This window comes from Phocoena phocoena, chromosome 5 (assembly GCF_963924675.1).
Source record: "Phocoena phocoena chromosome 5, mPhoPho1.1, whole genome shotgun sequence".
NCBI lineage: Eukaryota > Metazoa > Chordata > Mammalia > Artiodactyla > Phocoenidae > Phocoena > Phocoena phocoena.
Window position 1 is genome coordinate 24,853,639 of NC_089223.1, and position 141,655 is coordinate 24,995,293.

Here is a 141,655-nt window from a genome sequence, read left to right on the forward strand (position 1 = left end):
ATCTATACTTGTTTACTCTACTCAAACTTCACTAAATAAATGATAATCTTACCAAATGAGAAAGATAATTTAGGCTCCTAGAAAGAGGATTATGTTGTCTGTTGCTGCAGTATTTGTACTGGGGGGAAGTTGGAGGTAACCTCAGGATCTACTGCTGGGTAGTGAATGTGCACAAAAGAATACTGGACAGGGGTTAGAAGCAATGACTTACATGTACACGTAGCAACATGAGTGGGCCTAAACCACATACTACTTCATGGAAAAATGAAAAGCAGCGGCACGTATCATCAAAAAGTCTACAAATAGGGCTTCCCTGGTGGCGCAGTGGTTGGGAGTCCGCCTGCCGATGAAGGGGACGCGGGTTCGTGCCCCGGTCCGGGAAGATCCCACATGCCGCGGAGCGGCTGGGCCCGTGAGCCATGGCCGCTGAGCCTGCGCGTCCGGAGCCTGTGCTCCGCAACGGGAGAGGCCACAACAGTGGGAGGCCCGCGTACCGCAAAAAAAAAAAAAAAAAAAAAAGTCTACAAATAATAAATGCTGAAGAAAAAGGAACCCTCCTACATTGCTGGTTGGCATGTAAATTGGTGCAGCCACTATGGAGAACAGTATGGAGATTCCTTAAAAAACTAAATATAGAACTACCATATGATCCTGCAATCCCACTCCTGGGCATATATTGGGAAAAAAAAACATAATTCAAAAAGATACATGCACCCCAATGTTCATTACAGCAGTATTTACAATAGCCAAGACATGGATGCAACCTAAATGTCCATCAACAGATGAATGGATAAAGAAGATGTGGTATATACACACGATGGAATATTACTCAGCCATAAAAACGAATGAAATAATGCCATTTGCAGCAACATGGGTGGACCTAGAGATTGTCATACTAAGTGAAGTAAGTCAGAGAGAGAAAGACAAATATCATATGATATCGCTTATATGTGGAATCTAAAAAAAAAAAAAAGATACAAATGAACTTATATCAAAAACAGAAATAGACCCACAGACATAGAAAACAAACCAATGGTTACCAAAGGGGAAAGGGGTTTGGGTTTAATACATACACATTACTATATATAAAATAGATAACCTACTGTAGAGCACAGGGAACTATACTCAATATTTTGTAATAACCTATAAGGGAAAAGAATCTAAAAAAGAATATATATATATTATATAATATATATATATAACTGAATCACTTTGTTGTACACCTGAAACTAGCACAACATTGTAAGTCAATTATACTTCAATAAAAATATAAAAATTTACAAAAAGAAAAGAAAGGCAGAGGCATTTACATAAATTAAAAATACGTGCATACAAGACAACAATACCTATAATTCAAAAATACATGCAATGAAAAAGGTAATATCCCACAGACATTAAGAGGGATGCCTATGAGGACAGGAGAGGAGAGGAATAGGGAATGAGAAAGGATAAATAGCATAAGAGCAGGACCTAGCATTGACCAAAGACTAGCTCAACCTTCTGTTCTTAATGATCAAGAACCATGACATAGTGTGATTTCTACTTTTCTCCCCTGGGGAGTTTCAGAAGAATAAGTTGGGATTCCATGAATCTGTATTTAACAAGCATTATCTTTTTTTTTTTTTTTTTCGGTACGCAGGCCTCTCACTGTTGTGGCCTCTCCCGTCGCGGAGCACAGGCTCCGGATGCGCAGGCTCAGCGGCATGGCTCACGGGCCCAGCTGCTCCACGGCATGTGGGATCTTCCCAGACCAGGGCACGAACCCGCATCCCCTGCATCGGCAGGCGGACTCTCAACCGCTGCGCCACCAGGGAAGCCCACAAGCATTATCTTTATGTCTTCTGATCAGAAGAGTTTGTGAAACATTGTTCTAATGTCTAGAGCAATCATCGGAGCACAGGATGAGAGCCTCTTATGAAAGGTGAAAATGCTGTAAGGGACAGGCACCCAAGGTAGAGAAGGGAGATATTTTAGTGCACTAGAACATTTGGGGAAGGTGTCAGTCAGGTTCTGGGAGGTCTAATGTTCTTTGTAGGATGCATAGTATGGAGAGTTAGAAAGGGGATATGTTGGCATTCTAGAAAAGGGTATTGAGCCAAGTTTCAGAAGTGAGCGGTACAGAATGAGGCATTTAACACGAAGGGTGCGTTTTGGATTGGCATGAAGAAGACGGGTGAACAAAACGGCTGAGGAAAGATTATGAAGGACTTTGGAAGCCAGGGGGGAGGTTTAGACTGAGCCCAGAAGAACAACAGACCTTAGAGGTCATGTAGAAGAAAGAAATCCAAGAAAGTAGTTTGAGGAAGAGTAGCCAGAGATAGCAGGAAAATGCAGAGGAAGGAATTTCAAGAAGGAATTTCAATAGTGGGTCAACTACTTGGAATGCTGCTGAAATGTTTTTTTTTTTTTTTTTTTTGATTTATTTTTTATTTTTGGTTGCGTTGGGTCTTCGTTGCTTCATGCAGGCTTCTCATTGCCGTGGCTTCTCTTGTTGCAGAGCACGGGCTCTAGATCGCGGGCTCAGTAGTTCTGACGCACGGGCTCAGTTGCTCCGTGGCATGTGGGATCTTCCCGGACCAGGGCTCGAACCCATGTCGCCTGTATTGGCGAGGCGAACCCTTAACCACTGCACCACCAGGGAAGCCCTGCTGAAATGTTAAGTAGAAGGAGGACTAGAAGGTCTCCGTCAGACCCAAGAGCATGAAGGTCGTTGGAGACGCAGTAAGAACAGTTGTGCTGAAGTGGAAAAGACAGGGAGGAGTGGGTGGAGATGAGTGAGGCTTTGCTCTTGGCAGAGCCCTGGGGAAGTCTCCCAGTGCAGAACCGCTATTCGGTGTGTCCTTCTCTGAAGCACCACTGCGCTCAAAGGAAGTAGGACAGGTCTCCAAAGTTCATCCTCTCGAGAGAAGTGAACTGAGGCAGAGTGACAGGGAACCGGGGCTGGAGAGAGGCTGACTTGCAGGGAGGGCACATGGTGGGAGCAGCACCGTTGCCTGACGGATCCTGAACCTCGGGGCCAGCAAAGCAGTAGGTGGTAAGGAGGCTGGGCCTCTCTGGAGGAAACGTTCTCCAGTGTAGGCCCTGTGGCAGAGACTACCAGCTATCTTGTTAAAATCCATTCCATCTTTTCCTGCTGGACATACAACTAAACTACCTTTAGGCCTCTTTCAGCTGGTTGTGGTCAATGTGAGTGGGAGTCCTTGGGCAACTCTTGCCTCATTTGCTTAGGAGAAAACTCCTAGCCCTGGATGTCCACCTTTACCCCCTTCACACTGCCTGAAATGGCAATGACTAGATTGACTTTGGAAGCCAGATGTTGAAGATGACAGCTCCACTGTGAGCCTGGGCCTCTGGATAATTGCACAGAGCAAAGGTGCCCAGGAGCTCTCATGGTCACCTTGACATTGTTACGTAGGAGAGAAATAAACTTCTTTGTTCTTAAAGACACATTGTTGAGTCTCTTATTACAGCAGCTTGGCATGTTATGCTAATAGAAAATTGGCAGCCAGCACATGGTGAGTGTGGTACCACCAAAACAGAGAACTAAAATTCTGTTGCATGGGCTTAACAGGCAGGTTGCAGGTGGTCAGAACATAGATATCACATTATTCTGTATATACAATATATGTAATTTAAAAGTTTAAATGTTTTAAGCAGGAGATTTGTTTCTTATCAAGACCTAATTAAAACTGAAGTTCTCTTCTGTTAGTAATGTACTTACTAATATATTTATACAATTTGAAATGGACCATGCAAATTTTTGCTTTTTAATTTGGTACTCATATGTCGTGACCATGAAAATACACTACAGCCTGGACTAAACCTTCTCTGGAACTGCACTGCAGTCCAAGGCTCTTCTTGCCTTCTCTTCCCTCTTTTCAATTCCCTTCCCTTCCCTTCCCTCCATCTCCTTGCTACCCTCTCTCCTTCCACAGATATCAGACCTGAATCACGGTCTGAAGGCTCTCCCTGCCTTCTCCTGCTACCTCTTCCAATACATCGCATGTACATCTAATCTCATCTTAGCATTCATTTCCCAGTGGACCTGAACTAAGGCAAGTGATCATGGGAGTGGTCCAAAAAACAGGCAGTAAGATGGAGATTTGGGGCTGGTTTACTCACTGCCCAACAGGCAAAGAGGATATCATCCCAAATGACAGGTGGGGCACCCTGGCCCAGAGTAGAGGCTCAATTGTTAAAGATGTTAGTGGTGATGACCTGGGGAAATGTTCCAATGTAGGGAAACAAATATGCAGGGCAATGATTCAGACAGGCATGGAATCTGACAGAGCATAGCATACAAGCAAGAGGCCCTCTTCACAGGGAAGGATGTGAGAGTGGGCCCATGGTCCACTAGTCTGTGCATACCATCATCCAAAAGCAGCCAGCCTATGGAACACTGGAATAACCTTTTCAAGTTATTCAATGCCAGCTCTAAGACAATACTCTGGAAGGGTTAGGTACCATTCTCCAGGATATAACATATGTATTTAATCAAAGAGCTGTGCTAGGAAGAAGACATGGTCCTAGAAACCAAGGGGTGGAAGCAGAATGACCTTACCATTATTCCCAATGACTCACTTGGGACTTTTTCTTTCTCATCCCCACAATTCTGGGCTCTACAAGGTTGGAAGACCCTAAAAGAGACCACTCTTGGAATCCCACTCTTGCAGGGGACACAGGAAGGTCCTATTGAACTACAAACTTTGACTACCCTGAGTATCCTTTGTACCCCTTTGACTAGGGACTGGCAGGCGATAGGTCATTTGGCAGGTAATTGACCCCAATTAGGTGGAGAGGAAGGCTGCTCTCCTACACGCTTACCCTTTGGTAACTGTGATCAGATATATGCAGCAAACCTAGTCTGGGAAAGGTATGATTGCCAAGAGTTCAGACACCTCAGGAATGAAGGTTTGGATAATCACTGTCAGGTAAGCCACAAATATCTGCTGAGGTGATAGTGGAGAGTGAGGGGCATTGGGAATGGATGGTAGAGCAGGTTGAGGATGAGCCCCATTATGACCCTGAGTCCCCCCACAGTGATGGAGGCTGTAGTTCATCTCATTAACCAATCACTTCTATGTTTGCCCCAGAAAGAAAGGCTCATGGAAACCCTGGAGGAATTTCTTTCTGAACCTGCACGGAGAAGTAGATCTGTGTGGCACAAGGGGTGACTGTGGCAGTCTGAGAATTTTGCTACAGGGAGCATCAATGACAGACACCCCAGCTCCTGCCCCTCTGGACTCAGCACTGTTTGTTCTGAGGCAACACTTAGTGCAGACCATTCACAGCCAATGACTGAGCGCGGTGAGCCCTAATATGGACTAATTCTGGTGAGATATGGGACTCTTCCAATGAGTGTCTCGGCTTAAGGGCTCCGCATCAGCCTGGCTGAACCTCCTTGGAACTTCACTGGAGTCTGAGGATCTTTCTATCTTCCTTCCTTCCCTCTCTTCTCCCAGAACTACATCACAATCTAAGGCTCTCCCCTCCTTCTCCTGCTCCCCCACCCCCAAATAAATCTTTTCACATCTACCTGGCATCTGTTTCTCAGCGGACCTTAACTACACACAATGGAATAAAACTGATCAAAATTCCTATCTTTGTAAGCGATGCCACAAACTATACGACTATGTGAAGCTGTACATTTTACGCATCTCATCTTCCTGGCACATCTGGTCTTGTGGCAGATCTAGAAGTTACAGATGAAAATCGCTACCACCCTGGTAAAATGGCCTGGAGATATAAGTATTCCAATGATGAAACAGTTTCTCATATTCATAATAGTCAATGTACATATTGTAAAAGTAATTTGATTATATATTGTAAAAGTAAAAAGCAATTATAGCCCAACATAGTATGGTAGCAATTTTAAAATACATTAAAAATTCTCTTATGTATGCCTTAATTTCTGATTATTTACACTTTCCAGAAATATTGATCATGCCAAAATACAAATATGATGGGAAGTACCCTAGAGAGAACCCAAAATAATTATTTTATTATTCTCTTATACATATCATAGCAAAACTAAAATCTTTCGTAATCAAAATCACATGGAGAAAGAAAAGTAACACAATAGACAAGAAAATATAAGTAATGAAAATGACAACAATAAATATAAAGATGACTAGGAGAACGAGAATCCAGACACTCCTAAAGGGAAAAAAAATTGGAAAGAAGATAGAAGTAGTAGTAAAGAAAAAACAATTTCTTAGTTAACAGGGAACATGCAAAGATCAGCAACAACTTTATTTTGTTGAGAGACATGATCTTTCAATTTGGTGCTATAGCGATTAGTTAATCAATAGTGAATGAAATTATTAGAGACACTTCCCCCCACAAAAAAATCAAGATCCCAGTAATATATGTAGACAGCCATATAGGACATACAATGAACAAAAGGAATGCTTCTCAAACAGGTATTTGAAAAAATTTTAGAAGTGATAAAACTGTTGTGAGATGCTGGCTTGCTCCAAGACTAAAACTTAAATGTTTTGTTTTGTTCACAAACATTTTTCAACAATATGGATATACTTACATCTGACATATTTTTCTGACTGAATGTTTTATGGAGAACCCCCTCAAAAGTCATTTGGGTTTCACAGAGCAGAAGAAAGCAAGTTCACCTGGATTGCACGTAAATCAAATAAAGATGTACTGAACAGATGAACAGACCAGGAAGAATAGCCAGTTTTATTTTAAAATAAAAAGAGTAACTGTGGTTATTTAAGTGAAAGAAGTTTGCCTTTCAGACATCACGAAGTAACCTGGTGTACTTTGAACAATGGAAATTTCGTGGACTACATTAAACTAATTGCTAAACTCGATCCTTTTTCCCCATGGTCACATGGAAATGTCAAAATTAAAAACTCAAGTGATCTATTTATCCAAAATAATTTATGAAGAATTCGTAAAAACAGTGTGGAAACATGTACAAAATGAAACAGCAAATTCAATAAATTAACCAGACAACAGATACTATTCCTTTCTTGTAGATGCCACAACAGATGTGACAAATACCAATCAGATGGTAACTGTGTGACACAGTTAAGATGGGAAGCCCTGAAAACTATTTTTAATCTTTTTTGCCAACTGAAAATCATCTTTCTGTTATTTTATTCAACAAGGTAGGATTCTGGACGATTATAACCTGCCGTTGAAGAACAGCCATTGTCAGTCTTAGGACAACACTTCTATTAAGCACGACTTAAAACATTAATATGTTTGCATATATGTCGTGTAAGGCTCATTCCTTTTATATCATTTGTGTTTTGCAAAGTTATGTCTTTCCAATTTGCCCCAAAGATGGACTGTTTTAAATATGTAGGCTGTTATGGAACTGTGTTCCCCCCCCCCAAATTCATATGTTGAGCCCCTAACCCTCAGAATAAGGCTGTATTTGGAAATAGGGTCTTTAAAGAGGTGATTAAGTTAAAATGAGACTGTTAGGGTGGGCCCTAATCCAACTGACTAACATCTGTATAAGAAGAAGCAATTAGGACGCACACACACACACACACACACACACACACACAGAGGGAGGATCACGTGAGGACACAAGGAGAAGACACCATCTGCAAGCAAGGAGAGAGGTCTCATCAGAAACCTCCTCTGCCAACACCTTGATCTTGGACTCCAATACTGTAAGAAAATAAATTCTGTTGTTTCAGCTACCTAGTCTGTGGTATTTTGTTACGGCACCCCTAACAAATTAATGTATATGCTAACCTGGATTTTTCTTTAAAGAAACTAAATGTAATCATATGGTCTACCTCCTATAGGGTTGTTCAAGTCTTGCATTTTAAGGATAACCTATATTTTCAAAGATTTGGAAGAGAGACCTATATCCAAGTGCATTTTCCTTTTTGAAAAATGTTTATTCAAAAAATTGATACAGCCAATTATGCCATTTTAATTGCAATTTGTATAGACATTTGGAACATTAAAAATGCTTGATTTGGGCTTCCCTGGTGGCACAGTAGTTGAGAGTCTGCCTGCCGATGCAGGGGACACGGGTTCGTGCCCCGGTCCGGGAGGATCCCACATGCTGGGCCCGTGAGCCATGGCCGCTGAGCCTGCGCGAACAGAGCGTGTGCTCCGCAACGGGAGAGGCCACAACAGTGAGAGGGGCCCGCATACCACAAAAAAAAAAAGCTTGATTTGGACATATACGAAGGGTATTTTCTTTTGCCATCTATAAATTTATATATTTAACAACAGAAGTCAAACTCATTTAAAATTACTAGAATCTTAAAGTGATAAAGATGAAATCAATAGGAATTATTTCGACATAAAGCAAATTGTAACCAAAAACTTTTCAGGTCATACCAAAACCCATAATGCATTAAGAATTATAGAGCCATTTGTATGTCTCCTTTGGGAAAATGTCTATTCAGCTTCTCTGCCCATTATTAAACAAGGTTGTTGGCGGGGGTGGGGGGGTGGGGGGGCGTTGAATTGGATGAGTTCTTTAAATATTTTGTATATTAACCTCTTATCAGACTTTTTCCAAAGAAGACATACAGATGGCCAACAGGCACATGAAAAGATGCTCAACATCACTAATTATTTGGGAAATGCAAATCAAATCCACAGTGAGAGCACCTCATGCCGGTTACAACAGCTATTATCAAAAAGGCAAGGCATAACAAGTGTTGGCAAGGATGTGGAGAAAAGGGAATCTTCATACACCATTGGTGGGAATGTAACTTGGTGCAACCACTATGAAAGACAGTATGGAGATTTCTCAAAAAATTAAGAATAGAACTACCATATGATCCAGCTATCCCACTTCTGGGTATTTATCCAAAGAATACGAAAACACTAATTCAAAAAGCGATATGTACCTCTATGTTCATTGCAGCATTATTTACAATAGCCAAGATATGGAAACAACCAAAGTGCCCATTAACAGATGAACGGATAAAGAAGATATGATATATACTATATAAGATATGATATATATTATATATTATATATGCACACACAATGGAATATTAGCCATAAAAAAGAATGAAATCTTGCCATTTGCAACAACATATATCGCTCTTGCGGGTGTTAGGCTAAGTGAAATAAGTAAGAGAAAGACAAATACCATATGATTTCACTTATACATGGAATATAAAAAATGAACAAAATAAATGAACAAACCAAACAAAAAACAGGCACACAGATACAGAGAACAGAGTAGTGGTTACTAGGGGGTAAGGGGTAGGGGGTGGGGAAGGCCCAAATGGGTAAAGGGGATCAACTGTATGGTGACAGGTGGAAACTAAATTTTTGGTGGTGAGCACACTGTAGTTTATACAGAAGTAGAGATATAACGTTGTACACATGAAACTTACACAATGTTATAAAACTGTTACCTCAATAAAAGGTAAATTTTTTAAAATAAAATATTTTTTAAAGAAAGAAAAATAGATTCATTTCAAGCAGAAATAATGAATAGGTTCTTTGTTTGGAAACACATTAATGAAGATAATGATACATAAAAATACATGGGAAAAATATAAATTCCTGCTGATTTAACAAAATTCTGATATCATCCAAGATACTAATATAAAATTCATATTGCTCTGCCTAAACAAGTACATCACTTTTCAGTGACAAACTACCTACTGAGTGTTGTCAATTCAAAGATTATTTAAAATTTGCCCTGCACTAGAAATCTTGAAATGCTCTGATGTCTTATAGCACATACATGAAAGAAACTGAATTGAGGTTTTCCCAAATTAGTCAACAATAAAAATAGGTGAGACAGTGTTGATAATGAAAAGATGAATAAAATCCACATACACTTAGAAATTAAAAGCAGACTTTTTTTTTTTTTTTTTTTTTGCTGCGGTACGCGGGCCTCTCACTGCTGGGGCCTCTCCCGTTGCGAAGCACAGGCTCCAGACGTGCAGGCTCAGCGGCCATGGCTCACGGGCCCAGCCGCTCCTGCGGCATGTGGGATCTTCCCGCACCGGGGCACGAACCCGTGTCCCCTGCATCGGCAGGCGGACTCTCAACCACTGCGCCACCAGGGAAGCCCAAAAGCAGACTATTAAATCATAGTTCAAGTATCAAAATTAAATTTTAAAACACTTAGAGATGAATAAAACAAACATAACTTGCAGAGTGAGGTAAAAATGACCCTTCAAATGAGGGAGTGTTGTAGAAAAGAAGAGTGATTGAAAATGAATGTGTTAAATGTCCAACTAACAAGTTAGAAAAAACAGGATAAGCCTGCAGGAAGGAGATAATAATGATAAGAGCAGAAATGAACAAATTAGAAAACAATTACAAGAGAGAAAATCAATAAAACCAAAGTTGGTTCTTTAAAAATATTTATTAAAAGGTCAACCTCTTGTAAAATTGAGCAAGGGAGAGAAAGAGAAGGTGCGCCCAAGTGATCAATACTAACACTGAAAAGATTGTATCTCTGTTGTATGCATGGTTATAATATTAAAAGTACTATGAACAAGCTTATATTAATATAAACTTGAAAATAAAGACAAAATGCAGAAATCCTTAAAAAAATATATCCCAAAAAGTGACTCAAAATAAGTATGTACCTATTATATATGCAATAGGCAAGTTTTACCAAACTTTATGAAATAAATAATTCTAGTCTCATACAAACTTAGACAGAAATGTAAAACGGGGGAAAACTTAGGAATGCATTCTATGGGGCCTTTTTTTTTTGCAGTACGCGGGCCTCTCACTGTTGTGGCCTCTCCCGTTGCGGAGCACAGGCTCCGAACGCGCAGGCTCAGCGGCCATGGCTCACGGGCCCAGCCGCTCCGCGGCATGTGAGATCTTCCCGGACCGGGGCACGAACCCGTGTCCCCTGCATCGGCAGGTGGACTCTCAACCACTGCGCCACCAGGGAAGGGAAGCCCTCTATGTGGAATTTTAACTTTGATACTAAAACTAGAAAAGAATGGTATAAGAAAATTATAGGTCAATCTAACTTGGGAACATGATGCAAAAATTTTAAATAAAATATTAACAAACTGAATCTATCATGTACAGAAAAACAAAATATACCATGACCAAGTTGTATGTTTATCCCAAGAATGCAAGAGTGCTTTAACATTATAAAATCTATATATGTCAGTTACCACATAAAATATCTTAAAGGAAAAAAGCCATGTGATCATTTCAACAGATGTAGAATAAAAATTGGATAACAGTATCACTCATTTTTATTAAAATCCCTATCAGATTAGAAACAGAAGAGAATTTTCTCACACTAATAAAGGATAACTACCAAAATTTTGTATAAACTATCAGTTTAAGTGGGAAACATTGAAAATATTCCCTTTAAAATCAGGAACAACACAAAAAGTTCCACTGCTATTCAACATTGTGCTAGAAAACCAAGCCAGTACAATAAATCGAGAGAAAAAAATGGGATACAAGGAATGGAAAGAAAGGAAGAAAAACAGTCATTTTTCACAGATGCTATACAGACATAGAAAACCCAAAAAATCTATAGATAAATTATTGGAATTATGAATTTGATGAGGTAGCTGGCCAAAAGATCAATACACGAAAATCAATTGCATTTATATATACCAGTCCACAAAGAGCAAATGGACCCATTTACCATGGCAACAATAAGAACGAAAAATACTGAAGAACAAATCTCACTCCAAAAAATGTTTACAATCCTTATGGATAAACTATAAAATGTTATTGAACGACATTAAAGTACTAAAAAAATAAGATCCCGTATCCATGAACAGGAAGATTCAAATATTCTAAATATGTAAATATGCCCCCAAGTTGATCTATAGTTTCCATTTTTAGCACAATTAAAATCCCTATATTGCTTTTGGTGGAACTTGACGATCTGATTCTAAAATGCATACAGAAGAGCAACATGCTAGGAATCATCAATACTTCTGATGAAGAGGAATGAGGTGGATGTACTTGCCCACCAGATATTAAGACATCATCAGGGGCTTCCCTGGTGGCGCAGTGGTTGAGAATCTGCCTGCTAATGCAGGGGACACGGGTTCGAGCCCTAGTCTGGGAGGATCCCACATGCCGTGGAGCAACTAAGCCCGTGCGCCACAACTACTGAGCCTGCGCGTCTGGAGCCTGTGCTCCGCAACAAGAGAGGCCATGATAGTGAGAGGCCCATGCACTGAGATGAAGAGTGGCCCCCGCTTGCCACAACTAGAGAAAGCCCTCACACAGAAACAAAGACCCAACACAGCAAAAATAAAATAAATTAATTAATAAACTCCTACCCCCAACAAAAAAAAAAAAAAAAAAAGACATCATCAAACTTTAATAATTAACACAGTAACATCTTGGTGCAAGAATAGACCAATTGACCAGTGGAACAGAATAGAGAGTTCAAAAACAGGACATCTGCTACATGGCAGAGGTTCTAAAACAGTTCTGTGGGGAGAAGATGTGACTGTCAGTAAACACGTTACCTGGTTATCTGTAAGTAAGGCTGGTCATCCATAAATAAAGTTAGATACCTACTGTCTGTCTGCTAGGGCTGCCACAAAAAAATACCACAAACTGGGTGGCTTAAGCAACAGAAATGTGTTTTCTCACAATTTGGAGTCCAAGATCAAGGGGTCAGCCAGTTTGGTTTCTGATGAGACCCATGCCCCCCCTTGGTTTGCAGGCAACACCTTGTCCCTGTGTCCTCCCATGGCCTTTCTTCTGTGTGTGCATGCTCTCCTGGTGTCCCTCCTTCATCTTATAAGGACATCAGTCGTATTGGATTAGGGCCCCACCCTTATGACCTCATTTAACTTTAATTGCCTCCTGAAAGGCCCCATCTCCAACACAGTCACATGGTGTGGCAGGGGAGGCATTAGGGCTTCAACATATGAATTTGGAGGGGACATAATTCAGTCCATAACACCTTCTATGTACCATTAGAAAGAAAAATCTGTTCCAGATTGATTGAGGACTTAAATGTGAAAAACAAAACTTTAAAACTTATTAAAAGTGAACATAGGTGTGAAGTAACAGTTTTCAGACATTGGACATCAGGCGGCACAGGTCCACCATCCCTGAGAAAATGGAAATTAACAAAGTAAGCCCTGGAACTGTCCCAATATAGTGCCTAAAGAAAGTTTCCAGGTCACAGTGCAGGAAGAAGGAACCCGAACAGAGCTCCTAGAGTTAAGGAGACAGCGTTGAGGATTGAGGGAGGCCAAGGCAGCTGGGATTTATGGGTAGAGTGCCAGAAAGATGGCTGGAAAGAGAGCTCTGGAGATGCACAGAGGTTTCGCCTTGAACATTCAGCTGATTATTGATCAGCTCATGCATGTGCTGAGAACCAGGGAAAGAATACCAGAAAGGAGCAGTTGGAAAAATTCCCGAGCTCACACAGGGCAAATGCAGCCCAAATGGAAAAACCTTGTACTATACAGGACAACAGAGTACTCAGAAAAGTACTGCTTCAGTAATGGGGCTAAATTAACCATAGACTAAAGGCTGCTTTGGTCCCACCTAGACAAGCTTAAAGGCAAGCTTTGAAAAGACAAAACTATTTCCAAGTAGCTTAACTGCGTCCCAGAATAAAGTTCAAGACTACCCAAAGGAATATAAAGATATAATATATCTGGCTTGCACAATATGAAATTCACAATGTCTGGCATCTAATAGCAAATTTCCAGGCACGCAAAGAAGAAAGATATGCCAAAGAAGACGGAAAGTATGATCTATAGTGAGAAGAAAAACCCATTAATAAAAACAGACCCAACGAAATGAAATACAGAATTAGTGGATAAGGACGTTAAAACAGCTATCATAATATATTCCAAATATTCTAGAAAGTAGAAGAAATCATGAGATGTTAAGAAAAGACATGAAAGAGGTTTTTTTTTTTTTTGAAAGAGGTTTTTTTGAAAGACCCAAATAAAAGTGCTACAGATGAAAAATACAAAATCTGAGATGAAAAATACACTGGATGGGATTTTAAAACAATAGATATATTTTAAGAAAAGATCAGTAAATTTGAAGACATGGCAATAAAAACTATCCAAAATGCAACACAGAGAGAAAAAAGGCAAAAAACAAACAGACAAAAAACCCCACAGAACATCACAGGTGTGTGACAATATGTAATCAGAGTCCTGCAGGAGAGGAGAGAGGACAGAAAGGGGACCATCAACTGGAATTGAAGAAATAATGGCTGAAATTATCCCAGATTTCATGAACTATATCAAAAACTTATTCCAAATTTAATCCAAATACCTTCAATTTAAGAAACTCATTGTGTCCATGAATGAATACATGGATAAAGAAAATGTGATGTACTAATACAGTGGGATATTATTCAGCTATGAGGAAGAAGGGAATCCTACCATTTGCGACAACATGGACAAAACTTGAGGATATTATGCTAAGTGAAATAAGACAGAGAAAGACAAATACTGCACGGTATCACTTGTATGTGGAATCTAAAAGAAACCAAAAAAAAAAAAAAAAAACCCCAAAAAGAAAAACGAGCTCACAAATACAGAAAATAGATTGGTGGAGGTGGGTAGTGGGCAGAATAGGTGAAGGTGGTCAAAAGGTACAAAACCTTGTTTGTTTTAGAAGCACAAAAATAGATATTTCAAATTTTAAGTCCTGGGAATATAATGTATAGCACAGTGACTATAGTTAATAATACTGTATTGTATATTTGAAAGTTGCTAAGAGTAAATCTTAAAAGTTCTCATCATAAGAAAAAACAGTTGTAATTATGTGTGGTGATGGATGGTAACTAGACTTACTGTGATGATCATTTTGCAATATATACAAATATTGAATCATGCTGTACACCTGCAACTAGTATAATGTTATCTGTCAATTATATCTTAATATTAAAAAAAGGAAACATTCAACAAAGGTTCCAGTGGGTTCTTTCTTGAAACCCTTCAAGACAATCATTAGAAGCTGCAAACACAGAGAACCTGATTTTTTTATGCATTCATAAAAAGACAGCAGTTCGTAGTTAACTGAGGGCAGGGATATACAGAAGATTGGAAATGGCGGTGCTTCCTCCTTCTTCAGGATAGACTGCAGGTGATTTAATTCCAGATCATTGATGATTTTAGACTTGGAACAACTCCCAGACATCATTTTATCTGTGTCCTCTGGTTACACATATAAGAACTGAGAACTAAGGCGTTGACCAAGTTAAGTGACTTGTCCAAGGTGATGTAAAATGTTAGTTACAGAATTGCCACTAGCATTTAAGTTCCTTGATTCCCAGTCTTGAGTACTTTCCAGTAAGTCAGAGAAAAAAATCTTTTTCTTTTTTTTTTCACTAAATCCCGGTACCCTGGCAAACCACAGCGTACTCCCAATAAACAAACAAATATTTTTGACCGAAATACTTCCAGAGACGAGCCATGAAATGTGAATATGTTTGGGGGTAAAGAATAGTTTAACTGGAGTGTGAGGTTGATTGAGGAGACATGAGGGAGAAGACATAGTGTGGTTCTCAACGCATGTTCTGGGGACCTGGGGCACTTTCATAGGGTCTGTGAGGTCAAAACTATTCTCCATTCATACTTACATGTTATTTCCCTTCTCACTCTCCTTCTCTCTAAGTATACAGTAGAATTTTCCAGGGGCTACATGACCTGTGATATCACAACAGATTGAATGCAGAAGCAGATAGGAGAATACAGCTGCCTTCTATTAAGTCAGACACTCAAGAGATTTACAAAAATGTGAAACAATGCCACTTTTCTCACTATTTTTTTTTAAAGTTATTTTTTTCATAAAATGTGTTATGTTAACATTATGTTATCATGTTTGTTATTATTATTTTTACATATATAAGTAAATATTTAAAAATTTTTTCAGTCTTAACTTCCAATAACAATAAATAGTGACAGATGTAGCCCGTGTAAATGAAAGCTCTTTGGGGTTTTCAAGAATTTTTAAGAGTGAAAAGGGATCCTAAAACAAAAAAGCTTGAGAATCACTGTTATAGAGGATTTCTAAAACTACGTTGAAGAATTTGTCTTTCATTCACAGGCAGTGGCTTTCACTGAAGCGTTTTGAACAGGGAAGTACAAGGTTAGAGTTAGGCTTTGGGGAAGACTTATCTGACTTATCTGTGGGTAGATGGACAATAAAGGGGGGGGTGAAGATAAAACAATCAGGAGGCCATAAAGATGCTGCTGAGAAGCAGTGAGATGGTGGGATTAGGTAGAAGAAGCAGGCAAAGGGATATAGCAGTAGGATTCATGAACGAGACAACTGATGGGACGCCAGGGGCACTGGAGAGGAAAATGACCAATGTGTCCCCTAGTTGACCAAGAGAGTGGTGGTACCATTAACAGAAGTAAGGAAGTGGGGAAGAGACTGTGTTTTTAGGTGGTGTGAGTTTAAGCTCTGACACTTTAGCCCTGGGGCAAAATTGTGAATCTGACGAGCAGATAGCTGGAAATGTGGAACTGGTATTTGAGAGAGGTCAGTTCACGTTGGATATGTGGAGTTGAGTTGTGTTTGAGATTATGAAGACATTCCCCAGGGAGACTCTGGGAGAGATAGAGATCGGGAGCAAAAGACCCCGAGGGGCAACAATAAGGTGAGGGAAGCTCGGATCCTAAAGACAGAGGAAGAACTTGGATTTTGCAATGTCTCAGAAGCCAGGAAGGGAGTGCTTCCAAAAGAGAGTAAATGGCACCCAGAAGCCTATAGGTTTGGGGGCCTAAGGGAAATTCTCTGATTAAGAGATGTCTCCGGAAATTTGAAATGTAATTTTATTGGAGTGGTGGATGTGGGTCAGATCACAAGAGGATGCGTGTGGGCTGAGAAAGTCTAAAAAGAAGTTTAGCAGCAAGAGAAGAGAGTGAGAGAAGATGGTAGCCCACTCAGAGAATGGAGAAACTCTCTGAGGATGAAGATATTCAGAGAAAGAGCAGAGATCCCAGATAAGCTCACTCTTCGGAGTCGGAAAGCAGTCTAAAAAAGAGGAAAAGTATTGATTCGTGTCTAGAAAATGAATGGCTAGGATGTGAAAAAAGAAAGAATACGTGACAGTGTCAAAGGCAGCAGAAATCTAGGGATTCTATTCCTGCCAACAACAAAAACAAAACACAAAAAGCATCTAGGTAGAGAAAAACTTCGGGAGCTTTTACAGTAGTAAACTTTCAAGAGCAGTTTCCTCTGAAAAGTAGGACTTAGGGAGATTTTATTTTTGCACGTTCTTCTGTACAGTTGGAAAGTTTTCAATTTTTAAATTATGAGTTTGTATTTCATTTAAAATTAAAAATATTCACGCCTCATCTAAATGAATGCGGTGTCCTGGATTGTATACTGGGACAGCCAGAGGACATTAGCAGGAAAACTGGTATTTAGTTAAGAGTAACATATTGATGTTGTTTTCTTAATTTGGAAAAACGGACCATGATAATGTAAGATGTTAACATTAAGGGAAACTAGGTGAGGAGTATAGTCATTCATCAGTATCCCAGGGAGATTGGCTCCAGAACACCTGTGGATACCAAAATCTGCAGATGCTCAAGTTCCTTATATAAAATGATGTAATATTTGCACATAACATGTGCCCATCCTCCCATATACTTTAAATCATTTCTAGGTTACTTGTAATACCTCATCTAATGGAAGTACTATGTACATAGTTGCCAGCTTGTGACAAATTCAAGTTTTGCTTTCGGGAAGTTTTTGGAATTTTTAAAAAAAATATTTCCATCCACAGGTGGTTGAATCCACGGTTGCAGAACCCCCAGATTCAATGGGTGAACCATATTATAGGAACTCTCTCTACCATCTCTGCAGTTTTTCTGTAAATCTAAAATTATTCCAAATGAAAGTTTATCTTTCAAAATGAGTTCATGAAACCATGAGTAAACAAATATAACCGAAGCACAGAATTCTGTTAGGAAAATAGTGGCGAATTAAGATGAATGGGTGGGAAAGGGGCCTAATCGTAGAAGACGTTGCATGCCCGGCTAGAGATTTTGGACTTGGATTCTGCGGTCCATGTAATGTCACTGAATGTAGGAGGATGGTGAGGTGTTTGAAGGAGAAAGGAACAGAGCAGAGCCTTGAAATGGGTGCTCTGTCCCCAGAGAGGCTTGAATGTCATCATTCGTTTGTGCTTGTTCAACACCAGGCTCCCTGAAAAGCAATTCAAATAACACAGTAACATTTTCCCTATCATACTTTCCTCAGTTATTAAAATGCTAATGCTGGGTTAAAGGGAACCAGAGAGCACAGAACCTTCCAGAGTCCATGGAGCAAACTCTAAATTAAATGGAACCAGAACTTACAGAACCTTCTGGAGTCCACTGAGCAAACTGAATTAAATGGAGCCAGAACTCACCGGGAGGCTCCAGGCTCAAAGAACCTTCAGGAGTCCACCATGCATCTTTCCCCATCAGGCTTGGCACTCAGGTTGGTCACCGCCGTTGTGCTGGGCTGTGCTCGCCCGTCCTCGCAGCCTGGCTGCTCTGACCCCTCCTGCAGCCCTGGGGCTGCTGACTCTGCACAGTTTTGCGTTGCTGCCTCTCACTGCAGTGAGGGCAGGAGACGAGTTCTCCTCCTCACTGTGGACCACTCGCTGGGCCACTGGCATCACCTGGATCTTGTCACAGTGCCGAATCCTAGCCTTCGGCAGTAGATGGTTAGAGAATCTGCATTTGACAAGGTTTCTCAATACTGCAGCTACATAACCAATCACTCTAGACTGTAGGTGCTAAAAACAGTAAACATTCATGATCTCACGCCCTTTCTTGTTATTTTCATTTATTTTTTATTGAAGTATAGTTGATTTACAGTGTTGTGCCTACCTCTGCTGTATGGCAAATGACTCAGTTATACACATACAGAAATTCCTTTTTTTTACTATTCTTTTCCATTATGATTTATCCCAGGATATTGAATATAGCTGCCCGTGCTCTACAGTAGGACCTTGTTGTTTACCCATCCTATATGTGTGAGTTTACCTCTGCTCACCCCACACTCCCAATCCTTCCTTCCCACGCCGCCCACCCGTCCACACCCTTTCTGAGGGTCAGGGAGCAGCTTCACTGGACGGCTCCGGCTCAGTCCTTCCTAAGGCTGCAGTAAGACTTGGCAGAGGCCTGCCTGGGGCCCGAGGGCCCACCCACTGCCCGGCCAGTTAATGCTGATGTGGCCAGAGGTGACAGCTCCTTGTCATGGGGCCTCTCCAACCCACGGAACAACTCGAGGGTCCTGACAACATGGCAGCTGGGGTCCCACAGCAAGTGGTCCAGGAGAAGCAGGAGGAAGTCCCGGTGCCTCCAAAGTCACCTGTGTCGTTACACAGGTTGGCCTCGCTCAGACGGGGAGGGACAACTGAGGCCCTGACTGCCATCGGGCAGGCTCACTGGGACCGACGTGAGGCTGCCCACCATGCCTGTTACAGTTGTGGAAGCACTAGCTTCTCCCCGAGCTCACAGCCCTGATGCGTGGAGGCTGGGAAAGTTTTTGAGATTCATTGGTGTTGGTGGCATGGGGCCTCCTCAGGGCAGTGGGCTGCTCGCTCCGGCCAGTCCTGGAAAGGCCTCGCTGGCCCCCTGCTGCAGACGCCCGTCGGATGAACAGACTGCAGCTCACTGACCCACTGACACTTGGGGCTAATTGAACACCATAGTGCCCCGTGAGCCCCACTGTCTCCCCAAGGAGTTGAAGCGACTCCCTCTCCCACCAGCATCTCCATTCCTCCACATGCCATCAGCACTTGGTTTTGTCCAATTTCTATTTTTTACCCCTTTGGTGGGTGTGAAATGGATGTCGTAGTTTTCATGTGAATTTCCAAGGTTACTCATAAAGGCTTATTAGCCATTAGTTTGCCGTGAAATGCCCATTTTTCTACTACACTGTTTCTTTCTTGACCATTGGTGTCCTTTGTATATTTTGGACATTAATCCTTTGCAGTTACATGTGTTAGAAAAAAATTCTAATGCTTGGTAAAACTACCAGATTCTGGGGGAGATGCAAATGGCAGATTCACTCTCCCCCAATGAGCGTTCAAGCCGTGAATGATGATTACTTGGCCTCACTCAATAGCCATAGTCTCGGAGCAGACTTTTTATGAAACATTAGTATTGGAATGGGGTGCCACTTCTACTCTAGAGCCAAGAACAGTCCCTTGGAGGTTATTGCTTCATTGTAGAGAAGGATTTAAAAGACCCTCAAAGTTATGAAAATGTAAGCAAACAGGCAATCCTTTCCAGTGAAAGTTTGGGTGTAGGTGTGGGTGTGGGTGTGGGTGTGGGTGTGGTTATGTAAAATAGGTGTGTATTTGTTGCTTAGCAACATTTGCCTTTCTCCTTTAGGTGCAAGGGGGAGATCCCTTGTTGGGATGTACTGAGGTGATCCCATGCAGCGGGAGCGAACCAGGCACCGCAGGGAGGCTGGCACTGGGTTCTTCTCCAGCATGGCCCACCTGGCACTGTTCTAAGCATTAGGGGGGAATGGCTGAGCGTGTGAGAAAAGAGAAGTGTTCTCAGAGCTCAGGGGGACGCTGCTGGGGTGACGGGAAGAAAAGAGCTGAATCAATAGGAGTATCTTAGCAACCATGAACAAGTTTCCTACCATCAGAATATGCAGGACCACATGTAATCTCACGTGGCAGAGTCCCAAGCCACGGCATTAGTGAACTGGTCACGTTTCCTGGTTTTCTCTCTCTTCCTGGCTTCTTGCAGTAGCACCGATCTTCTTTGAACTAAGTCCGTAGTATTCCTGCCCAAGGAGGGTGGTTGGGGGAGGCCTTGGGGAATAAGAGGACCTCCCGTCACTGAGGGCAGGTGGGTGCTTAAGCAATACACTGAATAAATAAAAGTGAGGTGACTGTGTTTGTACTCCAAGCTAGTAGCTGTGGATTATTCCAGATACACCGTTGACATGGATTTTTACCAAGTGAGTCATTTCCCTTACGGTCTTTCTCTAAATTTCTTAAATGTATTCCCACAACACCTGCAGTTAAGCCCAGTGTTTCTTGGAATATAAGAAGCAAAGTACACAGCCTATCTCTGAGAAGAATGGACCCCGAGGGTAATAGTGAGGACTTTGAGAAAGGAAATCTGCATGTGCTAGTCTGATTCTTTATGCTTCTTCTTCCTTACGTCCCAGCATGCTGCCTGTTTGAAGCCATCTCACAAGGACATTTGCAGGATCTGCTAGGTTGGCCATTCCACGAAAGCAAGAGTCCTGCTTTGCTTATTGACCGATAAGAGGGACAGGTAGAAGCTCAGTAAATATTTATTGAACAAACAAATGCATCTAGTGAGCTAAGGGGCATGAAAGTATCTAAACACTACAATGTACAATTGAAGACGGATGAGTGTTAATTTCTGTCCATTGAAAACACTACTAGGGAGGGAGAAGTTTCCTCGGGGAGGATTGGTGAGAGGAAGGAACGCATTAATGCAAACACACTGGGGAGAAAGCTTGTGTGATGGGGGGCTTCAGTCTATGTCCCTCAGAGCTAAACTGAGCCAGAGAACATTCGTTTACTGATGAGTATCCCTACCAAGAGGAAATAGAGAGCTTCAAAGAAGGGGAAGTAAATCTCAATACCCTGGGCCTGATGCCAGATAGTCCAGCACATTAAAGATGACAGACAAAGGAGACAACACCTTAAGACCTATTCCAGACTGTATATTTTCCTCCCTTTGTGGGTTAGCCGGCGTTCAGTATGCGTGTCCAGGAAGTAATAGAGAATGTGGGGAAAGATGTTTTCTGCTGTTCTCTCTGTAATTCTAGGAGCCACACTGTGAGGCTTGAGGTCTAAGTCATGTTGTGATGTCTAGACTATGTGAGAAGAAATGGGATGATGGTAGGATGTAACTTATCCAAGGATGCTTGTGGCTGAATGTGTACACATTTACTAATGGTTTGATTCCCCCTGGAGTGGCTGAAAAGGTCAGGGTAGCCTCTACTTACTGGGAAAGAAGAATATTTTATCTTTGATTTAAAAAATTTTTTTAACTTTGTTAGGAAACTCTATTGTTGCAGGTTTCCTGGGACCTTGTACCATGCTTTTTTCATTTTGCTAATGTAGAAAATGATCTAGTAAGTCATCTGTGTCTTGCTATTTGTAACATGGGAAGAGTTTTGAAAAATGTAGAATTTTGAAAAGGCACAAGCTTTCTCTGGCCTGAAAAGCTTATACCTAATTCAGACAAAAGGGCTTTCTGCAAAAGTTAGAATTTCAAAGCATGACAGTTTGAAAGACTGAAACAGCTACAGGTTCCAGAAACCTTGAGTGGAAAAACAAACACATTTTGCAAACTTACTCATGCAGGGCTGGGTTCTCATTACTGTAAAAGTAGAGGTAAGACAGTGGGCAACAAAGTTTTACAATTTATATGCATTTCCTTGTTAGCGAAAGGACCATTTGCTTTATAACTAGGTAAAACATTTCCATGGTTCCAAAACCAAATTCACAAATAGGGTATTTTCAGAGAAATCTAATTTATATCCCTGTTTTTACCACCTTATCCTTTCTCTCTTTTATATGTAACTTAAAAAAACAAAAAAACCCCAAACTTTTGGTTTATCCTTGCATTATTGCTTTGTTGTGAGGAAATATCTATAAATATATATTCATAGCTCTCCACTTTCTTGAAATAGATATAACATACTATACATAATTTTCTCCACCTTACTACTTATTTATTTATTTTTTGCGGTACACGGGCCTCTCACTGTTGTGGCCTTTCCCGTTGCGGAGCACAGGCTCCGGACGCGCAGGCTCAGCGGCCATGACTCACAGGCCCAGCCACTCAGCGGCATGTGGGATCTTCCCGGACCGGGGCACGAACCCGTGTCCCCTGCATCGGTAGGCGGACTCTCAACCACTGTGCCACCAGGGAAGCCTACTTATTTATTTCTAAATTTTATTATTTTTTTGGCCACACCGTGTGGCATGCAGAATCTTACTTCCCTGACCAGGGATCGAACCCATGCCCTCTGCAGTGGAAGCGCAGAATCCTAACCACTGGACGACCAGGGAATTCCCTCCACCTTACTTTTTCACTTAACCAGATATCCTGGAGATTTCCCCATGTAGCATATAAAAAGTAGTCCTGATTCCTTATTTCAGCTCCAAGGTATTCCATTACGTTAATTCAACTAGTCCTTGAAGAACAGATATTTGGGTTGTTTCCGATCTTTTACAAAGCCAAAGTTTTTGAGAATGAAGGAATGACTAGTTGTGTCCAACGAATCTGAGCCATCCAATAGAAGATATTAAAGTGTTCACTGGATTTGGCAATATGAAGGTCAATGAAATCTTAACCAGGGCTAAGATGTATACACACAACCTACCCAGCAGCATGCAGAACCTAGCTTAGCAAGGATAGTTTCAATGTCATGGTGCAAACTGAAATCAGATTATAGTGGGTCACTGGGTGAATGTGAGAAAAAGGAGACAACTGGTAGTATAAACTTCTCTTTGAGGAAGTTGGACAAGAAGGGACACAGAAGTGTAACTAGATAAGTATTTGGAAACAAGAGGGGTTTTATTTGGGGGGGGCTCTATTTTATATGTTTATGAATGTTTGTGCAAATATGTTTGTAGAATAGAAGATATCACAGCATGTTTATTGTTTGGGGAAGGAGCCATAAAGAGAAAGAGTTAAAATGAGAGGAAAAGAAGGTGTTGATTGCAGAAACATGTTGTCATTCTTCATTTTTGAAGAGAAGGCTCTTAAGGTTGTTGGAAGTATGGTTAGAAAATACAACATGTAACAAGCATCTTTTTAAAAATACATTTCCTGAAATTTATAGGAACTCAACTCACCATGAAAAGGCAACTTTCACTGGCCTCATCCTTGTCCCCTTGAAGCTTATAGTATAAGAGGCATTTATCCTTATTACAGCATTCTCTCCTTTTTGGTCCATCACTACCACTACTGCCTAGTCCAAGCCACCATCGTCTCTTGGGACCACTGTAGTAGCCTCCAAACTGGCCTACCTGCTTTCACTCGTAACCTTTCTGTGGTTCCCACTTTTCTACAGAGAAGCCAGGAAAATATAACTCAGATCCTGTCTCTCCCCTGCTTTAAACCAGTCAATGACTCCTTATGGCAGTTAGAAAAGATTCCAAAGTCCTTATGAGGGTCTGCAAATGATGATCTGTAACTTCTTCAGCCTCATAACTTGGCTCAAAGGCACCTTTTCTGGCTGCCCTGCCTAAAACAGAACACTGCCTACCCCTTAAAGTCACTGTCTGTCACAGCACCCTGTTTGATTGTCCTCATAGCTTAAATGATCACATCTTCACTTATCTTGTGTTCCTTAGTTCATTGTCTCCCCAATTAAAATATGTGCCAACTGAAAGGAAAACTTCTTGTTCACTGTAGTAAACCCAGTGCCTTAAACAATGCCCAGCACACAGTAGCCACTCAATATACATTTGGTAACTCTATTAATATTGTTCTTTGACTTTTGCAAGGACCTGCTATAGTAATCTTCACATCCTTTTACCTCTTGTTTTCTCTCCTTTTATTTTACACAAAGCATTTCAATTTAACAGTTATGACTTTGGGGAATAAGTACAACTGCAGAAACTTTGAAACGGACAAAATTTGAGTTTGAACTCCTTAACAACAAAATGCAAATTTCAGGAGCTTTATGTAGGCAAAGTGGAGTATCCCTGAGTTAACTGGAAAAAAACCTGATCACCTTGTCTCAAGTGGAAAAGTGCAACATTAGCCTTTCTTTTGAAAGATGAGATAACTCAGTGTATATGCTGATGCAGAGTGGAAGAATCCTTTAGGAAACCAGAAGGGTATTTTTTGTGAGGGAGTGACCCCTTCTATCTAGTCGTACAAATAAATTGCAGCCTGTGGCTGTCCCACTATGGTAGTGCCTAAGACTGTCTAATTTGGAGGTAAAGTACTAGCAAGCCAATTTGGCCACAGATCTATGGCTAAATATTCCAAGCTACTTTATAGATAATAAAGATGGTGTTTTGAATTCCATCTGCCTGACTTTGGGGTTTGGTTATTATTTGTTTCCATACTCAGGAGGCAAAGGAAGTGTTATTTGTCAGCCATCCTCCAAAAACTCCTGAACAGACAGTGGCTCAAATGTGGTTGATTCAGTTGGATACCCAAGCCTTAGAGATAGATCACTAGTGATCATTGTTTTTATTTTCAAATAAGATTCTTCATCATAACCGCTACAGTCAGATAACATTAGCTAAAGCAAATCATAAAAAGCAAGATTTTAAAAGAAAAATGTCTTGTACAAGAAAAAGCTTTATTATGTTTATACAATGGACTCTAAAGGTGATAAAACAACACTAAAAATTCCAGTCATAAAAGATATCATCCAAAGAAATAAAAAGTTAAAGGAAAGTTTAATGCAAAATTTCAAAGGCTTCTCTTTGTCAGTCTTGTTAGTTTATCACAAGAAAAAGATAAAGAAAAATCTAAAGGTACAGTTGGCAACTCTAATTTATATGTGACTTTGTTTCTGGTTTTCATTTCTAATTACCCTAAGTTGTATTTTGGAGGTGAAACCCCTTAGATGGGGTCGTGTTCACAAGCCCTTGAGATTTACTTTTCAGTTTCTGGCTCAACTCCCGAAATCATTCTTCTTATTTTATCCCTGCAGAGGGAAGGCACTCTTTGTCCCTTCAGTGCTGTGTTTTCAAGTGTCTGGTTGTGTTCAAAAGAAAAGCAAAACCAAAACAAACCAAAACAAAACCTACCAAGGAGTCTCCTCCTTAAGAGTGAAAAAATATCAATTCCTCCTTATAATCAGGAGAAGAAAATGTTCCACTGTACACTTTTTCCAGGAATACATTTTGGAAGAAGAAATTATTTTAAAGAAATTTTTTATGTCTCAGGAAAGTTATACCTTAACTTAGAAAAGCCGGTCCGTCTTAGCGACAGCTTGATATGACAATTGCCTCAAATACAAAATGCAGGGGCTGTTTCTGCACATGCATGAGTCTTACCAGAACAGAGTATTTTTACATAAAACTTTTTCAAGTTCCGGGACAGAAATTTGATTGTTTCATGACATCCCTAGCTTAATACCAAAGAACAACTTTTACAATCTCTGGGAAAATACTAAAACCCAATATAAATGGATACGCCTAACATCTTTACAGAACAAAAAGAGGGAGATTGTTAATATACCAAGTACTTCAAAAGATTACCTGCCTAAGTGTTCACAAGCCTCAACCATTATGGTCAGAGAAAATGACAAGTGTAGTAAGGAAGATGAAAAGCCTTCTGTAGCACGGTCTTTTAGCTACTTATCCAATATTCAGTGGTATGGTATATGTCTAACAACTGGCTCTAGGAAAAAAAAAAAAAAAGAAAGCCTAAACTTTTTGATGTTTGCCAATTTTTGTGCTGTAAATGCTCCCATTGTGACAAATTTCAGGCTACCAATGTGTTTAACAACCACCCTATAAAAAGAAAAAACCTGAAAATCTAACCATTGGCTCTCACAAGCCAGAGTGAGCCATTTGGAGCACATCACTGCATTCATCCTCCTCTTCTTCATCACTAGCAGAAATTCCATTTTGTTGCACTGGCAATTTTCTATGATTAAAAAGAAAAGAAAGGCATTTCCTAGTCATTCTTGCAAATAGGCCATAAGACAGCATGTGCTGATGAGAAGTAGGCACAAGTCATGGTGGGAGCTGTGCTAGTGATGTGTTCCTTAAAGGAGCTTCAGACTCAGCTAACCCTTTTTACCCTTAACGTTTTCTTTTTCCTGGCTGGAATGCATACATGATGACTGGAGCTGCAGCAGCCATTTTATGATCAACAATTAAGGAGAGAGGACAAGGAACTCACAGAGATCTTGGCCCTGACATCTTTGAGTTGCCTTACCACCTCTGGAGTTCTTATTTCTGATCTTTTTAAAACTAAGAAATAAAATATATTCCTATATTGCTTAAACCGCTGTCATTTAGGTTCTATGTCAAAGGCAGCCAAAGCCAGCCTTTCACCTTGGGCAAACTCACCAATAGATGCAGACCTAGTAAAGAGAAATTGCTACCAGAAGCAAAACTGTTTAAAATTTTTTTCCTGGAAATCACATAGTCATTAAAACTTTAAAAAACTGACCAATCAGGGCTTCCCTGGTGGCACAGTGGTTAAGAATCTGCCTGCCAATGCAAGGAACATGGGTTCGAGCCCTGGCCCAGGAAGATCCCACATGCTGCCGAGCAACTAAGCCCATGCACCCCAACTATTGAGCCTGCGCTCAAAAGCCTGCAAGCCACAACTACTGAGCCCATGTGCCACAACTACTGAAGCCTGCGCGCCTGGAGCCTGTGCTCCACTACAAGGGAAGCCACCGCAGTGAGAAGCCCGTGCACCTCAACGAAGAGTAGCCCCCGCTCGCCACGAGAGAAAGCCCGCATGCAGCAATGAAGACCCAACACAGCCAAAAATAAAAACAAACAAACAAATAAATAAATTTATATATATATAAAAAAATATTTCGTTGGAATGAATCTACCTAAAATACTTGACTCTAGAGGCAGAAATTGTGTTCTCAGCACAGCACTACGAACCACCAGTGAAGAGAATTTTGGCCCCTGTTATGGAACACAGGCACTGTACCAGATACTGTACTAAGCACTGTAGAGGCATCAGCATACTTGCTGTGTAACCTTGAGCAACTCAACATCTTGGTGCTTCATCTATTTATAAGACGGAGATAACATAATAGTTCTATAATAGAGGGGTTTTGAAAAATAAAGGAGTTAATAGTATATATGTAAGGTGCTCAAAACAATGCCTGGCAAATAGGAAACACTAAGTGTTAGTTATTATTACCAAGATTATTATTCCCCACAAACCCTATTAGTTAGGCACTGCTATTACCAGCAGATGAGGGTAAGAACATCTATCTCCTAGGGAGGTTCCTGCCACCGCTTCTCATTGCGGTGGCTTCCCTTGTAGTGGAGCACAGGCTCCAGGCGCGCAGCATTGTGCCAGGTAAATGCTTAGTAAGCTCTGGCTATTATGAGTTCGATACAGAACAGCAGTCAGATGAAGCCCTTTAGTGAGATCTGTGTCACTAATTTAGTGAAATATTGTGTCAGTGTGGAGAAAAAATTAGCTTTTTTTGTGGGAGAGAAGGCTAGTATTATTCATCCATCCCTATAATGTACTTATGGTGCCTTGTGATATATAATTAATATGTCAAAGGATGAGTGATATTTGACATGCAATAGATAAAAACCAAGTATATGGGGCACGGCAAGAGCTAAGGAACAGAGAACGCCTTGGGATGGGGCTTTGGTATAGAGGAGAGAGAACTCTGGCCCAGGAGACGTGGAGTTGGACCTGATTCTGCCATTTACTAGTTTTTTGACCTTGGGCAAATTACTTAACTTTTCATTTCCCTCATTTGTTAAAATGAGAATTCTGAGTTCAATACATCATCTATCCCAACTTTAAAAAGTAATTCTGTTTGTTTGTTTAATATCTAAGAGGTGACGTTGGACCTTAAAGAATAGGTCAGATTTTGAAAACTGGAGCTTCTGGTTCATACACCAACGTTGAACACAGGATATACTATTTAGATGCTTTGGGGGAATACCATTGCAAATTTGCCCACGTCTGTGTGAGAGTATGAGCGAGACCAGGCAGGAAATGTGAGTCAGGGTCATACTTTGAGAACCTTGGGTACCAGGCCTTGAAGTTAGAAGTTTATTGGGAGGCACTGCTAAGCCATTGAACTTTTCTGAGCAGGGGAATGACATGCTCAAACCACTCCCCTCGGGAGATTATTTCAGCAACGAGAATGATATAAGGGTTACCTGAGGCATGGAGGAGGGTTGCGGGACCACCCTAGAGGTCTAGGCATGAGATCAAAGTAACTAGGAGCGTGGGAAAGGAAGGACATGAGAGGGTTTCAAGAGAGAAGTGAATATCTCACGGAAGGGATGAACCTGTGGAAATTCTCCCGTATGATTTAATTGGCAAGGAGTAGATGTGACAGTTTAGCAGTTTAGTGCAGAGCCATTCATTCCTGGCAGAAACTGGGGGTCTGAACATTTGTTAGGTGAATTTGGAAACAGTTTGAATGGTAGGTAGTAAGCTCACAAAATTGGGGATCAGCCTTGTTAATAATGATTGAATTAATAGACGTCAGATAAGCAAAAAGAATGCTGTCGATTTATTACAGTTTAGGAGTTCAGTAGCTTGAATATTCACTGTGAGTTTTGGGGAATAACAACATTGAAGTTCTGTGTGGCAGGAAAATGGAGGAGGGAACAGTCCTCAAAGGCTTGTGTCTACATGCTGCAAATACTACCTGACCCTGACTGGAAATGTGGTCTCAGAGAATAATTCTAAGCAAGGATTATAGAATGCCCCACAGACTTCAGAAACTGTTGAAATTCATCTAAAATTCTACTGCCAGCATGACATTTACCATCAAATGTTCACATAGAACTTTTTACATAGTATACAGACTGTTTTGAAACTCTTAGAAAAAAGGCTAACAACTTTTTGCAAATTCTTAGAATTATAATTAGATCTGAAATTTAGACTTGAGAGTGAGGATAATAATGGGAAAGAACCATTACTGTGAAGTATTGTCTACTTTAAGAAAGACACCAATTGGAATTTTCACAGCCATTCTATTAGAGATTTATTCCTTCAGCAAATATTTGAGTGTTTACTGTGATAGGTCTGTGCAAACTTTGGGGACGTAGTGGGAAACAAACTAGATAGAGCTCCCACCTACACACAACTTAGAAGGCTGATAGGGTCTTCCCACGAATAGTCAGCAACATGCCTAAATACATCTATAATTACAAACAGTTCAAAGTTCTCTGGAGGAAAGGGTGTGATGAGAGAATAAAGGGATTTCAACATCAAAAATATATAATTCCCCCACCACAGTTATCACAGGAACAACCCCCCCCCTTTTTTTTTGCCTCCTGCCTTTTTTTTCTTTCTAGTTTTAATGAGATGTAAGTGACATCCAACACTGTATAAGTTTCAGATGTACAGCATAATGACTTGACCTACATACATCATGAAATGATGACCATGATAAGTTTAGTGAACATCCATCCTCTCACCTAGATACAAAATAAAAGGAGTACCCCTTTTTAATGTGAAGAATACCACACCAGTGATCCTTGGCAGGCTTGTTCCAGGGAAACTAATTCACTTAAATTCATTTAAGGAGCTGATACACAAACTCTACGTTGCATTTATTTTTCTGAGTAGAACCATCTCTTAAAATAAGTTTTTGGGTTCACAGTTTGCATATATAAAATTTGCAGCCAATTTTAAGGGCTCACCTTATTGTAAATGATTAGTAATTGATTTTGGGCAGGGGGAGACAAACTGCTTAAATAGCATAATTAATTTGCTTTTGGTCCCTTGATACCTCCTTTTCTCTGAGGATCCTGTCCTCCTCCCTAGCTCAGCCCATCCACTTTCTCTGATCACACTGCTAGATCTTGGCATTATCCCACACTGTCCCAGCTCCATGATTTTAATCTCCAGCATCCCATTCTCAGACTGTTCCCCAGCTTTTGGGAGTGGTTCCCTGCTCCAGCAATTCTTGGATTCCCCTCCTCCCACCTTCAATCCTTTGATCTTCTCATCTTTCCATCATCATCACACTCTCCCGTGTCCTCACCTCTCTGCTTATCACAGTTCCCCAGAGTCACTCCCCTGCCTACACCCTCTGCTCTCTGACCCTCTTTTCCTCCATCACATCCACCTGCAAAACCCCAGCTCTGCCCCTTTAGGCCGACCGAGGCTGGAGGAAAAGCCACAGCCATGCTGACTGGCCTTGCTTTAAATTCATGACCACTAACCTCAAATGGGCACTTAATAGTGCTGCCTGGCAATCCTACCACATTTCCATGGTTCATTTGCTCTCAAACTCTCCCAAAAGATAACCGTTTCATATGTGCTCCTCTCTTTTCCAACCTCCAGCATCTCTTCCACCCTCACCATTTCTCCGGAAGTAGGGTCCATGGCTATTTCACCAAGAAAAGAGAAGCAGAGAGAAGAGAAGGTCCCTGTGTTCCCAGCTCCTCAGCCACCAGCCCTCGTGCATCTGGGCCCACACACTGCCTTCCTTTCTGTGCTAGCTTCTCCCTGCTTCAGGGCTCTGGCCCCCGGCTCTTCTGTGAAAAGGGGAAGAAGACTCAGCCTCAGGGTCTTTGCACTTGGCAACCCTCCCTGCAGATCATGTGATATGCTCCCTCTTTCTCTAGGACCTCTTGTCAATAAGGTTTTCCCTACCCGCATGGACACAGCAACCGCCCCCATTCCCCATCTCTGTTACCGTTTGGCTTCCATCCCATCTACAGCCACCTGGCATATTTGTGTATTTATTCATTATTTGTCCCCCCTGAGGGATTTGTATCTGTTTGCACCATATCCCTTGTGACCTGAACAGTGCTAGATTGATTCATTCACTCATTCCTTTATTCAACAGGTGCCGGACTCTGCTCCAGGCACTGAGGGTACAGCGATGCACAGATCCAGGGAGGAAACAGCCGGTGCACAGGTCCTGAGGTGGGAGGGTGCCCCAGTGGTCCCAGGACTTGTGAGGAGGCCACAGAGACTTGAGGAAAGAGCAAGGGAGAGAGTAGACCAGATCAGAGTGGTAAAGAAAGACGGGAAGGGAAGTTCATGTAGGGTCTTGTACACATTGTGAGAACTTCTATTTTGAGTGAAATGGGGAACCAAGGGAGGATTTTTTGGGTACAATGATATTAATATGCAATCCACATTCAAGTTTTCACAACTGTCCCAATAATGCCCTTTTGAAAACAGTCCAATTTTCTATTACCATTGAAAGAAATAACTGGCACGAGTGGCAAGATCAAATCTCGCAGCATGTGTAGTATTAGTAATTATCATTTGGGGCTACTAGGCTGCACTGGGAAAGGTCGTCTATAGATTTAAAAAATGAACAGTTCTCCGTCATTTTATAGCTTTCCCCCCCATCCAGAATCCAAACAAGGATTAGTTGTCATGTCTTTTTTTTTTTAAACTGCTTTATTGAAAAAAAATTCACACGTCGGACAATTTGACCACAAAGTGTACAATTCGGTGGGCTTTAGTATATCCACAGAGCTGGGCAACCATCACCACAGACTAATTTTAGAACATTTTTGTCACCCCCAAAAGAAACCCCATAACCTTTAGCTATCACCCCACCCCCACCCCAGCCTTTCCAATTCCCCCAAACAAAGGCAACCACCATTCTCCTTTCTGTCTCTATAGGTTTGCCTATTATGGATATTTTGTATAAATGGAAGCTTACAACTTGTGGTCTTTGGTGTCTGGCTTGTTTCGCTTAGCATAGTGTTTTCAAATTTCATCCATGTAGCATGTGTCAGTACTTCATTCCTTTTTATGACTGAATAATGTTCCAGTGTATGGAACTTAAAATTTTTTTGATCCAGTTCCATCCAGTGTATGGAACTTTCTATTTATCAAAGGAGGGTTTGAGCAGAGGAGTGATCTGATGGGAGTGGCATTTAACAAGGCTCACTCCAACTGCTGTTTTGAGGAGCAGAGAATGAATAACTATATCAGAAGTTGATTTTTTGGGAAAATAAGATGAGCCTAAGAATTGACCTGTAAGTGCTCAAATATTTAATGAAGAAATTAGCAGAAATATTCTGACCTATATATAAATAGTATTTTATGTGTTTTGGGGGACTTGTTGCATTTCCTTAGAATAATTAAACATGGAATGCAGAAATTAAAAAATAGTTAATAAATAAGAATTTTAAATGGAATGTGCACGTGTAAAATTACGTGAAAAATTGGAGAGTACCATTAATTGGAATTTTAAAAAAATATTGCTGGTAATGGTTCTTTTGGTACATGTGAAATTTATTCCTCAGAATAATTATTCGCCTCTAAACATAACTCAACATTATGGTAATTATCCAAGATTTCATGCCAGCTTCCAGAGAGCTGGCCAAGAGAAAAATGAAATCTTATAAAAAAATATTTTCAATGTCTACGCAGATCAGGTATCTGGGAGCTAGTTCGGTTTTATTTTGGGAAGTTGGTGTCATCTAAAAGATTGTAGAAACTGGATCAAAAAAATTTAAAGTTCTATTGTGGCATCTGTCATTATTTGGAGCAGCGAGGTAACCAACTGGAATCATTAGATCCCGGATTGGCATAAAACACACATATTGATTCAGGGTTTGTTACAAGCACATGCAATAGTTACTAGGTTATCCTCTTTGGGTACGTGCAACTTCTGGGGCTTGCAAATCACTGAGGAGTAAGCGAGGGGCAATGAAACTAGACATAAAAAGGCGAGGCTCGAAAGGTAATTGTCAAAACGCACTCCACGTTTATAGAGCGGTTGGGTGGGCCCGGTGGACTTGTTCTAGGAACATTTCAAAAAAATAAACATTGAACGCGGAACTTCACCGGCAGGCAAGGTACCGAGACCGCTCCCCCGGGACTAAAGGAGGCAGGGGCTGTGGTGTTTTCTCCTTGGAACCAGCGGGGCGTGGGGCTGGAGGCGCGGGAGGCGGCGCGGTAGGCGGCGCGGGCCCAGCGCTCGCGCCGGCGGGGCCGGGAATTTGGAGAGGATCCCTGGTAGCGCAGCCGCGGCGGGAGCGGCGGCGCGCGCAAGTGCGCGTGTGAGCGAGCTAGAGAGCAGGCGGGCGGGCGAGTGCGCCGGGTATTGGCAGCTGAGGAGTGGAGGCTGGGCGGCTCCGACTCCCTGACGCCAGCGCGACCAGATCAATCCAGGCTCCGGGAGCGAGCGAGTGTGCGAGCGAGCGGGCGGGCGGGAGGAGGAAGGAGAGGCCGAGCCGCTGAGCCCGGGCCGAGGCGCGGGGAGGGACCCTGCGAGCGCAGCGCCCGGCCGGCCGGACCGGGGCCGCGGGGGACCCCGCTCGCCCGGCCAACTCGTGCGCCCGCGTGGACAGGCGCGCAGCCAACCCGGTAAAACGAAACAGACCCGAACCCAACTTTCCCCTCCGTCGCGTCCTCGCCCTCCCCTCGGCGCTCCGGGCTTCCCAGCGCCGCCGCCGCTGCCGCCGCGGGCTGGGGCGGGCGCGGGCCGGCCGGGTGGCCACGATCGCGCGCGGGGTCGGCGGCGCGGGCTGCGGCGGGGAGGGGGCTCTTCCCCGCGTGGGGCGGACCGGGGATTTCCCCCCCCTCCCATGATGGCGCCTCCCGGCCGCTCGGAGGAGCAAGCCTGCCACCTCCTCCTCTCCTCGCGCCTGGCCAGCCGGGCAAGGCTCGCGCCCGTGTGCCCCCCGCGTCTTTGTTGGGTCTGCGGTGGGGAAGCCGCGTTCCTCGGTCCCCGGCCCTGCCTGCGGCCGGCCCTCCGCGGCCACCCTCCGCCTCCGCCCGCCGCCCGTTTCCCTTTCCCTTCCTGCAGCCGAGCCTGGGCCGTCGGCGCGGCCCGCGGGCCCATTGTGTCCCGCGCCGGCCCGGGCGACCCCTGCGGGAGTCGGAGGGCGGTCGCCGGCGCTGCCCTCTCCGCGGAGCGGGGCTGTTGTAAAGGGGACACCCGGTGCCCTGGGTCCTTCTGCGTCCGGGGCGGGCTCCTTCTTGTGCCCCCTACCAGCGTCTTGGGGGTCGAGATCAAGGAAAGTTCGTAGTGAAATTCCCTCTCAATTATTCAAAGGTTTGGCGGCGGCGGCGGCGCGCGTATTTTTTTTTTTTTTTTTTCTCTTCCGCCTACACCCCCCGGAGTCTCCGAGTGTCGTCTTATTCCTTTCCCTTTCCCGGATTCGATTGCCTCACTGCATGTGTATTTGTGAGTTCGCTGTGCAGCAACTGTTCATTTACTCTGCGCCCGGTCTTTGTTAGTGTTTCTCGGGGTTGTTTCTGCAGGAAGGGGGGGTGGTGTTGGGTGTGAGAGAGACAGACGTGGGCTTGTTTTTCTAGTTGCTTAATAAATATGAAGGCTTCCAGGGAGAGCGTTTGCCTGATGTACTTTGGGAAGGGAGGGGGAACAAATGCCTGCCGGATCTTACAACTACAGTAGCTGCGGCTTTTGTTTATTTTGCGGCGCGGACGATGTTTCAGTGCACTTGCAAGGTCCCCGGCCGGGCGCTTCCCTTCTGAAAATCGAGGCGCGTCTCCGAACCCTCTCCCGAGAAAACATCGTTGTCGTGAGTGCCGTGACAGCCGGCCTCTTGCTTTCCCCTGAGGTTCTCTTGCTGAAATTTCAGAGTAGGTGGAATGATACAGAAGTTGCCTGATTTCTGTATGTGCTTCCTCTTACTGAAACTCCTAGCAAGCAGCTCAATCGCAAAATGCCTTTATTTCAGAACGTTTCTCGCTTTCATTACCTGCCGTGGATAACATGCCTGCATTCAGTAGCACAATGAGAAAACTGTTCTCTGCCCATGTTGATTTTTCATCTTGTTTCTCATTACCTCTTGACGCTTTATTGGAGGTAGCTGAGCTGTATTGGAACCACGATTTAAAAAGAATCAGGGCAGAATCAATGTGCACTGCCCCGGGATTTTCAATTAGTATAAATATTTTGCATCAGTGTTAATTCTGATGGAGGTGCCAGGCCTAAATATGCTGTAACTGATTTAAATGTTTGTCCTCCCCTCTCTCTCCCTCTTTCCCATTTGCAGTTATTTGATATTTCTGTGCAGGTGGTGTACATTTGTGTAATATTGCAGTTCTTAGGAAACTGTAACCAGGGTCGTGGGAGATGATTTTCTAGAGGTGGGCGATGTCAGAGCCTCTGGAGGATCCAGGCAGGATCAGGTTTCTTCTGAGGGTAGGGATTTGTCCTTGATTTAGTTTTGACCCCTCCAAGCATAGGTATGTAACCAAATACATTTTTCCTTTTTGCAGTATCCTTTGGTTTTATACCCTTGAAGAGCTGATGACCTTTGCATTTTAGAGAAACGACAGTTTTTAGGCAATTTAAGATATGAACTTCTTACACCTCTTGGAATTTAATTTTTTTTTCTACTAAGTTCATTAAAGCGTTAAGAGGAAGTAAGTCTCATTTTTCCAAATATATTTATTAGTTGAAAACTAAATTGCAGTTTGTAATTTTGATTTCTAGTAAGTCTGGGTTTAGTAACTTGGTTAGAGTGGAAAAAGAATAAACTTGAGTGTAATGAGATGAGTATATTTAAGCTGCAGTCGCCTACATAATCAAGGCCAAGTTGTGTGTGTATAAAAGATCTCATTTGTGTAGTCTTACAAGGCTAATGGAAGCATCATTGAGGCTTTATAAATAATGTAAGTTGTGTATAATGTAGAGTCTCCAGAGACGGCAGAGAAAGCATCATTACCAGCCTTTTCAACCTGCTTGAGATCTTAAATTGATTTACAGCACTGAACTGGTGCAAAATGATACATCAGGATGACATGGGGTCAGCCTGTAAAAGTCTATGATGTCAGCCTATTAGTTCAGTCATCATAATTAAACCATATTACAGGGGCAGCTAAGCAGGAGTCTGGCGTTATCCTTCAGATATGGATGGTACATGGATTTTGTTTATAGTGGGAAGGCCAAACTGGCAAGGAATGCTAGTGTTTCTGAAAAGGGGAAAGGCTTACAGAACTCTGAATTTCTGAAAAAATTGAAGCTAAATTAAGGCATGTCCAGTCTGCATTGTCTAAGTAGCTTTCCATTTGGTAGTGGAGAAACAGATGCTTTGAGGGTGCCGATAAGGACCCTCAAAGCAGCTCTGATCCATGCACTGAATCATGCTTCATGTGAGCTTGAATTTAAGTTGGCCTTAGGGACCTTATAAAATATCAGAGGACCACATATTTCACATCTCTGATCCTTTTATTAACACGGAGTTACACTGTATTGATGCAAACGCTGATACGTTATTTCTTTAAGCATAGTTACCAGGTCTCCACTGGAAACAGAGATACTTGAATTGAACATATAAACAATTCAGGAAAAGAAGATTCTTAGTTTTTGCTTAAATTTCTGGCAGTCCTTATTCAATTTATGGGTCATCTAGGGCTGTGCTGTCCAATTAGGTAGCCATAATCATGTGTGGGTATTTAGGTTGAAATTAATTAAAATTAAATTAAAAATTCATCTCAGTAGCACTAGCCACAGTTCACGTGCTCAGTAGCTAATGTGGCTAGTGGCTACCACCTTGGAGAATGTATACATAGAACATTCCCATCATCACAGAAGGTTCTATTGGGCAGTGCCGCTCTAGACCGTTCGCCTCTGCTCATCCACGCTTTCTACTCACCTTTCAGCTGCTTCTCTACTTGGTACCTCTGTGGATGAGTTTGTGAGGTCGAAGGGAGAAAGAAATATGTCACTTAATTTTGCTGCTTCCTAGTTGCTCTTGGTTAAAAGAGTTTGGAAGTGACAGTTGAAGCTACTGCATAAAACAAGGTTGACTTTTCTGTCAATCATATTTATCATTGGTGTCATGGCTTCTAATTTGATTTAGAGCTTTGGGTAGGAGAAATAGTTGTAGCTGATTTTTTTTCTGTGTCCTTGTCTTTAATACTCATATCTCATTTAAGCATCCCTAAGTACTGTCGTTGTCACCTTTTTACAGGTAAGGAAACTGAGTTCTGAGTGATTCATTGTCTTGCCTCAGGCTACGTTACTAGTGATTATATTCTTAGCCATGAAGTGAACAAGGCAAGCTCACTCTAGAGCCTCACTTTTCTAAAAAATTAATTAATTAATTTTTGTCTGCGTTGGGTCTTCGTTGCTGCACGCTGGCTTTCTCTAGTTGCGGCGAGCAGGGGCTACTCTTCATTGCAGTGCGCGGGCTTCTCATTGAGGTGGCTTCTCTTGTTGCGGAGCACGGGCTCTAGGCGCACGGGCTTCAGTAGTCGCGGTGCGTGGGCTCTAGAGCGCAGGCTCAGTAGTTGTGGTGCAGAGGCTTAGTTGCTCTGCGGCATGTGGGCTCTTGTCAGACCTGGGCTCGAATCCGTGTTCCCTGCATTGGCAGGCGGATTCTTAACCACTGCACCACCAGGGAAGTCCCCTCACTTTTATATATATATATATATATATCTAGAATACCTGAATAATCATTGTTCTGCTGGGCTTTATTATTCTGGTATAGACATGACTTTGCTTTTATTTTTTAGTCTTTTAGACAACTTTGCCTTCTATTGTGCTTTTCTGGGCCATCTTCTGTTGTCTTCCTTTAAGTGCTTAAGAAAGGAAACATAATGTTAACACCTCTCTAAGCAGAACATAATTGGAAGACTAAATCTGACATAAAAGTAATGCATTTCAAAGCCAAATTGGTTTTATCTCTGCTTTTCTGGATAATTCCTGTCACTTTCCCCTTGCTTTTTTCTTGTATTATCACAAGCTGATGGTACTAAAAAAGAAAGTTCTAGTAGTTCAGTTTATCTCATTAAAATTAGTCTTCTTTAGCTGGTAAACACTGCACCTTGAGATGCAAATAGTTCATTGCAAATTCCTTGGAATTTCTTTTTTTACATTTATGTCTATTTTTGTATAGTCTTACAGTTCAGTCATTTTTATTTTTATTTTTTTTCGTCAGGGCTATTTAAGAATTTGATGAAACCCTGGATCCCCTATCACGCTCCCATCCTCCAATCCGAAAATGCTTATATGCCCTGAAGCTTGTGTGTGCACAGAAGTACCCAAATTTCAGGTGAAGGACATCCATGGGACTGCCTTGCCAAGTGTGTTTATAAACACTGATTTGTAATTTCCTTTACAAAGAATAGAGATATTGAGTGTTAAAAGCTACTTTGATGTTCCTATCAAGTTGAGCAATCCGAGGCCCAGGGAAGATAGCGGACTTGCCTGAAGTCACCCATCCAGTGATTGGAGGAGGGAAAGCCTGCACCTGGATCACTGTCATCGTCAAGTTCCCATTTGTTTGTTTTTTCCTTCCTCACTCGCTGTGCTCCTGGGCCTTTGGTCTGAGCATATCCAGTGTTAATTGGGGAGGGGAGGAAAGGAGAATTTTTTGGCATGATGTTAACTTTTTGTACCCAAACATTATTTGAGCTGAGTATGAATCAAGTCTGACAACCTCAGATGTTCTTTACAGATTAAAATTGATTTTTTTTTTTTTTTAATTTTAGAGATGGAAAAGAAACGCCTTATGCCTGATTTAGTCAATGGGACCTTACTAGAAAATGGTAGATCCGAGATTCTACAAAGTTCAAATTAAATCAGGCAAGTCTGCTGTACAAATCTCCTCGTTTGGCTCTCAAAAACAAATCATATTCCTAACCAAAAGTCAGAGATTGGGGTATTTAGGGAAGGAGTTAGGAGGTACTAGGGAGAGAATTGGAAAGGTCTAAGGAGAAAAGGGATAATTTAAATATAAAAATTTAGAAATGAAATATAAAGTTATAAAATGACATTGAGGCTGATGAAGTGTTTTGTGTAATTGTACTTCTGTATGTGGTTTTTCTTTTCTTTGTTAAAAACTTACTATTACCAGTTTATTATGAAAGGATATAACTCAGGAACAGCCAGATGGAAGAGATGCACAGGGCAAGGTATGAGGGAAGGGCGCCATGAGCTCCATGCCCTCTCCAGGCGCCCCACCCGCATAGCACCTTGATGTGTTCACCAGCCTGGAGGCTCTGGTCTTAATTTTTGGTACCAAGATTAGCAGGAAGTGCTTTGGTAACAAATAGAGGCATCTCCGTTTTGCCTCGAACTGAAATCTCTTGACTCTTTATCCCCCTTTTCTGCTGTTACGTCGTATTGCAACTATTTAGGCTAATCTGGTGACCTGTCATCTGATTTGCTGCAAAAATACCTGAAGTATTTTTAATACTTCTGGAGTTACTGCCTTTAAAAAAAAACAACAAAAAAAACTAAGTTGCATGAATGTACTTACTTAAAATCTAAGTCAAAATCTTCACTATGGTGTTCATTATTAAAATAATGTCAGTTTTAGAGAGGTACTACTAGTCCTAGGCAAAAAAGTAACATTTACAGCTATTGCTGGCTGACTTGCAGAAATGAGCGGGCCCTGTAGAACATTCATTTGCATAAGGAAAGCTGTCTTTCAGATGGGAAAAGCCAATCTTTCAAAAACAGTTCAACTCCAATGACTGCTTCGGGCTTTTAGGCTGATACTGGGGACTGCAGTTTAATCTAACATCTTTGTGATTTTTTTTTTTTTTTTTTTTTTTTTTTTTTTGCGGTACGCGGGCCTCTCACTGCCGCAGCCTCTCCCGCCGCGGAGCACAGGCTCCGGACGCGCAGGCGCAGCGGCCACGGCTCACGAGCCCAGCTGCTCCGTGGCATGTGGGATCTTCCCGGACCGGGGCACGAACCCGCGTCCCCTGCATCGGCAGGCGGACTCTCAACCACTGCGCCACCAGGGAAGCCCATCTTTGTGATTTTTTAAAAATTAATTTATTATTTTATTTTTGGCTGCGTTGGGTCTTCGTTGCTGCGCGCGGGCTTTCTCTAGCTGTGGCGAGCGGGGGCTCCTCTTCGTTGTGGTGCGCGGTCTTCTCATTGCGGTGGCTTCTCGTTGCAGAGCACGGGCTCTAGGTGCGCGGGCTTCAGTAATTGTGGCATGCAGACTCAGTAGTTGTGGCGCATGGGCTTAGTTGCTCCGCGGCATGTGGGATCTTCCTGGATGAGGGCTCGAACCCGTGTCCCCTGCATTGGCAGGTGGATTCTTAACCGCTGCGCCACCAGGGAAGCCCCCTGTGATTTTTTTTAATAAGCTAAAATCAGAACTTTAGAGAACATTCCCTCTTGAAGATAAAGCATCAAACTCTCTAAGGTTTGAGGGAATCCATACCTGGCAATTCTCCCAAATCTCTCTGCTTGGTTCCTAGTGTTCACATAGGAGCCTTATATAGAACCCAGGTCTATGGCTGGTGGATTGATTTCTTAACTAATTTTCTTTGAGACAAGCCTGGATTTCAAGGAACACATACGACATACACAGCAGTTACTTATGCATCTATATGCTTTTGAGCTCACGGTGAAAATAAATATTCACTATGTCATGTTTGCGAAAAGGAGGATAGAGGGGTCTAGCTTTTGATTCAAAAATATATTTATACGTGTAATTTTTTAATGCTTTATTTGTAGTTTCCCCTTAATTTTAGGGCAGCTGTACTATATTTTTTCCTACAATTCCAGATAGTTAGGGTATAGTTACTCAAACTATTCATTCATTTTCCTCTCCGTGTCTATCTTTTGTGGTTTCTTTGCGGTGTGCTTATGCAAAGTGGAAGTATTTCAGACCTTTATACTTTTTTTTCTTTCAGTTTCGAATACCACAAGAAGAAAAGGGAACTCATTATCTTTCAAGTATTATAATTAGGCATTAAATTAAGTCATTAGTTAGCTAAATGCAAGATCTTTTGTTTAGATTGAAGGAAAACATGTCTTTTTAATGGAGGAGAGGGGTATTAAATATCTCCTTATTTGATCATTTTGATGCAGTGTGGTAATGAGCATATGCTTCACTTAGTGAATCTGTTAGTTCAGAGTGGCTCAGTACTTAGTGAGGAGACCCACAAAAATGAAAAATTAAATGCAACATCACAAGAGTTGTTGCAGGGTAATATAGGGGTAAGTTGTACAGACAGTTCACATGAGGCCCACTGTGATGTGGAAGGATGTGTGGGTTTGCACTGGGAGAAGGAAGAGACATGTGGGCAGAGTAGCGGCGTGGAAGACTCAAGGTGACAGGAGCAGCGCTGTCCGATGGAACTCTCTGCAGTGATGGAAATGCGCTGTATCTGTGCGGTCCAGCACTATAGCCACAAGCGGCTGTTGTGCATTTAAAATGTGGCCAGTGTGACTGAGGACTGCATTTTAAATTTTCATTAATTTATGTTTAAATAGCCACCTGTTTAACAATGAGCTATCATGTTGGACAGCACAGATCTGGAGGCCAGTCTGCAGCTCTGACTGACCACAGAGGGTATTCCTGATGTGGTCCCGTGTGGTGAGCTGGGAGAGGTGTTTGGAAAGGTTAAGTTGAGGATGAGGGTTTGAGGACCTCAGCGTGCCAGAATAAGGAAGCACTGGGAAGTCACAGAAGGTGTTTGAACTTGCAGTTTGGGTTGGAGAGGGTAGAGTCCATGTGCCAGGAGATCGATAAGAAAGCGCTTTGAGTTCTCTCTCTCTGATGGGGTGGGTTTTGTGAGTGAAAAGACACCTGGTGGTTATTTGGCTATAGAGTAATGGGAAAGAGGGGTGTCAGTTTATCCTTAAGTTTCCAACCTGAGTGGCTGGAAAATTAATAAAGCCTTTACTTAAGAATAGAGAAGAACTGGTTCTGGAAGGAATAAAAATTGCGTGAATGATAAATTAGAATTGACAGGTTGAATTTAAGGTGGGGTATCTAAGTATTCTACAGGCAAGTTGGAGATACATAACTAAGCTAAAGCCTAGGGGAGGGCTCAGAGCTTTACGTAGATGCCAAGTAGTGATCTGTTGGGAATGATGGTGGAACGTCCGGGAATGGATGGGTATTTGGAGAGGATCATGTACAGAGAAACAGAGAGCTGGTGGGTTGAATCTTCCATTGATGCCCACAATTAGGAAGTGGTAGAAAGGAGAGGCATGTTTGAAGTAGACAAAAGAAGGAACTGAAAGAAAGGTGTGGGGTCAGAGGAAGAAGTTAAACCAGGAAGCCAAGAAGAGAGATTCCAGAGGAAGGTTCAAAGGGGGACATGTTATATGGTTCAGGGTGAAGGAGAGAAGGTCAGGGTAATCAAGTGAATGCAGCTGAGGTGAAGAGACTGAGTATATTAAGAAATAAGAAACAGAGTCTTCTATGCCCTCGAGTGACTTACGTTTCAAAATTGATGAGATGACTTCTTATTTGAAGGTTGAGGGAAAGAAGTTAATGGACAGAAAGCAATCAGAGATGAGATGACGGAGTTAGTGATCTGGAGCACAGGTGACAAAATATTAGTCATGGTAAGGAGGGAGATTGTCTGAGAAGGAAGCAGAATGGGGTCCGAGAGAGGAAAGCGGATGGCACAGAGCTCATGTCAGCTTGCGCTGGTTTTCCCAGTAGTGTCGGAGGCAAGTCAGTCCCTTCATTGGGATGGTGAGCCGGGAGAATCAGAAAATGGTGCTGGCAGTTTAAGAATAACGGAGAAGGTTTGGAAGAACCATTGTAGGTGATGTGCCAGGAAATCTATGGCGAATTCAGAGGCTGAGCAGTCGGAGGAAGCCTGGGGTGAGGTTTGACGCGGCTGTAGAGTAGACTAGTAATTGCTGCTTTTTAGTGTAACTTGGTGCCTGAAAGTAAGATTGGAGAGGAATGTTGGCAGAGATGATTCTGGCTGACGGATAGAAAATAGGCTAAGAAATGAGGTTCTAGAGTCAGGTTGCCTGGGTTTAAGTCCCAGCCCCCAACACTGACTTGCTTTTTTATAACTTTGGGAAAGCTGCCATTAACTTTTTTTTTTCTAATTTTTTTAAATTGAACTATAGTTGATTTACAATGTTGTGACCATTAACTTTTTTTTTTTTTTTTTTTTTTTTTTGCGATACGCGGGCCTCTCACTGTTGTGGCCTCTCCTGCTGCGGAGCACAGGCTCCGGACGCGCAGACTCAGCGGCCATGGCTCACGGGCCCAGCCACTCCGCGGCACGTGGGATCCTCCCGGACCGGGGCACGAACCCGCGTCCCCTGCATCGGCAGGCGGACTCTCAACCACTGCGCCACCAGGGAAGCCCCGACCATTAACTTTTTGAACCTCACTTTCCTCATCTGAAAAATAGAGATAATGGTATCAGCCTCAGGATTGATAGAAAGACGAGATGAGTTATCCTTCCATATTTCATCTAAGATGCTGTTAATCATAAGATGTTATTTCATGTACTACTGAGGAAAAAACCATCATTTAGGCACAACATACCACTGACTGTAAATTTCCTGGTTAGGAGAGGGTACATCTTGCAGTCAGTGAAGTACAGGATACATAAAGGACTTAGCCTAGGACCTGGCACATAATTAGCATTTGGAAAATGTTAGCTATTTAATATTTGTAAGAGTCAATGTGATTGTAGAGTCTAGAACGTTAATGAGAGCAATATCGAATCCAACCTAGATAAGGGGTTACAGGTTATAAGGAGTCTAATGGATTAAATGAACTGAGAAGGGTTAAGCAATGGGAATCCTGATAATGAAATTGTGGAATATCAAGTTTGGGAATTTGTAGATGGAGCGTTTCCCTGACAATGCCAGCTAAAGTTTTTTAAGAAAAGTATAGTAATTGAACTAAGAGAAGAATGCCCTTTATTGATTTTAAAAAGCTACTTAAATTTGCCCAGAGCTTTTAAAAGTAAGTATTGTGAATTTATCTATGGATTTTTCTTACACTATTCATTAGTGTTAAAAAAATTTTTTTTCATGAGAGAATACACACTCAGTGAAGAAAGTTTCCGGCGTGGATTCTGGTGATAGTGTCAGAAGGAAAGGGGGAGATGGATTCTCGATTATCATTGATTGAGTGAATTGTCATTTTCAAGAGATGGGGGTATGGGGGCGGGGGTAGTACTAATAGCTGCCTGTAGAGCTCTTCTGTTTTTGTTTTTGTTTTGGCCACGCTGTGCAGCATGCGGGATCTTAGTTCCCCCACCAGGGATCGAACCCGTGCCCCCTCCGTTGGGAGTGTGGAGTCTTAACCACTGGACCACCAGGGAAGTCCCTGTAGAGCTCTTTTAAACATGGCTCAGAAAGCAGAAACCATAAAGGAAAAATTTATAGATTTGACAACATTTATGTGACCAAACACACACTCTTGAATGACCACACACAAAAATACAACCGTTCAAATTTGCAGCAAGTTACTCTTCTTGTAAAAAACTTTTTAAATCAATAGGAAATTCCACCCCTACAGAAAAATTGGTACATGGACCTGGAGAGTATCATACTAGGTGAAGTCAGGCAGACAAAGACAAGTATCATAGGATATCACTTATAGGTGGAATCTAAAAACATGATACAATGAACTTATTTACAAAAGACTCACAGACGTAGAAAACAAATTTATGGTCACCAAGGGGGAAAGCGGGGGAGGGATGAACTTGGGATTAACAGATACACACTACTCTATGTAAAATAGATAAACTACAAGGATCTACTGTATAGCACAGGGAACTATACTTAATATCTTGGAATAACCTATAATGGAAAAGAATCTGAAAAAGAATGTGTGTGTGTGTGTGTGTACATACACCTGAAACGTAAATCAAGTATGCTTCAATTAAAAATAAATAAATGAAATTCTGGGCTCCTAAAAAAAATTGGTAAAGGACAGGAACAATTCACAAATGAATGAAATGCAAACTACTAATAGCCATGAACTGTTCTGCTGTGTCCTGGATGAGACTCTTCACTGGAATGGGGATGATGTCTTCTCTTTTACTTTATTGTATCATTCTTTGTGGACCAGGAAGGATCAGTCTGGGGAAACTGGGCTTTTCTCACTGAAGGAAGGGAAGCCAAAACTTCCCTGCCTCCTAAGAGAAACTGGGGTCACAAGGAGGTACACAATGAATGTAAGCTGGAGTTATAAGAGACAGGCCATCTCCATCCCATTTCCTTGATGTTGCCCCACTACCCTCATGACATTGGGCTAGGAGTCTCCTCATTGGAATGTGAGGTGTTCCCAGCGCTTTAGGGGCTCTCAGGTTCTCAGGCTCTCAGAACGCAGGTTCTCAACCACCTGGCATGATGGGTGAACTTTTTTTTTTTTTTTTGCGGTACGCGGGCCTCCTACTGCCGTGGCCTCTCCCGCCGCGGAGCACAGGCTCCGGATGCGCAGGCTCAGCGGCCATGGCTCACGGGCCCAGCCGCTCCGCCGCATGCGGGATCCTCCTGGACCGGGGCACGAACCCGCGTCCCCTGCATCAGCAGGCGGACTCCCAACCTATCAGTGAACTTTTAAGGATACCAGTGCTCCACAGAGCACATCGAAATGGGCCTCTTGCTCTCCCACCTGAGTTGCAGTATTAGATTTGATTTGTAGTGGCGTTTTCTTATTCATATGAGACAGTGATGGCCTTAGAACATGGTTTTTCTTATTGAGCTAGACTGGTTCATAAGGTATTGAAATAAGAAGTTCTCCCACATAGTAAAACCTCTTATAAAGTGAAGAAAATTTGAAGTTAGGCATTAGCATTTGATTTCCCAGATTGTCTCTTAAGGGTAATAGTTAAGGTCATGGGCATAAGAAAGGCTTCTCATGTGCTGCCCGTAAGGTGGTTATTGGTAGGGTCCTTACCTAACCGAAGTACACTCAGTCTTACCTCAGCCTTGAGTTTTTACCTGGCCACTCGACAGAAGAGGATTCAGCAGCATCTTCTGACCCACCATCTCCTCTCTCTTAAGTGATCTGCAAATATTTCAGAGTTGGGGGGAAAAAAAAGGCTTTTGAATTTCACCCACAGTCTTACCACGAATTTTAGCCACAGGCCAGTTACCCCCACCTCTTCTTTCGTTAAGTCCTTTCAGAGGACGGTGCCTGGGAGTAGGGGGCCGGAACTGGTATGCATTGGTCAGAGCCATCCTTCAAACTCATTAAGCAAAGTTGGGGAGGGAGGATGAATGCCGGCAACACGAGTCTAAATTTTATCAAAAAAGGTCCCTAATTTTATGGGTAGCTTTGTGTGGAAGGGAGTGGTAATGCTACAGTGAGTGTTGCTTTAGGAATTACACCTTTAGCCCTGTGACAGCTCAGCACAGCTGCCTGTACATAGCTTGCCATCCCATCTGTTACGGCTTCCTGTTTTGCTTTGTGTCCGTTGCTGGCTTTGCAGTCTGCATAATTAATAACAACCTCTTTATTTTCCCAGTGTTCATGTTTGTGTGCTCAGGACTTCTATTCAGTTTGTTCAATCTCGAGAGAACGAGAGAACGTTTGATTGGTTTCAAATGGCCTTCTGTTAAACTGTGAGCAAAATTAATTTGATTACCCTTGAAATGATTGGCATCCAAGCTGTATTTATAGCATTTATTTGCATGGAAACACTGAAGAGTTCTGTCTTGTCATACTGTGCAGGCTGAGATGTTGATCTGTATTCCAGGAAAGCCTCCATTAAAATCGGTGCATCCTCACTGAGCAGTTCTGCTTTTTGTTGAGCCAGTATTAATCAATTCAGCAAATGTTTCATGCATCCAGTGCTGGGCTCTGTTTCGGGGAGGGAGAGAGAAACATCTAAGTCAGTTTTTGCTCTGCAGAAGCAATCTTACTGGTAAGAGGAGACTATGATTATATGAAAAGCTAAATAACAAGCCATCGTTATTCATGTTATAGCGTCTTATTTTGAGTGTATTTCTTCAGTAATTGGGATAGCCTTTCAGAATCAAGGGATTAGGAAAGAAATCTAATGTAGTTGGTAGAGCTCCTGCCCTGTGCCCACCTCCAGCTTAGTGGATTCTTTCAGCAAGTTTTTGAGCATCTCTACGTATATTTCTGTTCATAGTGTCTCTTACAGAGCTTGATAAAGTTGGGATAAGGGGTCATAAATGTAGGATTTGCACTGAGATTGTAACTTTGAGGAAAAATGCAAACGTGCTTGTCTAATGCAGCTTCTGTTTTAATAGCTTTTACTACAGTTATCTTATTCATTCTTTAGACTGAGTTCCTTGAGGGTATGTGGACAGTATCTTTCCGATCTTGATGTTAGCACAGTGGTTCTCACTTTGCACATCAGAATCCTGTGAATGACAACCACCGCAGAAATGCCAGGGCCCGCCCCTGGGGGGGCTCTGATTCCAGGGTTTTGGTTGGGGAGCTTTTAAAGAAGCACCACAGGTGAGTCTAATGTACAACAGCATTGAGAGCTGTCGGCTTGACACATGGTAGTGATGAGTGAATTTTTTCATTTTGATGTGTTTAAAATCATGTCGGGAAATAGGACGTGTGGTATGCTGTAGGTCTGTTGTGAATATGAACTATGTCTTTGATATCCAGCAGCACTTGGTGCCGGGTGATACCTGTTCTAGGTGCTCCAGACGACCCAGGTAGTTCTGAGGGTTAACTTTTGCTCCCCCTTTTTTAATTTGAGGAGAGAAGAGATAGAAAGAAAGGATATGTGTGTTTGAGAGCTTTTGCTTTTCCCTTCTTGAAGGAGTCAGCAATTCCTTGTGTCCTAGAAGTAGAGCTAATAAATAAAGCTGTTGCGACCTGGGGCACCAAGAGCACAAAGAGAAAAGGAGAGAAGAGTGTTAGCGGAGGTTATCCGGCAGAGTCTGGAGGAGTGTTTGGGTGTCACAGCTGGGGGGAGGGCAGGGCTGTTTCCGCCAGCAAGGTTGCTGCCAAATGTCCTGTAATGCCGAGGTTGAGAAACCCTGGAATAGGGGATTGAGAAACCCTGGAATAGGGGATAAGGAAGGAGACTGGAAGGCAGATAGGATACTGAAGTGGTCATGTCACAGATGGCTGTTTCTGCCACACCCGTATGCCGTTTGCTGTGTTATCCCCTCTCCCAAATCCTCTAGAGTCAAGAGCACTGTTTTTTGCCCTTATCTGTAGATAGGATTGTGACTGCCAGCTGTGTATGAGCCATTAAAAATGAACATTTTAATATTTTACCTATAATAAAATATACTTGAAAGAGTCCTTCAGTTATTTTCCATCTGTACATTTGCTTGAATGGGACAGTATTAATTCACACGCAAAAAAATAAGCCAGTAATTTTTGTTCTGTTTTGCTTACGTTTTCAGTAAAGGATACTAAGAACCATCAATAAAACGGGGAAAAAAAACATTAAAAAAATAAACCCAGTAAAGCAATCAATCAATCCATCTCTGAGAGAACCAGAATAAAAGGAAAATTTCCCATCTTAACAAAGGCTATCTATTAAAATCTTACTTTTTAAACTGCTGTTTCTTACAGCATCATTTATAAAGGAGGCGTTTGAGGCGGCGCAAGTGTCTCCCTTTTAGGAATGGATAAGAAAATACAGTCTATACGTCTTTTTTTTTTTTAAACCACTACACAGTAACTGGTAGAAATAGACTAGATTTTAAAAAAAGAACAATCAGTGGGAATGTAAAGAAAATTAATTTCTTAAAAGGAGTTTAATTTTAATATTCCACAGCCTCATCATAAGAAAAGAGTATTAAGAGTTGAACACATACCGTGGGCTGTTGGTGTGAGGTAATGGTGCCAATTTCCTTGTGTCTTTGTTCAGTTATCGCTTACAACTACTTATCCCTATTCTAGGCTGTTTAGATGAAAATGAATTTAATTTTGTCATCGCTGCCCTGATAAAACTCTTGGTTTTTTCATGTTCTAGGAAAGTGGCAAGATGCCAAGAAGGAAAGCAACAATGAAAACAAAAATAAGTTGGGGAGAGAAGGAACCAGGGGGATTAAAGTAAAACCATAAGCACATCCTTGCTTGTCAGTCCCTCTACTTTATGCATGAGACAAAGGAGGAGGTTATTTAGGAGAAGCAGGGTGATGGAGGGGTTGCCTTGGCAAGCCCTTAACCTTTCTGCACCACGGTTTCATCATCTCTAAAACAGTCTCTACATCACAGGACCCCCATAAGGATTAGAGAGAGTGAATAGGTGTAAAGTGCTCAGCACGGTGTTTGGTGTTTCATTGTGGTGGTGATGGTGATGATGATGACGATATGAGAATGATTTTTTATTCCCTCTGAATACTTGAGCTGTGTTGGAAACTGACAGAGACCATGGATACACTCTTGCGCGATGTCTCCCATAGAGCCACCTGCGTGACAGCCCTCTCTCCCTTTGAAGTGGGTGGTGATGAAGCTGAGAGTTTATGGAGTCCTCAAACTGGGGTGTTTCAGACGTTCTGTAAAGACTGTTGCCAATAGAATGAATTTCCAGAGGAGGATAGAGTGATTTATGTGACAAAATATGTTTTTAAGTTTTTATAACGTAATAAAACCATTACAGTTAAGTCTCTGTCATCCACGTATAGCTTTTCCACAGCAGTATTTGAACCCTGAGCAGGCATTTCTTTAGAATTTACTACATTCTCCGAGTATATAACAGTTTTATGGTTAGTGTAAGCAACATGTGGTAAGGAATTAAAAGCGTTCTTTGATAAAAGCATAATACATATTCGAAAAGCAATGGTTACGTTTTATTAAGGCTGCTTTGGATTATCCATTCTGTGGTTTGTCCCCACTGACGCAAGTGGTTGACAGTCAGCTGGACTCGTTTGGATTTCCACGTCAGGGTAGGCAGCACAAAGCCCCAGATGCACAGGAGATGTAGTTGTGGTAAAGAAATGGCACAGGTTTTTGGCCTCTGTCCCTTAGATAAACAGCCTGAACACGTCCTGTGACTCTATCACGATCAGCCTGATAATGTGGTTCTTCAACCCCCCGCCCCCCATAACGGTGAGCAGGGTGATGCTGGGAACTGTTTCATACCCATTTTCTTCCTACTGCACCTTTGTGTTGGGGATAAGCACTTAAAGTACTGTTCAGTTAAATAGTGAATTGGTGGAGACTAACGCCTCTTAGTAGTTGAACGTACCAAAGGAGGAGAACTTGTGTTCTGAAGCCTTCTAAGGGCACTCTTGTTTATTAGGTTTTTCCATCTCGATTGGTCAGTAACTTCACTGAGGGGAGGTTAATGGATAGAAACTGGACTGAACAAGTGATCTGAGGCAGAAGAGACCTAGATCGGTGGTGCTGGTCTCACCTAATTCTCCAGGTGATGCTTGCTTGTCTCCGCAGCGTGGTTTCCCTAACCCAGTGAAAGACGGAGCATCTGCTGCTTTTCACTCTCAGTTGGAGGGAGCTCTCACTGTTCTGGAAGAGGGCTGCTGCTCTTTGTTCAAATTCCTCCTCTGAGGTGGCCAAGCGAATGGAAGTCCAGCTTCGTTTTTGGCAGATTGAGAACAGGATGTCATTGATCATGGAGGAGAGTGAAATCTGGCTGATCTCAATGTTTGTTTCGGTGGTTATGTAAACTTTGATTTTGAGAAGTCATTTTATTCTTCCAGATAACAGATTTACATACTGGAAAAGGGACAGGACCAAATTGCTCTTGAGATATTTGAGTAATACAAAACATTTCTTTGGTAAGAAATTCGTGCCCTGAAAAATTGGAAGGAGATTTGAATTGTTAATGGAAAGGGGACTAGGAACTAGAACGGAGAGGAAACTGAATTTTTTGTTATAATATGCCATTTTGTAAAATTGAATTTTTTGATCATGTGGCTGAATTGTATAATAAAAAAGTACATTCCCACCCATATCATATTCACCCAGCATTAGGTCATATGTCCCAACCCCATACATTGGAATACATTTCTCTGAAAATCCTAGTTCAGTGATAATTCCATTCTGGGCAGAGACACTTTCTATTATTTTTTCCTTCGTCAAACGATAAATCTTGTCACCTGTTGGTCATAATACTGTCTCCCGGAGCCGTGTAGAATAAATCTCTTACCTACTTTCAGTTTTTATTTGTTTTTATTGTTAGAGTCTTAAAATTGAAAACCGTAATTGGTTGTAAATAAAAATGGTCTGCTTTCCTGAACTCCCCTCCTGCCAGCTCACTCCTAAAGGCAACCACTTGTTTAGATTTGTTTATTTCCTTCCAGGCTTTTAAAGGTGTGCATATATTATACACGTGCAGGTTTCGTTTCTATTTGTGTTTTTAAAATGGGATTGTACTGTGTGTATGGTTCTCTAGCTTTTTTTAACTGAACAATTACAGTATGGTTTTCTTTCCATGTTAGACATGAAAGGCTGTCCTCCCCCCACCTTTTTTTTGACAGTTACATCATTGTCGGATGTACTATAATTTATTTAATCGTTCCATTATTGTTAGATACCTGGGTTATGTGGAACATGGATGATCTTGAACACAGATCAAACGCATCTGAGGATACTGCTTCCCTTGTAGCTGTTTCTGCGGCTGTTTTCTCTCACCACCCTCATAGCACCGGGCCTGCTGGAGGTAGGGGCCTCCTAATTGTCTCCTCCAGACCATTCTCCCACCATCCTCCATGAAAACACCCACCTTTGACCATCCTGTCAGGTTATACCACACTTCCCCTCCTTGTTACTCACTCACTGCCTCACTCCCCACCCTCGACCCTAATTCCTACAGGATTTTAGTGTCTTTATTCCCTTCCTGCTGCTCCTATGATCATTCTCGGTCTACTTCTCCAGTGACCTTTGACCCCAGCTCAGGTACTCAGTCTCATAGGCCCATAATATGGGATTTTGCACTTCTAAAAATTAAACAGATTTCACCAACTTTATGGGTAATTATTTTCCTCATTTACTTAAGCAATAAAGTGTTATTTGTTCATAGCTTACCTTCAGAATATGCAGTAGCTGGGATCTGACCACTTCTACTGGGCTGATCCAAACCTTTATCATCTTTTTTTTTTTTTTTGCGGTACGCGGGCCTCTCACTGCTGTGGCCTCTCCTGTTGTGGAGCACAGGCTCTGGATGCGCAGGCTCAGCGGCCATGGCTCAGGGGCCCAGCCGCTCCGCGGCATGTGGGATCTTCCCAGACCGGGGCACGAACCCGCGTGCCCTGCATGGGCAGGTGGACTCTCAACCACTGCGCCACCAGGGAAGCCCCTAAACCTTTATCATCTTGAGCTGTAACAATTGCCATAGCTTCGTAGCTGGTCTCTTTCCTCCTTCCCACTACTATCACTCTTCCTCCTTCCATGCCTTCAGACAGTTCTCAGCCCAGCCATACCATAGTCAGCCTGTTAAGCTAGAAGTCAGATCACGTTGGCATCTCTGCTCCCAGCTCGTAGCGGTTCTCGTCTCAGTTCAGAGGGAAAGCTACAGAATCCTTGCGGCGTTCCTGTCTGTCTGCTTCGACCTCCCCTCCCCTCGCTCTCTCCATCCCAGTCACGTTGGACTCCTTGCTGCCCCTGGAACATTTCAGGCATATTCTTGCCTCTTGGCCTCTGCCGTTGCTCCCCCTCTGCTTGCGACGTGATTCCCTAGATATCCACGTGGCTCCGTCCCTCACCTTTTCAGGCTTCTGTTGGAATATCACCTTCTCAGTGAGGCCTTCCCTGCCACAAGAATGTAGGTCTCATGAAGGCATGATCGTTTTTAAAAAGAGAAAAAGCTGTTTCTGTCTCTTGTTCAGCCCTGTGTCCCAGTGCTTAGAATAGCGACTGGCATGTTGTGGGTGTTTGTCGAATGAGTCGAATGACTGTAGTGGTTATCAGCCTTTCTTTTTATCGTTTTCTTTCCTTTTTTTGTACAAAGTTGGAACTTCACTGGACAGACAAAAGCTAGGACACAAACTTTGTTTTTTTGTATAAACAAAATATTAGAATTAGCTTATTGTGAACCAGCTTTGTAAATATGTTACATTTTTCAGCATGTTATAATTTTCAAATCAACTTTACGTATCCCTATTTAAGGCTGATGCCAGCCCAGCGGGGGGGTAGGTGGTGGAATCAAAATTTCATGGAAGAGCAAATTGAGGCTCAGAGAGGTGTTTTGTTCAGAGAGCAGCTGCTAAGTGGAAAGCTGCTCTTCAGACCTATCTTCTTTCATTCCAAGTGAAGGGCTCCTGCTCTCTCATTTAGAAGCATCTCAAAATGACAGAAACATGGTGGGGGTCTTATTTGAAAGCCTGGAGACTGCCCTGATTGCTTACTCTAGATTTCGCCTGCCATTTGTTTCCATTTGGAAAGCACATAAAATAAATGGTTCACTTTAAAATTCCTGACAATGACAGAGCAACAAGTTTTATTTCTCTCACCTGTGGAGGAAGTGGCCTCCACCCAGTTTTACTGAATTAGGAGGGAAGTGATTTTTTCAAGTGATAAAAAGAAAGAAAATTCCATGCTCTTCCCAGAGGAGGAGTTCAACAATTGGGAGAATGGCGTGAGACCATATGTTGGTTTGTAAAAGGATATAACTTGTAAAGATGTTTCCTTTGATGCCTGTGATGAATATGGATGTGTTTCCCTTCTAGAGGGTCCTGATTAAATTATTCAATTAAGCCCGGAGCTGGAGGATCTAAATATAGGGAGAGGGTTCAGGCTGTCCTGCCTTGTGGGTGTCAGCTCACCCCTACAGATGTGCGTGTTTGTTGTCATAAATAACACCTGCCAGATCAGTGGAGAAGGAGAGATGTTCCAAAAAATGAAATACAGCAGAGTATTTTTCTTTTTTAAATAAAAGGGACAGTTTTTTTCCGCCCTTCGGCCTATTCCATTTTCATTTGTGAATTTGGCATTTGAATTACCGATTTTTTTTTTTTTTCTTAACCTGATTCATAGACTTTAGTATCTGTTCTGGTTTCAAGTGTAAATCTGCTACTTACTAGAATATGATCTTGAAACAGTTACTTAACCTCTGATCCTTAGGTTTATTACTAAAACTGAGAGAATGCTATACATCTTGAAAGATTGCTATAAGAAGTCAATACGATCGTGTTTGTAAAAACGACCAATATAATCCTTGCATAAGGTAATAGCTCAATTAAAATAATTTCATTTGTTAACGATTGAATCATTCCTCACTGGTCGCTTATGGGAATTTACCGCATTTAGCATGCTTTGCAATCAGTAAAATTGCTATACTACGATAACAATGACTCAAAGCGAAGAGTTTTTTCTAAGAGACGACTGTATACTTTTTCCGCTTATAGTCTGTACAGTTGAACTTGCAAACGTCCCTGCTCTGCAGTTCCCAGTGTTTGAGGAGTAAGCACTTGCGAGCCAAATGAGTCTATACAATTTTTGAGTTGAGGTGACTGCAGACGAGATTTATCAGAGTGAGGCCTTTAGGACCTGGATGTCTTGAAAGGCTACCACGTGCTGAAGGACAGCTTTCCATTACAAGCATGAATTCGAGAACAGGGATTCAGGGGGATTAAGGAATGTTATACAACTTCTAGAGAAGTGGTAAGGAGATGTAGCAATAAGCCAAGCTTGTTTGTTGATGTTGAGGACAGCAAGAAAACTTTTAAGTGTCTCCAGTCTACTTTAACTAAACAAGTAATCGTCTCGTGAAACAGAACAGAACTGACACTTGTTACTCTATAAGGGAAGCTCTGTGACCAGGAAAAATTGACCAGGTGCCCTGTCAGCAGCCAGAATTTGTCAGGATGGAAGGACTTGTGTATGCAGAGCAGAACCAGAAAGAGTTCTTGTCTTGAAGAATTTTCTAACACAACGAATATATATTAAATAGCATACTTGGTGCAACTAAACGCATAAACTACGGCCCTGTCCTTAGAGATGCATCTAAGTGCGACACCCCTAAATTCCTTGCTTCATTGTCATCAAGGGGATGCTGCTTTTGGTAGAAATGTCACCGCTCACGATGAACTTCCAACTGGTAGGTGGTGAGCTCTTCTTTTTGATTCCCAAGATTCCTACTCACTTAACACTGTTGAGAGACCACATCACGGCAGCCCTTGCCAGCATGTCCCTCAGGTCACACCTGAGAGACTGGTAGACCGGCTGTTAGCGCCTGTGTTTTAAAGGCACCGGTACCTGCGTGACTTCATTATGCAAAATAGCTTTCAAGAGCTGGTCCACTCTTCCACCTTCACCCCCTAGTTTCTCCAGACTTGGAAAATTAACCTTGAAAACAATTTTTTAATGAAAAAGAGGCAAACTAGCTATTCTGTGTCATCAAACTGACATTTGGAAAGTTGGGAAATGTTTGGAAGTAACCGAAACAAGGCTTTATAGTAAGAGGCTCAGAACAGTGAAGTCCGCCTTCTGAATGTTTGTAACAGCAGGACTTTGCTGTAAGACCAGCAGAATTCTGCGATTGCCAGTGGATCTTTTTTTTTTGTAAAAAGTATTATTTAAAAACTGTTTTCTAATTAAAAAATTTTTTTTCAAATTCCTTTCCCATTTAGGTTATTACAGAATATTGATTGAGCACAGTTCCCTCTGTAATACAGTTAGGTCCTTTTAAACACTGCAGTCTGTACATGTCAATCCCAGACTCCCAATCTGTCCCTACCCGCCAGTGGATCTTCGTATCGCTGTCTTGTGTAGGGACTTGGTTTAAATATATTTTCTTTTTCTGAGGATTCAATCAGAGTAGAGTTCCTGTTAGCCCAACTTCTCAGCAAAGAAGTAGGTAGTTTAAAAAGCGCTTTCAAGTCTGTAAAGGAAATGGAGAGAGGTTTTATTCATCCTCACTTTCTTCTTGTTCTAGGATTTTTTCCCCCTTTATTTTGGTTAGTGGTGAGCTTTATTTAGCTACATTTGACCCGTTTGAAATTGAGAAATGTTGAGTGAAGGTCCAGGGCTAACTGCTAGTTTAAAACAGAAAAAGGAAATGCAGAGGGACTTCACCTGTTTTCTCCTTCAAGACAAGTATCTCAAAGCCAAATGAGTTCCTAATTGCAGTAACCGGGGAATAGAAACATTTGAACAGGTTATTTGTTGAAACGACGTCACAGAATCACAGACCATCGTTGCTTTGGGATATTTTCTGAGACTGAAATAGCTGGAGAAAACCCATCTGTGTTTTTATTTTCATTGTGATGGCATTATACTTGTGTAGCAAATTTTAACTCTTTTTTCCCCCTGTTTCCCCTGGTATGTTAGGTTTCTGACTCTTTTTGATGTTTTAATTTAGCTAAGCATCTCGAGGGAGGCAAGAGTTCTCATCAGGCCTTGAATCCTATCTGAAATTGGATGTTAGGCTAGATGACACATACCTTTCCACAGAACTAATTAATATTGCCGCCAGTCACTTTATACAACACACCTCTGATGTACTTTACACCTCCATGGCATTCTGGTGAGGTATTTGGTGAAATAATTTAGATACAACTACCGAACTACAGAAATCATATAGTTTGCTCGTGATTTCTCTAAAGCCGCACAGTAGCTCTTCTTTAGGAGCTAGAGTCTTACTTTTTCTGTTTCTTCACAAGATCATCTGTTTAAGAAGAGCTAGTGGTGTAAGTCAGGAAATATGCATACAGTTTATTTAGTTACTTGGAAATACTTGTTTCCCCCGCAAAATGGATTAGGCATTTTTTTACAGAAAGATAATTTTTGTAAAGTTTTCGTTTTTCTTAAGTAACACATCCAACGGTTACACAGTTCCAAAGCGAAGTTAATCAATACCCCTGCGTTTAGTTCCCTAATTCTTTTGATCTTTATGCCTTGATGTTTTACCATTAGAGTTAAGACAGTAATGAACCAAAGAACAAGAAGTTGGGGGTGGGGGAGAGTTGCTTGCTTCATTGACGGTAGACCGTTTATCTCCTTTTTTTTTAAGGTACTAGCAGGGAGTCTTTGATGTTTCTCCCCCCAGTCACTTTTTTGGAGCCTGTATTTCATGCTGATTTTATTGAATCATTTCATTATTCCCTCAGTATTTAAAGGAATCAGTCGTTTTGTCTAGTTCACTGAATTGCGTGCCAGTGCAGGAACTGTAACAGCACTGGTCTGAAGCTGTAGAGGGCGACTGGCCATTGTCTGTCTCCTCTCCTCCTCCTTCTGTTAAAGGTACTTGGTTTGTAGCACTTGGCAACTCCCCCCTCCCGCCTTTTTATTGTGCTTCAGATACAAATTAGAATAATTTCCTTTTTAAAACTTTCAGTGGGAATCTGGGATCTGAGGCATGGCAGAGAGTGTATTTTGTTGATATTCGCACAGTTGGATAATTACATGTTTCTTTGCTGGATGAAGATGAAGAAAATGCCGTTGTTGTGCAATTGGCTAACGAGGTTTTCTTTCAGTATAGAGCGAGTCTCACAGCAGTTAAAGGTATTTTACAACTTCTTCCTTTTTTCCTTTTAACATTAAGGAATACCACATAAGCTGCAGAATTCAAGAGCCATGTTGAAAGGAGCATTATAGGTATTCTTCTCATTTGGTTCCGGCATTGCTAATAGAAATCCTTCCCGTGGGCGAGACTCCATAGGGAAAGGGCCTGACTTTAGAACCCTGTTTTAACCTGCATTTTTTTTTTTTTTTTTTTTTTCTTCAGTACGCGGGCCTCTCACTGTTGTGGCCTCTCCCGTTGCGGAGCACAGGCTCCGGACGCGCAGGCTCAGCGGCCACGGCTCACGGGCCCAGCCGCTCCGCGGCATGTGGGATCTTCCCGGAACGGGCACGAACCCATGTCCCCTGTATCGGCAGGCGGACTCTCAACCACTGTGCCACCAGGGAAGCCCTAAACTGCATTTTTATTACTTCCCAAATCGGGTCACATTGTAAATGCAGCCTGATTTATAAGTAGACTTTGTATGTGTCTTGAGTTAATGAATTGAGGTTTTGATTTGTTTTGTTTTTTTGTGTGTAATTTGCAAATATTTGTGTATAGAGGCTTTTAAAAATTTTCAAAGTAACAGTTTTTTATTAAAGAATGTTTGAAAAGTTTTAACAAGTAGAGGAGAGAGAGAGAGATTATTACCCTTCCAGACCCAGCCACCGTTACATGCTTTGGTATATTTACATAGTTGTTCATGTTATGTATACCGTTATTTTGGTATATTTACATAGTTGTTCATGCTGTATATACCATTTTACATTCTGCTTAAGGTGTTTTCCCAGTTATTTTTATGAACATAATTTTTTAAGGGTTATGTAATATCCCGTTGAGTGGATTATACTACATCTTACTTATTTTCCAACTTTTAGATACTTCTTTTTTTCCTTATAATAAAGAATGCTCTAATGAAAATCATTATGCAAAAACTTTTTTACCTTTCCAGTGCAGAGTGTTTCCTTAGAGTAAATTTCTAGAAGTGAAGTTGCCGGAACAAAGATCTCCCTATTTTTTAAGGCTTCTAGGGGGTTCTTTACCAGATGAATGCTTTTGCTTCTTTGTCATTTTGAAATGTTTGTATTTGGAGAAGAGGGAAGGAAATCTCTGTTTGCTGACTCATGTTTTTATTTTGTACTTTAAACTGATAACGCCACTTAGCTTTTGACATAAACTAAAGCAGGAAGTACCAAAAGGGGCAGAAAAAGAATGAGTTGCCTTGCCAAGGCCATAGTGTCATGGACACGTTTGAGTTCCTGATGGGAGGTAGGTTACTTGTTTGACTTGAATATAAAAAAATGCTTAAATCAAGTAGGCAAAAATCAGTCATCAGCCTGTATTTTGTTTCATATGCACATTTATATGCAAGAGTTTGTGATCTTGTCACTTTAAAGTTTTTAGTGGCATCAGACCCCCCAACTGGCCCTGTGGTGTTTGGAGAACGTAGGGTTTTTTTTTCATTTTTTGTTCCCTGTGCGGAGAAGCCTTTTGTATTGAGGATATCACTTTAGCTGTCTTTCTAAAACATAAATCTAATCACACTGATGCCCTGATTTAAAGCCTTCCATTTGTCCACAGGATACGATGTGTGACAGGCCCTTCACAGTCTTGCCCTGCCTTTATCAGCCTTGTATCGTCTAACAGCAACCGTGAACCCTAGCATTTCTCTGATGTTGGTGAGAACAAGTAATTTACAAAAGTGGTTTAAAAGTTGAGGCTCTAGAGCCAGACAACATAGGTTCACTCTGGCCCCACCACTTACAACTGTGCACATGAAACCTCGGACAAGTTATTTAACTTTTCTATTGTATATTTCACTTTCCTTACCTGTAAAATGAGGAAAATAAGAGTGTTCACTAAAAAGGGTTTGTCACAAAGATTAAACTAATTAGTAGATATAAAGTGCTTGGAACAGTGTCTATCAAGTAATGACCACTCAGAATATTAGCTCTGTTGTTTTGCAAAATTCTACTCATCCTTTAATGCTTGTCTGATAGTTCTTCTTTGGGAAAACTTCCTGAAATCCCTGGAATTAACTGTTCTCTCCTTTTCTGCTTTTATTCGTTATCGTTTATACCTGTCGTATAGCTTTTGCACACAGTGTTATTATTGGTTCATGGTGGGCAAATGCATGGTACAGGGGCCGCCTCTTCTAGTCCTGCACTCAGGGTTCACCTTGCTACAGTCCTGGCATTCCTTCCTGCTGAGGTCTGCACTTGACCCAAGACTCTGCAGTACAGTCCTTTAGCTTGGCATGCAGGGGAACCAGTTTGCTTCAAGAAGAGTTCACTGTTTACACACTGGCTCTTCAGGATGGAGACATCTTTGCTTCCATCCTCTGTGGATACCGTAGGTACTTAGCAGGCACTCAGTGCAGCTTTGCTGAATGAATGTCACTTGGAGCAGTTAAAGCAAAGGTCTGCAATGGTGGTCCTTAATCTCCCCAACTCTCCACATACTTACCTTCTATAACAAACCCATCAGTGCTAGAGTTTGAAACAGCCCCAGGTGATTTTGATATAAACTCACCCCCTCTATTTGAAAACCATTGACCAAAATATAAAAAAGCAGTTTTTGGAGTTGAAGAAAAGGACATACAGAATAAGAAGAAATGTATTCCTTGTATAAATTGTTGCTAGAGGACAAGGAAAAGAAGTTGTCTTTCTTGTTCTTTGGCACAATTAACCTTTAGTTAAAAGTAAATGATCATTTCAGGAGGTACACTCTGACCAAGTGTGACTTTTGATGGTAGCATAGTTTTATTTTCTCTTTTTCTGTTCAACGAAAGTAACGCCAGCTTCAAAGCACTGGTAAAACTCTTTACTTTACAAAAGGAAACAACGGACCCGCTACAGCCTGTTGAATAAGTAAAGCTCCACACTTGGCCTTCTGATTCCTTCAGGGAGCTAAATCATTCATCAAACATTTATTGAGACTCTGATATGTGCCAGCTACGGGGCTAGGTTCCAAAGCTAGGAAGACAGTAAGATAGAATTCCTGAGTCATTTTCCTCTAGTGAAGAAGTAGCTATAGACATGCACAGCTGTATGTCTATACCACAAAGTAGCTATAGACATGCACAGTTTGCTATGATAGCTGTTCATAATTATTATCCCTTTGAGTTCTGAGGATCAGTAATGAATTCCCCCTTTTATTCCTGTTATTGGTAATTTGTGCCTTCTCTTTTATTGATTTATAGGTTTTTTTAGAGGAATATCTGATTTTATTCGTATTTTCAAAGAGCCAACTTTGATTTTATAGGTTTTCTCTCTTGTATATATATATTTAATTTTTGCTCTCATTTCCTTTTACTGTCTTTAGGTTTAATTTGCTGTTCCTTTTTTTTTCTTTTGATAGATACATAGAAAATTAGCTTTCAGCTTTTTTTCTTTTCTAATATATGCATTTAAGACAACCCATTTCCTGCTAAGCATGGATTGAGCTACATCTTACAAGTTTTGATGTATCATATTTTTATAGTCATTCAGTTTAAAATATTTTCTGATTTCTCCTGTAGTTTCTTTTTTGACCCATGCATTATTTAAAAGTGTAATTATTTTCAATAACAATACTTTTGGCATTTATTCTTAGTTATATTATGATCAAAGGACATATTCTGTATGGTTTTATTCCTTTGATACGTGTTGAGATTTGCTTAATGGCTCATTATATGGTCAGTTTGGATAAGCATTCCAGGTGTTTTTGAAAGTATTACGTATGTTATAGTTGTTGGGTGCATACATGAATTGAGTCAAGTTTTTTTTTTTTTTTTTTTTTTTTCCGGTACGCGGGCCTCTCACTGCTGTGGCCTCTCCTGTTGCGGAGCACAGGCTCCGGACGCGCAGGCTCAGCGGCCATGGTTCACGGGCCCAGCCGCTCCGCGGCATGTGGGATCTTCCCGGACCGGGGCACGAACCCCCATCCCCTGCATCGGCAGGCGGACTCTCAACCACTGTGCCACCAGGGAAGCCCCTTGAGTCAAGTTTTTAAACATGTTGTTAATCTTCTATATCTGTTGATTTCTGTTTACTTGTTTAGTCATTTACTGTGTTAATCTCCCACTAAGATTGTTAGTCATTTTAATTCTGTCAGTTTCTGCTTTATGTGTTTTAAAACTGTGATTACTTGGATAAAAAATTGGGATTGTGATGTATTTGTGGTGGATCAACTCTTAACATTATGAAATGTCCCTCTTTTATCCTTGGTGATGCTTCTTACTTTACAGCTTCTTTTGCCTGATATGATAGCTTTGTGAGCTTTTTTGGTTAGAATATGAACAGTATATTTCTTTCCATATTTTTTTTTCTTTTGGCCATTCTCTGTCTTTATATTCGACGATATGTGTCTCTTGTAAGTACAGTATAGTTAAGTGGTGTCTCCACCCCTACCCCAGTCTTTTGCTTGGCAAATTTAGTCTCTTGATATTTAAGTAATTCTTGAGACTTTGAGGATTAGCTGTGAATCTTACTGTTTTCTATTTTTCCCATCTATTATGTGCTCTTTTTTCCTTTTTCTTAAGTTGTTTTGGATTAAACATATTTTAAAAAATAATTCCATATTTTTAACTCCTCTATTACCTTTTTATGGTTTTTAAATTCTTTCAGTTGTTGCTTTATTATGACATGAATTCATAACATATCAACAATACTTTAATGCTTTACCACAACCTGGGTAGACAAGGACCTTAGAAATCTGACTTCATTTACCCCTTCTGCTTTATTTGTTATGCATTTTAATTCTGTATTTTAAACACCACAAGACATTCCTATAATTGTTCTGTAAAGTCAGTACCCTTTTGGAGCTCTTCGTTCTTTCCTGCAGTTCCTTGCTTTTCCCTTGTGCCTGAAAATTCCTGCTGGAAGCCAGTTCTCTCAGATTTTGTTTGTTGGAGAGCATATTTATTTCACAGTCATTTTGAATGATTTTTCTCCACTAAGTATAGAATTCTGAGTTTCCAGCTTTTTATTTGTAGGCTAAAGATGTCATTTCACTGTCATCTGGTTTCCATTGTTTCTGTTGAAATGTCAGCTGTCAGCCTTATTGTACTCATTTTGAAAGTATTGTGTCTTTTTAAAGACTTTTGTGGTAGGGTTTCAGCAATTATACTGTGATATGATGCATTAAAACTTGTGGATACCTTTCCATCTCTCCTTTGGATTTGTAGGCCTTCATGAATCTGTGGCTAGACATCTGTTGTCACTTTTGGAAAATCTTTGGCCAGTATCTACAAATATTTCCTCTCTCACAGTTTTTCTCTCCTCTTTTCCCATCATCTTGTTCCAGTCTAGTATTAAGATGATTCTATTAAGATGATTCTAGGCTGTGTTTCAGTGTTTGTAAACACTGGTCCATTTCAGTTTTACCCTTGCACACTAGGGCATACCTCTTCAGGGGTCTCAACTGAAAGTCTGGTATGTTTACCAGGCCCTCAACTCCATTTTTCCTTTTTCTTTTTTTTCGTCTCCTCAGCACTCTGAGACTACTGAAATCTCTGTTTGGTTCTTTAGCCTCTTTCTGCTTGGCTACTCACAGCACAGGCATTGGCAACTAAATGCCTTGAGAAGAAAAGCAATGAAGAGTGTTCAGCTTATTATTTCATTGCTTTTCACATCTCTCCAGCATCTTGGCCCCTCATGTCCTGCATACTTCGGTTGCTCTTTGATACATTTAAAAAGTTGGGGGGTTTTCCCCGATTTGTTCATTTGTATTTTATTCAGCTTTTATAGTTACTTTGGGGAGGAGGTTGGTTTGATACCCGCTACTGAATCTTAGCCAGACTTGGTACAAAGTTATCATCTTTAATCTTTTTCACCGTTTGTGTTTTTATCTGGTGAAGAGTAACTAGAAAGTTTAAATGAGACAACGTGACAAAAGTATTTGGTACAGTATGTGTTCACGTGCTTCATTCCTTTCATGTAAATAAAAAGCAAATTTGAAAAAGTAGGGGGTAAATTTCCTACCTTACTTGCCTGATAGCCCATAGGCATAGGCTTGTTTACTGGTTTACTGAATAAATACCCTAAAATGTTGCTACATTTACATAGTGTAAATATAACTACCTTTTTTATAGCGTAAGACATACTTGAGGAACAGACCAAAATAGATGTTAAGACTATTGCATTTTTATTTTTTCCTTTTGCTTTCAGTTTTTGTTGATTGAGATGTATTTTGAAATATATATCTTAGAGCCTATAAATGAATCTAAATATAAAACATCACAATATCTGTTGAGAACTTGAACTTTTTTTGCACTAAGGGGTCTGTTGCTTCTATCTCAGAACTCATGTAAACAGTAACATACTCCTTTTTAAGCTGCATCTCAGTTTATTCATCTATAAAATGGCAATGATGGTACTACCTAGTTGAAAGAATTATTTAAAGGATTAAATACTGTGTTAGTCTGCTTGGGCTGCCATAACAAAATACCACTGACTGAGTGGCTTAAACAGTAGAAATGTATTTCTCACAGTTCTGGAGGCTAGGAAGTCCAAGATGAAGGCTCCGGCCAGTTTGGTTTCTGGTAAGGGCTCTCTTCCAGGTTTGCAGACAGCTGCCTTCTCTCTATGAAGAAGGCCTTTCCTCAGTGGGTGCACATATAGGGAGGGAGAGAGAAATCTCTCCCTTCTTCTTGTAAGGCCACCAATCCAATTAGATCAGGGCCCATCCTCATTTAATGTTAATTACTTCCTTAGAGGCCCCATATCCAAATACAGTAACACTGGGGGTGAGGGCTTCAACGTTAGTTTTAGGGGGGGACATAATTCAGCCCATAGCATACTGTAATACATAAAAGTGCTTAAAATAGTATCTGGCCCATGGTAATTGTTTAATAAATTGTGATTTTGTGCTAGAGATGATTTTAAACATCTTTTTCCCTTTTTTCTTTTCTAGGTGCTGACTTTGGGTTACTTTTGAAAACACTAGGAATGGTGATTTCTACTTTTCAGGACCTCAGCACGAAGAAGCTAAGGAGAATCCTATGTAAATAAAGTGGAACCTCTTCTGCTCTCCTTTCACATTTGGGGACGTCTTTCTTTCTCCATCCACAAGGGTGTACGTGGTGCCATCATGAACGTGACAAGTTTGTTTTCCTTCACAAGTCCAGCTGTGAAGAGACTTCTTGGGTGGAAACAGGGTGATGAAGAAGAAAAATGGGCAGAGAAAGCTGTTGACGCTTTGGTGAAAAAACTGAAGAAAAAGAAAGGTGCCATGGAGGAACTGGAAAAGGCCTTGAGCTGTCCGGGGCAGCCCAGTAACTGTGTCACCATTCCCCGCTCCCTGGACGGCAGGCTGCAAGTTTCCCACCGGAAGGGGCTGCCTCACGTCATTTACTGCCGTGTGTGGCGCTGGCCTGACCTTCAGAGCCACCATGAACTAAAACCACTGGAATGCTGTGAGTTTCCTTTTGGTTCCAAGCAGAAGGAGGTGTGCATCAATCCCTACCACTATAAGCGAGTAGAAAGCCCTGGTAAGTGAGCCCTTTTATGTTGATGCGTTTAGCAGATTTGTATTGTTTCTCAGAATCATTCCTTTCCATGTTTTTAGTTGTAATTTTCAAATATTAGGGGAAAAGTTACATTTGTCCGCCCTTGAATATGTCATACGTTCTAACAGCATAGTCTCTAGTTAATCTTATGTCTTAGGAGCAGGGCTGTGAAAACTGTTATCCCGGTACTAATACCTCTAACTTGTAATAAATTGTTTTCTTTCTAAATTTATTCTTTATGTTTCCCTTTGGCTCTGTGCATTTCTCTAGACAAATTTAGCTATGATTTTATTGTGAGGGACAGGAAAGGAAAGAAGCATGGCATTACTGTCTACCTACTTGAGGGCAGTTGCCAGTGACTTGGCAACTTTATCCTTAAAAATAGCAATTTTTATCATCTCCAGTGGAATTTCACTATGGCATATTCCCTGTAGAAGATATGAAGGAATTATGTTCTGCTGTGGAATCATTTGATACTATTACTTTATAAGATATTCTTAGTTTTTACATATATGACCTTGGCCGGTGGGCAGGGGGAGAAGCACAGTAAAGGATATACTTCAAAATTTACTTGGTTTTGCCCTCAAATTAGAGTCCGCATTCTAGACATTTGCATCAATTGGAAAGTGATCAGTCAATCTCAAGACCCTAAATATCTCATTGTCAGATTGGAACCAATTTTGTTGGTGGATTAGTTATTAATAGCTGTTGGTTACCAGGGGTTCCCAAATGAGGCTGTGCATTAGATTCACGTGGCTCCCCCCCGGAAATTCTGATTCTGGCCTAGCCTGGTAATCCGTGTTTTTAACAGGTGCTCCATGTGGGGCTGATGGGAGCTGTTGGATTGGTGTTTGGGAACTACTAAGCTAGATCCTGTAATAACATGGCTCTCAAATAAAAGGCATTCTGGTTTCTTACGGAATATTGAAGAAGAGTTTAAGGACTAGGGAATAATATAATAAACATCTTTGTATCCACCACCCAGTTGCCTTCAGTAACTACCGTCCTGAATTTGATGGTTAAGTTTGAAGTTCATCATTCCCATGCGTGCTTTTATACAGCAATTCTGTATGTGTTTGAATCCTTGACAGTATGTACTGTCAATTCTGTATATTTAAAGGTATTATATAATGATATTGGAGTAACCTTCTACAATTTGCTGTATTCATTCAACATCATTGATGTGTGATTTCTGTATTACACACTTTAGGATTACCTTGTCAAGGCCTGTGAAAAATCCTCTGGAGATTTTATTGGAATTTCATTGATTTCATTTGGGGAAGGATTGACATAGTTCTCTTCTTGAGCGCAGTATTTTTCTAAATTTATTTAGGTATTTATTTATTTTTTTTTGCGGTACGCGGGCTTCTCACTGTTGTGGTCTCTCCCGCTGCGGAGCACAGGCTCCGGACGCGCAGGCTCAGCGGCCATGGCTCACGGGTCTAGCCACTCTGCGGCATGTGGGATCTTCCCAGACCGGGGCACGAACCCGTGTCCCCTGCATTGGCAGGCGGACTCTCAACCACTGTGCCACTAGGGAAGCCCTATTTAGGTATTTTAAGTTTCTTCCATGAAGTTCTTGCACATCTTTTCTTAGATTTATTTCTAGGTAGCTGTTTGGGTTTTATTGTATCCTTCTGAAAGTTACATCTTGTTACAGTTGTTCATGGCTAGGACTATACTTGCTTTTTTCCAGCCATCTTGCAGAATTCTCCTTGTTCTAATCTAGACATTCTTTACTGCTTGTCACACCCACTGTGATGTAAATTTTAGTGTGTAATATGTACAAACAGGATTGCTTAGGTACTTGGTTTTTAGATCCCCATAGTAACTTTAAGAGGTACACAGGGAAGATTCTAATCCCACTTCACAAATGGTAAAACTGAGGTCCCTATAAATTAAGTGACCTGTGTGTCAGACAGCCAAGGTTCAGTATTGAGAAAACACTGTGGATACATTTTCTCCCGCCACCCCTTCCTCCAGTCTGCTCCATTTCATCTCACGCTGCGGCAGCTGGGGACCAGTGCACTACAGAGAGTGTTCTTTGAAGATACACGCTGTGGCCATGTAATCTTCCTGCTTCCCACTGCTCTTACACACAGCTCTGTGTTCTGCTCTTCACCCACCTCGCCAGCTTCTTTTCCCACCTTCCATGCTTCTTGTGCCTGAGTCATATGGGGACACTCAGTGCACTCTTCCTCTGTACCTCGTTTCTCCTCCCTCTTTGCCTAGTTCACTCTTCTTTATCCTTCAGGCCTAAGCTTAATGGAGGCCGACTTTGCTGAGAAGCCTTTGTTGATACCTCCCCCTCGCCCCCCTCGCCCCCCTCGCCCCCCTCACCCCCCTCGCCCCCCGCCGCTGCATGCCTGTCTGTGTTTCCCATAGTAGCAATTTGAATTTCTTCCTGATGTTCTTCACACACTTATATTTGCCACTGTTAGTCCTCCTTGCAGGATAGTAAATCAAGCTCCATGATGGCAAGGACTATGTTTATTATTAACATCTCTACATTTAGTAGTGAGCATGGTTAAATACATTCTTGCTGTTAAATGAAAATACTTCTTTTAGTTTCTCTGTATGGTCTTTTTGTTTGTTTGTTTAGAGATGAGCTTTCAATTTGTTTATGTCCTCCAACCATCATCTTCCCTTTCGTGTCCATTTCATTGCCGTTACTATCTGACATAGATGGAAAGGATTTTTTGAAAGTTAACGCTGAGGTGATTTTGTTGCTCTTAATAATTTACGTGTAAAAGGCTTGATAGGGAGGAGGTGGGAAACCAGCTAAAACAGGGCATTCTGAGACTCCACAAGTATCATTCCATCCTCCCCTTTAGCCAGGAATCTGCTGAGCCGTGCACAGACCAGTTCTCAAAAACCGTGAGGCCAGTATCTGTTGAATTTGAACATACCAGGATTTTCCTTATATTTTTTATATTGTGAAGTGAAAATATGGTGGGAATGAGTAACTGGACTTCTTCCAGAGACCACCGTGAAGCAGCCCCTGCACCTCATGGGGAGAAGCCCCTCTAAATCAAAGTGCAGTGGGGCCTCAGCCCCTCACGATCCCAGAGTTAAGTAGGCATTTCCCCTCTATAATGTAGCATGGAGCACACCTGTTGTTGTTTCCGTGAAGTAGGAAAAAAGGGGTCTGGAAGCCTAAGCTGTGGACACTGCAGCTCAACACTGAATTACTCTCTGAACTCTGTAACTATTTTACCTCAGATAAAGTATTTCAAAGAGCAGTTTAACAGTTTAAGCATAAGATAGGTCTCCCAAACTTGTTATTTTCTGCTAAGGCCCCTTTTGGGATCTCTAGAGAAAACTTCTGCAGAAATTGGGAGGGAGTCTCTAGATTTAGAGCAGTGGTTTTCAAAGTGTGTGGTCCTCAGACTAGCAGCATCAGCATCACCTGGGAACTTGGTAGAAACGAATATTTTAAGATCCTTCCACAGACCTACTGAATCAAACTCTGGGGATGGAGCCAGCAGTCTGTTTGGACAAACTCTCCAGGTGATTCTGATTCAGGCTGAAGTGTGAGAACCACTGGTTTAAGGTATCCCAGGCAGGTCAAGTCCAGCCGACAAGATGAAGTCTCTTATTGAAGAGATGCTAATGAGTTACAGTTTGAAATCCTTCATCATTTTTAACTTAGCATCTTGTTAGGGGTATAAAACTGACTTGCTCTTCCCAGAATTTCCCTTCCTGCTGATAGTCATTAAGATTAGCATTCTTAAACAATGTGATAAAGGTGTCTTAAAGGGAGTGGAGGAGTGAGGGGAGAAAGGAATGCTTTGTTGTTTGGCCCAGTGGAAGTTTTATAATTGTTCTTTGGGGTATCTTTTACTGTCTCTGTTTCTTTGACCAAAAATAATTTTAATGGATTTAAGTAAACGTAGTTTTTCTTCACCTGCGCCATTAATTTTGTTATAAATAAAAGAGTCTAAACGTTGTGGTGGGGAAAAAACCGAAAGTTAACAGAAACACTTTGCAACAACTTGTGCTCATCATAGGCAATGATGGGAGAGAGTGTGAGAGGGACGAACCTTCCTTTCGGTGAAAGGTAGTAAAGTACCTTGGCCATTACTGAAAAATGCATCTTTGGGAAAGTAGAAAGTGGTAAGAATTTCTTTTTCTGCAAGTGTGTGGATAGTTACAGGAAAGAGGAAGTGTGTGCAGTTTCTGAAGACCGTGCCCCTGCTGATGATGTAACAGGTGACTGTTTACTTGGACTTTTGGTAGCCTTTAGAGTCCAGGGTACTTATTAGTGGTTGGGTTAGATGGCAGTTTTCTTTTTCTTTACCAAAGCAAATGCTGACAGGGTAAAGTCAGTCATCTCAATGTGGTATGAGAAGGCTATTCAGTTGCTATCTGCCGCCATTAAAATGTCTTCATGGAGACTTCCTGTCATTTGGCCTTTTTTTTTTTAATGTTTTTCACGTGGTTCCTGAGAATTATCATCTGTACTTTGAACTTCATCCACTTGCAAGGCCATATTGATCCTGAGCTTGAAATTCTGAGATTTCAGTTTGATCTTTAAAGTAATACCCTGCTGTTCACTTCCTGGTGCTTCTTCCATTTTCAGCAGCATGGCTCCCAGCTGTTTAAAATACACCTAAAATCCTCTTCACCTGTTGACCGAATGCAAGTTTTGCCCCTTTGGCTGCCTCAGTCACCAGGTAATTCCTGGCTTGGTAAATTTTACCTTAAGAAGAAGGCCTTAAAATCATAGAAATGGAGAATGAGTTGGTGGTTGCTGGGGGCAGGAGGGGAGTAGGTGTGGCTATAAAAGGGCAACATTGGGGAGGGACCCTTGGGTTGATGGAAGTGTTCTGTATCTTGGCTGTGTCAGTGTTGTGATTGTGATGACGGTCTATAGTTTTGCAGGATGTTACCATTTGAGGAAACTGGGTAAGAGGGTAGGCAGGATTTCTCTTGTTACTTCTTACAGCTGCATGTGAATCCGCCATTATTTGAATTTTAAAAATGGTGATTCCCTGAAAAAGCAGCTAGTGCAGCCCGTGACTCAGTCCCACTGAGTGCTTTTCCTCAACAACCATTGTGTTTTGGCATGTAGCAGAGGTGCTCTATGAGTACTTTTATATTGTCACACAGAATATTAGACGGACATATACTCAAGGATCAAGATTTAATAAAATTAATATTTAAAAATTTAAATCAAAAAATTTTAATGTGTTTCTTCATGTTGTGAATGTGTTTTTACATGAGCCAAGGATGACAAAAACCTCTATCTAATTAAAGTGCCTTTTTTTTTTTAAGTCTTTGTATTAGTACATCCATTCGGAGGATGGTGATGGGACGTATTGACTTTTCCTTCAAGTTTATCTGAGTGGCTGTATCTAGGAGTCTGGTGACTGACGCTGTAAACCAGATACCAGGATACGATGGTGACAAGTGTTTTGAAGATTTAGGATTAATTAGCAACAATATCAACTATAAAAATTAAAATAAAGCATTATGACCTGTATATTATAGTCAGAGTTCTCCAGAGCAACAGAACCAATAGGATCTATCTATCTATCTATACATACACACACATATATATTATATATATAGATCTTATATATTATATATATATACATATATATGTTTTATACCTAGATCCTATATATTTAATAGGATCCTACTAAATTTAAATTAATTTATTAATTATCCTATTAATAAGTCTACTATTGGGATTTCCCTGGCGGTCCAGTGGTTAGGACTCGGTGCTTTCCCTGCTGAGGGGCCGGGTTCAATCCCTAGTCGGGGAACTCAGATCCCGTAAGCCACACAGCCCAGCCAAAAAAAAAAAGAGTTTTTAAAAAAGTCTATTATATATTATAGGTTTATTATGGGAGCTGGCTTATATGAGTATGGAGGCCGAGAGGTCCTGTGATCTGCTGTCTGCAAGCTGTAGAACCAGCAAGTCTGATGGTGGAAGTCCCAGTCTTAGTCCAAAGGCCTGGGAAGCAGGAGCACCATATCCGAGGGCAGGAGAAGATAGGTGACCCAGCCTTTTTGTTCTGTTCAGGTGCTCAGCAATTGGATGATGTCCACTTACAGTGGTGAGGGTGATCTTCCTTACTCAGTCTACCAATTCAAATGCTTATCTCCTCTGGAGATACCCTCACAGACACAACCAGAAATATTGTTTTACCAGCTCTCTGAGCATCCCTCAGACCAGTCAGGTTGACACATAAAATTAACCATCACACCCTGTGTTCATCATCTACATCTAAATTCCTCTTCACTCAGACATCTGGGGCCCATGTACAACTCCTCAGGAACTGGGTCTGCCAGAGAAAGATGGGCATGTGAGTACAGCACTGTGCTAAATTGAATGATAGAAGTGTGGACGGGAGATGCAGCCAACTCTTACAAGCCTGAGAGTGGCCACAGAAAAGCTCGCCGGACTCCAACGCATCTGGACATTGTGTTCCAGCCTGTGTGGTGGTTCAGTAATATAAGTATATAGTATATTTCATCGTACAAAGGATTTAAATTGGTTTATAAGGAGACTTACAGTAAAGTAGAAAGTATAACTAATAAGGTAGGCCAGGGAAAGCAAATTCAAAAGGAAGGTCAAGACTAAGGGGAAAATTAGCACATATGCGTCCCATGACTCACGATGATACAGATGTACTGCTGTGCCTAGTTACTTTGTGATCCTAGTCTGGATGGTTCTCTCCTGCTTTTGGTGTGGGAGAGAGATGTGTATGACGTTGAAAAGAAGGAAGAAGGCTTTGAAAGCTGTAAAAGGTAGTTCAGAACATTTGTGCCTGAGGGTGGGTGGTGGGTAGAGCCACCGAGGCAGTTTGCAGAGACTTCCTGCGGGAGGGATCCTTGGGGCGAGGGCAATGTCCCCTGACTTTGCAGTTGCTTTTCCATAGTCCACTCAGGGCCCCGTTCTCCTGTCCATGTGGAAGTTTTGTGGTGCAAGAGCATTTGGTTACTACTTTTGCTTCTGTCCGAGTTCAAGGGACAGCCAAGCGGACGTGGAGTTTAGATGTTGAACTTATTTCCCAAATATTATGTTGGGCATTTGGCTTGTGTTTGATAATTTCATCAGTGTCATCTCAAATATTATTAGAAACAGATGAAGTAATGTAATCATGTGTGGGATTTTATACCCAGATCTCTTAGTGGATTCCATTTTCTCAAATCCAAGGCAAAATGTGAAGTTTATTATTCCGATCTTTTTTTTCCCCGAGCAACTGCGCCTAGTACATGATTTGGGCAACTGGTTTTGTGTTATTTATTAATTGATGAGCACATGGTACGTTTTAGCAGTTACTATATGTTACTTTTACATAAATTGTAAAAGTACATACATTTCATAAGTTGAAGCAGACATGGAGACTGTAATTCTGTGATTTGTTTCTGGGTAGCATTTCTCTATTGCCAGGTCTACTCCAATCTGAAATTTTAAGACCATACTCCATAGATTATACAAAGTATCTTGCTCATACTTTTGCTTTCCTGACCATGATCCTCCACTTCATTCCTTTCCTATCTCTGCAACATTAGGTGGGCCAGAGAAGATATTTTCAGACCTTCTGGATTCACGTAAAGCTCAGCACCCTTCTCTCTACCCCTGCTAGTTTATAGGGCTGAAGGAACACTAGCCGGCTGGCAGCTGTTGAAAACAAAGCACACACACACAAAACCATGGCTGATGAAAAAGCAATTTTGAAAACCACAGAAAAACATTTGTCGTAATAGAGTAGTTCACTGATTGCAATTGTGTGGAAATAACGTTTCAAATCAAAAGGGAAAGCCTGGCTCATAACTTCCAAGACTAGCTTTGGGTGAAATAATACGGAGGCCTGTGAGTACTGCTTTTTGGCTTTGTATCCCCGCGTGTGGAAAATCCTCAGTGATGTCTTGTCGGTCGGGGAATGTTCTGTGTGATTGTGGTGGGGAGCCACAGTTGACTTGCCCCAGGTTGGTAGTGCCCTAGGCTCTTGACAGACACGGAAAGTGAGAGAAATGGAGGAGAAGTTGGCTTTTGTAATGATCTCAGACTGATTTTCTCGGTTTTACTTTCAGCCTCCTTGGTACTAGCTGTTCAAAGGCTCAAGGAAAAGCCTGGGCATTTCTTTCCCAAAATGTAGATCCCATCCCCTTGTCTTTTTCCACTTTGAGATGCAAATATTCTCTTGAAAGACCCAGCATCATGCCTGATAACCATGAATTAGCCAGAAGACCTCTGCCCTGTTACTTGGAAGAAGGAGATTTGTTTGGGGAGGAGATGGGGAAACCGAGTGGATATTTATTTAATTTAAAGAGCAGAGCTGGGGGACTTCGGGCAGCTGGAGGCTACCCTGAGCACTGTGTTAAAAATCGCAGAGGGCCTGGAGAAGGGGAGGACTGAAAAACCCCCAGATTTTGTTAATTTGCTAGCTTGGCTGGGGATTCGTTGCTCTCAGATACTGGTCTCAGGACTGGCTGGAAAGGCTGCATACAGACTTGCTTCCCCTGCGTTTAGTCTGGTCTGGGCTTCCACTGTGTCAACAGCAGCTCTTCCCCCTGGGTGGGAGATGGGGAGGTAACGCTGAACTTGCCACTTACCCATTTCACTTACCTAATTACCAGTGCCTCAACTGGACTTCTCCATTCCCATGACCTTTAGCACCGAAGCCTGCCCGTAACACTCCACCCCGTCTGCTCTTCCTAAAACTGCAATGCAGGGGTTCCCAACCCCCGGGCCGTGAACCGTGGTCCGAGGCCTGTTAGGAACCGGGCCGCGCGGCAGCAGGTGAGCGGCGGGTGGGCGAGCGAGGCTTCATCTGACCCGTCGCTCCCCACCGCTCGCATTACCGCTTGAACCATCCCCCTAACCCCCGTCCATGGAAGAACTGTCTTCCACAAAACTGGCCCCTGGTGCCAGAAGGGCTGGGGACAGCTGTGCTGCGAGCCACATGGGTTGTGTAACTAGAAGTAACGGTAATCTTCCCGAGAAAAGAATGAGAATCTGTAAACAGAGACTATGTTTAAATAAAGAGATTCAGGTCCACAAAGGACTGTTTGGCACTTTTTCCCCCGGTTCTTTTTTTTTTTTTTTTTTTTTTTTTTGCGGTACGCGGGCCTCTCACTGTTGTGGCCTCTCCCGCCCGTTGCGGAGCGCAGGCTCAGAGGCCATGCATGGCTCACTGGCCCAGCCGCTCCGCGGCATGTGGGATCTTCCCGGACCGGGGCAGAAACCAGTGTCCCCTGCATCGGCAGGCGGACTCTCAACCACTGCGCTACCAGGGAAGCCCAGCCCCTGCTTCTTTAAATGGGCATTTTTATACTCTGGCATTTTAGCAGACCTTACAATGGAAGATGAGGTTTACGTTCTACTGCATCACTACGTCAGTTCTAAAACAGCTCTCCGAGATGCTGCTGTTCTTAGTTCCCCACTCTCACATGAAACAAGCCATTTCCTGTCTAAGTGAGAGTGTCTGGCTTACGTAGTCATACGTCACCTGACCAACCTCCCACTTGCTCCTGTATGGGATCTTAAGTCAGAAGAAGGCAAAAGGAGAGCCTATGCTTTTTTTTTTAATATATAAATTTATTTATTTTTAGCTGCGTTAGGTCTTCGTTGCTGTGCTCGGGCTTTCTCTAGTTGCGGCGAGCGGGGGCTCCTCTTCGTTGCGGTGCGTGGGCTTCTCAATGCGGTGGCTTCTCTTGTTGCGGAGCACGGGCTCTAGAGTGCACGGGCTTCAGTAGTTGCAGTGCAGGGGCTCACTAGTTCTGGCTCGCGGGCTCTAGAGCGCAGGCTCAGTAGTTGTGGCGCACGGGCTTAGTTGCTCCACGGCATGTGGGATCTTCCTGGACCAGGGCTCGAACCCGTGTCCCCTGCACTAGCAGGAGGATTCTTAACCACTGCGCCACCAGGGAAGCCCCCAGCCTATGATTTTTTTGAGTGGTATTTCGGCAGCTTTTTGTAAACTGAAAGTAAACATATATATGACAACAGAGTGGAATTCCTTTGTATGTTTTTTCCTGTATGTTTCCCTATAAATTCCTGACAATTACATCTGACCAGCTCTGTAGCAGATTCAGCAGTATTTTTTGTGACAGTACCCTTTCTTTGAGCACCTAAAAAGTGTTTCCAGGGTATGGTGGTGTACCGGGACAGGTATTTAAGTACGATGGTCAAGTTGGGAAACAGTTGTGGGTAAACGCTTTTGAAACATCAAACTTAACAGCTTTTAAACAGAAAAAAGAACAGCTGATTTTACAATGAGTTATTTTTAAAAGAGAAAACTAGTGGGAGCATGTCACAGGGACACAGAGGTCAGCTTGAAGGGGCTGCTTCTAGCTAAATCAGACAATTTGATCAACAAGATATTTAAGGGCAGAAATGAATTATCAGCCACTGGGGGATAAAAACAGGGATCCATGCTGGTAGTATTCATTCTACTCTTACAGTAGAATGCTGATTGCTGACTGGTAGATGTGGAGTGGAGTTCTTCAGGAAAATCAGGACAAATGGGGACGATTAAAGGAGATACTTCTCTGTAGCTGTAAGGTTAAAATATGGTGGGGCGGAAGCTCAGGTGAGAAGGCCTGGACTAAAATTTTGGCACTTGGTATATTTGACCTTGGGCCAGTTGCGTGTCCTCTTTGAGCTTGTGTTTGCTAACCTGTGAAATGGGGAGCGATGGTATTTACCCTCCAAGGTCATGCTGAGGCTTAAATTAAACAATGCACATGAAAAGGCTTTATGCATTCTGGAAACATAATGTGGCTGAAACAGTGAAACATAGAGCATAACTTTTGTGCACATCTTCTTTAGAATAAAAACAAAATTTGTAATGTTAAGTTTTCACTAAACAGATCTTCAGGAAACTATAATACAGTTGACCCATGAACAACTCGGAGGTTAGAGGCACAAACCCTCCATGCAGTGGAAAATCCACGTGTAAATGTATAGTCGCCCTCCATATCCATGGTTCTGCACCCTTGGATTCAATCACCTGTGGATCGTGTAGTACTGTAGTACATATTTAGTGGGAAAAAAGTCCGTGTATATGGATCTGTGCAGTTCAAACCCATGTTATTCAAGGGTCAATTTTTGCAGTATTAATAATAGTAACAATAGAAATTAAAATAGCTACTTGTTATGCTTACTGTGTGCCAGGCACTGTGCTTATGGATTCACGTGTATTCTCATTTCATCCTGACCGAGCTGTGAAAGGTAGAGAGAGGTACCCACCGACAGGGCCACTTAGCTGCTGTTTAAGTAAGTTGTCACGTGGCTTGTAAGGGGAGAGGGTGGATTCAAATTGAAGTCTAAATGCAAAGTCCATGCTGCTACCCACCACACTACTGCTTCCCAAAAGAAGTCGTTCCCCCCACCCACCCTGATCAATTTTCTCTCTCTGACAGAGGGAAAAGGTATCCACAATTTTCAGTGGTAGAGCATTTGATCTGAAATACATTTGTGCAGCAGCGGCTTGAATTTGGGGTTGCTAATGGTAAATTCTGAAGCACACCTGTGCTTTAGATGCTTCTGGAAGCTTTATTTGTGTTTATTTCCCATTGGTCACTCTTCATCATTAGATAATAAGTGTCTGTTTCCTAGAATATATTTGAACTCTGAAAGAGAACTAATTACATTCAGCTGCAATTAGAAATGAAACCAAGCTGCCTGGTGTGACACCTGGGGATGGCCATTTCCATATCAATAGCGTCTGATAGATGATTAGACGCGCTAGGCCGAGGGCTGACCAGAGCCCAGGAACTTGCTAAAGCTAACTGTGTCACATTGAGAGACACCTACCTCCCCCACTGGTTCCTGGTTGTATACTTATCAGCAAGTCACTTTATCTCTCTCTACCTCAGTATCCACCCTAGGTCGGAGTTGTTACGAGGATTAGATGAGTGAACATTTGGTACAGCCCTTGGCATATGTAAGCACAATGTAAATGTTAAATGAAAAGGAAATCTGGGAGAAGTACTACTCTTCCCATTTTACTAGTAAGAAGTTCAGTGTAAAGAGTAAGTTCCCTGTTAATCGTCTAGTAAATAACTAGACAAGACTTCTATCCAGAAGTCCAAAACTAAAGCCTGCCTCTAACTGTTCCTAAACTTCCGGTGTACCTTATGAAGGACTTTTTCGTCTCCTGGCATTTTTAGCTGACACCCTGAAGTTTTTCTACCTCTAACAAACTATGAAGTCTCCAATAATATAGCATCTTCCTTCTGTGGTAGTTAAGCAAATAAGTATTTGGCAAAGGAAAGGAACCTAGGGTAAGGATGGGAAGGAGACCTGGAGGGAGGAGCCAGCATTTGAGAGGCTGCCACATGCCACCTGCCAGAGCTTGGCCACTAGCCCTGCAGGGGGACAAAGGCCTGTGCTGTCTGATTCATGCCGCTAGGACCCTGGGCTTCTTGGTCCAAAGACAGTGCTTTTTCCTTGGCACCAAGACACCTGACCAGAAAAACTGGACACTTTGTGAATGTTCTTGTCAACTTGGTATAATAAGGCCATGCTGTTCTTTTCTGTATCATTCTAATTTAATCTGCATACCTGAGAACTGGGACTGAAGCTGTATGGAGTTTTAGAGTTGAAAGGGATGATTTCTAGAAATCTGACTAAAGGTGAGAAAATTGAAGTTCAAGCTCCACAGCTAGTTAGAGACGTAGACAGGGCAAGAGGCCTGGGGCTATGTTGCCCACAAATATGGTAACCCTTCATCTTCCCCACCCAGGCTGCATTCAGCCAGACTCCAGGAGGCCTGATTTATTGTGTCTGGGATGAGGTACAGGAATCTGCCTTTAAACAAGTGTCTTGCTAAGTCACCGAGGACTATACTTTGAGCAAGACTGGTCTGTATTAATCAGGTTATAATAAGCAATCTAAGAACAGTCATATAATTCACAAACATACCTTAATTGAAAAAACACTTATTAGGGATCTATTATATGCCAGGCACTGGATGATACCGTGAAAGAAAACTCAATTCTGCCCCCAAGGGGCTTATGGTCTGGGTGAGGTAAAGTCAAATTAGCAATAAAATGTTACAGATGCCATGATGATCTAAGCCACAGTGGGGCACAAAGAAAAGAGGAATTCATTTCTCCTGGAGGTGAGTAGAAAAACCAAGAAAGATACCATAAAGGAGATGGCATTAGAACTGAGATGAGAAGGATGTCAAGTGAGCAGAGGCACAGGAGTATGAAACCAGCAGGTGGAAACTGCAGGAAGCTCCGGGTGGCTGGGTGAAGTGACAGGGCAGTTACCCCAAAGATAGGTTGGACCCTGAATCTGCACTAGATCGTGGAGTCTTAAAGGACGTACTGTGGGCACGTAATCTCTCAGATGAGATGTATTTCAAAGGAATCACCCACGGTGTACAAAAAAAGAGAGAATCCCCAGCCTGGAATTATCTAGGAAGTTGGGTTCTCAGAAGCTGATTTCAATTCAGGCTCTTTTTAAGTCAATTTCATGTTGTTTTGCAGATACTTTTATTGAATATACTTCATTTCTCTGTTTATATTTAAATTGTGTTCACGTATTCATCTTCTCTTCATGTATTTGTACTCGAGTAATTGATACATTCCTAGAAAACAAATACTACAAAGTTGCTATCGTTAGGCAAAATCGTCCTAACTTTTAAAAAGATGTTCCCTCAAAAAACTAAACAGAAGAACGGAAAGAGAATTTTAAATCCACAATCTTTTTACAGTTTGGCAGTACTGAGTAACATAGTCTGGTGGTTATTATGTACAGACCTTGATTCAAACCCTGGCCCTCCACTTAGCAGCTGTGTGACCTTGGACGTGTCATGGAGCTGGACTGAGCCTGCTTCCTCATCTGCTGTGAGGGTTCAGGGATCTGTTATAAACTCCGTGTGGGCAGGGACAGTGGCCGTCCCGCTGACGTCTGCACCTGCCATGTCCCACCCAGAGCCTGGCCCTGAGGTCAGTATTCGATGGGCATGTATGTAGTGCCCAGTGAACAGTATCTAGTTTTACTTCAAACCCTCCCTTCTGCCGCCTGACCACCAATAAGCACGCAAAAAGATAAAGGGCCACCACTCAGGGATTTGGGGCTATATTTGCATTAAAATTTAACCTCGATTAAAGGTTATGAGACTCTTTTTTTTCAGTGTAGTTTCCCTGACATATCCTGAGGTTAGGAATTTTATTTCATAAATGCATATACTATTAACTTTTAAGTAGTCTTACCCTCTCCTCCACTCTCTCCTGGAAACGCTTCTATTTAGAAGGTCATGAACACACACCATATTTAGGGACATCTGTCTAGTTTAGATATTACACTGGGCACAGCTGCTCTGGCAGCTTGGCTGCCTTCCCCCTTTCCCCTTCCCTCGTGCCCCCCGCCCCCAGCCGTTTTCAGGTGAGAATTGTGGCTGCTGGACCAGCTCTCTCAGGCTGTTCTCCCATTAGCCCTGGGCCACCTTCCTGCTCTTGGGTGGCCTCACTGGCTGTCCTGAGACCCCAGTGAGATGTGGTCTGACACTTGTGCACCGCGACGCTCCAGATTTCCACAAGCAGCAGCGGCAGACTCACACAGTTTAGGGCAGGGAGGGCCCTCGGGATTCAGACCCCTTGCTCTTCGGAGTGAGAAGATTGAGACCCTGGGAAATTAAGTGACTTGCTCAAAGTCACAGAACTAATAATTATCATAGCTAGGCTAGAACTCAGGCGTCTCGACTGTTACTACCTCAATTCATTTTCCAGGTCTTCGGAACTAAGGGACATTTATGTACCACTGGGTCACAGCCAGCTTATTTGCCATCATGTCTGTGTGGACAAACATAGGCGACAGCCTGGCAGCTTTGTTATCAGAAATCGCTTGTGTGTTAAAAAAAAAAAAATTCTCGTCCACGAGCATTTGGCAGGTCACAACCTCGTCAGCCTTGGTCTGGTCACTAGACTACTTTACACTGATGACTTGGTGATAGAATTTCAAACAATACTTCAAAATCTTGAACATGTTCACAAATCTGGAGGGTGTACAGGAATACTTTTCACAACTCAGCCCCTCTCTGCAATGTTAGCTGTTTCTTTTTCATTCCTTTTCCTTGTGCCCTGGTAACACAGAAAAGCTGAGTCCAGTAGCAGAATCACAAATGTCTTCTGAAACTCGCTTCCTGAAATGAAAATACCTCCTGAAACTTTCTTAGTTTGGTTTCCCTATTGACTGGAAAAGGGATTTTATTTATTTTTTAACTAAAAGGGACACATAAATACTTTGAAAAGCAGAGATATACATCACTAAGAAAAGGCAGAAATCTGACCTTTTTCCTCCTGGGAGGTCAGGGAAAGAGGGGAAGAAAGCTCCCTCCTTTTAAAGACATACAGCAATTATTAGAGATTTTCAAGTAGGTGGAGGGAGGTGTAGTGATATTACCTAGGAGCCTTGACCTCACCCCCTACTAGAACACACCTGAAGAGGTGGTGTGCAACCAGCTCAGGCTTTTTCTGTTTTGTTCTTTAACCAGGGGTACAACTCCTAGAATACAGGAATGACACAGCACAATCTGATTTTTCAGTGATTCAAATCAAAAAGAAATTCATGTGTGTAAAGAAAGTGTTTTAACACTGAGCCCCTCTTTCAAAGGAGATTCTTGTAATTCAAATTAGCCAGTAGGAGCAGCCCTTAAAGGGAAGCCACAAACTTCTCTCAAGTTGCCAAGTAGGAGTAACCTTATCAGTTGCCGAGGAAAAGGGTCCCCAGAAGCGTCAGTGCTCCCATATTTCTGTTTTCCATAAAATGGAATAGACTGAAACATGGAAAGAAATATGAAGAGGAAGGCATTCCTCACCCTCTCTCCCTTCCTATTTCTGACCTGAGTCAAGCATAGAGTTTGCAAATCCTACTTCTTTCAGCTGGGTAATCATCCTCTCAAGAAATAAGAATTGCACATAGGGGGACTTCCCTGGTGGCTCAGTGTTTAAGAATCTGTCTGCCGATGCAGAGGACACGGGTTCCAGCCCTGGCCCCAGGAAGATCCCACATGCCGCGGAGCAACTAAGTCTGTGCGCCACAGCTACTGAGCCTGTGCTCTAGAGTCCATGAGCCACAACTACTGAACCCACGTGCTGCAACTACTGAAGCCCACACACTCTAGGGCCCGTGCACTGCCACTACTGAACCCGTGCGCCACAGCTACTGAAGCCCGCGCGCCTAGAGCTCGTGCTTCAAAACGAAGAGTAGCCCCTGCTCACCGCAACTAGAGAAATCCCATGCACAGCAACAAAGACCCAACACAGACAAAAAAAAAAAGAATTGCACATAGGTTTACTTACACATAGATAATTGGTCTGGATGTTTATTCTTTCCTTTTCCCCCAGTAGAAAACATACCTTAATATTGAAATATTGCTGAAATGAAAGGAACAAGGACTGGGGATGGGGGGTGGGGAAGACAGCTGGGAGGGAAGTGCGCTGTCCTTCAGGATCCCACACAGGCGAGGTGCCTGGGCCTTGTTGTTTTCGAGCAATTTGTGTATATAGGCCTAACCCTGCCTAGCTAGCTCCCCCCCTGCCCCATCTCTTCTCTTCCACATTAATACTTCTTTCTAGGACTAGCAGCTGTTCCACACCCCAGAACCATTTCATTCCTCTCCTTAATTTAATCAGTTATTGTTTATAGTTTGGATGACCATAAAACTTATTGTCTAAACCAGAACACTTTTGAGAGTGACAGACTCACCTATTAATAATTCCATCGGACAACAGGTACAGACTGGGATTGTCCAAGGCAGGCCAGAATATACAGATACTCTACTTATAATCTTCAACTACACAAATCAGTTTTGATAATGATTCATCTCTTAGCATCATCAAGGAGTTAGAAGTGTCTCATAACTGGACTCACTCAACTGGACTGGAGTTTTCTCCTTTCAATTGAGCGGACCTTTAATTTGTCCAGAAACACTTCTAGACTTTATTCTACTCACCCATCCCTTAAACTGTATCAGACATAATTTAACATTCTTGGAAGGTTAGTAATCGAGACAGCAGAACCTCAGTGGTTGACAGTGCTCATTGCCTTTGTCTCAACTCTCGCCCCTTTCTCTGTGACCTTAGGTAAGTTATCCCTCTAGAACTCTTATTTGCAAAGTGTGATAATGTGATCGGCATGGTTCCAGGCTTAAAGTAAATATTAGTGGTGGTAATCTGAATTTTGTAGCTTCTGATGATCACCTGAAAACTAATTTGATGAACATCTCCTTGCTTCTACATAAATGCTCTTAGTTCTAGAGTCTAGCTTTATATCTTGCCTGCCTCCCTCCTTGCTGTGACCAGTCTTTTTGCTGTAATTTTCTGAGAAATTAGTAACTTATTAGAATTGTGATGCTGAGTAAATAGGAAATCCACACATTCAAACCACCCCAGCACAGTGTCCCACACCAGCTACTCAAAGCCATAGGTAACATGGCAAGCACATCTTCCTGGAGGATCAGTTTTACTAGATTGTAAATTGTTTAAGATATCACTTTTATATTTAATAAATAGTGAAGAGCAGGGTGTAAAATGTATATGAGTTGGTTAAGATAAGTCAACATGTCGATGTAATTTCAGTTCCAGTGGTGCTGCTGGGACCCCGGGTGAATTCACTCTCCTCTCTCACTGATGCTTACCTTGGTGGAGAATGTTGAGAAATACTGGGAAAATGTCTTTCAGAAACATTCTATGGGTAATTTGAGAGGGTTTGAAGCACTGGTTGCTGCTATTGTTAGAGGGTTAAGCTGAACTTTAGGTAAATTTGACAGAAATGTCTTCATCCTAGAGTGTATAGGAGGATATCTGTTTATATTTTTTACGTTGCAGTTCTGCTTATTAACTTTGAACAGCCCGTAGAAGACGTATGTCTTAAAGATTATCACCCCCTTCAGCATAAGACTTCCTTGCGGCTCTTTCCTTTTGGTATCTTCAGTTGGTTTTCCCTGTAGGATCGGGTGTATCTGTGATAGCAAACTGGAATTCCTTTCCTGAATGGGGATTCTGAATTGGGAGATGTACATCTTATATATAGCCCCAGAAGAAGAGGTTGTAGGATAAAACTGTGTTAATTGGGGATGTAGTACTGTTGAGAGCTCAGAATAATGGTTTGCAAACCTTGAAGATGGGATTGGGAAAGGAATAAATAATAGAAAATTTTAGCCGTTTTTTTAGATTAGCAAAAGACAATTTTAAATTGCCTCTTCACATTCATTTTTTGAACAGCTTTATTGAGGATTAATTGGCTTAGAATATACTGCACATGTTTAAAATGTACAGTATGATTAGTTTTGACATACACGTGAAAGAAACAACACAATCAAGATAATGAACATACTCATCACCCACAAAAGTGTTCTCCTGCACCTTTTCAGTCTCTCCCCCCAGCCCCGACTCTCATCCCCAGGCCACTACTGACCTGCTTTCTGTCACCATACATTGGTTTGCATCTTCTAGATTTTGTTTGCGTGGGATCATACAGCGTACACTCTTTTTCTGTCTGCCTTCTCTCAGCATATTATTTTGAGACCGATCCATGTTGCTGTGTGAATCAATATTTCATTCCTTTTTATTACTGAGTAGTATTCCAGTGTATGGATGTACCATATTTGTTTATCTATTCATGTGTTGATGGACACTTGGTTTGTTTCCAGTTTTTGGCTGTCACAAATAAAATATACACATCTTTGTAGATACATGTTTTCATTTCTCTTGGGTAAATACCTAGAAGTAGAATGGCTGGGTCATATGGTAAGTGCTTGTTCAACTTTACAAGAAACTGCCAAAATTGTCCAAAGCGGTTGTGCCATTTTACATTCCAGCCAACAATGTGTGAGAAAATCCCTGCTGCCATTACTTGATATGGTTAAGCCTTTTAATTAAAACATTTTATTGTGGTAAAGTACACATAATGTAATACTTATCATTTTAACCATTTATAAGTGTACAATTTCATGGCATTAAATACATTCACAGTGTTGTGCAACCATCATCCAAAACTTTGTCATCATCCCCAACAAAAACTTGGTTCCCATTAAACAATAACTGCATCTTTTCCCTTTCCCCCAGCCCCTGGTAACCTCTATTCCACTTTTTGTCTGTGAATTTTTCTATTCTAAGTCCCTCATATAAGTAGGATATTTTTCCTTCGGTGTTTGATTTACTTCACTAAGCATAATACTTTTAAGAATTTCTTTGATGAAGGGTGTGTTCACATCTTTTACCTAATTTTTAATTGGATTATTTGGATTTTTATTCATGAGTTTTGAGAGTTCATTATATATTCAGGACACAAGTCCTTTATCAGATATGTGATTGCAAATATTTCCTTTGAGTCTGTGGCTTCAATGTGTTAAGTGTAAGACAATACTTCAAAATAAATATCCTTAAACAAGCATTTGTGGGGAAAAAATCGGAAATTCAGAAACTAAATACAGAAATGGATAAAAATTGGAAGAAAATCAAAGAGAATTGATGGAATTCAGTAAATAAATTTAAAAGAAAAACATTTCATAAATAAAGAATAAATTTCAATGTGCCAAAGAACAGTAGATTTGTATTAAAATGTAGTAAGGTTCATTGAAGAAAGGCAGGAAAAAAACTAAAGGAGTGAATAAGAAATTTAAAATGAGATAAAAAGGGTCTAAGAGAAAGTGATTGGAAAGGACAACAAAGAAGACCCAAAATATGTATAACTGGAGCTCCAAAGTACCCAGAGCCAGTAGAACAGGGCTAATACTTTAAAACTTCCCAGAAGTTAGAGAAGACCTAAATCTACATATTGAAAGAACTCAGCTTACACTTGGGAAAATTCATCTAAAATGATCAACTCTGAGACATATCCTAGTAAAACTATTAGACTTTAAAGATAAAGGAAAGTCCTCAGGGCTTCCAGGTAAAAAGAGCACATTACTTGTAAAGGCAAGAAAGTAAAGCTAAAATCAAACCTCTCAAAAGCATCATTTAGAAATAGGCAACAGTGAAAAAGCATTTCAAGAAACAAGGAAATCAAGGACAAGCCAAGCTCTCCTTCAAGCATCAGGGCTATAGAAAGTTTTAAATGTGCAACAAGTCAGGGAATGCTGTAACAATGAGCTAGCTCTTCCTGAGGCATCTGCTGGGGTCATTTTATTCAACTAAGATATGACTGGGGAAAGTTTGGCAAAAGGACAGGTGGTGAGCATTTAATATATTCAGTCATAGAGATAAGGCTAAAATAAGTGTAGTGATATGGATGAAAGAATAGTATATAAACTTTATTCTGGCAAAGTAGAAAGAGTACAACTATAAAAATGGAATAGAAGAATAGGGAAAGGGGGAAGGTAAAATAAGTTCATTGATTTTATAGGTGATAGATGAGAATTAAAAGATACCATTTAAAACTGACCAACTAGACGGTATGAGGTTGAGCAAGGAAAAAAACAGATGGAAGACCTTAAAAGATACAAATAGAAAAATAACCATAGCACAGCAATATAAAACTATCTTTAGGGTTTCCTTTAAAAAAAATCGAAGACAAATAATTACATCACATAAATATAGTAAATATAATATTACAATAGCTCTAATAAAAAAATAACATGACAGAGTTGAGACCAAACATCAGTCATATCAATAAATGTAAATGGGCAGGAATTCCCTGGTGGTCCAGTGGTTAGGACTCCACGCTCTCACTGCTGAGGGCCTGGGTTCAATCCCTGGTCGGGGTACTAAGATCCCACAGGCCGTGTGGCATGGCCCAAGATAAAAATATACATTATACATATACATATGTATGTGTATATATATATATATATATATATATATATATAAATGGGTTTAATCACCTATTAAAGTTAAAAGGTTTTCAAGTTGGTTCATAAAGCAAAACTTTATGCTGTATTCAGAAGACCCATCGGCACCCCCCTCCCAAGTGATTAAAAAGCTAAAAATCAAGGAATTGGCAAAGGTATATCAGGCACTTGTAAACAACAGGAAATGGGGGATTGTGATTCTAATATCACACAAAATAGAATTCAGAAGACCAAAAAGCACTGACACAGAGAGCACTTTGAAGTGAACATATATGCACCAAACATCACACCAACCTCCTATATAAAGCAGGATATGGCAGGGAAAACGAATAGAAACACACCAATAATGGAAACTTTAATACACCAGTCTAAATACAAGACAGGTCATGTGGGAAAAAACGTAAGTAATCATAGCAGCCAGAGGTGGGGAAACTGCCCACAGGCCAAGTCAAGTCTGTTACTTGTTTTTGTAAATAAAGCTTTTTAACACACAGACACATCCACTTGTTTACATATTGTCTATGGGTTTCTTACTACAACAGCAGAGTTGAATAGTTGTGACAGAGGCCCTGTAGTGCACAAAACCTCAAGTGTTTACTCTCCGATCCTTTACAAAAGAAGTTCACTGACCCCCCCACCCCCATGCTGGAGACCTAAGCAACATTATTAATTAGGTAGTTTTTACGGAAACGTATTAAACACTGCATCCTAATAATAGAAAATATACCTTGTTCTCAAGTGTGCAAGGAACACTCACAAAAATGTATAATATTGTAGGTCACAAAGAAAATATCAAGTTCATAAGTTAGAAATACTGCAGTGAGCATTCTTATCACAATGCCATAAACCTAGAAATTTGAAGCAAATAAGCTCTTCTCTATGGGAATTTTAAAACTTTTCTATTAAATGACCTATTGGCAAATGAGAAAATATAAAGATAAATTACATAATTTCTGGAAAATAATGATCAAACAACTACATATTAGAATCTGTGGGATGCATTTAAACCAGTGATCAGAGAAAAATTCATAGCGTTGGGAACACCTATATCAGTAAAATGAAAGAAATAAATTTTAAATTCCCAATCAAAAGGCTAGGAAAAGAACACTGAAGTAAGCCAAAGAAAAAGCAAAAGTATGAGGACAAAGATAATAAAGATAAAAGCAAAAAATAATGAAATAGTTAAAAAAAAACAAAACAAAAAACAGATCAAGTCAACAAATCCAAATCCTGGTTTGAAAAAAAAACAATCCAAGGGTCAATTTAATAAAGGAAGAAAAAGGTGTTGCAAGAAGGAAGCACAAATATAAAGTAAGAAATAAGAAGGAAATAGATATTGATAAAGAGAATACAAAATTTTACTGTAAGGTTACTTAGCATACCTTTATGCAAGTAAATTTTAAAAACCTAGGTGAAATGGATAATTTTCTTGAAGAAAGTATAATTTAACAAAATTATCCTCAGTAGACATAGAAAGCTTACATTTATTTACAGAGGACAAATAGAGAACGTTTTAAGGAACTACTCCACAGGAAAGCACCAATCCCAGAGAGTTTAAGAGAGGGAGTCTACCAAACATTCAGAGTCTGTTTAGAAACATAAACTGTTTCTGAGCACACAAACATTTATGAAGCAGGTATAACGGTGACATGACAACCTGCTAAAGATAGCACTCAAAGAAACTTACAGATCAATATAGTTTATGAATATTAATATAAAGATCTGAAATAAAATATTAGTTATAAGACTCTAATGCCCCACATTAAGAAAATAATACATCATCACCAAGCAGGTCTTATGCCAGAATGTAGGGATAATTCACCATTTTAATAAGTATAAGAAGAAAAATCATAATATCTTTAGAAATGCTGATCAATCTTCTGACAAAAATTCAACACCTATTCCTAGTAAAAACACTCAACTATAGGAATGGATGGATACTTCCTTAACATAATTTATGTATGTCAGTCCTAAAGTCAGCATCTTACTTAATGGGGAAACACTAGAGGCATTCTCAACAAGGTCAAGAATAAGTCATGGAAATTCACTATCTCCATTACTTTTTAACATTGTATTGGCACTACTAGCCAGTGCAATCAGACAAGAGAAAACAATTCAAAAGGAAAAAGTAAAACTAGTTGGAGACGTGATCATTTGCTGGAGAACTCACTCTATAATGAGTCAATGATAAAAATAACTCAGACAACAAAAGAATTCAGCCAGGTAGTAATATATATAAAATAGCATGGAAATATCAATAACCATATATATAAATAATTACCAGATAGAAGATATAATGGAATAGAAAACTCCATTTAAAATAGCAACGGAGAAGATAAAATACTTAATTTTATAAGAAATGTTTAAAACCTAATGCAGTGTTATAGATTGAATTATGTCCCCCGCAAAATGTATCTGTTGAAGCCCTAATCATAAGTATAATACCTAAGAATGTGACTGTGTTTGGAAGTAGGGTCTTTAGAAAGTTAAAATGAGGCCATTGGTCTGGACCCTAAACTGACTGGTGTCCTCATAAGAAGAGGAGATTAGGACATACAGAGGAACACCAGGGAAGTAAGCTACGGGAGAACGCAGCAAGAAAGTGGCCATCTGCAAACCAAGAAGAGAGGCCTCAGGGGAAACCAACCTACCCAACACCTTGGTCTCAGATTTCTAGCCACCAGAATTTTGAGTAAATAAATTTCTGTTGTTTAAGTCCCCCAGTTCTGTGGTACTTTGTTATGGGCAGGCCTGGCAAATTAATACAGGCAGTAGCCATGGGGCAGTTCTGAAAGATGCAAAAGTAGAGTTGACAGACCTTCCTAGTTCTTGAATAGAATATTTTAACATCATCAACATATTCTTACTAAATTAATGTTTTTTGTTTGTTTGTTTGTTTTATTTTTGCGGTGCGCGGGCCTCACTGTTGTGGCCTCTCCCATTGCGGAGCACAGGCTCCGGACGCACAGGCTCAGCAGCCATGGCTCGTGGGCCCAGCCGCTCCGCGGCATGTGGGATCTTCCCGGACCGGGGCACGAACCCGTGTCCCCTGCATCGGCAGGCGGACTCTCAACCACTGCGCCACCAGGGAAGCCCAATTAATGTTTAAATATAATGTGATCCCACTAAAAGTACCAGTAATCTTTTTTTCTGGAGGTCGACAAGGTGATAACCAAAGTTCATATGGAAAAGTCAGCATATGAGTAAAACACTGAAAAAGAAGAACTGTGAGAGGGGACTAGCCCTACAGATATTAGCATGTACTATAAAGTCTCTATAATTAAAGCAGAGTGTTAATGGGGCACAGACTAGAATGGAATGGGAGGGAATGTCTAAAGATAGACCCTAACATACATGGACATTTATGAGAAAGGTGGTGTCTCCAACCACTAGGATGGGTGGGCTTTTTTTTTTTTTTGGCCTCGCCGCGTGGCTTGGAGGATCTTAGTTCTCCCACCAGGGATCGAACCCACGCCCCCTGCAATGGAAGCATGGTGTATTAACCACTGGGCTGCCAGGGAATTCCCCAGAGTTGGGCTTTTTAATTAATGGTATTGGGGCAGCTGGGTAACCATTTGGAAAAAGATAAAGTTAGATCTATTCCTCGTACTATAAATAAACTGAACTCCAAATGGATCAGAGATTTAAGTAAAATATGAAACTTTATATGCACTGGAAGAATGCATGGGTGAATTCCTCCTTACAGTCTGGGTGTAGAAGGCGGCTTTTTATCCCTCAAAATCCATATGCCATAAAAGCAAACATTGATAAATTTGACTATCAAAAAATAAAAAATAAACTTGCACGTAAGCAGAGCCAAAAGACAAATTGACAGATTGTGATAAGATATTTGTAACGTAATATATCATGGGCTAATGTCATATATATATATATAAATGAAAAATGGGGAGATGAAAAATGGGCAAAAGGCACAAGCAGGCAATTCACCAAAAAAAGATAAAAATACATCTTCTGAAATACATGGAAAGATGATCAACTTTCACCATAATAGAAGTATAAATTAGAATTGCACCATAATACCTACCATTTTCCACCCATCAGATTATCAGAAAAAATTTTTAAAAACCTGTCAGCATAGTCTGTTCAGGAGGCTTTGAGGGAAAAGTCACTCTAATTTGTCGCTGGTAGCAATGCAAAATGGTACAACCCCTATGTAGGGATACTTGACGATAACAAAATTATACCCACATTCACCCTTTCACCCAGTATTTCCACTTCTAGGAATTTACCCTGAAGATACACCTTTAACAATACTGCAGTATATGCCTGGAGTTATTCATTGCAATATAGTATGTAATGGTAGAATATTGTAAACTACCTAAATGCCCAGACGTTGGAGATTGGTTGAATAAACTATGGTGCTATTAGCTGTAAAACAAATAAGGTCAATCTCTACAAACTAATATGAAGTTCATCCTAAGATATAGTTGAAAAAGCTAAGTGCAAAGGCTGTATAGGAGGCTGCCTTTCCTTTTAGTAATAAAGATGAAATAAGAAAGCAAACATTTATCTGTTTAATTTCAAGAAGAAACACAGAAAGGATAAAACAGAAAAAAATGAAATTGATTATCCTCTGAGGAGGTTAGATGGGCTGATAAATTGTAATATATACATATGATGAGATGCTACACACATTGGATGAATCAATCATGCAGACATAATGCTGAGCTTAAGAAGCCAGACACAGGAGTATATACGATTTCATTTATACAAAGATTTCTGCATTTCATTATAGGTGTGTGATACCTCAGCACCTTTTTAAAGTTCATTAAAATATACCTGTGCCTATATCATCAGCAGCAAAATCATCTCATCTTAATAATCAGAGGTGAGAAAAAGGTATCGATCTCGTCAAGTTCATCTATAGAATGCTGCTTTGTTGTCGTTGGTGGCTCACATCCCAGGTCATGTACAAAAGCTGATTGATCTCACCTGTGGTGTACACTAAGGGCAGCCCAGTGCTTTAGAGCCAGACCACTGCACACCACGCAACAGTTACACAGGAACACGTGCGTGCGTAGTATCAGCCGGAGGTATAGAAATACATTGCCTTCTGCTGCCACTGTCATCTGCAAGCAGTGGGAAGAAGTAAATTCCCAGTTCTAAAACTCTGTTAGGCAATAAGAGTCTCTAAAACAGGGGCTCCAGTAAGCGGGTGTGGGTGGGAGAGAGGAAGGGAGAGAGAGGAGAGGTGGAGAACTGTTTTAAGTTGCTGTCTGGTGCTGTAGTTGGCAGGAGGGGTTTAGAAGCCAGTATTTTCCACCTTTTAAAGGTACGGATCAGAATGGAGGCTGTAGCTAGATGACCATAAAAGGCAAGCTGGGAAGCGGTAATTCAGGCTGCAACAGTTGAAAGAAAAAGAAAAGTGTTTGATTGCGTAGGTAATTTAAAGATATTGCACTATTTCAGAGCATGTATTTATTTTGGAATATAGATTTCTCTTGGTGTTGGGGGAGCCTTTGTGACAGTTGGGAACTTTGTCGATGACAAAGCAAAGTGGTTTACATTTCAAATGACTACTGAAAGGTAGGAGGAATTAGGCCTTCTTTTCGCTTCCCCCCACTTTTTTCCTTCTTGGGTTTTTTTTGGGGGAGGGCGTTGGGTGTTTTGGAGTGTAATTGATTTACAATGTTGGGTTAGTTTCAGGCATACAACAAAGTAATTCTGATATATATATATGTATTTATTCTTTTTCCACTATAGGTAGGAATCATGCTTTTGATGACTTGATTTGGACAGATTCCATCACTGTGAAAAAGGAAATACATTTATTCTACTAAAAAGATTTGTTTCTAAGGGATCAAATAGTAGGGGAATTAGCAAATCTTATTGCTACAGGATTATGGAGAAATCTACGATACAGCACACGAGAAATTTTAATACCTTCAAAAACTTTTTTTTTTTCTTAAACAATTTTCAGCTCATAAATTAGTGATAATCCAAGCATTAAGAGTACTTTTTCCTGTAGAAATGGTATCAGTCATGGATAGATTCCCGGAAAGCCCTCAAAAATCTACTTAATTCCTAATGCCACTAAATATGGTTTCTTTGGGAAAATGTATTCTGAGGCCTAACTCCCAACAACAATAACAGATTTTAAATCTCCTCTTTCCTCCCATGTAGTTTACCAGATGGGTTGTTTTTCTCCTTCCAGCCAAGGCCACAAGAGCAGTAGGGATTCCAAGGACCTTGATTATGGGGAGGAGCCATCTGGTGACCCTGGCAAGAAGCTTCTAACCCCAGTTAGGGCTCTGGAAGCCAGCCTGCCCTTCTCTTTATCATTGCCTTTGTAGTGGCTTTGCCCCTGGAGGTTTCTGGAGGTTGAGGACCATGCTAATCATTAACTCCTTAGGTTCCTAACATACGGAGCTTTTAGGAATGGCTTAAGTTGTTTTATTTCCTTCTCTCCTGGTGTATATGTTTTTTGGCCTTTGTACCTTGAGTATTCATTCAGTTAGCAAAATGTGGATTGTATGACCTGTTTCTTCCTTGGCCTATCAGGTAGTGATAAGGATTACTGAGAAGTGGGTAAATACATTAAGATCCTTAGAGGGAAAATGTTCATAAAGTATGACTGCTAGGACACAACATAAAGTCTGTCCCACAAAAAAATCATATTTTATCTAATTAACTGTCTTCATTGGCATTTGGATTTTATACAGCTCATTGTATTTACCCTCTCAACTTTATTTATTACACTTCCTTTGGTTTAAAGTGAGTTAATGTGTCCATTTAAAGCATTTGTGGTGAATAACTCATAGCATTCGATAAATATTATTAACTCTTAAATGTGGAATCTTATCAGCCAGAGATGTAAACTGGAATTGTCAGTGGCAATATATGTTCCTAGTTGTGCTTTGGTTTGTAGTGAATGAAAAAATTAAGAATAAGGGAACCTTAACATTTTTAACCTAAAAGAATGTATCTTGCAGACTTTCCTTGGGCAGTTTGTCAATGCTGCAGGTCCAGGCATAGGCCATCAGTGATTCTAAGGAGACCATAGAGTTTACTGCATTTATTCCTGAGTGAAAAATGTCTTTTCATTTGAATGGTGCTTTTCAGTTGGCAGCATGACAGTCTTCGAATAATTTGTTGTTACTTACAGATTAGGTTTCAGCTTTATTGTGTTTTATTGTGACGTTATTAACGATTTTCATCATTCTCATTTTTGTCCCTCTTTTCTTTTCTTTCCCTTTTTCCAGTTCTTCCTCCAGTACTGGTTCCAAGACACAGCGAATATAATCCTCAGCACAGCCTCTTAGCTCAGTTCCGGAACTTAGGACAAAATGAGCCTCACATGCCACTCAACGCCACTTTCCCGGATTCTTTCCAGCAACCCAGCAGCCATCCGTTTCCTCATTCTCCCAATAGCAGTTACCCAAACTCTCCTGGGAGCAGCAGTAGCACCTACCCTCACTCTCCGACCAGCTCAGACCCAGGAAGCCCCTTTCAGATGCCAGGTAGGTTGCAGTGTTCAGTGATGTTCTGTGGTCAAATTGTCATCACAGTGTTAAGGCGAAGCTGGGTTCCCTGGAATGGAGAAAGTTTCCAGTCCTGGTACGTGGCACTGCGCCTCTAGAACTCAGGATGCAACTTTGAATGAAAGGGGACTTCTAGCCAAGTAAGCCAGTGTTTTATTTGTCTGGTACAGATGCTTGAATACATTTTCATTTTTGATTTTTGAAAGGTTTTAAAACAGCTGCATCCTTCTGGGAGTGGCATGGTTGTTCTAGCCTTTGCGCTTGATAAAAGAACGAGGAAAAAAATAGCATGCTGCACACATTTGCTGTTCCCATGCAAGGAAAAATCCCTGTCGTAAGCGCAGCCTCAGAAAAGATATTTCCTGGGGGCTCACAGCCCACCACACAACTTAATTAAATTCGTTTAAGTGGTGACGTAATCCCAAGAAACATATACTTTAACAACAAAAGACTTGCATCAGGAGTACTGGAAACCATCTGCTTGTTTAACTTTAACAAAGACAAAAAAACCATTATCCTTCATTTTTAGACTTCTCTGGTAGTGTAATGTTTGTCAAATTAAATGATTAATTAGGACATTATATTTTTCGAGTTATAGGTTCATAAGCGAGCCCCTCAAAAAATGATTAGTGCCCAATTTCTCGCCAGCAGACCTCACAAAGGATACGCCAAGCAACGATACACTTGACATCTGTTAACATTGCAGGAAGGGAAAATGAGTGGGCGAGCACGTTTAATGTATCACTTGAAATGTTTTTGGGCAGATTTGAATTCAACAGCAGAGCTGGTGTGTCCTCAAAAATTGAAAAGTGGTCCACACTTGATATTCCTATCTTTTATTTATATATTTATTGCTTTTTTACATTTTTAGCCTATTATTTTGCACTTTTGTTTTTGCGGTACGCGGGCCTCTCACTGTTGTGGCCTCTCGCGTTGCGGAGCACAGGCTCTGGACGCGCAGGCTCAGCGGCCATGGCTCACGGGCCCAGCCGCTCCGCAGCACGTGGGATCTTCCCGGACCGGGGCATGAACCCGTGTCCCCTGCATCGGCAGGCGGACTCTCAACCACTGCGCCACCAGGGAAGCCCCTGCACTGTTTGTTTTTCAGTCGAAAACGGTTTAAGATGAGGGTGAGGGGGGCTTCCCTGGTGGCACAGTGGTTGAGAGTCTGCCTGCCGATGCAGGGGACATGGGTTCGTGCCCCGGTCTGGGAGGATCCCACATGCCGCGGAGCGGCTAGGCCCGTGAGCCATGGTCCACTGAGCCTGCGCGTCCAGAGCCTGTGCTCCGCAACGCGAGAGGCCACAACAGTGAGAGGCCCGCGTACCGCAAAAAAAAAAAAAAAAAAAAAAAAAATAAGATGAGGGTGAGGGATAGACTTGTTTCAAAATCAAGCTAGTATCATCTGGTAATCTGCTATCCACCACACTCCCTCCTGGACCCGCTGGGTTTGAGGAACAGGTTAGCGGTAAGGAGATTGTTTCGGAAGGCTGTGGAGCAGTGGCAGACCCAGGGTGGGCCCAAGAGTGAAAAAACTGAAGATTATTGCTTGAATTTACACCTTGTCCCCAGCTGTCAGGGATTAAGGCACAGGCCAAGTAGAGGAAATATGGAGCAGAGAAAGCTGAAGGGGTGGGAGGAGGACCTTGTGGGGAGAGCAGAGCATCACCCAGAGTATCTGGTGCCTCCCAGGGACGCTGATGCCTTAAGCCGTTGATGAAGTTTTCACCAGCTTGTTTGCAGAAATGGTATTGGATTTGGTCTCAGAGGAGGCTCTTTGTCTTCATTCCTGGCTGGAAGTAAAGCAGAGGCAGTGTTACAGCTGCAGGGAAGAAGCTGAATTTTAAAAAGCTGGAGAAAGGGTGGAAAATACATCCAGATCAGGTCCCCATAGTCCTGTCTTTGTGCTCTGAGGCCTGGCTTGTTAGCACCTGGACGGTAGAAGTGGCCAGGTTGTGATTCAGCTGGAAAGTCAGTCTGGGAAATCTCTTGAGAAACTCTGAAAGAGTAGTGTTCGCTTTTTCTATTTGATGGTTGCCCTGAGTGGTCTAGAGTACCTGTCCAAGCTATTGGTGGTTCTTTGAGGTGAAGCTTTGTTCTCTGCTCTGTTGTATGTGCTAAGTGGTATGAGGTGAGCTCACCATAGCCCATGAGGAACTTGTTTTTCCATCACAAAGGATTGTTTGTGGGAAATCCTTATTTAAGAAAGCACAAGACTTGTGTTAGTGTTCTTTGTTTCAAAAATCACACTGTTTGCCTCTTATTTGCCAGTTAGCTGTGAGCTTTCCAGGAGAAACATGTATGCAAATTCTGAAATAGAAGATAGTTGCGACAAACTGATTTCTTTCCTATTATTCTGCTACTAGGGATTTTGAAACTCGTGATTATTATTTTTTTTAATATGAGTACAGAAGATTTAAAAAAAATTTTTATTGGGGTATAGTTTATTTACAACATTGTGTTAGTTTCAGGTGTACAGCAAAGTGAATCTGTTATATATATTTAAGTGGGTAGGGAGAAGGTAGTCCCAGCAGATTTCTTGAAGTCATGGGAAATTCACAGTTGGGGTCAGTAAGTTGGCTGTAATGAAACTCAGTTGGTAAATCCCTAAGAGCCCATAGATTTGATGCAAGAGACCCTGAAGCTCCTTTTCTTAAGAAGTCCTGCGTAGCTTTCGAAGGTTTTCCGTCCACCAGGGAAATGATGAAATGCAGAGGCCCTTTTAAAGTGGGTTGGGTGAAAGCATGTTTAAATGCCCCTCTGATTGTTTTAAAATGGCATGATCCTCGGTAGGCAGACAACTTCTAGAACTGGCATACGGTGCTTTCGTCCCACTGAATCTTCACTGCAATTGTATAAGATTATTTATTGCATAAGATGGTAGTAATTTTCCAAAAGTGTACACCAAGTCCAGCGCCTGTAGCCTCTAATCTTCCGATGGGGAGGTTGAAAGGGCAACTTAATCTCTTAAGAATTTCGGCACCGAAGAGGATATATGTTCTAAGCACGTGTGTTTACCAGGGCTTTTTTTCAAATTTTGTAGCCGATACACCTCCACCTGCTTATCTGCCTCCTGAAGATCCCATAACCCAGGATGGCTCTCAGCCCATGGACACAAATATGATGGCGCCTTCACTGCCCTCAGAAATCAACAGAGGAGGTAAAATGAATTGCTGCCTATTCCCTTTCAGAGTCTGAAGTTTATCTGTCCAAGTGTTGCTTTCTCTCACAGATTTTTATGAGTCTTTAAAAAGATAGCTATTTGAAAAAGATAGAGCACTTATAGTAAGAGAAGCTCAATGGAAAGACTTCTTTGGATTACAGATAAGCCTTTTATATGAAGAACAGGCACACTGATTTAACTAATGAAGGCCTAGATACAATTGTGCAGTCATCTGTTTATAACTTCAATACTCAATACTTTTGAATTGGTGATAAAAGAGTATTTTTATGTGAAAGACAAAGGATGTTGAGGGAGAAAAAAGAACGTAAAACTAGAGTTTTCACTGGTGATTTCCAAAATTTAAAGTTCACATAACAAGGCTTTCCAAAAGGTTCTTTGGTCTTGGAATAGATATTCATAAGCCCCATCTATTTTTCTAGGCCTCATGCAGCTGAAACAAACTAATAGCTTTTGTTCCCTTCTTGCTCTATTTGTTTGTTTCTTACCTTGTTACAAGAAGGGGTGGGAGGCGCATGTTTTTCCTTTTCTTACCCTGAGGAGCTGACTTCTTTTCCTGTCTAGTAGAGGGTGGGTCCTTGTGATCCCTGGCAGTGTCTGAGAGGAGGATGCCATCATTCTGCCAGGTCTGCAGAGGCTTAAGCGAGCAGGGAACTTGGGTACATAAGCGTTGGGAGAATCCCTGAGCATCTGTAAGAAGTCACGACCACACATTGAGTGAAACTGTCCCCAGGTGACCTCCCCTGGAGGAAAGTGCTTCGCTGGCCCGCTCAACAGCGGCAGAGATGGATCATTCAATTTGTATTCATTTAATGCAAATTGAAGTTAAAAAGCCATTTCATTACTAGGTATGTCTTATCTCATTCCTATCACTTTTGTAGTGAAGGTCTGGAGATACCTCAGACCTTGTCAGAGTTGCTGATATCTTTTAACTTATTAAAAGTTGTGGATGAGCTCAAAGAACCTTCCTTCAGTGTGCAGTGTATTAAATTGGGATTTACACCTTTTTAATCTGTAAACATTTCTTATATCTTTTTTATTGGCTACGTCTGTCATCTTTTTTAGTAGCTCTGTATTTTGATAATCTCTAGAATATACTCTCAAACATAAAATTATGAGTTGACAAAGATTTTGGTTGGGGAAAATAACTCCTGTCTCACACATCCTTGGAATGTGTATTTGGGGAACAGAATAGCAGGAGAGAATGGGCACAGCACTGTGAAACAGTTATAAGCCTGTGGACCTGCAGCCATGGTGGCTAAGCCCAAAATGTCTGATTTCAGGAAACAGACCTTCAATTGGCTTTAAAATTTTTCCTTTAAATGGCTTAAAATTCTTTCCCCATTAGAATAAGTTTACACTTAATATTTTCATGAGGACGGGCTATTGGCCTTGTGGTTGTTATACTTTGGTGGTTTTCCTGGAGCAGGGGTCAGCAGACTGCAGCCCATGGGCCACTTCAGCCTGCTCCCTGTTTTTGTAAATAAAGCTTTATTGGGACACAGCGGTGTTCGTTTATTACATATTATCTGTGGCTGCTTTTGCACAGCCAGGGCACAGTTGAATAGGGGCCATAGAGACCACGTGGCCCCCAAGACCTTTTTGGCCTTTTACAGAAAAAACAATTGTCAGCCTCCAACCTGGATGAATAGTCCTGTGAGCAATCCTGATAGCTGGTTCAAGCCCTCTCTTAGACTTCCCTGATGGTCCAGTGGTTAAGACTCCGAGCTTCCAGTGCAGGGCGTGCGCGTTTGATCCGTGGTCGGGGAAGTTCCGCCTGCCACGCAGCACAGCCGGAAAAAAAAAAAAAAAGCCTTCTCTTTATGATGTGGCAGTCTTCTTTAAGATTTGGCACCTGTAAATCACTAAAACTTTGCTCTTTGAAATACAGCTTATTGACATGGGATAACACTTAGCAAACAGGGAAGATGGTGTATGTTTGTGTTCAGCTTACCTGCTTAAGTGTATAAAGCAGTTACTGTATGTGTGGATTTTCTTAATGATCATTTTCCTTATTTTCTTTACCGAATTCTACAGTGAAGCTCATTTTAATATTCGTGGAGGTTGATGTTAAGAACGCAGAGGTCATTCTCCCTTAACAGTTAGAGTTCGTGCTTCCAATGTGGATTTTCTCTTTTTTTTTTTAAGATTGTACACTTCATAAACCTCAGATCATTACATATTGGCATACTAGATACATATGGTTTGTATTCCTGGAATTGCTAAAGCACTGGTATAAGAGGTTTTACTACAGAAGGAACTTATCTTTAGAACTTTTTAGTTGCAAATGTTTAGAAGCATGTTCTGTTTGGAGATTTGTTAGTCTTAAGAGATTTGACTTAACAAGCTGCATCCTGTCAGTAAAGCTGGGTAATTTCCATTGTTGGCCCATTCTGGGAATGGAGAGACAAAACACACCTGCTCTGCATGACTTAAAGCAAATATAAGGAAGTTAGCATGAAATCTGGATGAGAGAGATATGATTCATCCTGTAAGAATGGCCAGCTGGCAGGATTTCTTCCTGAGCTTGAGGACTGGAGCAAAGCTGTAGCTGTGAGAGTTATTGGCAACCGAATGTGAAGTAAGGTAACTTCTTATCAATAATTAGAAACTGATTTTCATTGCTTTGAAAAAGCGTCGGCATACTGAGGCGTTGTCCAAAGTAATTCCTCTTTGTGCCAGCACCTTTGGCACATTTCCTGTCCTCTATTGTTCTCTCCACCCTTGTTTTTTCACTTGCCACTTGTTGCGTCTCTTTAGATGGTGAGCCAGGGTCAGTGGTGGGGTCATTTCCATTTTGGTGAATTACAGAGCGTTCAGCACATGCCGTTCGTGTGCTTGCTTAGCCAGTGTCTTGGTTACCTGATGGCCACTGGAGAAAATATCTTCCAGTGAAAGGTGAATGTCGCACTTAGCAAGGAGTACCTGCTTCTGAGATCAGAGATGAACTCTATACATCATCATAGCAGTGGCTTCTTCACATCTTCATTCCACGACCCTGAGCCAACTTCACCACACAAGTTCCAGTTTTTGAGAGCCCGGGGCACTCACCGTGGTTGACTCTAAGCTTTTCTTTCTTAAAGATGTTCAAGCAGTTGCTTACGAGGAACCAAAACACTGGTGCTCTATTGTCTACTATGAGCTCAATAATCGTGTGGGCGAAGCTTTCCATGCCTCCTCCACGAGCGTGCTGGTGGATGGCTTCACCGATCCTTCCAACAACAAGAACCGTTTCTGCCTTGGGCTGCTCTCCAACGTCAACCGGAATTCCACTATCGAAAACACTAGGCGACATATCGGGAAAGGTGAGCTTTCACTGGAACCTCTCTCAAATGTTTGTCTGTCGTGTCCCTCTTCCCCCAGAACTCACCAGTCGTTCCTGGAGTCAATACCAGATGATATATACTTGCCGGTACGGTCTATAAATATTTTTTCAATTTGTATTATCAGGAAGTTCTTCATTTTCCAATCAGTGATTTTTGCGGTCTCCTGACTCATAATAATTATAGCTGGAATAGTGATTTGCTGTCTGGGGACACCATTCTATCACATGTTTTGCCAAAGAATGAAATAGCTGTTAAATTCTTTACAACCTAAAACTAAAAGCAAAAAGCAAATGAAAACAAGTAAACTGAATGTATTTCAAATGAATACCATGACCCACTGGGGAAAAAAAAAAGAACTAATTCAAAATAACTTATGAATATATAGTATTTGGCTATAGAACCTCAGCCTGAGCCAGGTAAGGTAGAGCGACTGCAAACAAATCCTGAACTCTTTTTAATAGACTTGATTATTTAGTGGCAGTATGAAGGAGACAGTTATGAAATTTTAAGATGGATTATAATATTAAGCAAATGACTAAATGTGTGGTTGTTGGGGGTAAACCTGGGTTTTCACTGTGGAATAAGAAGAGACATACAGGGCTTCCCTGGTGGTGCAGTGGTTGGGAGTCCGCCTGCCGATGCAGGGGACACGGGTTCGTGCCCCGGTCTGGGAAGATCCCGCATGCCGCAGAGCGGCTGGGCCCGTGAACCATGGCCGCTGAGCCTGCGCGTCCGGAGCCTGTGCTCCGCAACGGGAGAGGCCACAGCAGTGAGAGGCCCACGTACCAAAAAAAAAAAAAAAAAGAGACATACAAGTGTGGAGGGGGGTAAAAAATAAACCCTGTGGAGGTATCAGTGTGAGATCGTGATTTTAATAATGTGTACATGCATGTTTGTGTACTGCTGTGCACGTGTGTGTGTGCACGTGTATGAAGGCATATGTGGACGCGTGTCTGCGTGCATATAGTTCCTGATCTGTCTGCTGAGAGGGCCAAGAGGCAAAGATACCCAGTAGTGATACGCACGTACAGTGCTCAGACCACCATCTCTTAACTCCATGGCTGCTAAGAGGAACCAGGGCTTTTGGAGAAAGGGGCTGACTCCAAGGCTGAGACAGGTAGATGCAAGCTGAGCCGAAACGTTCTGTTATGTCCGAAAGTAAACAGATACTTATGCACATGATGGAGGCATTTCCCAGGAGCCACCTTGGAGGGGCTTCCACTGGCCAACTCTGGGATAGTTCGAGCACCAAAATAATTAAATACAGTAGTGAGTTTTAAACCACTGGAAAACCATAGTAATTCATAAGTCCATGCCGATAATAGATAAATAAATGAATGGGGAAGGCTGACTGGTAAATGCAGAGTGAGTTGGTGGTGTTAGAAAGTCCCCATTTTGCAACCATCAGGCAAGAATAGTCAGTGATGCTAAATATAGAGAGAACTTTTTATGAGAATCAGGATATTTTCATGGTCTTTAAGTATCTCCTCCCAGGCTGCCTATTACTGACATGGGAGAATAAAAATCAGTAACTATTTAGTGGAGAAATTGGACAACATCTTGACTAGGCGATGGGAATTATCGTCGCCAGTGAGAGGCAGATGGAGGTCGTGAACCTCCAGCTGTGGTGCTCCGATGAGGGAGTAACGTCACCTACACAGAAATCCAGCTGAGCATGCAGATCTGAATCGAATCTCAGGGTGCCTTCAGACAGACCCCAGACACAAAGGGTGAGAAGGGACTGTATTCTTCCAAAATACTGATGTCAAAAGACAAAGGTGTGAGAATGACAGCTCTATGTAATAATCTGCCCCTGGACGTGATCCTGCAGCAGACAGGGGAAAAGTACTACAAAGAGCATTATTGGGGTCAGCAGACAGAATTAGAATATGAGTGGTAGATAAGATAGAAGTATTACATCAGTGTTAAATGCAGTGGCATTGCTGATTATGCTGTGGCTTGTAAGAGAAGACCCCTATTCTTAGGAAATACACACTTAAGTATGTAGGGGTAAAGGACCATGATGAAATGGTTCAGGAGGAAATTATATATGTATCTTATGTTTATAGATAGAGATATCTATCCACCTAAAACAATCCTGTGTCCGAATGTATACATGTATGTACCTATGTGTGTGTATATGAGGGTGTGTGTGGAAGAATAGAGAGGACAGAGGTACCCATGATGAAGCATATGGAGTGAACTGTCCCAGCAGGTGAATCTGGAGAATGGTTGTGTGGGTGTTCTTCTGTTTTTCTTTGTTGTTTGTTCTATTTCTGTAAGTTTTGAAATTATTTCCAGAGTAAACGTTTTTTTTTAAATGACCTACTATGAAATTTAGAACAAATTAAAAGGTTATTCAATAGGTGCTTAAAAGACATTTGAGATGAAGTTTAACATTGAATCCTGGAAACAAAAACAACTCTTAAAACAGGAACTGATAGATAATTCCTTAGTATGCTTAAGGAAAAACAATAAGCCTAAACTACACATCTAATGATGAAATGTCAGAACTCAGGTTCATATCGTATGGGTATCTTTCTGTGGTCTGTAAACCCCTGAAATTGTATATAAACCCAATTTTGCATACATTTGGAACAGAGGGACATAGTTTTCACTATATTCTAAAGTTGACCATTACTCCAATGTAGTAAAAAGCCATTGTACTCTGGAACATTCCTATTAACAATTAGGAAGAAAATAAGGATTCTGGGAATGCTGTTATTTCAAATTGTTCCAGATGCCTCGACTCTATTTTTAGAAATTATATATCAGTTTTCTTTAATCTGACAATAACCAGTTAGAAAATACAATGGAGAGGAAAATTACATTCTCAGTAGCAACAGAATGCGTAAATAATCTGAACCAGCAACATATGAGAATTATGTAAAGAAAACCAAATTTCACTGAGAACGAAAGAAAATTTGAATAATAAATAGGTAGTCTGTGTTCCTTAAAGAAAAGGCTTAATATTGTGAGAACAGTTTAAGGATATTCATTCTTCCTAATTTAATTCATAGTTTAAACAGTCCGTGTCAGAATCACAATGTTTTGTTTTTGAAAGTTGGAAGATGTATTCTGCATATTACCCAGAAGGATTAATAAGTGAAAATAGCTAAATTTTTTTAATGGAAGAGTAAAGAAAAAATTCTCAAGGTGACGATTAATGAAAGATTATGAAACTACAATTAAATCGGTGTGTAGAGAGAACAATAGAATAAAGTAAACTCAGACTATACTGTATTTAAAAATTTAATGTATGATAAGTGAAGCATAACAAATTAGTAGTCTTCCAGTGGTCCTGCAATAACAAAGTTAGCTTTGCGGGGAGGCTGGGGGTAGAAACCCTGCCCCATTCCACATATGCAAATGAATTAGTGAGTTGAATTATTTTTTAAGGCAAGCTATTGAAAAGCTAGAAGAACATATATTGATCAAGAGTGGCAGAGAGGACTTCCATGGTGGCGCAGTGGTTGAGAGTCCGCCTGCTGATGCCGGGGACACGGGTTCGTGTCCCGGTCCGGGAGGAACTCACGTGCTGCGGAGCGGCTGAGTCTGCGTGCCATAACTACTCCGCAGTAAGCCCATGCACCGCAATGAAGAGTGGCCCCCGCTCTCTGCAACTGGAGAAAAGCCCGTGCACCGCAGGGAAGACCCAACACAGACAAAAAATTAAATAAATTTAAAAAAAAAAAAGGATGAGATAGATTGGAAAATGCTTAAAAAAAAAAAAGAGTGGCAGAGATTTTCTAAGCATAAAAAAGCAACAGAAAGATTGCAAGAGATTTGTCTACTTAAAGATTTCAAATTTCTGTAGGTTAAAGAAAAACGGTACCGTGAACAAAATTAAAAGACAAAGGTCTAACGGGGAAACAAATAAGAAATAAATTATTTATATCTTTCCTATATGCACAGCTCATTAAAAAAATAATAAAAATACTAGAACCCCAGAGGAATAAATAAGAAATATGAACAGTAAATCCATAAGAGAAACACAGATGGCTAGTAAACAGAGGAGAGCGTATCAAGGCTTACGTGCAAATTAAAACAATATTGTTTTCCAGCTATAAATTAGGGGAATTTTGTTGTTGTTTTAAACTCAGACTCAGTACTGGCACGGGTGAAGTGAGAAAGGCACTCATCTGCTGCTGGAGAGAGTGTATATTGATACAAGCGCTCCGGCAAAGTGAATCAAGAGCCTTCGATCCAATGACATAACTTCCAGGAATCGCTCCTAACAATATTATCAAAAATTATGCTGAGACATTCATCATGGCATTGTTATCATAGCAGAAAATTAGTATCAACAGAATGGTCCAATAATGGGAGAATCCTTTAAATAAATTGTTGTAGTCATTCAGTGGTGGAGATATGTTAAATGTTTGCAAAGAAAGTTTAATGATACTCAAGACCGAATATGATGTGTATTCACAGTTACTGCCTCTGGGCCACTAAAGGAGTGATAATGTTTTCTGCTTCTTTATATTTTGCTTTACTTTCTAAATTTTCTAAAATGAAAATTCCTCATTTTTATAATCAGGAAAGAAGTAGCAACCACACACACACACCCTTAAATTGTTTTCTCTACATCAGGCAGAAAAATGGGCTTCTGCTCCAGCGGCTATTTAATTGTTACAGCAGTCTTAGCCATTGTGTATACATATCAACACAGCACATAGTATTTTTTTTTTTCATTTCTCTAAAATACTTTAGTTCACTCAAATCACGACAGCCCTGTAGACACAGCCATCAGCTCGACTTGCATTTTTTTCCTTTCTTTCTTTAATATCTTTATAGGAGTATAATCACTCTCCACTGTTGTATTAGTTTCTGCTGTACAACAAAGTGAATCAGCTATACGTATACATATATCCCCATATCCCCTCTCTCTTGAGTCTCCCTCCCACCCTCCCTATCCCACCCCTCTAGGTGGTCACAAAGCACTGAGCTGATCTCCCTGTGCCATGTAGCAGCTTCCCACTAGCCATCCATTTTACATTTGGTAGTGTATATATGTCCATGCCACTCTCTCACTTTGTCCCAGCTTCCCTTTCCCCCCACTGTGTCCTCAAGTCCGTTCTCTACGTCTGCGTCTTTTATTCCTGCCCTGCCCCTAGGCTCATCAGTACTATTGATTTTTTTGGATTCCACATATGAGCACATAGTATTTTGCATGAGACAATAGGTTCTAGCATTGACTAAGCTTTGCCAGAGTTACCTGCAAGGTCCATCACTGAAAGCCACATGGGATGTGACTGTTTGCTGACTGGCCTATAATGGTGTGGGGTTTTGTCAGAGTGGTTTTTTTCCCCTTTCATTTTTTTTTAAAGGCTGGGTAAGGGGCTTCCCTGGTGGCGCAGTGGTTGGGAGTGTGCCTGCCGATGCAGGGGACATGGGTTCGTGCCCCAGTCCGGGAAGATCCCACATGCTGCGGAGTGGCTGGGCCCATGAGCCATGGCCACTGAGCCTGCGCTCTGCAACCGGAGAGGCCACAGCAGTGAGAGGCCTGCGTACTGCCAAAAAAAAAAAAGGCTGGGTAAGATCAATTTCCTATACTCCTGGCACTCTAGGTCTCACAGGAAGAAGTTTGGAGCAGATAATAGTTGAGTGAGATCAGATTCCACACAGTATGAATTACTTTTTCTAGGTTTTTTTCCCCCTGGGCCTTACATCTTTTTTTTTTTTTTTTTTTTTTTCTTTTTTTTTTTTTGCGGTATGTGGGCCTCTCACTGCTATGGCCTCTCCCGTTGCACAGGCTCCAGACACGCAGGCTCAGCAGCCATGGCTCATGGGCCCAGCCGCTCCGCAGCATGTGGGATCCTCCCGGACCGGGGCACGAACCCGCGTCCCCTGCATCGGCAGGCAGACTGTCAACCACTGCGCCACCAGGGAAGCCCTGGACCTTACATCTTACACTTCTCAGCAGTACTTCCTCCACCTGTGGTTTTCTAGTTCTTTTACTCCTCTCGATCCTCCCTTCCCCTACCCTAAAATTTTTTGAAAAGCTTAGCTGCAAAATAAATACAAGAGAGCTTATATAACGAATATGCGTAGGATCCCATGATCAAGTTCAGCTTTATTGTGCTATGTTTTTAAAGTGAGAATTTGCTCTCAATCCATGGCCAAATAGGCATTAAATGCTTTTCAAAATGAAATTGCTGCACTCTGTTACTTATTTTTAAGAGACTTTGTTGTGTTATTTCCTGCAACCTTCTAGACATGCGTGTTGACATATGGACATTGTATTAACTAATACAGTTAACTAAGATTTTATCAATTGTGCAAGACTTGGAGAATGTCTATTTATCGAATCAACCATGTAAATTTACATTCTGAAGCTACACGGATGCTTTTCAGCTGTGAAGAGCGATAATGACCACACTCTATGCTTTGTCTCCCTGCAGGAGTTCATCTTTATTATGTCGGAGGCGAGGTATATGCTGAATGCCTCAGTGACAGTAGTATCTTTGTGCAGAGTCGGAACTGCAACTACCATCATGGATTTCATCCCACTACTGTTTGCAAGATCCCTAGTGGGTGTAGTTTGAAAATTTTTAACAACCAAGAATTTGCTCAGTTACTGGCACAGTCTGTGAACCATGGCTTCGAGACAGTCTATGAGCTCACAAAAATGTGTACTATTCGCATGAGCTTTGTGAAGGTAGGTGAGCTCTGATTCCTCTAGTCAGGGTTTAATGCACTCCCATGTTATATGTAAATCTATATCCTCTCAATATGTGTCCATAGACACCAACTTATTATCTAGACGTTTTTAACCTTTAACAAGGATGTCAACTATGAGGAAAGTATCATTGGAATATAGGAGTGTTTGTGTTAAATGTTAGTAGTAGCAGGCTTTAATAATTTTCCCTTATTCAAGTAGCACCATTTTAGCTATTGTAATACTATTAGAATATGTTATTATGTATATATATATAAAGTATATGCTTTAAATGCATGGTTGTCTTATGAGATCAGTTCTTTTTATTATTTTTTTGTTTATTTATTTTTTGGCTGTGCCACGTGGCTTCAGGGATCTTAGTTCCCTGACTAGGGGTTGAACCTTCACCCTTGGCAGTGAAAGCGCAGAGTCCTAACCCCTGGGCCGCCAGGGAATTCCCAGAGATCAGTTCTATAAACGCACCCCTCTTTTTTTTTAATGCTATGCTTGTTAGTACTTTTAGGACGGTGACACTTGTTACTTTTGTTTCAACAATAAGCAGGTGGTCTTTTTTGTGTGTGAGAGTAAAAGTTAATCACTGAGATTTATTTTTGATTGGTCAGTTTTTTAGTGGTTCCAGTAAAGCTTGTGATTTTCTGGGTTTTTTTTTTTTTTTCCAAACAACAGTAATTTATTCTCAGGTACATATGGGTGGGCAAGGGATGCACTGATCTAGTATGAGTGCCACTGGGGGTGGCTCTGTCCCATATGACACTCATCCTTATTTTTTTTTTAATACATCTTTATTAGAGTATAACTGCTTTACAATGTTGTGTTAGTTTGTGCTATACAACAAAGTGAATCAGCTGTACGTATACATATAGCCCCATATCCCCTTCCTCTTGCGTCTCCCTCCCACCCTCCTTATCCCACCCCTCTAGGTGGTCACAAAGCACCGAGCTGATCTCCCTGTGCTATGCAGCTGTTTCCCACTAGCTATCCATTTACGTTTGATAGTGTGTATATGGCAAGGCTACTCTCTCACTACATCCCAGCCCCCCTTCCCCCGATTTTCTTCTTTTCAAGAGTTAATAAGGCCCTTGCCTCTGCGCTAGGATTGTGCTGTGAGGTTCGAGGAGGGTGAAGGTTACAGACGTCGCTCACAAGAATTGATCTCTTTTTTGCCTCCTCTTCTGCCTCTGAGAAATAAAAAGTTTTAAGATGCCATCAAAATGGAAAAAAGAAACTCATATGTCTGATTAAATTTATGAGTCAGAAACTTATTCTAGTGGCTGACTGACTTGGCTCTGAATCCTCAAAGATAGATTTTCCTCCTCTGTTACTCTGAGAAACAAAACTAATTATATATTTGGGCGAGGCAGTCACCTTTCATATCCTCTCTTCAGAAGCTCACAGAACTTGTTGTTAAACCTGTTCTGTGCTGTATTTATTACAGAGGGTAACTTTGGAACCTTACTTTGTTAATCATCCTTTACGTCAAAGGTGTCTTTCCCTGAATATCATTTTTTCCCTACTTCTTTGAGTCACATTAGCAGGTTTTCAGTGTGTTTTCTTGAAACACAATTCAACAGTTTCTTATAGCTGAGTCCAGAACTTTTTAGTATTGAAGGAGGTTTTTTTTTTACCTTTTCAAGAGGTTTACCTATATGCTATGTACCTATGAGACTACAAAGAGCTTTCTCATCCATTAGTAATGTGAACTGTTTAATTTTTGACTTAGCATTTTGACTGAAATGAATTTTAAAATGAGGACAGTGAGTTGCCAGCATTGTTTGTGTTTGTTGTTTTTATTGATATGGAGGAAAGAAGACCTCTTGAGAGTCAGGAGATCCAGGTTCTAGTTCTGTGTGTGTGTGTGTGTGTGTGTGTGTGTGTGTGTGTTTGTGTGTGTGTGTGTGTGTGTGTGTGTGTGTGTGTGTGTGATTAAGGACCCGGGATTCCTTCCTGATCCCCACGTTCATTATTTTTAAAATGGGTGGCTGCGGGCTTCCCTGGTGGCGCAGTGGTTGACAGTCCGCCTGCCGATGCAAGGAACATGGGTTTGTGTCCCAGTCCGGGAAGATCCCACATGCCACGGAGCGACTGGGCCCATGAGCAATGGCCGCTGGGCCTGCGCGTCTGGATCCTGTGCTCCACAACCGGAGAGGCCACAACAGTGAGAGGCCCGCGTACTGCAAAAAAAAAAAAAAAAAAAAAAAGGGTGGCTGCAGTGGGGAACTGTGGTGATCATTACTGAGGTCCCTTGATAAGTCTATTGTTATTGAAGGACCACTCTAGGAGAATTTATGACTCCAATGCTGTAATTGGCTTTCTCCTCAAACTTATTTCTTATGGATTACCCAATCAATTTTAATGATTTTACTTTTACACATTTTTTTTTTTTTTTAATTTATTTATTTATGGCTGTGTTGGGCCTTCCCTGCTGCATGCGAGCTTTCTCTAGCTGTGGAGAGCAGAAGCTACTGTTCGTTGCTAGGGCATGTGGGATCTTCCCAGGCCAGGGCTCGAACCTGGGTCCCCTGCATTGGCAGGCAGACTCCCAACCACCACGCCACCGGGGAAGTCCTACTTTTACACATTTTTAAGTATTGACTTTTACACAAGTAAAAACCACCGTTACGCTGATAAAAAGTGTTTATAATGCAAAGATATGCATTAAAAATGTATTAGATTTCATTTATTCAGCGAACATTTTTAGCACCATTCCAGAGAATTAATACAGAGATGAAAAAGCACCTAAAGTCTCTAGCTTCAAGATGCTGATGGCCCAGTCTGTTTTTAATTATAATATAAAGTGGTAAGTATTGGAATGAAGGGTTATAAGGCTATAATGGACATAGCTAGGAAGCTGGACTTGGAGAGTTAAAGATAAACATCTTATTTAAACCCCCTGCTGACATGACGAAGGGCAGCTACTTTATTATACATTATCAACAAAAAATTTACACATGGTACAGCATCGTTCTTTATTATCATAAGGACTGCATACTTTGCCCTCTCACACTTAGCATCCTAGAGAAAAGATATAGAACGTTTTACTAATATTAATAGCCAATTTTGTACTATTTTTTAAAGGTGATCATTTTTGGACTTTAATATAAAACACATACTTTATAAATTAGTTGCACAGTAAACTCCGCATGTCTGAAAAATCCAGGTCATTTCAGCTGAACAAGTGTTTCTGGAGCTTCTGCTTTGTGCCAGTCACTGTGCTAGATGTTTGAGATCAAAGATAAATAAGATCTGGTCTCTGCCTTCAAAGAACTTACTATCTAATGTAGGAAACATGCACATAAATCTTCTGATTAAACTTAGCAGTTTGTTGATATCTGTACAAATGCATGGATGTTTATACATATGCAGTTCATGTATCACAACTTTCTCTTGAAAGTTCTGATATTCAGATACATTTCTTGAAATTCCTGGGGTAGGTAGATAGCAGAGATAAATAGAACCTGGCCTTGTCTGACATCCCTCAGGAAACAAGGGTTTATCAGGCCCTTGTATGCCATCATCCACCATACCAGTGAGGTTTTGATCTTTGCAATGGCAAAACTATTTTTCTCTTTTGTACAGGGACTTGCTTCTGTCATCTTTCATGTCCTAATTCAGTAATCCTGAAGATGCCTGGCAAGCTACCCTCTCGTACAGATGATTCAGGGCAATGGCTAGGTGTTACTAATTGATTCAAGGCAATGGTTAGGTGTTACTAATAGATTTTTGGATACTTAACATGCTCCTGCCAGTTTTGCTTAGAGATTGAAAGGTCAAGCTCTGTGTTTATAGAGACTTCAGTGGCTAAATAGGAAGAAACAGAATGTCAGTTTGTCTTACATACCTTTTTCCTTATTTTCTTGATGATGAAATGAGAATTTAACAACATCTGTCACAATATTATCGGTGAGATAATGGGCAATAAAAGTGAAAGTTAGAAAGTATCTTTATTACAACAGCCTTATAATGTAGTTTGAAACTTTCATTCCCCAAGGCCAGTACTTCTTAATCTGGAACCCATGGATGGCCTTTGGGGAGCTGTGAAATTGCCTGCCAAATCATGTGTGCACATTTGTGCACGTTTGTCTTGTGGAGAGAACCAGATCTTTAATCGGAGTGTCTGATTATGTGAGCTCTTTTTACTTCATAAGTTTAACCACTGAGTCAAACAAGTTAAATGACCTCCCATGTTGTTTCTAGGGTTGGGGAGCAGAATACCACCGCCAGGATGTTACTAGCACCCCCTGCTGGATTGAGATCCATCTGCATGGCCCCCTCCAGTGGCTGGATAAAGTTCTTACCCAGATGGGTTCACCTCATAATCCTATTTCATCTGTGTCTTAAAACGGCCTCGGGCTTCTGCCTCTTGAAAACTATTGAGCCTTGCATGTACTTGAAGGATGGATGAGTCAGACACCATCTGAATTGACAAAGGAGCCTTGATAATACTTGACCTCTGTGACCAACTGTTGGATTCAGAAATTTAAAAACCTGGGTAACATACTGTTGATATAAGAACCTGTTTAGTTTACATTGTAACATTCTATTGTAAAATCAACTAAAATGCATACTTTTAGCAGGACTTCGTGTATAGTTAAAGGAGAGATGGCCAAGCCAGGGACAAATCATCTATTGGAAAAACGGTCCTAAGAGATTCTGTTGTGTTTGGCACTTTAAGGTCATCGTTTGGCAGAAGCTGAGCATTGATAGTCTTTCTGACGTGTGTTTTTATCAGGTTTAGAGCCCATGTGGAGTCTTCTCACATGGGTTTTCATAATATTTTAAAACTATTTGTTTAGTAATGGTTTTTGTTTGTTCGTTTTTTTAAGTAAAGGTTAATTTTGGTGATATACATAGTAATCTTTCTAAAATTGTATGCTGACCATAATGCTGTCAGAATAATGTTAGGCATATGCTCTTTGCTAAATATATATGTACAGAATATTTGGAAGTTAAGAATTGATTAGACTAGTGGATTTAGGAGTATTGGAGGGGGCGGGGGGAGAGGGAAATGACAAATGTAGAATATACTGTAAAAATTCAGTTTGTTGCTTTAAAGAAACAAACTGATGTCTGAATTTTGCTGTGTTTCAATTTTTTAGAGATTTCATCCTACCTTTTTTTTTTTCCATCTTCTGTCCCATCCTCTCCAAAAAACAGTTATGCAGCTGGTTAATTCATACAACTGTGAGAGCAAATGAATAATTCCTACTATTCTGAAATTGACTGCCTGTATGTTTCAGTACCAATTGTATGGAGTGCTTGAATTTAATAAGGAGTTTTTATGGAGTTTACAATACAGAAATAGGCTTTAATTTTCAAGTGAATTGTTTGCCAAACCTAGTAACTCTGTTAAATATTTGGAGGATTTAAGGAACATCTCCGTTTAAATCCATTTCAAACTTTTTAAGTTTTTTTGTACTGTGTTTGGTTTTCTTTTTCCTCTGCTAATCTTTTATATTCACTTACGCTCTCGTACATTGAGTACTTTTATTCCAAAACTAGTGGGTTTTCTCTACTGGAAATTTTAAATAAACCTGTCATTATTGCTTACTTTGATTAAAAATGTGTTGTTTCCTTTCTTCACGCACAAGATTTGAAAATTAATAAAGTTCACCACTCTCTTGAGAGATTTTTCTCAAATATTCTTTGCCAAACGTAACAAACTAGATGACTGAAAACCTAAATTGCAGAGACAGGGAGACTGAATCATGAAAAGAGCAGAGTCACTTTAAATCAGAAAAGAAAAGACATATGGAACTTTAAAAATTAAGAAAAAGCTAACTTGCACAACCTGGAATTCCAGATCTAAACATACAGGCTTTCTCGTGTGAGCAGTGTCTGCAGCGGCCATTATTGGTGGACGCCTCTCAGTCCACCCAAAGTCCCAATTTCTAAACTTCAGATGGGGATGCAAGGATGAATGTGAAAGGATGTAACATTGGGGGAAGAAGGAGAACTAAAACTGCAGCGAGACAGGGTGATCGCTTCTGCCATCTACTTGTGACTGGGATGAGCCCATCCTCTCTCTCTCTCAGCCCCACCTCACCCCCAAAATGGAGTTTGCCCACGAAGGACACAGATTTGGGGAGACTCAGATTCTTCCCTGGCCAAATAGATGCCACTGTTTCTCCTGTACATTTTTGTACGTCTTTCCCAGAGGTATTTATCAGCCCCTTCTATTCCCCAAACTATGACCAAGCAGAAATTTCTGCTGCATCTTGCTGTCTCCAGAAGCATCATGGTGTAAGTGTAGAAAGCCCTGAATGGAAGACCTCCGTTGTAACACACATGCATGCTTTGCTATAGGGCATTTCACTTCTGTGAACCTCTGTGTCCTCATCTGTAAAATGGAGATAATGTCGTTGTGTCCTCATCACAGGTTGAGGGGAGGATCTATTGGAAGAAAAATGTGTTTGAATATACCTGGCAAACATAACTGCCATGCAAGTATGGGCTCACTCTTTTCTTTGACCCCCCCCACCCCCGTACTCTGTTTTCTCTCTTACCTGCTATCATTCCTGGCACAGGTGATCTGGATACACAGTGGTGATTAGTGAGCTGTAATAAGAGGAGATTAATAAAGCTATCAGGCTTCAGCAATGAAGTATAACTGGAAATTGTCTAAGAATAAAGAACTCAGGTCAGGATTTCTCACCTTGTTCCTAGTGGACAGCTATTTTTTGCTTTCCCCGAGTTCCTGGGGCTGCCTGCTAGGACAGTTATGCAAGGGGTTAAGTGGTGTAGCTATGCTGGCAGCCAGCTTGGAGATCTACCAGGTGAAACCCCCAGATTGTCCAGGAGATTGAAACGTACTGGGTCCACGACCCTAGGAGTTGGCAGTGTGGCCCTCATACACCTGCAATTATTTGTATTTTTGGTGAAATCCTAGGACTGTTGTCATCAGCCATAGGAGGCTTTTAAGTCTCCAGGAAGTTTTTAATTAAAGGAATGAAAAAGTCAAAGCAACCATTTGTTTGGATTACTAGAAAAAATTTAAGCTAGTTCAAACAAACAAGGCAATGTGAACTGTTTTATAGTAGACATGTTTTCTGCCCTAAGAAAGCACTAAGGTGGGATGATTAGAAGTGGAGGGCCCTGAAGCCACTGCTTCACTTCACTACTTCATAGAATTAAACCTCCAGCAAGTTTCTGAACTTTTTCTGCACCTATTTCCTCATCTGTCAAAACAGGCAATGGGACTTCCCTGGTGGCTCAGTGGTTAAGAATCCGCCTGCTAATGCAGGGAACATGGGTTCGAGCCCTGGGCCAGGAAGATCCCACACGCCGTGGAGCAACTAAGCCCGTGCACCACAGCTACTGAGCCTGCGCTCTAGAGCCCGCTAGCCACAACTACTGAGCCCACATGCCACAACTACTGAAGGCCGTGCGCCTAGAGCCCACGCTCTGCAACAAGAGAAGCCACCGCAATGAGAAGCCCATGCACCGCAACGAAGAGTAGCCCCCACTCGCCGCAACTAGAGAAAGCCCGCGCACAGCAACGAAGACCCAACACAGCCAAAAATAAATAAATAAATGAATAAAAAATTTTAAAATGTAATAATAAAATAAGGCAAAATGGAAAGCATAGAGGAGAACAGAGGAAAGAAAAATGTTCGGACTCGGCTGAGTGGAGATCAATGAAGGTTTTAGAGAGAAAGTGGTGTTTAAGGTTGAACCTTGAAAGATGGAAGCATTTTGAAACTTTGAGGCAAGAGAACAGTCTGAGTAGAAGTGTGTGTGACAGTCACCCAGCATCTGCCCACCAATTTCTAAAGACCCGTCTCCAACCCACAGGGTTACTGTGGGATTTACCATACAGTATAATGTGATGTCCCTTCTGGCTACTGTCACGTGGTCCAGGCAGGGGCCTGTTCTGGGACTGGAAATAGGGAAGAGGGTTTTTCTGTGCCTGGCTGAAGCTATGGTAAACCTTGGGAATTGTTTCCTGCCATCTCTTCTGCTACCTGTGCTGGAGACAAAAAGTGAGAGAGATAGGGTTCTCAGGGAATCCTGGTTCCTGGGTCTAGGATTTCCCAAGTGCTGCCATGTTGCTGTTCTTGGCTATCCTGGGACACACCAGAATCTTTAGGGAGAATGCCCTCTTCTGCTTCATGTAGTTTGATTTGCGTTTTTGTTACCTGCAAGCAAATGTGACTTAAGCAATACAAGTAAGAACACACTTGACTTTTTAAAGACAGATCATTTTTATAGGTAATTTTAACCAAAGCAGTTCTTGTTCACGCAAGATTTTAAAAGTCCAAGAAAAACAAAAAGAAGAAACAAAGTCACCTGTACTAACCCTTGATAAGTAAGGTTATCCTTGAACTAGGTGATTATGATAACCTGGCAGAGAGACACTCAGCAGGCTATAGGAAATTCAGGTCTAAAGGTTGGTCTTAGAGAGATGATGATTGGCTCCATTTGGTAAGCAGTTACTGGTACCAGTCCTGTGCCGGCCACCGTGCAGGATGATAAAAGTAAACAGATCCTCGGCCCTGCCCTCAAGGAACCTGCACTTTTGATAGAGGCAGACAAGTGAATAGGCAGTGACACAGTGCTGTGACAGCGAGGGGCCCAGAAGGGGATATACACGGGACCAGAAGTGTAAGGGAAGACTTATAACAGGAGATGGTGCCTGCAGGCTCAGTCTTGGTGTGCTGGCTAGGAATGATACGGGCATGGGATGGGTGGGGAAGGATGTGAGCCAGGCAGGAGGGGCAGAGGGCGGGAGAGCCTGGCACCTTTGGGGGCAAAAATGCAGTGCAGCTGGAGTGTAGGGCAATTTGCAATGGTAAAGGAAGGAATGGAGGGGAAAGAAGGAGCCAGGTCATTAAAGATCTTGTATATGTAATACTAAAAATGGGATTTACCCCCTAGAATTTTAGCTCCTAGAGATCTCAACCTAGAAGTGGTTATGACAGTCCAGAGTCCAGGAGAGAATCTACGGGGAGGCATATATACACAAGGAGCAGAGAGGAGCTAACGACATAGAAGAGAATCGTAGAAACCAAGGGGAGCGTGTCAATAAGGAGGATTTAAAGAACGACATGAAGAGAACAGACGCAGAAAGGTGAGAACTTAGAAAAGGTTTACACTTGGTACTTAGGAAGTCTCTGGCGACCTTAGAAGTTTTGGGGGGCGGTGCATAAAGCCAACAGATAAGGGTTAGAGAGAGAGTCTGGACTAAAAAAGTGGAGGCAAAGAGCATTGAGTCTAGGAAAGTTGAGTGGTGCGGAGAAGACAAGGAAGTGAATATGGTGGCTGGAGAGAGGACAATATGAGGAAGGCGGTGTTAGAGCTATCGCACGCCTGTGAGATGATGTGTGCCTCTTCGGTGAGGTCATCTACCACAAGAGGATAAGGCTGGGCTGAGGAGGAGTGGAAAGGCCAGGGCAGGTGCTGAAGAGAGGACTCAACCAGCAATAAGCTCGAGCCCTGGGAGAGCATCATTGGCAAAACCGAGGTTGGGGACATGGCCTGGAAGTCGATCCCATCTTCATGGTTCCATAAAGGCTCTGGAATCGGGGGCAGGGTTAGAGAAAAAGACTGTGGTAAAATTCCCAGAGTAGATTATTGACAAGGCAGTCCTGGGGAAACTCAAGGGGACTAATGACCATCAATGGAACGGTGGCCTAGGTGGTCCAGGCTAAGAAGCAAATGAATGAGAAACCAAGCAGGAGTCACTGGGAAACTGGGATGAGAACAGAGAGCACGTTTGGTGTGAATGACCACAGCCTGCTCTCCTTCCGTCACTCAGAGAAATTTGAAAATGCTGCATCTCAGACAATAAATCCTGAACCACGGCCCTTTATAAAGGGTGCTTTGTGGGGTAGAGTTGTGAAAGTGGTTGGAGGAAAGAAAATCAAGGAACCAAGAAGTAGGCTGAGAGGAGTTAAGTGTGTCATAGGGAAGAACAAATCTGACTCCATATGGGATCTGTTTCTTTGACTTTGTATTCTGTTGCTGTTGTTAGGAGTTAAGAATGTTGCCTAGAGCCTGAAATATACAGGATAGCTCATCCTCAGGGCTCTGACCTTGAAAGGGATAACACTTCTCTATTCACATAGAGAGAAAAAGTTGCAGAGCAGAGAATAATGTTTGCTGAGGTCATTTAGGGTGATGGAGGAGACAGTGTAGGGGCTTACAGTGGAATTAGGGCAAGGGACCAGCAGAACTACTGTAGTGAGAAAAAAGACTCCAGAAGAACATCAGTCTTCAAGGGAAGACAAATGGGAAATAAAGCCAGAGAGACTCAGGAGCGTGTATCGATTCATCCCAGGATCCGAGAGGGAGCAAAGTGAAAGGTGAAAAGCTTCCTTCTCCCCAGTGCTTGGCATATTTCACACACACAAAGTTACATCATCTGTGTCTTTTAAAGATTCCCTGTGCCTGAGGTTTTGGAAAGGATTTCTGAAGAATTTCTTGCTCAGTTCATAGGGTTCGTGATACAGTTAAATAAAATAGGAACTCAAGAAAGAGGAAACAGGTGTGGGGAGGAGTGACGTTGATGAAGCTCATGGGATAGAATTCTGGGCTCCTGGGAGCCTTATTTCTTGTATTTCAGGTTATAGACTAGTTGCTTCCCCAGATGATACGATATCAACGATAATGTGCATCATGAGAGCAGGGTCAGCAGGTGGAATGAATGGAAGGCAGTGGGACGGACACAATAGCAGGACAGGAATATGGTGATCCGAGCTGCTCTAGAACGTGAGGACAGTCTCCACTTCCCAAAGCACACCAGATTTCCAGCAGGCGAAAGAAGCGTAAAGTAGGAATGCTGCTTGCCCACTGCCAGCTCTAGGGACCACGGGTGTGGAAACTTCAGGTAATTTCTGGGCTGATACAATACCAGCTGAATCATTTAGAGCAGTAGGTTTTTCTTAAAAGAATATGTTTTGTATATTGCCTGCATTGGATCTACAGTGTTTTCTTACACCAGCAGAACTTATTAAAAAGAAATAATTTGCCCAAGCCTTGCAAGTTATTGTACTAGATTTAGATTTCACTACTAGGTTTCCCCCAACATAGTAGATGAGCTGCTAGCCTCCATGTTAGTTGATTTATTTGTTCCATATACATTTATTTTTTTCTGGGAGAAGTGGGATTGGAAAAATTGTAGGTGGTTTACTGAAAAGTCTATTTTTATTGAGTCTGGTGACTTTTATCATTCTTGAATGGTTTTCAAGGCAGTGGTCCCCAAAGAGGGTGCTGTAGGGAATCCTGAGGGCTGCAGTTTCCAAGCAGTGGAACTGAAAACCTCTTCGGCAGATCTGGAAGCTCGGTGCCGGCAACTGAGAGGCCATAATCCACTCCGTTTGAAACGTAACATGATATTTAACAGGCAGGGCTGTATTATATTTAAAAGGTCGGGACTGACTTCTCTAAGGAAGACTTTGTGAAAAGCTGACAATGTGTAAATTCCCCCCTTGATCGGAAAACCAAATAAATCCAAGTAACACAGCTCTGCTCTCTTTATCCCTTAACATACAGTAAGTTTTAAAAAGGAAAAAAAGAGAGAAGAAAAAAATTGAAATTGAGCTGCTATTACCCTTTAGGACTAGATACCCTTTGAGAACCTGAGGAAGAAAATGTTCTTCTTTCCCTTGGTCTTGGGTCCGAGTCGCCTCCACCTTATTTCCATCCCCTGTGGATGTGATTGTTGAGTCAGGGCACCTGAGTTATAGGGACCTGTTTTTAATGCCGGCTCCATCACTTTCGAGCTGTATCATTTCAGGCAAGTGAATTAATGTCTGAGCTTCAGTCTCACTGTCCGTAAAATGGGAAAATAATAGCCATGTTCTCGTAGGTTGTGTGATTCACACTGAATGCTTGGTGCAGAGCCAGGCACGCTGTGAATGCTTAGTGGTGGCTTGGTGGCATTGGTGATGCTGACCCAGTGGGCTTCATAAATGCAGGCCTCTCAATGAAGGGGGGTGGTAGGCTCTTTGGTACCTCTGGGAGTTGGTAGATGACCTGAAACCCGTAAGAATTTTTCAAATCCCCGTAACAATAATAAACATTCTAGTAAAGAAAAATGCAGTGAGTTCCGGCAGAGGAAAAAAAAAAAAAAGAAAGAAAGAAATGCCCAGTGTGTAGCATAACTAATGTTAATAAAACATAAATCTTGTCCATTTTCCCCTGATGCTTCCAACAAGAATCCCATCTGTAGAGTCTTTGTTTTGTTTTGTTTTTCTGCATTTTTCTTCTTTTTTTTAATTGAATGAAAGATTCTTTAAATTCTATAGTGCTTTACAATTTTCAAAAGTTTCACACACATGATTTCATATAATCCCATAATGACCCCCTTTTCTCCTCCACCCCTATGTTGCCTCTCCCCGCTCCCCACTGGTAACCGCTAGTTTGTTCTCTGTATCTATGAATCTGCTTCTTTTTTGATTTATTCACTAGTTTGTTGTATTTTTTAGATTCCAAATGAGTGATATCCATCTGTGGATTCTTGACTGAAGAAGCTTGAGGTGACTATATGGAAAGTTTTATCCTATTTGCTAAATACTTGTGCTGTCGAGGTGCTTATAAGTACTGATTTTCATTTACATCACTCCCTACGTCACCCCTAATTTACAGACTAACTCTTTGGTAGGACATCTCTTAGCCTGGTGATTTCTAATTCTTAAAACATTTCTTTATTCCTGGTTCCATTTCTACTTGAATGTTTGCCACACCTGATCTCAGACCTGTAACTTTCACCACCAGTCTTACGCTACTGCTAACTCCAAAGGATTCAAGCCACTCTTCTGTGCTTGCTTTCACCCAGATTCTACTTCACCTGCTGAAAGAACGCACCACTGGGAATTCTCATCCTAGGTACATTCTCATCCTTTGCCACAACTTGAGCCATTGTCCTTCCGTGCAGTGCCACATTCCAGATTCTTGTTTATCCCTTTGTAGGCAAGGATTTATTCTGGTAGTGTAATTTTGTCTCCGCTGGTTGGGACACGGAAGGCTCGTGTTCTACTTCTGGAAGGGTATGATTCCTAACTGGGTGAAGTGGCAGCCACTCTGCCCTGGGTGTCTGCCTAAGTACACAGCAGATTCTACCCTTACCAGTCATCAGATATTAATAGCTCACTTGTATCTAGTAAAATCCATTAACTCAGGGCCCTACCAATTTTCCTACCCCACCCCCTTGCTTGCCTAAATATATTTAGAAACTTCAATTAACATAGGTCCTTTTGAGAGGAAGGAGACAAGATTAACCAATTCAACCTTTATAGGATATGTAATTCTACTTAAGCATAAGGCATTAAAGGTAACACCATTAAGAAATGTCTCTGAAGCTAATCCCCGTAGGACACTAAAACGCTTTAAAATTTGAGCCCTTGAGAAGCCAGTCCCGACGGGGTGTGACATTGATCTATGTTTAAAATGGGTGGAGGATTTCTATATATATATTCCAGCCTCTAGCTTCTGTTTTTGGGGAGACTGGGTGCAGGATGGAGTAAGGGAGAGAGAAAGGCTTTGAGTCAGAGAATGGCGTCCTGATCCTGGCCCCAGAGCTCCCTTCGTGGTGACCGCTGTGAAGTTCTCCAGATCCTCTGAGGCCAGATTTTCTCTCTGTAAAGTGGGAAACAAACTCTTCAGGGACGTCGTAAAGATTAGGAATGATTATGTAAAGTGCTGCTTGCCGTACCTGTCACCTGAGTTGATGCACAATAAGCAGTAGTTACCGTTATTATGTTTGGTTGAGTCGGCGGGGTGATTTAGTTTTTAATTTATTTAGGTTTGTTTGAAAATTCACTGTAACTGCCTTCAAATTCAAAAATAATAAAGTTGTATGGTATGAAAATTGTATATACATCTCAATAAAGGTGAAAAAAGAAGATTTTTAAAATTTAGAAAAGGGGATCTATCAAATCCCCTTAGAAAACATTCAAGTGATTTTTCTTTAATAAATTTATTTATTTATTTATTTGGCTGCATTGGGTCTTCGTTGCTGCGCGCGGGCTTTCTCTAGTTGCGGCGAGCGGGGGCTACCCTTTGTTGCCCTGCGCGGGCTTCTCATTGCGGTGGCCTCTCTTGTTGCGGAGCACGGGCACTAGGGCACACGGGCTTCAGTAGTTGTGGCACACAGTCTCAGTGGTTGTGGCGCACGGGCTTAGTTGCTCCGCGGCATGTGACATCTTCCCGAACCAGGGCTCGAACCCATGTCCCCTGCGTTGGCAGGCGGATTCTTAACTGCTGTGCCACCAGAGAAGCCCACAAGTGATTTTTAAACCAAAAAATCTTAGGGCCTATTCTGTAGGTGACCAGTAAATATTGATTAATGGACTTCATCTGTAGTTTTTCATGAGAACAGGAGCCCAAGTTGTCCCTTATGTATCCTGCCCTTAATGCAAACATTAATTGCTACTTTTATGATACAAAAGTAGTACTTTGTTATAAACTGCTTTTTAAAATGATTCCTTTAGCATGAATTAGTCATTGGTTGATGACACCAGTCTGGGCTTAAGAGTAAAAATTTTGGACTAATTATATTCATCCGTTGAGGGATGAGATGAGGGCCCTTGGATATGAAGCACAAATTATTTCCCAATGCATGGAGTATGGTTGTCATAACAACCTTATAACAGAATAACCAATAACTGACATGGGCCACGTAGGAGGGATCTTACCCTTCTCATGAGAAAAACTGTGGACGAGGTCCATTAATTTACGGACCACCCACAAACTCGGGACTGGAATTTCAGTTTTAACATCTCTTTTGTTTCCTAGGAGAATTAGATAGCTTTTGTCTTCTTAATACGTTTTTAAATTTAAAAAACAGTTAAGGTGGAAAAAACCCCATATTATCTGAGAACTTCATTTTAGGGCAGGAGGAAGGGCAATATAAAGTATATATTTTTAAGGAGGCATTGGGTCTCGAGTTTGAGAGCCAATGTCCTGCATGCACTGGCTTCTGCTTACATCTCCCAGCTCACTTCATCCCACCCCAATCCAAATCCTCAAACACACCAAGCTCCTTCCCCCTGAGCTCCTCTGCACCAGCCCCTCCTCTTCCGCGGACGCTCCCTGCCCCAGTCCTTCCTCCCTGCTGTTTGCAGGATGGCGCCTCCTTGAGTTTTACTTCCAGGGTCCTTGCTGACCTCTCTGGCAGGCGTGGCCCCGAGGCACTCGCTGTCATACCACCTACTTGAATTCTCTTTAGCCCTTGTCACCACCTGATTAGGGACCTTTTCTGTCTATGCCCCAGTGTATCCTCGTGCCTTGACCATTGCCTGGGATATGGTAGGAGCCCAGTAAACATTTGTGGAATGAAAGAATGAATAAGATAAGACAAGGTAAAGCATCTTGTTGGTGATATATAAAGAGCATTCATCATTTGATCATATCTAAAACTGTAAGGTTTTGCATTATGAAATAAAATATTAAGACACTTGAACCAATACTGTGGCAGGGATGGCACCCATGCTCACCATTTCAGAGTCTGCAAATTAGCGCTAACTGAAAGTGACGTTCACAATATTTTGCAAGCTCTTTTTTTCCGATTAGGGGTGGTGTTTTAGTTAAACTATTATATATTTGTGGGCATGTGTGTCGGATATAAAAGCTCAGAAAAGTGAGATCTTGTTCAAACTGGGGTTAAAACAAAATGATAATGGATGAACACGAGGTCAGATGACTCCCAGCAAACTATTACTAACAAGCAAATTATCAGCATCAAGAATTGGAGTAAAAGCATCGGGCTTAGATGAGTAAAAATTTATCCAGAGAGTATGCAAAGAGAGATGTGCGTGAAGGGTGGTAATTAACTTGCCTCCAGCCTCCCTCACCTCCAATCCATCCTCTACACCCTCTTTCTAAAATACCAGTGTTACCTCTCTACTCTGACGGAAATCCTCCGCTAAGTCCTTATTGCCACGTAAGATGTGCATCATCATGAAAGCAATAAAGTGTCACTCTTTGCAGAGCAGGCGAAGACCCTTCATAGTCCGGCTCCTCCCATCCCCTTGTATGTCCCCACACAGGCCCTAAGCTCCAGTCACACGGGAACACTTGTCGTCCTCACGCATGACAGTGGCTTGCTCTTCCACAGCCCCTCCCTGAGAGGCCCTTCTGCTGCCTGGAAAACCCTAACTCATCATCAAGAAATACTGAAGCATCACCTCTTCCGTGTAGCCTCCCTGACGTCTGTCTCAGGCAGTGTTGGGTGCCCCTCTCTTATTCTCCCATTGCACCACCCTCAACAGACCCCCATTTTAAGCAGTAAACATTTCTAGTGTCATTTTCATCATACTTCTCCACTCATCTAGCTGCTGTTTGCTTACAGGACTGTATCTTACTTATATCAGGCCCCCCGGTGCTACTATCCCCAGGCTTGGAATATAATAGCCACTCAGTACGTGCTTGTCTGAATGAAAGAATGAATTCACTGAAAGCTTCATAACTCTTCTTGCGGGAGTCAACTGATATCCCAGAAGCTGCTATTTTAAATATCATTTTTATCCTTTGAGAATTGAACACGATTCCCTTGGGAAAGCTCACTGAGCCTGAATGCGAGAGCTGGACTTTCTTTCCTTGGGATTCAAATGTTCCACCTCTTTCGAATATTGTTTAGTAAAAACATGAATGGAGGCAAGTGAATATTTATGTATGTTAAATTCAACAAGCTTTTATGGAGGGTGTCTGTGACCATAACGCTATAATGGGGTTTCCAAGAGTGGAGGCTGCGGCCCAGCAGACAGTCACAGGGGTGAGAGCTCGAGGGACCAGGAGATCATGTAGCCCCCAGGCCCTCAGATGGTCCAAGTATGGGCTTTAGGTGTATGGTGATGAACCCCTGAAATCTGGCAGAGAATTCTTTGTGTATGCACCAACATATATTTTTCCTGGAAGGGTGTATTTTCCCTGGGGGTAGATGGGCTTGTAGATTTCACTACATTCTCAAAACCATCTGTGACCAGTAAAAGGTTAAGATACAGCCCACTATCAACCCCTCTCCCTTTATGAAACAAACTGAGGCCTGAGCGGTTGGGTGATTTGTCCAAGGCCTCACAGCACCTTGGTGTCATACCTGCATCTAGAACCCAGTCTCTGGGATCTTCCCTCCCCTTAGCCATATTGCCATCCCTTCAGAGGGGCCTGATGCTCTGACAGTTTCCTTAGCAATGCTTCACCAACTGATGGCAGGCTCCCATTTGTCCTAAATTAAATATAATGTCAAGGGGTACCACTTTAAAACTGGGGGTAAATAATATGTTCATTACATTTGATCTCGTTTTTTCACCAAGATTATATAACTGTACTACCATTAAGTGCTATTGGGTACCTCCATTTTTTCCCCACACAAACTTTGGAGGCACTTTTAAATTTCATTTTTATTTGTCCTACAGGTCAGAATGCAAATTTTGTAATAAAATTACTGAGCTGTGTTTGAGCTTTTAAAATTGCAGTTTCATAGGCTCTTGGTTTCTAAAATTGTGATGACTTGCTTTATTTACACATAAGCCAAGCTATTTAACTCTTTTAAAGGGACTATGAATTTTATTACTTGTTTTCTCTGTTGGAAATTACCATGAGAAGTTCCCAGGAAAATTCTTGTTTTGACTCCATTTTTATGCTTTTAGAAAGAGGAGCAACATGGTTCTTTGGCTGGGGATGGTAAAAAAGAGGTTCTGCGTTTCTGTTCCTCGTGGAATGGGACCCTCTTTAGAATTACTGCCCTGGTGCAATTGCTGTCAAAAGCAACAAGAATGGTCTATCGTCACATGCTGGTTTTCTCGGCTTTTTAATATTCTTTTACATTATGTTTTATCATAGGATATCGAGTATAGCTCCCTGTGCTATACAGGAGGACCTTGTTGTTTATCCATTCTCTATATGACAGCTTACATCTGCTAACCCCAATCTCCCACTCCATCCCTCCCCCAACCCCGTTTCCCTTGGCTTTTAAAATAATACTAAAGAACAGGAGTTCTTCCCGGGTTGCACAACTGCCTGTGGTGATTCTACTGAAAACTTGGAATTATTGCTAAAAAAGTCTCACTCAGAGGGCTCAAATCAATCAGGGGAGGGAGAGAGAGAGAGAGAAAAAGCTCCCAGGTGCGGAAGAGCTCAATGAGATATGTCACTATCATTCTTAAACACCTGTCCTCTCTCTCTAGGGATCCCTAAAAATGACTAGATGTTTCGGAAGAAGAAAGGCCAGAAAGGAAATGATAGGAACCTTATGTAAATATGGAGAAATAAAGTTAGCATCACATATGTAAGAGGGACAGCTGCGTGTACATTGGAAATGCAGAACAGAATGGAGTAGAACACGAGGGGGGGCCCTGGAAGCCCAGGCCAGGGACAAAGCCACCCAAGGCAGGAGAGAAACAGGAGCTGAGTTCAGAGCTGACAGCAAAAAGAGGAAAAGGAGAAGACTGTTGTCTGCCCCCAACTCCCTGTTCCCCACGGTACGTGCCTCACGAGCCCACCAGGTACCCACAGCCTCAAAGAGACTCAGTTTCCCACTTGCTACCCTGCTTGTTTCAAAACCCCTCTTGCAAGCTTCTTCCTCTAGCTTCTAATCAGTCATTCATTCATTCATGTATGCGAGCATTTACCCAGCAAATGTTTGCTGAAAATGGCTTCTGGCAAGAGTCAAGATTTCATGTAGCCTTGGAGCAGGGCTGCCGGGAAATTGCAAAGAGGAAGTAAAACCTGGGACAGTTTTAAGGAGAGCCTTAATCACCTGCAGTGTGGGGTGACACGCTAACAGAAACGAGGTCACTACCAAAATGGTCCCCTCTCCCCAGGTTCCTTCACACGGTAGTCCAGTAGTTGTTTGCTCTGAGGTAACTGTATGTGTGAGCAGATGGCCTGAGAAGCTGGGAGATTGGAGAAACGCCCTCTGACACTGGTTAGGGGTCAGATGTTATGTTATTACCACATTATACTTGACTTATTCTCTGGTGTTCTTCCCCATTCTCCAGGCTGGGTGTGTGCACCACCATGCTGAACCTTCACCCCCAAATACCAATCCTCAGGGGCTTCACTGAGGACACAGGCAATAGAAGACTGGGCGGTAATCCTGGATTCCTGTTATAAATACTGTGATCACCACAGTGCTCTCTCGTGTCTAATTTCATCTCTTACAAACCTCACATGGCCCTTTGTTTTGGTCTGAGATTCTGTTTACAGATACAATTGTTTAAATTTTTCATAAAGCTAAAATGTACATGATTAATTAAAAATCAAATAGTCCAGAGGACTCGTCATTGCAAAGCAACTATCCTGGACTCTGCCCTCCCCTTTCTTGATTTTGCTGCCCAGTCATAACCTCTGTTCCATCTGTTGTTTTCTTTTGGTTGCCATCTCCACAGCTCTACATAGTAAGCTTCTACTTCTATGTCTTGATTTATCAATTCTAGACCTCATTTATTGATTCCCTCCCGTTGAAACTGATGTAACTTAGATTGGGACTTGAACCCATGGTCTTTTCATTAGAATCACTCACCTGATGTCTGGACTTGCTGAGGCTCAGGCTCTCTGTGTCGCAGCGCAGAAAGAATTCAGCGAGAGGCAAAGTGACGGATAAGAAGTGATTTATTAGAATAGGATGATTGTGAGGTTTACAAGCAGGCAGATAAGCATTGCACTGCCGCTGAGTACTTAGTGGGTTACATTTTGATAATAAAGGAAGAGAGGGGAGGGAGAGAGGACCTTCTTTGTCTTTCTTTTTTTTTTTTTTTAGCGGTACGTGGGCCTCTCACTGTTGTGGCCTCTCCCGTTGCGGAGCACAGGCTCCGGACGCGCAGGCTCAGCGGCCGTGGCTCACGGGCCCAGCCGTTCTGCGGCATAGTGGGATCTTCCCGGACCGGGACACGAACCCGCGTCCCCTGCATTAGCAGGCGGACTGTCAACCACTGCGCCACCAGGGAAGCCCTGTCTTTCTTGCGTAGACATCATGCTTTCAACATCAGTTCCTCCTCCAGGCTGGGTTTTTTGTCCCTACATGGTCAGGCCAGGACTGTCATGGCACTTTGGAAAAATTATTTCAGGTCTCAGTGCAACGAGGGTCTTTTACTTTGAAATGTCACCTTTCCATAAGTGATTGTTTTTTGTGTGCACAGAGCATGTTCTGGGGGTCATTAACTTGATGACACCACTGGGCAGGTTGTAGGTCTTATTCTCCACTGTTGTTTTATTGTTTTTAGGGCAGTGTGCAAAGACCATGTCCTAGGGGTCAAAGAGCATGTTTTGGGGGTCATTAACTTACTGAGCTCACTGGGCAGGATGTAGGCCTCATGCCACCATTGTTTTATTGTTTGGGGGCATGTCTCGTGCTTCTGTTGTGCGATTTTGTTGCTAATCAAGTTAGCTTTATTTTGTTGTTAAGCAAGCCGATCTGGCTTTGATGCTAAGTGACTTATTCTGCCTTATGAGTCAAGCCAGCCCACATTGTTTCAGGATTTTTCCATTACTTCCTTGAGTGATCATTAATCTTACTGTGGTCTCCCAAAGCCCCCTAAAATTCCCTCCCTATCTGCAATCCCCTAATGGGGTTTCCAAGGTGACTATTTGATTATCCTACTGAATCCCTCTCACTGCGATAGAGGACTTAGCCAGTCTACATGGCTCCCACATCCCCTTCCTGCCTCCTCCCGTTGCTGAGTCCAAGCTTGTACTGCTCGCCCACAGGACAGGCTGATAAATTGAGAGACAAGTTGCTGGGGCAAGGAATAGCGACATTATTGGGAAAGCCAGCAGACCGAGAGCATGGTGAACTAGTGTCCCAAAGAACCATCTCGACCAGGTTTGGCTACTAGTTTCTCCTATAGAGCAAAGAGAGGGCAGTGAGGAGGTAAAGTAAACAAGGTGGTAAGCTGTTGCAAATGTTTCCTGGCTCTGGTCAGACTCAGAAGGGGATGTGTTAATTTCTTCTTTCCCGCAGCCATTCCCAGGCGAGCCTGGTGAGGATGTGAGCTTAAACAAAGATATTTTAGCTTAATGCTCAGGCACGTGGAGGAAGGGTTCCAGGAGATAGGCCATTATGTATACTTTAAATTATAGGCAACATCCATTTAGTGATTAACTTGTAGCAAAAGCAATAGAATACAGAGGTTAAAGTAAAAGAAATGGATCCAATATGGAGTCAGATTTGTTCTTCCCTGTTACAGTCCCAGTGTAGCAATTTCACGATTCTTGTTTCCTTCACTTTGCACTTAACTTCTCCCAGCCTTGTTACCTGAACCTCTGTTGGTAAAATGTCAAGGCTGATGGCATTTACACTGTGTTCCTTAAACAGAGTCCAGTCTCCTGTGATTTGCCCACAGGTTGATTCTATATGTTCCAAGCCAATAAACAATGTTTACTATCATAACTAGGTAAATAGTATCCATGCAGAGCCAAGTGGTGAGCCTAGATCACCAGGCTTCCTCCAATATCACAACACCTGGAATGGAAAATGTTTCTACAGTCAAGTTCAAATGGATTTTCCTTTTCTGTGTTCTGCCGTGTAATCAAAATAACAGTTAATATTAGTTTGCTTTTTACTTGGACCATAACTTTCTTTGTTTTTTTTTTTAGATAATCAAAATTTTATATTTTTTAATTTTTATTGGAGTATAGTTGATTTACAATGATGTGTTCGTTTCAGGCGCACAGCAAAGCGATTCAGTTATATATATACATATATCCCTTCTTTGTCAGATTCTTTTCCCATATAGGTTAATATAGAAAATTGAGTGTAGTTCCCTGTGCTGTCCAGTAGTAGACCATAACTTTCTGATGATGTGAATTTGTTTCTTGTAGTTTCTGTATCCATTCAGCCAATCTGTGTCTTTTGGTGGGAGCATTTAGTCCATTTACATTTAAGGTAATTATCGATATGTATGTTCCTATTCCCATTTTCTATATTGTTTTGGGTTCGTTATTATATTGTTTCTTGTAGTTTCTGATTCCCTTTCTTCTCTTTTATTTTGCCTACATGGAATGAGGTTTTTGATACGTCAGCTTGTCTAGGCTAGAGTTCTGTTATTCAGACTCTAGTCTGGGTGTTGTTCTGAAGGGATTTTGATCATTAAAGTCCCCAATTAGTTGATTCTAAGTAAGGGAGGTTAAAGTGGTGGGGTGACGTTTCCCTCAGAGAAAGAATTTCTTTGGACCTATGGACAACAGGTTCAGTCTGTGCCTATGGTTTCGAGCCTGCCATGATATCTTCTTCCCAATAACCTGGCCTATGGATTTGAGACTTCTGTAACCAGCCCCCGCAATCATGTAAGCCAATTCCTTTGTAATCATTCTATCTATCCATCTCCCTATCTCTCTCTCTCTCTCTCTCTCTCCATCTATCTATCTATCCATCTCTCTATCTCTCTATCTCTATCCATCTCTATCTATCTATCTATCTGTCTAATCTGTCATCTGTCAATCTTCTATCATCTCAAACTGGTTCTGCTTTTCTACTTGAACCCTTCTGTTCCTTTATCACAACTTCAAAATTTACCAGTATTTTCATCAGACTGTTTAGTCCACCAAATTGCCGTGTTTTCTGGAGCCCTCCCTCCTGGAGCCGTTTCTCTCCCCTTCCAATCCACAGACATCACTCTCTAGCTCCTAAGGGACAGCCACTTTCCCAGGACTTCCCCTCACTGCTCTCTCAAGTTGAACTTACGTTTCCTGGATTCATGTCATCCTGTCTATTGGTTTATTTCCTCAATTTGTTGGAGTTCTACTACAAGTTATTTCCTTTTAAAAAAATGAAGGTAAACTTTGAGAAAATGTTTTACATTTTGCTCTCCCCCTTGATGGACAGTTTGGGTACAGAATTCCAGGTTGAAAATAATTTCCCCCTAAACACTTTGAAAGCACTGATAATTTTTCCTTGTTATCTAGGACTGCTGGTGAGAGACTGGTGCCCGCCTGATTATCAGTCTTTTTTAGATGACCTGTTATTTTTCACCACTGGAAGCCTTTGGAATCTTTTATCTTTTTTTTTTTTTTTTTTTTGTGGTACGCGGGCCTCTCACTGTTGTGGCCTCTCCCGCTGCGGAGCACAGGCTCCGGACGCGCAGGCTCAGCGGCCATGGCCCACGGGCCCAGCCGCTCCGCGGCATGTGGGATCTTCCCGGACCGGGGCACGAACCCGCGTCCCCTGCATGGGCAGGCGGACTCTCAACCACTGCGCCATCAGGGAAGCCCTGATCTTATCATTTTGAGGCCTTATTACATAGGCAGGGTTGATTAAATCATTGACCATTGACAACTGATGCAATCTCTAGAAGTCAAGGAGTGGGCCTGAAAAAAATGATATACTGCCATTTTCAGCAACATGGATGGACCTAGAGAATGAGGTGAAATGAGTCAGAGAAAGGCAAATACTATATGGTATCATTTACATGTGGACTCTAAAAAAATAATACAAATGAATGTTTCTACAAAACAGAAACAGACTCACAGCTACAGGAAACAAATTTGTGGTTACCAAAGGGGAGAGAGAAGGTGGGGAGGGACAAATTAGGGGTATGGGATTAACAGGTGCAAACTACTGCATATAAAATAAATAAAATAGGTAAGTAACAAGGATATACTGTATAGCACAGGGAATTATACCCATTATCTTATGATAACCTATAATGGAGTATAATCTGCAAAAAAACTGAATCACTGTGCTGTACATCTGAAACTAACACAACATTGTAAATCAACTGCACTTAAATTTTTAAAAAGACACCTTTATCATTCTTATCACTTAGAAAGTACCAGGGGCTTTAAGAGCTCTGTGCCAGAAATGGGGAGGAAAGCCAAATATATATTTCTGATCACAGTATCACAATTCCTTAGGGCCAACCTTTCCCAGGGTGTGTTCCCCAGAACACACGTGCCACAAAATACCCTGTGAAAAAAATAAAGGAGGTCGACTTTAAGACCTACCACAATGTCAGCAACATTTAAGAAAGGACTAACCTGGAGTGGGAGGTACAAACAATCGGGTGTAAGATAGTCTCAAGGATGTATTGTACAACATGGGGAATATAGCTAATACTTTGTAAAACTGTAAATGGAAAGTAACCTTTAAAAATTGTATAAAATTTTTAAAAACAAAGAGAAGGGACTAACCCTTTTGTCAATTCAAAGACCACTTTGGAAAGTTCGGCAGTGGAGAAACCTGCAGCAGCAATTACTTACTGGACCACAGATACCTTTTTTCATGGAACACTTATTAGCATTCCATGGCTCACTCCAGGAGCCTGTCTTCCAGTAAAGGCCTAGGAGATGCTCCTCTTTAAGTCTCAAAGGCCTCTTGTTTCCATTACTGCAGTTGCCTAAAGAAGAAATTCCACAGCCAAAGGCGTTCAGTTGAATATGCTTAATAAGATAAAGTGCAAAATAAACTATCAAACAAACAGCAACAAGTGTGCTTCTGTTGCCTGACATTGCACAGAATTCTCAGTTGGGGAGGAAACCAAACGTTCAGTTTCTCTTTGGACTGAACGCCAAAGAATCCACTGAGAGTGGATTCTCCACAGCAAACTACCCGGAGCTCCAACTTTCACCTCCGGGCCTTCACTCTTCAAGGCCGCCTCCTCTTGGCCTTTGTCAATCAGTTCTCACTTCCTTTAGACTGTAGCATTGATGCTTCCAAAGACATCAATAGTGGGAATTTCCAGAGCTGGCTTCCGGCATGCACGGGCTGCTTGTTGGGCGTTTGCTCCATGCAAGACTAACCATGTGCGGTATGTTGAAATGCATTTTTATTCCAGTTTTTAAATAGTAATAAGGGAATTCCCTGGTGGTCCAGTGGTCTGACTCTGTGCTCTCACTGCAGGGGCTGTGGGTTCGATCCCTGGTCGGGGAACTAAGATCCCACAAGCCGTGCAGTGTGGCAAAAAAAAAAAAAAAGATCTAAAATAGTAATAAACCATTGTTTTTCACTGTGGTAAAATACACACAACATAATATTTACCATTTTAACCATTTCGAGTGTACAGTTCAGTGGTATTAAGTACATTCACTTTGTTATGCAACCATCATTACAATCCGCTTCTAGAACTTTTCAATCACCCAACACAGAAACTCTGAAACCTTAAACACGAGCTCTCCACTGCCCTCCCCCCACCCCTGCATCCCTGGTAACTTCTAGTTTACCTTCTCTCTCTATAAATTATTCTAGGTACTTCATATAAGCGGAATCATACAATATTTGTCCTTTTGGCGTCTGGCTTATTTCACTTCACATAATGTTTGCAAGGTTCATCTGAAACAAAATAGTTTCGGCGAATAATAATAATTATTGTATCAGGGAAAGGGACAATACTGTTTGTAATCTTTCACCAAGGTTTCGTTAACCCTCTAAAAGAGGGAGCACGGGAGGTACAGGTTGAGCCCACATCCAGTCAGATTCTTTTTTTTTTTTGGCCACACTGCGAGGCTTGCAAGATCTCAGTTCCCCAGTCAGGGATTGAACCCCGGGCCACGGAAGTGAAAGCTCAGAGTCCTAACCATGAGGCCACCAGGGAACGCTCCAGATTTTTTTCTTACTCATTTCTACTGACATAGAAAATCCTAACCATAATTACTGGTCATCAGAATTTGCAAAATTGTTCACGACCTCTGTCTGATACTTCTAAATCTACGGCTCAAACATATACCCAGAAAGTATGTTGTGGTTTCTCTCTCAGCAGTAAGTCAGTCATCAGGATAAAAAAAAATTTTTAGGATAAAAAAAAAAACACCACCACATGTAATACCTGGAACGTTCTCTGTTGCAACGTCAGAGATGATGATAAATGGAGTAGGTCTCCACTTTGATTTCATTTGGTTCTGCAAAGTGTTTCTCCAGGCTTGGGGACAGTATTTGAATTAGTTTCTTTTATTTATCTTATTTTTACGGATATAACGCAGAAGCACATCCCATAATGTCTTGGATTTCTCCGATGAATGAAAAAAATCATGTGTTAAAATCAAACTTGTTGATTAAGATATTTATACCGTAGTTTGATCTTCTTAAGACGTCCTGAGCGCCACAATATTTAAAATGATAAAAATTTATACTCTGACATGATAGACTAAGGCTCTTAAAAACAGAATATATCGTTGAAATATATTACTTGAAAAAACTACTTAAAAAAATGGCATTACTAGTGTCATGAAGAAATGCTTTTATTGCCTCCCTGATTTTAAAAGCTCGTTTAAACACCTTCATCTTGATAAACAGTTTATTTCTGTGTGGAAAAGAAGGCTTGTACTTACTGCCAATTTCTTCACAAAGCATGCTTAAAAGATAAACACGTGGTGACCACAGTTTAAACGTATTAACTACTTTCACCAACTATGTTCTGGGGAGGAAACAAGGGATAAGGATACAAGCATTTTATCCAAATAGGTAAGCACTTCCTCCTTGAATTCATAACTGGTGCTGACATTATCCTTCCAGCCTACATCATGGTTCACAAAATAATTGTCAACTACATGAAAAAATCTCCTCTAGCATGGGGGTGGAGCAATAAACTAACCAGTAGGTCACCGAGCACTTCCCTTTTATATATTTCTGCACATTTCTGCCAAGCATTGACTGATACTCAGGACATCTGATTCTTCCCAAATGTAGGCCAAATATCTACCAGCATGCACTCATGATAGACATGGCCCTTCTTTGCTGAATGCCATTAATATTATACAATGTTCAACAGTCCACTTGGATTATGAAATTCCCAGTAGCTAATTAAAATTTCTTCCCGAGCATGGTAATTATCGTTAGCCTTCTAGCTGGATTTGTAAACTTTTTAGCAATGTGTGACTTCTATATCTGTTGTTTTGGTTCGTTGGTGTGTTTTGTTTTGTTTGGTGTACAACTTTGATGAATGTTTCTTTAGTTTTGGTCTCTTCTCCACCTTTAAATGACAAAATTTATCAATTTCATATTAGAAAGCATTATTTTGTGCTTGTTCAGGAAAAACTCAATTGGTTTATCAGAAAGGTCATGATACTTTGAAAGCAATGCAAAAGCCTCTGTGGCTTCTTGCCATTCGTTAACAAAGTTTTGTAAGAGACAATGTAATAGAAACTAGAGGCAAATTGATTGCTGGTCTGATAAAATCCAATTTTCACATATTCATCAAGATTCACTTGTTCTAACGTATACAGCCTCACATTCGATATTTGCATTGGACTCCTGTTCACTGTTTACATTTACACTGTTGTTCTATTACATTACCATTTGTATCACTACCTTTATATTTTACTTAACTACCTCTAAGCACACGATTTATTTCAGTGAATTGCCTATCCTAACACACAATAAAAATGTAAAGTTAGATGTAAATAGCATTTAAATATATAAAATTTAATAGTCAAGGCAAAAGTGCACTCTTAACTGAATGTTAGTTGAGATGAACAAATTTTAGTGATGATTAAGCATGCAGCTAGATTCCTATCCAAATGATAAATTAATCTTAACTTTCAGATTTACAAAATGAACATGAACTAAATTGTTTCCTTGCTCTTTCCTTCTATAGATAGCCTGGGAACACTGATGATCCACAGTCCGCCTATGACCAGCAGTTCCCTGTGGGGTGGGATTTCAGGGTGTTGGGAGGGCTGCCTGCCTTCCAGAATAGCTCATCCTCCAACTAGGCTGATATCCAAAGTCCTCAAGTCGTTAGTGATTTCTCCTAGGAGCAAGATAGATGCAGCTCATAAAATTCAAGGCGAATTTTATTAAATATCATGAAGCCCACAGCATACAGGTGGGCTATAGGTACAGGTGGGCTATAGATACAGGTGATATATGAAACGGACACAGTCCCTGCCTTCTGTAGCTTATGATTCAGACCTTAAATAAATAAACACATATAAATTGCAAACTACGGATTATGGTAAGTGCTGAAGGAAAAGAAGGATGAGAGAGAGAATAATAAAGGGGTGGGGGGGACGGGAAGTCTAATTTAAAATGATTGTTCAAGGGCAAATGCTCTGTGAGTTATTCTCTTTGAGATCCTCAAAAAGCAGAATAATCCATGGGTACTTAGTATATGCTCTTTTTTCTAACAACATTTGTGTAGTGTAAGAACACCTCAGAGACAACAGGTTTTGCTCTTTCAATTGCGCCACCAGGGAAGCCCCTATGTTATATTTTTATAACCAATCAATAAATTGGCTTTCTGGTCACACACATTAATCTGTAAGAGTGTGTTTAACCTGAGTCTTTACCTGAGAGATTATAAATCAAGTCTGTGAGGTCAAGGGCTGGCTCTGGATGGAGTGTTGAGCACTCACCCCAGGTGGTGCCCCAGTACCTACCCGTCAGGGTGGCCCCAGGCTTTTTCCATGAGACCACCAGTTTTAGGGTAAGTTCTCTTTCCAAACCGCAGTTTGCATTAACCACTGATCATGAGATATTTGGAAGACACCTCATCAACTATCCCTAGGGAGGAAATAATGATTTAAGATGTGAGATAGGAAATGGTTATTTCAAGGTTTATAATAAACCATTTTCAACAAAATTGACTGATATTCCCAAGAACTGTCAACAGACTAGAAAACGAAGGAGCAATTGAACTCACAACTTTTGATCCTTTTGTAAGTGTAGTTGCCTACACTTAGCAGTAGGAAGACAGGCTAACACAGACAATGGAATGCAGACGTTTCTCATTTATTCCAACAAGCTGAAATAGTACATAAGATCAAAAAAGAAACATTCAGCAGTTTAGTCTTGTCTCCCTTTCTTGTGAAATTGAAAGGAAAAAAAATAAGCACGCTTGAATTTTGTGTAAATGGGACTAAGAATATTTCTCATAGACAGTTGAATATTAGTCATGAGACCAAAGCTACTCTTTCCAAGCTCAGCAGAAATAAACAAAGAATTTGATAAATATTGAATTATGCTAGAAGGCAAGGGCTCACACTTTTAACATAATCTGCTTTTTATAAATTTCTTTCCTTCTCCTTTGAAATAAAAGTCCGTCACCAAATACAAGTTAAAAAATACTACATTGAATTGCTTTTCATCTCCACTTAGGGAAGAGTTTTTACTTGCTTTTATACCATCATCTTTAGCAATTTTTCTCCGAAATGAGAGGGGAAAAAAACTTGAAATTTCCAGAGAAATGTAGTGAAAAACAGGCTGCCTATAGAGTGATGTGGTCATGTCACATATATCACTGTCCAGTTAAGACAATGTATTTAAAGACATCAAATTAGATTACGGTAATTATCTTGGAAATTTGATTTTTCATAACTTTCCGTAAGCTAGAGAATATTTAAGCACCTGAAAACATTGATCAGTTTTTCTAAGCTTTGCACATTAGGATTACTTGGTTGGGAGAGAGGAGGATGGTGCAGAGGGTGGGAAAGGGTCAATTTTAAAATGACTGATACCCTGTTCCCGCCCCCCGCCCCGAGACTCTAGCTCCCTAGTTGATTATAATCTGACATCAAAGTTAAGAACTACTGTCCTAAGAAATAATTGTGGTAAATTATATATATATATTCAAATTATATATATATAAATTCAAAATGCATTTAAGTTTAGGTTAGGTTGCCAGATAAAATAGAGGATGCTTAGTTAAATTTGAATTTCAGATAAACAACAAATACAAATACTGAATCTGGCAACCCTAATTTAGGCTTTGGTTTTTTTTTTTTTTAGCTTAAAAATTCTTTGCAGTAAAGTTGTTTACCTGCTCTTAGAACTACTTAGAAACAGAATTCTCTGATTTAAAACAAAACAAAGAAAAACTGGGGAAAGGTGTTATATGTCCTCCTTTCCTGGGTCCTAAATCAGCTCATCTCCTTTTTACATTTCCAGAGTTTTCCTTTGGTTGTGTCTTGCCTTGTGTCTGGGGTTTATAGTTGTCCTTAGCAGGGTGGGGCAGGGACAAACAAGGCTACATCATCATCTTGTTGAAACCAGAAGCAGAGTATGTCTCTGCTGTCATTATTAAATGTTACTTTTCATTGAAAAAAGTAAAAAAGTGCTCTTTGCTTATTAAGTGTAAACATTATGAAACTGGGAGATAGCCACTGCTAACACTGTGTATTCCCTTCCAACCTTTAAATAACTAAATCAGATAGATGTAGATCTAGGAATCACACATTACCGGGAGATTTGATAACTGAGGCAGAAGACTCTCAAATCTGCCGTGCTTGGGAATGTAAATTGATACAGCCACTATGGAGAATATGGAGTTTCCTTAACTAAAAATACAACTACCATATGACTCAGCAATCCGACTCCTGGGCACATACCCTGAGGAAACCATAATTCAAAAAGATACATGCACCCCAATGTTCATTGCAGCACTATTTACAATAGCCAGGACATGGAATCAACCTAAGTGTCCATCAACAGAGGAATGGATAAAGAAGTTGTGGTACATATATACAGTGGAATGTTACTTAGCCATAAAAAAGAACAAAATAATGCCATTTGCAGCAACATGGATGGACCTAGAGATTGTCATACTGAGTAAGTAAGTCAGACACAGAAAGACAAATATCATATGATATCGCTTATATGTGGAATCTAAAAAAAAGGGTACAAATGAATTTATTTACAAGAGAGAAGTAGAGTCATGGATATAGAAAACAAACTTATGGTTAGCAGGGGATAAGGGGGGGAGGGATAAATTGGGAGATTGGGACTGACATATACGCACTATTATATGTAAAATAGATAACAAATAAGAACCTGCTGTATATATAGTACAGGGAACTCTACTCAATACTCTGTAATGGCCTATATGGGAAAAGAATCTAAAAAAAGAGTGGATATATGTATATGTATAACTGATTCACTTTGCTGTACACCTGAAACTAACACAACATTGTAAATCAACTATATTCCAATAAAAATTAAAAAATAAAAAATCTGCCGTCTTCTCTGTTTTCTACCGCAGACCAGCAGTGACAACCCAGCTTCACATAATGCCTTGCTGTTTCTTCCTTTCCTAATTAACCAATTTTCCCTAAACCATTGATTACTTAATGCTTCCTTTCCCCATTTATTTGTGATGCCATCTTTATTATGGACAAATTTTTTTTGATATTGTGAATAAGGCATTTTTTCTTGTGCCTAATAACTAGTTTTGCTGTTATAAAGGAAAGTTATCAATGTTTATCAATTTGTTTTATTTTGGCTTTCTTAGTAAAGTTTCTATGTAAAAAGCTTGCCAAACTTACCAACTGCTACCCCTTCTTTGGTGAGGCCTTACTCCAGCTCTAAAATCTGGTCACAGTGTGTGGAAATTTTATGACACCAAGAAATGGAGACCAATCAAGGGATTCTGGTCCCCTTTTGTTCCTCATCAAATACGATCAGCACGTTCAGACAATCCCCTTCTTGCTTCCAGTCGTCTTGTGAAGAAGCGGTTTCTTAGGACCACTGCCTTACTCATCACAAAAAGGGGTTGTGCCGACCCCTGTTACTACGTCCTCTGGGTCAGAACCTGTGTGCTCAAGGTAACCTTCAGTCTCAAGACTTTTACCAGTGAAACATGTTCAGCGGTGATTTCCAAAAACAATTTTAACCTCATTAGGGCTATAACTTGTATACCTAAACTATAAGTGTTAAATAGCAAGAAGCATAATTTCTAGACAAATGAAATCTTTAACAAGAATATTTTAAACATTAAATGATCTTCTCGTGTTGCATTATGTATAATTTATTTTCTGGGAAGGAACACGCAAATCTTAGTGTGACTTAAGAATGTGTCACAGTTTATTAACTCCATGTGTTCCTGTGGGAATGAAGACTAACCTGATGTTGTTAAGGTTTATCAAGAGTCTCAGATGATACTCTCTAATAGTTAGTTTTAAAATTAATTTTCTTGGTAGACAATAATACCATCAGGAAATAAAAATAGTTTGGTCATACCTTGTCAGTATTTATACCTTATAAATACAATGTAAGATGTTAAATCAAATAGATCATTGGAGAAAAACCATATGACCATCTGTTTAGATAAAAAGTAAGACATTTGATAACATTTATCATTCATTCTTGATTATATTTTTAAACTTATAGTAAACAAGGAATAAGATGCTTCCCTAACATGACCAAGCTGATGTAGCTTTAATAGTCAACATTAAAATATCTTTGTATTTCTGGAATAAGCCTTAAGTTTTATGTTGGCTTTCAGTATCTCTCTTATGAATTGTCAATGTGGTGAATTACAATAATTGACTTTCTAATTAAAACCAAATCTACATTCTGAGAGAACCTCAACTTGGTCTTGAATTACTGTACTTTTTATACATTGCTGTATTTGATGTTAGTTTCAATTATGATTGATGCATTTAAATTCATGTTTCAGACCAGCCTGTAAATACATTTCTTGAAAAGTTTTTGGTAGATTTTCATATCCAAGTTATGGTAGCCTATTAAAATTAGTATGGGAGTTTTCCCTCTTTTCTATTCTCTGGGAATGTTTGTGTGAAATTGGATATTTTTTTTCTGATTGTTTGCTGAAACTCACTGATGAAAACATCTGGGCTTGAAGGTTTGTATTTTTAATGGGAATATATATGACTTCTGGTTCAGTTTTTTCAATGGTTATAGGACTATTCGTTTTCTATTTCTTCTTGTGTAAGTTGTGGTTATATTTTTAAAGTATTCATCTATTTCATTTAAATTTTCAAATCTGTTGATATAACAGATAAAATGTTCACAATACCCTCTAATTATTATGTATAGTATCTTTAACCTCCCTTATATTCTATTTTATATTATTTGTATTGATCATTTGTGCCATATCTATTTGCTTTTGATCACTCTCCTCAGAGGTTTAGAATTTTATTAATCGTTTCATAGATCCAACTTTTGCCTTTGTTGTTTCTCTTCATTGTATGTTTGTCTTCTATTTCTTATTTATGCTTGTCTTCTTACTATTTCCTTCTACTTTCTGTGAATTTATTTTGTTAGTATTTTTCTGCCTTCTTGAGATGATGTATATAACTCATTAATCTTCACCCTTTCTTCATTTCTTATACTGAGTATTTAAGGCAGTACATTTCCTTCTATGTACAGCTTATCTGCATCCCATCACTTTTTGTTATGTACTATTTTGAGTATTATTCACTCCAAAGTATATTCTAATTTTCACTATAACATTTTCTCCAGTGATTTTTTTGCAAACATATGGGAATTTTCTACTACTTTCTTTCCTTTTTTTTTTTTTGGCTGTGCTGTGTGGTTTGTGGGATCTTAGTTCCCCAGCCAGGGATCAAACCTATGCCCCTGCAGTGTAAGCGTGGAATCCTAACCACTGGACCACCAGGGAATTCCCTCTACTACTTTCTTATTGCCCTCTCAGCTTAACTGAATTGAAATGTCAGAGAAACATGACCTGTATAGTAAGAAATATTTTTATTGTGAAATATAATATAAACACAGAAAAGTACATGAAATATATGTGTACTGATTAATAAATAATAAAAAGTGATGTAACTACTCATATAACCACCACTTAGGTCAAGAAATAGAATGCTCTCAGATTCCCAGAAGCCTTCCTCATTCCTCTTCCCAAACACAAACCCCTCCAACTCCTAAAGGCAACCATAATAAAGTTGTCCCTAAGTATTCACAGGGGATTGGTTCTAGGACCCCTACACATACCAAAATACTCAGATACTCAAGTTCTTTATATAAAATGGTGTAGTACTTGCACATTAACCTATACACATCCTCCTGTATGCTTTAAATCACCTCTAGACTACTTATAATACCTAATACAATGTAAATGCTAGGTAAATAGTCGTATGGCTAATTCAAGTTTTGCTTTGCTTTTTGAAACTTTCTGGAATGTTTTTTCCAAGTATTTTTGATCTGAGATTGGTTGAATCCAAGTATTGGAAATCCATGGATATGGAGGGCAGACTGTACTGACTTTAAAAAAAAATCACCTTTCTACTTTTTTTCTTAAATAGTTTTCCCGCCCAAGTAATATCCATAAATTATAGTTTAATTTGCTTATTTTTGAACTTTATATAAATGAAATCATATAGCATAAAGTATTTTATATCTAGATTCTTTCACAAATATTATGTTTTCGTGATCCATCAGTGTAGATCTGAAGCATTCTTATGGTTACAACTTTTCAGAAATGGTTTTTATTTCCCATCCCTGCTCTGGTCAGAGCCAAGGCAACTTTCCTTGCAGAAGTGGGCATGTTCACTGCTGGCTCGTCCTTCCCTTTGGTATCTTGGCTTTATGGGGAAAGGATCTCCTTTTAGATCTTCACCTTGGGTAAACCCTTGGCTTTCACTTCTTTTTCCATGCTCTACAAAGCTACTAAAGCCAGAATTTCCCTGGTTTAGCAAATGCTCCTAAGGCAAAAGCAGGTCAAGTGCTCTGCTTACATTTCCGGGGTCCCTTCTCTATTTAGATTTTGGCCTGGAAATTTCTTATGATCCCATCAAATGCCTGTTGCTTTAAAGAACTTGCTCTTATGTGCTATCCATCATTTTAAGTTGTTCTTCCCTCAAGCTGGGAGGGTTGGTCTAAGTAATATAGCCTTCCACATTATGGGAAATGGAGGTCTTTTATAATTAAAAAAAAGATGATATTCAACCTGTGTTTCTATTCCCTTTCTCATTCCTAATATATTAATGTGTGCTTGCATGTGTGTGTTCCTTAATTAGAAATTCCCAGGGTATTTTTGTATTATTTTTCCTCCAAATATATAACTCTTGGCCTATTTATAATTCTAATAGTTTTTATTTCATAATTCTTTAATTTCTGGTTTTACCTTTATTTCCTTTCTCATTAAAAAAAATTCTTTCTAACTTATTGATTTGAATGCTTAGTTCATTTACTTTTAGGCTTTTTTAAATATTGAAAATATTTAATAATGAATTTGTTTTTGAGTTCATCTTTGTATACATCCTATTAGTTTTATTATTTCATATCTTTCTTTTGTAAAGGATCTATGTAGTTTTGATTTCATTTTTGTTCTAAGACTTATTTGGAATAATTTCCTTCCTCAGTTTCCAAAGGATTGCTTTTTTCCTTCTTGTTTGACCATTTATTATTATTATTATTTTTAAACATGTGCTCTCTGAATCCATCGGTTTTTTTTTCTTTTTTTTGGCTGTGTTGGGCCTTTGTTGCTGTGTGCTGGCTTTCTCTAGTTGTGGCGAGCAGGGGCTGCTCTTCGTTGAGGTGC

The 141,655-nt window shown here is 41.2% G+C and overlaps 1 protein-coding gene across 1 annotated transcript; it reads left to right on the forward strand.

Moving 5' to 3' along the window:
• Nucleotides 1–33,566: 33,566 nt before the first annotated feature.
• SMAD1 (SMAD family member 1) lies at nucleotides 33,567–112,107 on the forward strand. The gene is made up of 7 exons (XM_065878236.1): nucleotides 33,567–33,902; nucleotides 64,500–65,076; nucleotides 93,080–93,337; nucleotides 96,402–96,518; nucleotides 99,623–99,844; nucleotides 106,270–106,526; nucleotides 110,742–112,107. The coding sequence occupies exons 2-7, from the start codon at nucleotides 64,677–64,679 to the stop codon at nucleotides 110,883–110,885; spliced, it is 1,398 nt and encodes a 465-aa protein (XP_065734308.1). The 5' UTR covers nucleotides 33,567–33,902; nucleotides 64,500–64,676; the 3' UTR covers nucleotides 110,886–112,107.
• Nucleotides 112,108–141,655: the final 29,548 nt, after the last annotated feature.

Coding starts and splice junctions, on each gene's coding strand:
- SMAD1 (XM_065878236.1), top strand. CDS start 64,677: ATGAACGTGACAAGTTTGTTTTCCTTCACAAGTCCAGCTGTGAAGAGA. Junction 65,077..93,079: donor TAAGCGAGTAGAAAGCCCTG/GTAAGTGAGCCC, acceptor CCCTTTTTCCAG/TTCTTCCTCCAGTACTGGTT. Junction 96,519..99,622: donor CTCAGAAATCAACAGAGGAG/GTAAAATGAATT, acceptor TCTTTCTTAAAG/ATGTTCAAGCAGTTGCTTAC.